The following is a 100930-nucleotide window of genomic DNA, read 5'->3' on the forward strand; positions in this document are numbered from 1 at the left end:
CTCCGACACATTCCTCTCTATCCGGCAAACAGAGTCTGTTTATTTAGAAATTGGCTTGTTCGGAGACTGAAATTTGACATAGCTGATTTTGGTTGTGAGAGTTCACATTTTCCCTGTTTTGGTTTGCTTAACCGTGTGTGTGTGTGTGTGGGGGGGGGGGGGGTTGGGAACCACCGCAAAGTAATAAAAACACAATGAGGCTGCTAAAGTGGTTCAAGTGCAAAGCTTCCAGAAATGCGGCAACGTCAGCTTATATAGATTTATTTTGTAACTCAAGATAGTAGATTAGAAACCCATGAGGTTTACTTCCAGGGATTTACAAACCCCAAATAAATAGACAGCTGGGGTCCGTCTCTTTCCAGGTTGCATCTCCCGGAGGCAGGGCCGAGAGGCTGGGAGAAGCACCCTGCTGGGCAGATTGCCAGAGGCTGTTCCTGTGCTCTTGCCTGAAGGTCGTCAGAGAAGCTGTCTATTGTCAGGACTTCGGGGTGTGTGTGGCAACTGCAGAACGCCCCTCAAAAACCTTTGTAGTTCATCTTGCATAAAACAGGTCTTAAAAGAATGTTGCCTTTTATTATGAACACTTGAGAATCCATGCCGAGAGTTCACGCTAAACACGCGAGCACATGGCATGTAGGAGAGCTAGGGGGCTCTCGATCTCCAGATCCTTCTGATTGTGCTGTAGATTCAGGCAGGTTTTGGTTGGAGGGTGGAGAAGAAGGGAGGATGGACAGAGAGAAAGCGAGAAAGAGATTGACTGTGCGCAGCCCCAGTCAGTGCTCTGTGCATATCTGTTACCTGGTCCAGGACCCAGAGAAGAGCAGGGCGTCTCAGCTCTCTGCTCACAACCAGTGAGTGGTCAGCTCGAGCGGTGGACACTCTGCTTTTCAACGAGTGTGGCTGGCTGGCAGCTTCTGCCTCTACCTTAGTTTAACTAACCAAGCTACAGGCTCAGCACACCACAGGTTCATCCAATGTTTTTAGCCACAAAGTGCACGTGTGTGTATACCTATATATGCCTGAAAACATCTACACACTGGGATACCTTACACAGGGGAGCTTTGGTAAAACACAAACATTTAGAAAGTTGTTTCCCTGGGTCCATCAACCACCTCTAAGAGTGACAAAAGGACATTTCAACGTCAGGCTTCAGGTTGAGACCGGGAGAAGTGGCTTCCAGAGCCAGGGGTCTGCTGGGCTGACTGCGTGATACCTGATTATGGCGGGAGGGAGGCGGGCAGCCGGTGGAACTGCTTGCTGGGGCATTCCTGGGTGCTGAGGCTGATGGCTGAGCTCGTGTGCCCTCTTGTTCTAGAAGCAGAAACCCCTGGGACCTTGCTGGACAGGCCCACAAACCTAAGAGCACTGACTGAAGAACAACAGGGTCGTGGCCACAGCCTCATCCGGGGGCCGTCTCACATTCAGCCTCTTCGTTCCTCTTCCTGCTCCCACGTTCCTGTTGGCTCTCAAGAGCTGTGTGAAACAGAGGCTCCCTGAGTCCTTCCCATTTCTGGGCACCACACAGACAGCTCCTCAGAGCCCTACACCACAGGTGACGTTCCTGTCACGGTGATGAAGTCTCACGGACCCTACCCTCCCACCTCCCGGGGGATCACCGTGAGGGTGCCCAGAGACACCACGGAGTGGAGCAGGTGCCTGCCAGCCGCCTGCTCTCCTTGCAGCCTGTGCACGCCTGTGGGGAGGAGGGGCCTGGAAATCCTCAAGCTCCGGGGCCGCGCATGCGCACTACGTGAAGTGCTACTCTGCCTTCCAGGACCGTCAGCCCAACTCGGAGGGTGGACCACGAGATCCCGATGTCCCTTTCTGGTCACTGTCCACAGCCACTCAGCTAACCTGCTCTAAGCCGTGGAGTAAAGACTCCTGGGTCTAACAAACACTTATCTCCTGAGAAAGGTCCCAAGGCTGGCTGGGACCCAGCCGTAACTGAGTGCCGAGCTCTGTTTCTAGGCGGCCCTGGGCTACCCATTCTGGCTCCAAACACGCAGAGACTCCTCAGGTCCCGAGGCCTTGCTTAAATGGCACATCTTTAGTTCTTTTGGCTGTAAACAAACCAGGCTACCTGCTGCCAGACAGCTCCACTGCCCTGCCCCCCCGCCATCCCAGGGGTGAGCCAGGCTCCTCCGACCCAGCCACCAAGGCACCTGGCACTTTTTCGCCACCTGCAGGCCTCTGCGCAGTACCGCCCCTTTCTCCCGTCTCCTTGCTCTTTCCGTTCGGGAATCCAGAACGGCTGGCGGAGCTCCCACCGGGAAGCGGCGTCCTGGGTTTGGGGGAGGGGCAAATGGTGCTGTGCACTGCATTTGGCCACAATAGAAACCACCCTCCTGGCCAGTAGACACATAAAGCTCACAGACGCTTTGCTGGTCAGGCAAGAGCAAAAGGCCCCCTCCTGCCTGCTGGCTAGGAGTGTGGGGCAGGGCGGCGGGGGGGAGCGTCTTTTCATTGCCTGGCGGCGTTTGGCTCAGGAAGACGGCTCTATCATAGACCTTTCTGTCCCTCAGAAGTTCGAAAAGAACCCTATTTTCTCTGGGGCATTCTCCGTTTTCTTTCCCAAATTCTGACCCTCCCCATTGGTCCCTGGTGTATGAGGTCCAGCATGTTTCCAATCTGATTGTCGTCAGTGTCCTCACCACGGATAAAGCACGGAGCGTGGAGAAGACCGCCATCAAGTGTCTGGCTGTGCCCGGTTACTCGTGCACTCCCAACCTTGCACCCCTCGGGCGGCCGGGCACTTCAACTTCCTCCTTTGTGGCGTCTCCAATGACAGGCAGAAAAGGGGGTGGCCGAGTGGAGACTGTGATTTACCATTTATTTTATTGCTGATATTTTTACTTTGGACGAGGGCGAGCTGTCGATTTTCATTCGAACTGCTCTGCGGAAGCAGCCCTGACTCATCTCTGGGACAGAATTCCAGCCTCAGTGTGGGAGCCTAGCAGCTCTGCCCCCAGAACGTCCAGCACAGCTGGGGAGACGGAAGCCATTTTCCAGGTCAAGATTTTACGCAGAAAGTCCCTCCTTCCCGTGTAAGCGTCCTCTGTCCCGGCTGCTCCAGTGGCTTTGCTTCTCAACACACTCCCACTGAAGTTCTCCGCTGGACATGTCCCCACAAACCACCCTGCTTCTAACAGCAATGGAAATCCAACTTGGAGGAGGCAAAACAGTAATTAGGAAAGTTCTGCCTTGGGTGGTCCTTACTGGCACTGACAGCGGGGCAGGCCAGAGACGATAATGGACACCAAATGTGCCCCTGGAACACAGAGCCCCTGGTGGCTCGTCCGGCCGAGGCTGGGCCACAGCTGGGGTAAACGGGCTGCACCCACATCCGATGCAGAAGTACTGGTTCTCAGCAGAAAGGGCAAGTTGAGAGAGCAAAGCCTAAAGTTGCGATTTCCCCCACAAGTTCTTTCCTCTCCTTTGGTTTGCCTCCCTGTGGTTGCTCCACGAAGGGCATGGAGCAGCCGCACCTGTGTCTAACAGATGGCCTGAACTCCTTCTCCAGACTTCCAGAGTCACAGAAGCAGGGGCCGAGGGCGCCGAATCCATAGCCATGAGGACCAGCTCTTGAGTCTATGGACCCTGGAAGGCAGCGGCCCCAACCAAGAACTCAGTTCTCTTGTCGTGTGCAGGGGCATTGGGTGACCAGGGGCAGGGCGCCTGGTCATCTCCAGGGGGGAGGGGGCCTCTGGGGCAGCTACTGAGTAGACCACTGAGAGCCCCAGAAGGGGAGACCCTTTGCATCAAAAGAAGATGAAATTAGGTGATCGGTCCTTAAAAAACTCAATTTGGTTGCTTTTCTGCCCTTGCTTCAATATTGGAGTGTGACGGCCAAACCGTGGCTCTGGCCCCTCACGCTGCTGCCCCATCTTCTCCGCCAGCGTGTGTTCAGAGGAGGCCAAGAAAAATCACTTCTCCACCTTGTTTTGATTTGTCTCTTCTGGGGTCCCTGGGTCTTCTGTCCTACCCTTCTAAGGGGCGACCTGGCGCTCTCAGAACTGCTCCGCCTCCACAAAGCCCTCCTTCTCGTGGCCCGAGGGTTCGACCTCCGTGTAGGTGGAGTGGTTGGGGTGGTTGCGGAACCTCATGGCCGGCCAGTGGTGAGATCTCCGCTGCAGGGGCACAGACCAGAGTCAACAGGCATGGCCTCACCCACTGGGGACCTTCCCCCAGGGACAGCACTGAGACTCTCTCGACAAGGGCACTGGGGGCCTACGGAGAGCTGGGTGACGTTTAGGGCCCCTTCTCTCAGAGGACTCCCTGCTCTGACCCCTCTGCTGCTGGGGAGCCTGCTGGGATAGGAGGGCTGCAGGACCTGAGGTGGAAGCTTTAGCAACATATGGAGTGGAGCCCTGAGGTGGTGGGAAGTGAGGACGTAGGTGAGAGAAGGAACGGCCTGAGAGGCCCTGGGAATGCCAAAATAACAGGTCCTACATCGCATCAGTGGGGGAAAATGCTTATGAAAATGCAGATTCTCGGGCCTGTCTCAGAACCCCCATCAGCATCCCCATCAGCACACCAGATAGGCCAGGGTTTAACACTGACAGGTGAAGATTCACAAGCAACAGGGGGGCGTCTAGACAAAAAGGAGGAACCACCTGGCCTCTGGGTAATGAGGTCACCGGGGCTCCTATAAAGGAGACTGTGGTCTCAGAGCGCCAGCACTGTGCCACGAGGAGAGCCGGTGAGAAGCCGAGAGTGGGGCTGGGACAGGGGCTGCTGAGCTCGGTGGCTCACAGGGGAGGGGGCTGGGCCTTACTGTCGTGCTGGCTCTTCCCAGTTCTGAGATGTGCGAAACCAGGGCATCCTCAGTGAAAGCTCCCCGGGAAAGCAACTCATTCCTATTATGGTTTGTTGATTCTACTCTAAAATCCCCCCACAGCAGAGAGGCAAAGAGGCCTCTCAGTTCTATGATGGCTTTGAATAAATGCCGGGGCTGGAGTTTGGCCATGAGAGACCAGACCTCCTTAGAGATTGGCTGCACAGCCACTGAACAGGCATGCGTGGCGCTCTTGCCTTCTTCCTGTGCCCTGGGGCCTCGTTTCACAAGTGGGGGTGCAAAAGCAGGCAGGACAGGAGGGCTGGAATAGCTCTGAGGTGCAGCCCCCTGGGGGTTGGGGACTACGAGGACACTAGCCAGCATGAGATTGCCCGGGGGGAGGCAACGACAGTTCCTCGGGTGGGAGCAGGAGCCAGGCATGTGGCTGGGGAGGGATGAGATGGGGAGGAGCAGGTCCTGAGTGGCCAGGGGAACGGTCATGCAGAAGCAGAGGGGGGAGCTGACCTCGATGAAGAAGAGCGCGGCATTGGAAGTGGGGTGGCCGCTGATGTAGACCCCCACCAGGATGATGGCTGCTACGAGGAGGACCGCCAGCACGATGCCCACAATGGTGCCCAGGTGTACTGGGGGGCCCTTTGTCTTGGGGGACAGGTTGTTCTGAAGGCCTGTGGAGAGAGCGAGAGGGCAGGGCAGCTGCAGGGGAGCAGGGAAGGTGGGGCCATGGAGTCCTGGGCTCTGACAAAGTCCCAGAGATGAAAGGTGACAGAACCTTGGGTCTACTTATCAAATACTCGACCAGGGGTGGCGGGGGGCTGCTGGAGTGGGGGGGATCATGAGCACAGCGTAACATTCTCTGCATGGTTCAGGCGGCTTTTCAAAATCACTTCCAGTTGCCCTGGCAGGTGCCTCCGTTGCTCGGAGCATCAGCCCCTACTCCAGGGTTGTGGGCTCATTCCTGGCTGGAGGTGCGCATGCGCCAGTGAATGCGTAGGTGGGTGGAACAGCAAATCGGCGTATCTCTCTCTCAAATCAGTTTTTAAAAAAATCACTTGCAGTTGCCCAAATGTCGGTTGAATAAGGATTATAAAAGTTCTCTCCGACACCTGTGCCACATACGTACTCTTAAGGAATTCGCCAAGGCTGTGTGATGGTGAAGCGCTTGGGAGCTGGAATCTGGCCGCCTGGGTTCAAATCCAGACTCTGCCACTTACGAGTTGTGTGGCCTTGGGCAAATTATTTAACCGCTCTGCGTCTCAGTTATTACTTACGTAGAACACAGATAATAGTAACTGCTTGCTGGGGTTATTGTGAAGGACACAACCAGATAAGTCTCGTCAAGTACTGAGGACCACAGTGGGTATCTTGGACGACCTCAGGAAGTGTCAGGTATGATGACAGCAAAGTGACTGCACTTTTACCTGCCACCGCCCATAACACCAGACTGTGACCTCCTGAAGGGCAGTGTCTAATTCATCTCTACATCCTCAGTGCTTAGAACACAGAACGGCCAGCCCACCGGAGGAGCTCAGTAAAAGAAAGGAGCTCAGCCCTCTGCAGGCGAATGAGCCAGCAGGCGCTCTCTGAGAACACCCCGAGCACTTGAAATGCATCCCAAGGAGAAAACTGAGTATTTCCATAGACTGCTAAGCTGGAAGCTCATGCAGCCCCACCCTTCCTGTGGGGCTGAGGTAATGGAAACCCAGAGGTGAAGTGATTTGCCCAAGGACACGGTCAATGCCAGCCACTTAGAAGCCTAGCTTCCCGCTGCCACCTGGGCTGGCCATGTGCCTCCTCTCCCTACCCTAACGGGGTGTGGAGGTAATCAAATAGAGACAGAGGAGCATGCAAACAACAGGAATGTCTAATCTTATTTACACGGCTAGTGGGTGGGATGGGAGTCAACAGGGGGTGGGGATTTTTAAAAGGGTGTTTGTTGCACGTGCATCCAAAACCATTGCCCTCTCCAGCCCCTCTTCTCTGCAAGCAGAGGAAAACCAGGAGAGAAATGACACGGGCGCCGCTGCAGCATGGAGGGTCTGTGCCTCTATCTGCCAGCAGGTGGGAGAATTGAGGTGACACACCTCCAAGCTGGCCTCCCCTGACCTGGCACTCAGCCAACCAGCAGCGGGCAGTGACCCTGCGGATCTGACGGTCAGGGCTTGGGCTAATGAACGCATGGTACAGAGAGGGGACCATGGCCCAGCTGCACCCTCCCACCTTGCACCCACACTCCCCCACGCACATGCACCATCACACCTGCCGCCCATAGAAGAGTGTTAGCTCCATCTCTGTGCTGCACGCACAGCCTCTTCTCTCCTGCTGGAACCCCGGACCTCCCAGGCCCTGGGGCGGGAAGCACCTCCACCTCCCCTTTGCAGTGTTCGCAGCGAGCACCTGAGCTAGCTCTGGGCGAAAGGCAGGAGAAGTGGAGCCCCCTCACCTCATCAGAGAGATTGGCCTCCCAGCTAACCCCGGGCAGGGGATCCCACTTTCTGGCACCCAAGAAAAACTGGGGCAGACAACTTTTGTGTCAACTCTCTGCCAACCCAGGCAGGGACTCGAAGGAAAGGTGATGTGAGAGAAGCTGCCTGCACCCCTCATTGTGAGGCCTGTGGGGGCAAGAGGCTGACGGCCACAGGCCTGGCCCCAGCAGGCCTGCCGTTGTGCAGCCCTGTCTCCTCCTCCCTCTCCTGGTTTAGGGTGGTGGATATGCACCCCTAAAGGGGAGGTTCCTGACTGAGAAGGAAATGTCTAAATATAGACACAAGTTCTGTCAATCTAGGGGGCCTGTGCCCTGAAGCTCCTGCCTTCCCACCCAGCAGGAGGTCTATCCCACCCAGCAGGAGGTCTAGGAAGCTCAGGCTGCAGTTGCTTCCCCTCCCCCACTCAGAATGAACACAGAGGCCAAGTGGCTGGTGCACCCTGTTCTGGCAACTCTGTACTCACCGTCTCCTCCCGCATAGGGATTCAACTTGGTGTCATCTTGGAAAAGAAAGGAAAGAAGGAGGGAAATTAGTGGAATCCTACGGCCTTTGTCACTTTAGGTCTGGATGAGACCGTAGGGAGGTTCAGTCCACACCTTCATGTCGGAGGCCAGGAAACTGAAGCACAGAGAGGGGAGGGCACTTGCCCACAGGTCACACAGCAGTGTAATGGTCGAAGACCACGAACAAGCCAACTTTTCCTAGTCTCACGTTCACTCGTTCAACAAACGCTTACTGAGTGTCAACCATGAACTGTGCACCAGGAGGGGGCACTGAGGGCAGACGTGGTCTTTGCCATTGGGGAGTTAACAGGTGGCCTGGATGGAGGGACAATTAAAATCCAGACTAATGAAGCTCTGACTGGGGCCTCACCAGACGAAGGGAGACAAGAAGGAGGGCCTGGGCAAAGGGGTCTAGGCCATGGAAAGAGCATGGGCAAGGTCCAGAGCCAGCAAGGACTTGGCCAATTGAGCAAAAGCAGTTCAGTGGAGCTGGAGGTGGAGAGGGTGGGAGCAGGGGGTGTTGAGCGTGAGGCCGGGGGTGGGGACATGGCTGTCAGGAAACCAAGTTGAGGACCATTCACGTTCTCCTGAGGGGCGATAAGAAGCTGAGGAAGGATATGAGGGGGGTGAGCAGGTCACAAGGTCAGGTTTGCCTGGAAACCTCCCCTGGGGTACAATGCGGAGGACAGATTTCCACCTCCAGGTGTGTGTCCTGTGGCTTCCTAAGTAAGTTCCAGTGGTTGGCCCTTCCTGTGGCTCCTCCCTGCTGTCACATGGGGAGAGGAAGGTCAGAAAGAGTCCCATGTGGCCAGAATGCTCTAGAGGACTGCGGGTGATTGCTTCAAACCTCGGAACCCTGAACAAATGGAACGAGTCACAGGGCAAGGCTGCCGACACGCATCCTGTCCCCTTTCCCCTCGAGCACCGCCACCATCCATGTCATTTCAAAGGCTTTGCTGGCTCCCCTCTGTTCACAGGTGTTCAAGGCCCTGGCAATCTGGCCCTAATCTTCTTTCCTTATGTCACTCGCCACAACGCAAGCCTGCTGCGGGGGCTGTAACCGGCTGCCCAAGGCCCTCCGACACCCTCGGCTTGCATGTCTCTGAGCTACTGCACATTCCGTTCCTCCCGCAGGGCATGCCCTTCCTCCCCTTCACGCTCCCTCTCTCTCAAGTCCCAGCCCTGAACTGCCCGTGCATGAGGGGTGAGCGCTGGAATTAGGGTGTGGTAAGTGAAGCAGGGTCTGATCCTGTCTTTACTTACAATTTTGATATTTGGGAATCTTTAGCATCAATTTTGGTTTTTACCAATGTTGCATAAAAGTTATTTATCCGGACTACTGCTTTTGTGTGGGGGGGGGGGGAGGGTTCCTCCTAACTTTTCAAAAAAGATTTTATTGATTTACTTTTAGAAAGAAGGGAAGACAGGGAGAAAGAGAAGGAGAGAAACATCAGTGTGTGAGAGACACATAGATTGGCTGCCTCTCCCACACCCCCAACCGGGGACCCCACCCACAGCAAAGGCATGTGCCCTGACTGGGAATCGAACCAGCGACCTTTCAGTTTGCAGACTGCTCAGTATACTGAGCCACACCAGCCAGGGCTCCTGAAGTTTTTTTTCTACCTGCATTGAGTGCCTCACTTGCTTCACCCTGGTCCTGGCCCTGTCGCTTCCCAGAAGGCACATGGGTGTGTCCTCCTCGGTGTCCCATTGCATCTGGTACCTATTTCTGCTGCATCTCAGGTCCCATAGTTCCCTACACTGTGGGCCCCTCAAGACCCAGCCCGGTCACACCCCAGCTCTGGACACGGCATCCCGCTCTGCTGTGCACGTCCAGTAAGTCTGGAAATATGAAAACCTCACATCAGATAGTGGAAGGATACACCGTGAGAATATTTTTAAATGGTTCCCTATGGGGAAAGAGGAGACAAAACTAAAAACTGAACTTTTTTGAATATACCTGCCTTTGTAGATTTGACTTTGGATCTATGTAAATCATCATTTAACTATTACATAATTATAAAGAAATCAACATTTAACAGCCGTCTTAAAAACTGAAAGTAAAACAAAACAGCAAGCTATAGACATAATAGAAAGCTATGCTTTCTTCGGGAATTTCAATAAACGAGGTATTTAAACACACCTCTGAGTCTATTTTGTTATTGCAAGTTGAAGATAACCAATTGGTTAGTCAGAACTGACCAGAGTAACCCTAAACACCACTGGGAAAATTAACTCAATTTGAATCAACTTGTTTCAAATCTAGAGCATTGAAAATCCACCGCAGCCCAGCGCACGTCTGCCCCTGGCGGACAGAGGGACGCGGTGCCACCTGCAGCCGGTCCCTCTCACGAGGTGACTAAAGGCGACCATGCCGAGCCCACGGCAGCTTTTCTCCCACCCACCCAGGGCTGGTTCCCAGCTCCCATCTCGTCGGGGTCCGTGGGGTACAAATTGGTTCCCTAAGTGATGGATAGAGTCCCACGGAAACTCCTATAGTGAAGACATGCGTGCCATGTTTATCGGACAGGTGATCGTTTTTCTGTAGTTAGTTCTCACCTGTTGCTGCTCTCAGCCTGTTTGCTCACCAGGTGAGCCCTTCCCCTGCAGCTCTTCCAGGTGAGGGGCTGTCTCTCCCTGTAGTAAATCGCATGGGCTTTGTGGCAGCTGGTTGCCACTCAGAGGTCGTGCTGGTTCACTTGAGTGGGTGGCCTTTGCTTGCCAGTGAACAACTCTTAAATCCCAGCCCCACACCCGCCAGCAGCCTGAGCCCGCTCACTTCTGTGCTGCCTGACTCAGGCCCGCACAGGCGGTCCCTCCGGCTGGAGAGCTGTGTCCCCTTCCTTCACAGCACCCTCCTGTCCCCCGAGAGAGGCGGTCCCTCACCCGCCCCCACAAGCCTCCACGTGCGGGTTGTAGTCACACAGGCCGGAGGGCGACTGAAGCCTGTCCTGCCCAGGCGTCCTGAGAACTGGGCGTGCAAAGTCATCCTCGACATGTTTCCTCCTATCGACGCAACTTGGTCACCTCTGTCGCCTCGTCCGGGACTGGGATGACAGAGAGCCACAGCTGCCCTCACTCTCCCGCCTTCCTCTGGGGACGGTCACACAGCACACAGAAGCGAGACGCACTCCTGGCCAGCGGGAGACACACACGCCGTCACGCCGGCCGACAGAGGGCAGTGCCTCTGTGCGGGGGCAGCCCACCCCGGCAGGAGCCGGTCCCCAGACGTCCTGTGCCGGGCTCCCCGCACCCGCCGCAGCCGGCTTATGGCCACTGGTGCTCCACGGCTCACCCGGAGGTCTGGTCAGCCCCTAAGCGCCGAGCTCTGAGGGCGTTCTCAACGAACACGCAGGGTTAACTCACGGGTGAATTTCCTCTAATTAGAAGGTCACCTGGACTTTATTATTAACTCCCTGAGGGCAAGGTCTCCTCCAGCTACTTCTCCATGTAATTTATTTAGCGCCCCACTGCACCACCAGCAGGAGCTCTGCTCTCGCTCCCCGGGGCCTTAGCCCCTCCTCCAGGAGCTTTGGCCCAGTGGGAACCACCTGACTCTGCCTTGCTTGTTCCGCCTTCACAATGCGCCCCGAGTCCACAAAGACCTTCTCCTGCTTCTTTCAGCTCTGAGAAGAGCTGCGGGATCGAGGGGCAGAATGGCTGCGTTTGGAGCCACATGAGACCTGACTCTACCCCTTCCGGGCTGTGTGACCTTGGGCAAGTCATCAACCTCTCTGAACCTTAGCAGCTCCTCTACAGAATGGGGATGAAAGAGTATCACCATACAGGACCGTCAGGAAGACGAAGTGAGCATTAAGGCGGCACGACATTAGCACCCTACCCGGCCCGTGGTCAGGCTCCCCAGGTGTTAGCTCTTCCACTGGTTCGCCTTCCTCTGACGACCCTCTGGGCTGCTGCCCTAGTTCTCCGGGCTCCACCCTTTACCTCCCTCACATGACCCTGAGTAACCTGGGTTGCCCTCTGAGCCCGTTTTTGTATCTACAAAATGGGGCTGTGGCTGAATAGTCTTTTAAAATAGTGACTTCTTTCTCTGCTCCTTTCCTCCTTTCCTCCTTCCCATTTGCCCCTATCAAGCTGGTGTCTGGCTCAGGGGAGGTGGTAAGAGCCCACAGGTCTCTCCGTCTTAGCCTAAAGGCAAGGCGCTGAAACCTAGATTGGACGCACTGAACATGGGTACGAGAGGAATTTCTTACACGCAGCCTGAGTCCCAGAGGGGCCTGCACAGGCTTCTGGGGACACTGCGTGGTGCCTTCAGCTGGACAGACCTCTGGCCGGACCCACCCCTCCACCCGCCCCAGCCTCGGGCTGGCAGAGAAGCCTCTGGGGACAGCCAGGCCTGGAGCGGCAGGGACGGGGCAGCGGCAACCCAGGTGCACACAGCTGCCCTGCTCTGACCCCTGCGCACGAGGTCGCAGGGGCAGGGAGCCCTGCCCCAGAAGTTCTGAGTGAGGGACCTCTCTGCCCTTCAGCTGGATGAAGGTGGAGAGAAGTTATAGAAAAATGAGGCAATCCTTCTGCCACGTCTGAGTGTTGAGACTGAGTCTATTCCTTCTGCAGGGATGATAAGACCTCATTGGTTCTGTGAGGATTGCTGGGAAGGGTAACTGAGATGTTATATGAACTACCTGGCCCTGGGCTGGACATTCATTCCCCCCCTCACCAACAGTGAACTTGACCCCACAGCCCGGACGTGGGCCGGCGTGGCGGTTAGAGCCTGGGCTAGGAGTCCGCTCACTCCAAACCCAGTTCTGCTTCTCACCGGCAGGTGAGCTCCGCTCTCTGAGCCTCCTGTCCCTCCTCCAGGGCAGGACAGGGCAATTCTTATTCCCTGAGGTGACCCCTGTCAGAGGTGGTGACGCTCCAGGGCCACGGCCCTTCCCCATGGCTTCTCTCCCGTCCACCCCGACGGCTACCTTCCGTGGTGAGGCTGTCCAGGAAGAGGGAGGAGGAGGTGGTGCTGAGGTCTCCGCCGGAGGGGCTGAAGGAGCTGTCGGGGGAGGATGCATAGTGGTCCTCGTCCTGGAAGTCCTCACACGTCCTGCCCTCGGCCTGTAAGAGAGACCCAGGCTGCGCTGGACGGAGGCCCCACATCCATCCCTCTGCAGCCAGAAAATTTAAGATTCCGGTGCATGGTCCAGGCAGGGCAAGCTAACCAAAGCTGTGCCTTGAACATCTTTCGACCTTGGACTTTATCCTGGAAGCATCTTACCTTGCAGGGCAATTTATCTGTTTGCTGCTTCATACCCTTCCCAAGGAAGGAGCAGAGACGCCAATTTTAAATAGACAGGGCAAATCTGCACACTCACCAGCGGCCAATGTCAGAAGTGGGCTGCTGGGCAAGATTCTTTTAAGGCCAGAAAAAGACAGCTCACCCAGCCTTACTAATAAAACAGACAGGGAGGGGTGCCCGGGAGCGGGGTCTGGGGGTTTAGGTTTAAATGCTGGCACCCAGCACTTTTGCTTCGCCATCTCACCAGCTGTGAGATGCAGGCCTAGTCCCTAACCCTCTCTGATGGGGTGGGGGTGAGGGGGCACTGGCCCCCAGCTCCTGGGGCCATGTGAGGGTTAAAGCAGAGCAGGTGCAGGGCAGCACGCCCTTAAGTAGCTGGAGCTGCAGGAAGAGATGGAGAGAGGAAGGGAGGGGAAAAGGACACGGCACTTGGGTGACAGGTGTGTTAATATGGGGTGTGACAGTAGGATGCTTCTGCCCAGGATCCAAGTGTGGGACATTCTGGAGCATGTCAGCAGTGAGAAGGAACCTGCGTGGGATTCTAAGTGGGCGGGGCCTGGAGCAGCCCCCTTTACTTCCGGAAGGACTGCCCCCCGCAGAATCTGAAGGCTGGAGTCACAACTGCTTCACAAACGTCACCAGGGACACGGCCTCCCAGGGGATCCCAGCCCCAGGTGGAGGGGACGATTTCACCAAGAGCCAAAGACACCTTGAGGAGAGCTGCCAGCGAAGGGCCTTGCTGCTCCTTCCCCACGAGCTGGCTCGCGAGCCTCTCACCTCCTGGGCGCAGCCGTAGAACAGCCACTCCTGGCGGTGTCGGTCAAAGCCACTGGAGCATCTGCGGGGGGAACCAAGGTCGGAGGTGTTGCGGGAGGGGGGAGTGATGGAGAGGCCCTCCCCTTTACTTCGTCTGTGCAGCAACGGCTCTCCCATGATGGTGAGGAGGGGGCTAGCCTCCCAGGGCTCGGGCGGCCAAGCCCCCCGAGACCACCCACCGGGCAGGTGCCCTCAGCACCAGGAAGCTGTGGAATCGGAGTCATAACCTCCTGCCGCATCTAGTCCTTTTCCGGAAGGAGGGGAAGGTGTCCGTGAAATCCCTACTTGCTTCCGGCCCGGCTCCCGAGGACCAAGGCCTCGGCTGCCCAGATGGTTTGTGGAGGGGGCTAGACAGACTGCGTGACGTCTAAGGACCTTTCAGGCCCCCTGGACTTGGGGCTGCTCTGAAATCGCTAAAAATCCAGGGAATTCACACAGATGTTCTCATCTGGGGAAGACTTGTTCACTCACTGAGACCCCTTTTTTTGGTGGAAGGGCCTGAGCTTGGCGAGGACAGGCTGGGGGAAGGCGGCCATCAGCAGGTTTGGACAGTACCCCTGCACGATCAGCAGGGGGCAGGAGTGAGGGCCCTGCCACAGGCTGGGAGAGATCAACGATGGGCCGACCAGGGCTTCCCGGGCCATGGTACAGCTCAGCTGGGCTGGAAGATGCCAAGCCCTTCCCTAGGGAAGGGGTGGGGGCACGAGGAGGAAGCAGAGGAGGTCCTTCCTCCCTGGCATCATGCTCAAATTTCCAGTCTTCACTCTTCGGTGCCGAAGGCATCCATCAAGCCCTACTCCAGTGCAGGGACATCTGCATGGGAAAAACAGCATCACGCGCCACCAGCACTGAGAGAACTCATGGCTAGTTAACTTCAGGTCACTCTCTGCACCAGCAACCTGCCCATCTGCCCGAGGCCAGCCGTTCCCTCCGGAGATGTCTCCGAGCTGCTCCTCCCGCAGCAGAGCGATGTGCACCCCTCTCTCTGAGGTCCTCTGGGCCCCTTACTGTGGGGGATGGGGGATTAGGGGCCCTATCGGGGGTGGGAATTAACGTTTCTTTTAGACCACAGTGATGCTTGCAAGGACTGCCTGAGGTTTCAGTATAGGTTTAGGAGCATCACAGTCCAAGCACTGAGCCAACAAACCCAGATTCAAAGGAGAAAGACATGAGAAGTGCCATTTGCTGAGTGACCCCCTGGTGCCAGGTGCTGCCCCAGCCACAGGCCAAGGCTGCACCTTCTCACGGGACCCTCCAAATGGCGCAGCAAGGCAAGGGGCCTATATATTAGGCCCCTTATATCCTGAGCGAATCCTGGAGTTAAGGTCAAGTCACCCTTAGACTCCGCACCTGCTGGTGGGCGAGGGTACGGTGGCCGCCCCAGTGCACCAGCCCTGCCCTCTGACATTTTAGAGACCTGGGTCAGCTCTTGGTTGGAGATGAGGCTCCAGAGAGTTGGCGAGGAGGGTCCCACACTGGGGTGAGCCCGGGCCCTTGGGAATCTGAGGACTGGAGGTTTCCAGAACCACGTCAGCCTGGCACACCCTGATGGATCTTCTCTGTGCTATAGCTGACATTGCCACAGCAGAGACAGGGTCCACGTCTGAGGCCCTGGCCCCCCTAGCCTGGCCAGCCCGCAGTGGATGGGCGCGGTCTCTGAGGCTGGGGATACCCATTCAGTGCGAGGGTTTGCTCCCGTCTGACTCACGGTGCAGTGTGCACGGCTCTGGGTGCTGAGTCCTGCCGTGACTGCCAGCCCCAGGGCCCCAGGGCTCATCGGAGGTCGTCTGGATGATCTCCCCAAGCGCCAGAGATGGTGGCTCTCAGACTTCCAAGTGCATACAGGGGACCACGCCGCAGGCCACCACTCCGGAAAGAACCAACCTGGGGGTGGCCCTATGTGTATCCTCTCCGAGGCTCTGTGCCTCTCACGTGAAGGGCTCTGAACCCTCTGCAAAGATGCCATTTGGTATTCGAGGAGTTAAAATAACAGCGTGGTCCTCACCCACCTTTCTCTGCACCACATAACCCCAGCCCGTTTTACCGGGAAAGCAAACTGAGTGAGTAAGAGCTGTGGGAGGAACAGCTGGGAGGCCCGGCGAGGCCCCCCCTCACCTCCCAGCCTGGAGCTGTGTCCTGTGTGCTAGGCGGGCCGCCTATAAAGGCGATGGCTTCCCTTTCAACACTAGGATATTGGAAAGGAGCAAAGGAAACACTGACAGATGCATGACAGCTGCAAGGAACTCAGGGACTCTGTAATTTCCATTTTTTAAGATTTAATGCCTTAAAGGCTCTTGGAGGTCACAGAGCATCCCACTCTCATGAGAGACCTAGTCCCCAAAGAAATCATTATTTTCTTCCTTCTGCCGTTTACTTATCTTGAACAGGAGAACAGGGCTCAACTTCTGAGTCTGATCTGTGAGGACATGATTTCAGGACAAGGAGGGGAAGACGAGCTGGACTTAAGAACTTTATCCCCGAGCCTGTGTCTCATCCAGAATTTTCTCTGCTTCTAAGACCAAGTAAACACGAGCTCTGTTTGCCCCAACTTTCCACAGATGCCTGACATTTCCACGCCCCCGGGTTTCAGGAAACCCTGTTGCAGCCTCAGAAAGAGCTGGAGGTGGTGTTTTCAGGTCACGGGGCTCTTACCCAACAGCAATGGGTCTCTGGGTCATCCCCAGTCTCGGAGCTGGCAGACGTGACGCTCGTGTGCAGATGAGGCACCGTGTTGAAATGCAGGATTCTGGGCTTCTCTCCCAGAGATTCTGATGCAGGGGCCTGGGCACGTCCCAGGAATCTGTGAGCCTTAGCCGATTCTGGAAGGCTTGCAAACTACGGACCTCTCTGACAAGCCCTGCCCTGGGACGAACTAACCCTTTCCAGGTATGAGGAGGGAGCTGCAGTGGCTGGGATCCCCGGGAGCCTAATGTCATAGGGTCCCTGCCATGCCGTCACCTTGATTGGCCACAAACCTCAGGGAGCAGCTCACTTCTGTGACCTTCTCGTCCTAAGGGTCAGAGCAGACCCTTGGCCAGAGATGCCCTCACCTTGGCAATGAGGCCTGAGGCAAGGAGAGGGGCCGTGCTACCCTCTGTTCCTCCCCCGCAGTCTGCCTGCAGGAACCAGAGGGTCAGTCTGGGCACAAACCTCTGGAGGACGTGGCACCAGCTGCAGTTGAAGGTCAGGTCCGAGGACATGCAGGTGTCGCAGCTCCGATGCTGCAGGCAGGCTGCAAGAGAGAAGGCAGTGGCCCCTTAGAACCAGGCTCTCCACAGGCCTCCGAGAGGCGCAGCTTTCCTGAATGCTGAGTCCCTACTGAACCATGCAGTCTCTGACCAGCAGGGACCCTAAAGGTCATGGATCCCACCCTCACTTGAGTCTGGTCCTGATTCTTCCATCTCTCTCTTCCTTTTCCCCTCCCTTCCTTCCTTCTTTCTATCTCCTGGGAGTGCAGACCCTGAGCTGGTGCTGGGGATTGAACAGTAAGGCTCAGTCCCTGCCTTCTTGGGCCTTGCAGTCGTATGGGGAGACTGACACTAAACAGATAATCGAACAAATATAACCACATACATGATCATTATTTTGATGAGGTGTATGAAGGAGAATTACAGGGCACCATAAGCGTGTACAAAGGGATGTCACCTAGTCTGGGAGGTTATACTCCGGGCCATTGCCTACAACTACAGGGTTGAAAGGGAGTTTTTTAAAAATTGAGCCCTGCAGATCAAAGCATTATAGGTTCAATTCCCAGTCAGGGCACATGCCTGGGTTGCAGGCCATGGCCCCCAGCAACCGCACATTGATGTTTCTCTCTCTCTCTCTCTCTTTCACCCTCCCTTCCCTCTCTAAAAATAAATGAATAATTTTTAAAAAAAATTAAAAAAATAAATAAAATAAAAATTGAGCTCTGGTTGATGTGGCTCAGTGGACTGAGTGCCAGCCTGCGAACAAAAGGGTCACTAGTTTGATTCCCAGTCAGGACTCATGCCTGGGTTGTGGGCCAGGTCCCCAGTAGTGGGCATATGAGAAGCAACTGCATACTGATGTTTCTCTCCCTCTCTTCCTCCCTTCCCTTCTCTCAATAAATAAAAGTAAAAAAAAAAACACACAAAAAACTGAGATATATTTAACAGATTTGAGTAAGTTTAAGGTGTCCAATATATTGATTGGATACATTTATATTGTGTATGATTGTGATTGCAGCGAACACCTCTGTTACGTCGCAGAACTATCATTCTTCCATGTGGTGGGAACAATTAAAATCTAGCTCTTAGCCAGTTTAATGTTTATAATACAGTTTGGAGTCTATAACCGCTGAAATGACTTTTTAAGATGTCCCGGTTTGACCCCAGGCAGCAGAGCCGGCCAGGAGCGCTCCGGCCGTGCAAAGGGGCCGTCTCGGGGTCCCGCTCCTGGCCTCCGCGCGCCTCTCACTGGCCTCTGCCCAGGGACGTCTGAGTGTCCCGCTGCGAGGGCAAACCACACACAGACTTCCACTCCTCCTCCATCCTCTCCTCCTGGGCGTGGGCCTCCCCAGGGGCTGTGCGGCATCTCTGTGTTCCCAGGCTTACATCCTACTTGGGAAGTTACTCAACCTCTTGGTGCCTCAGCACCTCGTTTATACACGAGGGGTCACGATGCTAGCTGCCCGGCAGATGTGCTGGGAGGGTGACTGGACGGGAGGTGATACCCGGCGGGGGGGTCTAGCCCAGTGCCGCCACATGGTGAGCCCGGTGAGTGCTCCTTGTTGGTACTGACTGTGGCCTTACTCGCTCCTCTCGACATTCCTGTCGGGTATTCATTCATGCATCCATCCCTCCATTCATTCTTCCCATAAATATTTACTGTCCTCACAGGGCCTGCTGAGTCTCGGAGGAAATGGCTCGTGTACACACGCACGTGCACACACACACACACACCCCGATACTAGGTTCCTGGTGGTGAGGAGGGCTGTGAGAAAACAGAGCAGAACAGGGAGGCTGCATGACCAGGGGGGATGGGTTCTATTCAGGGAGGCTGGGGTGGGCCTCCGAGGAGAGGAGGCTGGGGAGCAGGGAGGAAGCGAGCCAGCAGAACTCCTAGGGGAGAAGTCCAGGCAGCAGGGCACCTGTGCGGAGGCCTGGGAGGAACGTGCCCCAGGTGTGTTCTCAACAGCAGCCAGAACATGAACAGCCTGGGCCACGGAGTGGGGAGGTGGGACCCCCCGGGGCAGGGCAGAGTCGGGGAGCAGGGGAGTTAGTGGCAGCAGGGTGCTAGAGAGAGCGTGGAGCCTCCTGGTACCAGCCAGGCAAGAAGCAGAGAGGGCCAGGGGAGCGGGAGGGGCAGTTGCTGGGATTTAAGAGTTCTTTACTCGCAAGTAAAGGCCACCCACTCAAGTGAACCAGTACGACCTCTGAGTGGCAACCAGCTGCCACAAAGCCCGTGTGTTTTACTACAGGGAGAGACAGCCCCTCACCTGGAAGAGCTGCAGTGGAAGGGCTCACCTGGTGAGCAGGCAGGCTGAGAGCAGCAACAGGTGAGAACTAACTACAGAAAAACAATCAACCGTTTGATAAACATGGCACACATGTCTTCACTATGAGTTTCCGTGGGACTCTACCCATCACTTAGGGAACCAATTTGTACTCCACGGACCCCTATGAGATGGGAGCTGGGAACCAGCCCTAGGTGGGTGGGAGAAAAGCTGTCGTGGGCACAGAGTGGTCGCCTTTAGACGCTTTGTGGGAGGGACTGACTGTAGGTGGCTTTATATCCTTTTGTCTGGCAGGTCTTTGCAGGCCTGAAGTAGGGGATGGAAGGCCTGGGGCTGGAAATGAGCAGAAAGCAGCCTGGCCTGAGGACAGGAGCTGCTTGGTCCCCTGATGTGTCCAGAGGGCCTGGAACGGCACCCAGCACGTGGGAGGCGGTGAATGTGTTTACTGAATTGCTATATAGATGTTTTTGTCATCTTCATCGTACCGAAGAGGAAACAGGTTTGCAGAGAGTCACCGAGTTGGTCTGGGTGTGAACCAAGGTCCGTCTGAGCGGAGGGCCTGAGCTCTTAGCGTTTGTGGGGTCCCTCTGCTCAGCGCCCACTCTCACCCCATACATTACCTTCTTACGAGACTCTCCAGCCATAGAGGGCAATGGCTTGGAGATGGCCCACCCACACCTCTGGAAGAACCTTGGGTAAGACCTCCCTGGCCCCAAGGTAAGGGAGCGAGCCCGGGCTGGGGGGATGCAGAGTTTTCTGAGGACAAAGCTCATTGACCTCCCACAGGCTCCAATCACAGCCTTGGGAGCACGGGCCCCTCCCCCACCAGCTGTACCCACCTGGGAGCCCATGGCCTGGTCATTTCCAGTGATTCTGGAGGCCCCTAAATGGCTCTAGTTAAACTGAAATCAAACCCTGGGAGCCTCCTGGGGTGTTCATAAAGCCCGCTGACCTTTCTCTCTCATCTGCATTTCAGATGTCCTGCATGCCATTAAATGCTCCCGAAATTCACTGGAGGGGTGGGAAGTGGCTCAGATGTATAAACCGTGTCCCAGAATCGCATTCCCAAGACGGTTCGCTCCTTCCGGCCTGGGAAGTTCGCCCTGCCCTTGGATGTCCTTGCTTCTATGTGAAGTTTTATTCAAGTCCTTGGAGCTGAGGTTTGCGCTCACCAGTTCCAGAGAGACCACGGGTTCTCAGGCCCAGGCCTCTCTTGCCTGGAGGGAGGGCGACTGGGCTGGGGGTGGGGCTGAGACCTGCAAGTTGTCTTAACTCTGTGACCCTATGATGTCTGGGGTCTCTCTTCTTTTGAGGGGGTAGGGAGGACACCTGCTGAGAGCCCAGACTGAGACACGTGGCCTAACATTTGAGAAGCCTCTTCCACTTCTTTTCCCAGCCCCTGCTCCCAGAACCTCCAGGGAAGAGGAAAAGGTGGGGGTGGGGGAAGCAGGCAAGGAGTGTCCCAGAGGGCAGGGGAAGGGTTGTGGCTTCGGAAGCTGGGAGCCACTGTGAGACAGAAGATGAAATTAAAACAAAATCCTCTTTAAAAAATACAAGAATTAGCCCTGGCTCGTGTAGCTCAGTGGATTGAGCTTGGGCTGCGAACCAAAGCATCGCAGGTTTGATTCCCAGTCAGGGCACATGCCTGGGTTGCAGGCCACGGTCCCCAGCAACCGCACATTGATGTTTCTCTCTCTCTCTCCCTCCCTTCCCTCTCTAAAAATAAATAAATAAAATCTTTTAAAAAATACAAGAATTGGAGTGCGGTCCCCCTGTCCCTCAGTCTCCCCGGCTGCTCTGACCAGATCCTGAAGAGCGTCCAGCCCTGATCCTGCGGTGTTCACAGCAGCAGCGAGGGCCGTGGCCACGGCGTGCCTTCCACTGCGGGAGAGCAGGATCCAGAGCGGGGAGGGGGCCAGGGCCCCGTGGTTCTCAGAGAGGGGCCGGCTAAACCCTTTTATGGCCTTCTGCATGTGGGCTCCAGCCTCCCCCCACAAAAAAACTAAGGAAAACACAATGATAAACTGTGGATCACTCAGTTCCGTTCCTGGTTATTCTTCCTGGGGCTGAGTCTAAGTTCACAGAGGCACGTGATTCCTGGGCTTCAGTTACGTGTTAGTGACAATAGCTGTCATCTGTCAAACACAAACCACACCCGGGCCTGAGAAGGGCCAGTTAGTGTCAGGGCTGGCATTTATGTCCTCAGTGCTCCGTCCTGAGGTTCTGACCCTGACCAAAGTCCTGGGAGGGAGGTGGTGTTAGGCCCAAGGGCCAAATGGGAAGTGGAGGCCCAGAGGTGTGAGGTGGCCACACCCGCACAGGGGCCAGGGGTGGGCCTGGGAATGGCACTCAGTCTGTTTGACTCCAAAGCTCTTTCTAGGACACTACTGTCCGAGGCCGCCTTCCCCCCGTCAGTGGGGACCACCCCTACTTACTTGGCAAGGGGGTGAACTCCACGGCCGACCTGCTGGTGACCTTGCTGGGGTCCAGCTCCACACGGTGGTATTCAAAGATGGCCCTCCGCCGGGATTCTGAAACAGAGGCAGAGCCGACCTGTCAGCAACGGCTCGAGGGCACGGGGCATCGGGACCTGTACCGGGAGCCCAAGGGTGGGCAAGAGAGTGTAGTGAGTGGAATTGGGGACAAGAAGTGAACCCGTCAGCCTTGGGTGATGACACTGGTGCTGCGGGGAGACGGGAGGGCAGGAGCTGACCTTGGAAGAGCTCTGTGTTGTGAGCAGGTTTAACTACCCAACGCAGAGGCCTGGCTGCTCCTGCGGTCAGGACATGGGCGATCCCACGCTCCTGTGTGGCTCCGTGTCTACACAGCTGCTGCTCCCTTGACCCATAATGCATTTCCATCCCTTCTCTCCCTGTCAAGCTCACCCTACCCCTAATTCAAGGGCCACTTCCTCTGACACCCCCCTGGACCGTGCCCTCCTCTTCCCCACTCAGGCCAGGGGCTCTCTTCCCACCGCATTCCCCACCTGGCCCGGTCATTAGATTTTACTTGGAGGGTGGGTGAGGGGCACTGGGCTGTGAACATCTGGTTCTGAACCTGACCCAGAGTGAGCACTCTGCACATGTCTGTGGATAGACAGGCTGACCTCGGAGAACCTCTTCCCTCCTGGATGGAGGCCAGAGTGAGGCTCAGGGCCTGGAGCCAGGCTCACGTCCTGCCTCGGTCCCCGCAGAAACTTCCTGCAGGGCCTCAGAGTCAGGAAAACCTGGTTCTGATTGGAGTTCTATTCTCGACTCACTGCACAACCTTAGGGCCTCAGTTTCTTCCTTCCCTTCCCTTTCAAAGATTTCATTATTTATTTTTAGAGAGAGAGGGGAAGAGAGGGTGAAAGAGAGAGAGAGAGAAACATTGATGTGAGAAAAATGAATCCATCAGTTGCCTCTTACACACCCACAACTGGAGAATTGGCCTGCAACCCAGGCATGTGCCCTGACTGGGATTCGAACCTGGGACCTTTTGGTTCTCAGGCTGTCACTCAGTCTACTGAGACATACCAGCCAGGTCAGCCTCAGTATCTTGTCTATGAAGTGGAAAGACAAAAACACCTGCTACAATGTGCTTTGCAGGAAAAAAAAAAACTGGAATTGTAGATGAAAAGACTTTTGTTAAAGTGGCAATCCATTTTAGAGCAGGAGACGCTCTTGCTGTTTCCCACCACACCCCCATTCTCACCCAAGAACTACAACTTGGGGTTGGTTTCGTTTGGCTCTGAAAAGCAAGCAGCCAGCCACTGAGCTTTGTGAATGAGTCCCCTATGAGGGGAAAGAGCCACTTAGTGTTTGGTTGGCCTAGCACCCCTTCTTATGGATTGCTCCCTTAAATCCCTTCTGGGGTACTTCCTCCAGCCCCTTCCTACAGGTGGTCTGCAGGAGCTGCCATCTTCCATCTTCCTCCATGACCCTGCCTCCCTGGTCACACAATGATTGGTTCAGGGCTGAGTATCTGATGGAAGCTGGACCAATCACAGACCTTCCCCAGAAATTTTCAACAGTAACCAAGAGGCCCGTCCTTTGCTCTTTAGTAGTAAAGCTAAGATGCAAGCTCGGAATCCGTGAATGGCCACAGTTCCAAGCTCCAAGCTCATGGGGAAGGCCAGAGAATGAAGAAGTGTTGGTGGCATTCCGGGATCTGGAAACCCGGGTCCTGCCCTGGTCCCTGCCCTAGCAGTCATCAGCTCTCCTTTGGCTCTTTTTTCCACATAAGCTAGTGTGAGTTGGTTTCTGTCACTAAAGCCCAGAGTAGGTGAGATACAATTTTCTCCTTCAGCTGAAGGTGGTTTGGAGGAAAGTTTCCCCAGGCTGCAGTAGAACTCAGTGGAGGCGTCCATGAAAGAGGGGGTGTCCTGTGCAACCGCTGGGTGCCCCATCCCCTGCTCCCCCTCCTTTATGAAGAACCTCAGTGGGGGGTATCTGCGGCCTAAAAGAATATCTCATCTACACTTCTTTCATTTATTTTTATTCCCCAGTCTTGGAATTGTTCCCACCTACAGGATTGAACCCCAGGTGGTGGGAGCTCTCTCCCCCCACTACCACCACACTGCCCCGCTCACTGCAGAGTCACGGTGGACACTTCGGGTCCCCAAAACACTCAAGACCACAGAACGTCCTTGAAATACGTGCCATGCAATGAAAAGGAAACTGCTCTGGCCTTGAGGCCAGCAGAGCTGCCTGGGAACTAAACAGGAATCTGGCCTCCCCGCTCACGTGTCACTAGGAGGGTCTACTTGTTATCCATGGGTCGGGCTCTGCTCTGGGCCGAGGGGAAGAAGGTATAGACCTGACAAGAACGTGGAGGGAGAGAAGCCCTGCGGCAGGAGAGAGGCCACACAGGGAGGGGAGGGGAGGGGAGGTTCAGGCTCTGCCCTCACTGTCTGCGGGACCTCGGACGAGGGCCTAAGCTGAATGAACCCCATCCAGAAATGGAACTAGCTACTCTGTACTTGTGGGTCTGGTCTGAGAATTAAAGCAGGCACCTTAGGCAAAGCACCTGGGCCAGAGGAGCCGCTTAAAGTGGGAGAGTTCCTCTTTCTTCTCACCGCCTGCTCCCTTCGGTGTGGGGTTTCCTTGGGACCGAAACTCGGCGGCATTTTCCGTCTCTCCCGACCCCTCAAACTCTGCTCTGGCTGAAGACTGTGAGGAAAGTTCCTTTCCCTCCCTGCCTCCCCCAGCCACCCCATGGCAGATTTTCTTATCGGTGACTCCTGAGTGGGACCCTCAGTTCCTCAGCAACTGCTGAGGACGCTGTGGACAGACTGACACCCTGAGAGGCAGCCTGACCACGGGGCTGTGCCGGCGTCTGGACATCCTGGTCACCCCATCCTTGCCCTCCCTCCCTCAAGGGCCGTCCCTCCACCGCCCACTGTCGGCCTCTCCCTTTCCCCCCTTTGGTTCCCAAGGTCCAGCCAGCTTGTGTTTCCTCCTGGGGGGATGGGCAGCCCTCCACCCTCGTCTTCCTGGTCCAGATTGGCTTTCACACCCCCCCACCAAGAATGAGCTAACAGGAGAAGTGGGGGAGATCAGTGCTCAGGTGGTGAATAGTCCTTGAAAATCTCCCAGGCCACTCCGAGGGCTCCGCAGGGAGGACTGTGGACTTAGCCTTCATTTCCTGTCACGGAGGATGACCACGCCAGCCCATGCACCCACGGCACCCTTCCACCTGGACCCCTGGATTGGAGCTGGACAGTTTATAATGAGATCCAGGCCTCCTGCTTTTTCCTCTCTTCCTTCCATTGCAGGCAGATCAGGGGACTCGCTGCCTCTCTCAGGAGCCTGGCTGGAAAGGGTGGGTGGGGGAGGGGTCCTGGAGGGTGCCCAGAGGGACGCACTGCCCAGTGTACTTGCAAGGGGGCTCGCAGACACAGGGGCTGTGTGAGTGACAAGATAGGCGTATCAGGTTGAGAGCTGCAATGACAAGTTGCCTTGCCATTCATTTCATGAGTGGGGAAACTGAGGCCCAGGGAGATTAGCCCATGGGCTGTAAAAGTTCGTATAACACTTCACAATTTTCCAAGCCTATCCACAGCGTTACATGGAAAAAGGGCTACTTAATGAGAAAACGTACACAGAAGCACAACCCACCGCCCACCACACTCATTCACCAGTTCAACGTTCAGCTCGCAAAGTGACCGGCACGGGCCAGGGGGCGGGGCTGGGGCTAGGGGCGGGGCTAGGGCCAGGGGGCGGGGCTAAGTCCCGAGCTCACAGTGAGGAGCAAGACGGACCTGGCTCTGCCCCCGTGGGGCTCACACTGTTGGGGGGCCCCTGGATCTGACTCCTCTCCCTTCCTCTCACACCTTTGTGGGGTACACGGACAGACAGCGCTGTTCTCCCCTTTTCAAGAAGGAAGGGAGATCCTACAGGGGACTCGTTTGCCCAAAGCCACACCGTTTTTGTTTGTTTTTGCAGAGCCCAGACTTAAAGCTCAAGCCTCAGTGCCAGGGCAGCTCCAGAAAGTCACCGAGGTGTGTGTAGAAAAATATTTATCAACCCCTGGCTCCTGGAAGGGGGCACGGGGAGACGCAGAGGCAGGGCGGGGGCTTCATGCGTAGCATCTGCTGATTTTTGTGGCAAAATGACTGGATTTCAAGCTACCAATCTGGAGTCACTGAGCACAGAACTTCCACAAGCATCTCCAGCACACCACTGTTTACAGCTGCGTTTTAATTTAGGAGTCCAAAGGAAGCGTTTATAAGTTTTTAAAAAATCATTAAGCGGATGCGCAAAGACTTAGTAATCATGTGTGTATTATCTCCTGAACAACCACAAGTCTGAGAAAGAAGAGGCCCCATAGGCAAACCTCATGCCTGCCAGGCAGTAACTGCCCGCTGTTCACAGAGCTACCAGGGCCCTAGGGAGGGCAGGACCACCCCTCATCAAAAGCTGAGTGAGGCTCACAGAGCCCTGTATCATGCATGTGTGCACACACACCAGACTTTTTTCTGATACAAGAAAGGCCCCTTGCCAAGCAGGAATGGGGTCTGAGACTGGGTGGGGAAGGGTGCCTTGCTGTAATTCCTCTGCCCAGAGGAGGCGCCAATGTTCAGTGCTCACGAGGGACCTTCCGGTGTGACACCAACTGCTGTGATGTGAGAAGGTGGCCTGGGCTCTAAGTGACCCTGGGGGATGCAGGACAGATAGGTGGAGGATGAGGAAGCTCCAGCCAGCCTTTCACAGCTCTGTCCCACCCCCTACCGGGGCCATCTCTCCTTCTGAAAAAACACCCCTTTCCGCACCGGAATGTACTAGAAAAAATAAATGTGAAACTTCACGTCTTCCGAGGTGCCCGAGGCCATGGGGTCTAGAGACCATGTAGACTTTCCTTCCTTTACCTGCCCATCCTTCAGGGCTCAGCTCAAAGGACGTGCCCTCCTGGGAGACTTCCTCTGCCCTTGGGAGCAGTTAGGGGCCCCTCCCCTGAGCCCCACTGCTTCCTGTGCAATGTCCAGGGTCACCTGTGACACCAACCCATCAGTATGTACTTTGCGGGCCACCTGCCCCACCAGGCTACAAGTTCCCCAAGGGCAGAGCCGGCAAGTTATTTGTCTCTGTCCCCCACCCTCAAGCACCAGGCCCTGCACATGACAGGGCCTCGGGAAATGACTGGGAATGAATGAGCGGGTTACAAATAGTCATGGAAACCTCAGCAGCAGAGCATAACGTCAGCCTGCAGGCCAAGGGAAGAACGCCCTTCCTCCCCAGCCCAAGATAGATTATGGCCTTTCTCAAAAGGGTCACTCCCCGTGGGCCAGAGACAGCCAGACAAGTTACAGCTCAAAGTAGAAGAATCGGCTTGCAGGATTTCTGCACTTGTGGGGACAGCCACCCTTGGTCAGAAGGAAAGTGAAATGGGAGGGACAAAGGGAGTCAGGGTTGGGGCATGAGGGAGCCAGTTTCAGGGACAGAGACACACAAGCAGCATCCAGGGAAAGGGGGGTCCAAGCAGAATCTGGGGGGGTGTCTCTCCACCAGCTGGGCTCAGAGTGCAGCTGGGGCTGCGCCTGCAGGAGAGGCGGCCAGAAGTGGTCAGATGCCTGCCCAAACCCGCCACGGCCCTCCCCACAGGGTGGAGGACCAGCGCGGTAGGAAGGAGGAGGCGGGTGGGTATGCAGAAACACGTCCCAATTTAAGGTATTTGCTCAGTTCCACTGCTAATTTGTACTTATTTGAGTATGTGGCTTTGGTAATACTGTTATTTCTCTATAAACAGAACCCTTAACATCCCTGCCTGAGTTATATTTGCTTTTGATTATCCTGCCAACATCTGGGGCTTGCCCAAGGACAATGTCTGTCTCATTGACCAGCAGGTCCCTTCCTGAACCGAGACCGGGGCCGCCCCAAAGCCACATATTTGGCCGTTCGAGACGTTCTGTTTTATCTCTGCTTCCACTCATCGAAGATTCAGAAATATGAAGGCCGGGACACGGAAAGCCCTGCCACCCGATTAAGAAACGTTCGTGGTTCCAACAGGAGGTTTACGTGTGCTGTTTTGTTGCAATACGGACGCCAGTGAGAAAGAACTGGATGGCTCAGAAAAATCAGACTGATGGGTCCTGCTACGAGCTTCCCTCCAGAATGGGTGGTTACGGCATAAAAGAAATCAGATGGCAGTTCGGGAAAAAGTGTTCATTCACTCATTCATGCGTTCCTCTGCTCACCTGGTTATTCCTTCAACAACTACGAATCAAGCCCCAGCAAGGGGCCCCAGAGATAAACACAATGGGGTCCTGTACCCGAGGAGGAGTCCTCCTCACACTAAAGCAAAGTAGAGTGGCTCCACGCTCCGAGTAGCTCACTGGTCGGAGCATCGCCCCGTACCCTAAAAGGTGCAGGTTGGATCCCCAGTCAGAGCACATGCCTAGGTTGTGGGTTTGACCCCTCAGTCAGGGTGTGTATGAGAGGCAACCGGTTGATGCTTCCATATATCTATGGGATATGTGTGTGTGCGCCTTCTTCTCTCTCAAAAATCAACAAAAATAAAAGGAAAAAATGGCAAGGCTCAGGGAGCAGAATAGAGAAAAAAACCGGAAAAGTGAAAAGAGGGGAGAAGGAATCCCCAGACAGACAAAAAGCTCCAATGGAGCAACTGTAAAGGACCCTTTGTCCGGAGAGGCCAGAGCAGAACGGGCCAAATCTGGTGGTGACAGGTCCCCACCCTCCACGCCCTCACTTGGCTGGCTCTTCCCTCTCTTCCGCAGCCAGTTCCGGGGCCTCCCACTCAGCAGCCTGGCACAGAGGGACAGCTCAGGCCTCTGACATGTTTCTGGACTCACATCTGGCCTTTGAAAGGAAAGGAAGGTTCTGGTAAAGGAGAAGGCCCAAGCGGCAGGGCCATCAAGGCCCTTGCAGGGCCAGCCAAGGGGCAGTTTATACTTTGGAGCCTTTAATAGTGAAATCTGCATTAATCGATCCCACGGACTCAGAATCTGTCAGTTGTGACGTTGGCTACACTAAGGATGCTTTTCCACTGTCCATGAAAGAAAAGGTTTCTCAAACGAATGAATAGAGGCAATTACATTGACTTCTGCACCCCCCCACCCCCCCGCCAGGCGAGTAAAGAGTGAACCAGCTACTGTGTGTTTTGCGTGCGTCTGCAGAAGGGTGCTGCTAAGTACGCACGGATCTCTGCATCGAAGCATGTTCTGCAGACTCAGCCCCGAAGCCTGGGCAGCAAGCAGTTCCCATAAGGAAGTCATGGTAGGAAAAACTCTCCTTCCCTCCAGCCCAGGAGTGAGGCCGTGAATTCCCTCCGCCCTCAGGCATGGGTGGGAGGATGGTGGAGGCTGGGAAATGAGAAAGTCCCTGGACAGGGTTCAGTCACGGCAGGAGTTTTGAATAGGAGGGAATCTCCAGCTCCACCCCTCCCAGTGCCCCAGGCAGGGAGGAGCCAAGCTTGCGTACAAGGGCAGCGACGCCACCTGTTCTGTAGGGCTGGCTGGGCTTGGACAGTGGGAATGTCCACGGTGATAATAGGGCCTGTGGACCACAGCACTCTCCCCGAACTTCTGTCCTGTTTCGGCCCTGGTTGTTTGGGATTTACTGTTATTTGCGGCTCAACCTAATCCCAGTAAATTCCCTGAGGATCCTGACCACAGGACCACCTAAAAGCCATCCTTCCCCAAAGCAGAGATTACAGCCCATTTAAAAACCCAGCGAAAGCCATTGGAGACTGTCCCAGAAAGATGCACACATGAGAGTATGCTCTGCACACACCTCAGTATTCTTCCTGAGGTCCAGGCCTGGATGACCAAGGTGAAAACCTTGCCAGAAAAGATGCAGTTACCGAAGTACCCACTCCCAGCTCAAGCAGGGACAGGCAGGCCTGCTCTCACCGGGGGTCAGCGGAGGGCAGGGGACAGGGTCTCTGCTCCCCCCACCCCACCTGCTTCGTTGGCACGCCACTCGCTCTTGAGCTGTTACTCACGGTTGGAGCCTGGGCAAAGTGCTGGGGCCGCTGTGAGCCCCTGGGGAGCTCACAGCTAAGCTAACCGGACAGAAGGCAGGTGAGCAGGGCAGCGGGACGGGTTTAGCATTCAAGGTATCAGCAAAGGCCAGAGGAGTGGAAGAGAAAACCCCGAATTCCACTGCATGGAGGAGGCCACATTTGAGTTTTGCTGATTGGTAAAAGGGGGGTTGTTTATACAAGAAACTGTCACAGAAGTCCAGGTTGCCCTTGGCACGTTTGGGGGGCAGAGGGCATACACAGGCCAGAGGGCATACAGAGGACAGAGAACAGGCCAGTGCCCTGGGAAAAGTGGTGGGTGACGGGAGGATTTGGGGAGGGGCCCATGAAGCGGCCGTGTGCAGCTGCACAGGGCCTTGAATGCACGCTGGGGATTCTGACTCGATGTTGCAGGCAACAGAGATCGAGAGCCAGAGAATGATGCGATCTGTCTGACACGATCTGTCTGGCAGTGATGAGAAACGGGGAACAGAGGGGACGGGAGACTGGAGTCTGGGAGCCCTTGGGCAGTGGCTGGGAGTCAGGCGCAGGCTTCGACCTGGTTGGTGGACATGACGCCCCAGCAAACAGCACCTGCAGGCACCGAAGCCTGCAGTTCCCACGGCGGAGCCCTCGCCTCTCCTCCCGGCCTCTCAGAGCAGGCCAAGCTGCCCGCCTGTTTTTTCAGGTGCACCGTGCTTCCTCCCCGCCCCTCTACCCCGCCTCCCTCTATCTCCCGGGCTGGCTCTAAAGCTGCCTTTCATTCCAGAATCACAGAGGAGCCTCAGATGCAGACACTCCCAGGGGACCTGACTTCCTCTAATTCACCCTCGTTCCACAGCTGGATCCTGCAGACGCTTCCTGAGACTCGGCCATGCGCAGTGTGAGGGAGACGCAGATGCAACGGGCCAGACCCTGCCCCGGCGGCGGTTCAGCGATGCACGGGGAGGCGGGAGGCGGATCAGCCCCGGGGTGTGCGCACACGAGGCAGTGGGCGTTTGGGGAACCGAGGAGGAAAGGATTCACCTCTCTGGGTGGAGTGGCAATGGGTCAGACTTAGTCTCGATGGTGGACCCTGAGGTTTAAAGTCCCCCAGAAGATCCGGTTTTCGGTTCTCCCTTTCCTAGCTGCGTGGCCACAGCAAATCACTCCGCATCTCTGAACCTGTGTCCTCATTTAGAGAGGGGCAGCGTAGTCCTCCCTTACCTGCACGGTGTATGTTTCAAGGCCCCCAGGGGGTGCCCGAAACCAAAGATAGTACAAAACCCTGTACATATTGTTTTTTCCTACACATACACGCCTGTGGTGAAGTTTCATTTATAAACCAGGCACAGGATGATATGAACAGCAATAACTAATAATAAAATAGAAGAATTACAACAATATGCTATGATAAAAGGTAAGTGACTGTGCTCTCTCTAAATGTCTTATTGCCCTGCACTCGCCCTTCTTCTTCTTGGGATGGTGGGAGGTGACACAGCGGAATGAGGGGCGGTGAGGACGCAGGCGTCATTGCGGCGTAGCGCCAGGCCGCCGCTCACCTTCCACGGACTGACCGGCAGGGGGTGCGCACAGTGCGGACACGCCGGGCGGAGGGACGCCTCGGGTTCCCAGGCGGAACGGAGCCGGACGGCAAGAGATTTCTTCAAGCTACTCAGAACAGCATGCAATTTAAAACTTACGAGTTGTACATTTCTGGAATTTTCCATTTCATATTTTTGGACCCCAGTGGACTGTGGGTGACTGAAACCATGAAAAGGGAAACCACAGATACAGGGGGACTGCTGTACCCCCACTCGCATCGTTGGGAGGACGATCCAGTGAGATACCCGGAGGCTCAGTGCCTGGGGACGGGAGGCTAAATCACCCTCCCAGGACCCTGCCTCTTGGTGTTCACATCCTGTGCAGCCCTGTCCTGGGAGTGGGCTGGAGTTTGGTGACCTGCTTCCAACCAGTGGGATATGGCAAAGAGTGACAGGATGGCACTTCTAAGATGAGGTGACAAAAAGAGAGACGGGCTTCCATCCTATTCTCCCTCCACGGCTGTCTTCCTTGCCTGCCCAGGGCGGGAGCCAGCTGCCAGGCCGCCCGGCAGCTGTCCTGTGGGGAGGTCCACGGGGCAGGACCTGGAGTGGGGCGCTGCAATCTGCCAACAGCATGGAGAAAGCTCTCCGAAGCGTGTGTCTCCCCCGACAACTGTTGCCTCGACTGCAAGCCCTGCAAACCCCCGGAGAGCAGCATGGGAACCACCCTGACCCAGAGGACCCAGGTGCTTGGCTTCCCGACCTACAGAAACTCTGAAGTGACATGTTTGTCGTTTTTAGCCACCAAGATTCAGGGTGATTTGTTACACAGCAGTAGCTCACTAACACAACCGGGCCAACACTGACACGTCCAGCCAGTACCGGCGTCAGGCAGGTGGAGCGATGCTGAGAGCAGCACAGGGGCGGGTCTGGCGGGTCCTTGCTGAGCCCCCTGCTAGAGCACCGGGAGCTCAGGAAGGGGGCCCGGGGAGGGGCGGGTGAGGTGGTGGGAATTCATCCTATAGAAAGGCTCACACTCGGGGCACGAAAGGACCTGCCCATGAGGACATTCACTGAGACATCATGTGTTGTAGCAAAATCTCGGAAACAGCTGAAAAGCCTACACCCCGGGGACTGGTACGATCAGGGGCGTCCGTGCCATGGGCTGTCACGCGGCCGTGGGAAAGGAGGAGGTACACACCGCTCTGGAGTGGCGGGCGGGACGCACTACGCTTAGGGGAACGGTGGCATCGCAGGCACCGTCATCGGGGTGTGCAGTGCACCATGCTTTGCCATGTATGATGCGTTTTTGGCCCAAACTTTCAGGGAAAAAAATCTTTCATTTTAATTTTTTAATTCAATTATTTATTTACTTGTTTTTAGATACTTGTTTTTTTGTATTGTGAAGGAATTTTAGCACTTATTTTTGGACATACAGGTATCATTACTGCTTTCTAGAGTTACACTTTCAACACACAAGCATAAATAGATTTAAAAAAACACGTAGATATGAAATTAGTACTGCCCATGTATAATGCGCATCCTTATTTTCCCCTCCAAAATCTGGGCAAAAAGTATGCATTATAAGCAGCAAATACGGTATGTACATAAACTTACCTGAAGGCTTATAGCTGTAGAAATAACCTGGTTGCCTCAGAAAGGGGAACCGGGGTGGGGGCGGGGCAGGGACGGGAGAGAAACCCACTTTTTCTGTCTCCTGGGGCCCCCCATGATGCTCTTCTGTCACCTGGCGTGGGCAGGCAGTTATGACTGTGCTCTGCGAGGACTCACAAACCCTCGCGAGGTGTCTGGAGATTTTCTAAGCTGGGGGTGGCTGAGGGGAAGGGCCCCGGCTCGCCTGCCTGTCAACAGCCAGGGCGGTGCCTCCCGCTGGAGATCTCACGGGATAAAACGGTTCCCTGCTTTAAGGAAGAGAAGGCGGACCTCCTTACGCCTCCTTTCTTCCCTCAGTTCCCACTTGACGCTCTATGGTCCATCCACTCCCCATCACCACCGCCCCCCGTGCCCTCGAGCCTGGGTCAGCCTGAGCTGAGTCCAGCCCAGTCCAGGTCTCTGCCCAATTCCTGTGGACTCACCTGGCACGTCCGGGGATGTGTTGACAGTCATGAAGGCATCTGACAGGCCTGTTTTGACGGGGTGCTGGGAGGAGCTGATTTCCAGGACGGACATAGGGATCTGCAGCAGGGAGGAGAGGCTCCGTCTGACCCCCAAGCACTCTGGGGCCAGCCTAGACTCCCCCTCTGCGCTCCGGGCCCATCTGCCTGCTCGGCACCGCCTCTCGAAGGATGTGAAGACATCCCACAGCCAGGGGACCCCATTCACATTTCAAGTCTCGCCCATACCACCTTCAAGCACATTTCCATGTTCTATGCTCCGTCTTTGTGAATGGCACCTCCGTGCACGCCAGAGGCGTGAGAGTCACCCAGTCCCTCCTTTTTCTTCATTTCCGCCTCCTCCATCTACTACATCTCTAAATCCTGTTCATTCACCAGCTAACTGGCTCTCAAATCTGTCCAGTTCTCTCCATCGCCCCCCCACTAGACTCCAGGCCGGCAACACCTCTCTCCTAACTCATCTCCCGGCATTCCCTCTGAGCCACCAACAATCTGTTCTCCACTCTGGAGCCAGAGTGACCTTTGTCAAAAGCAAACCTGGTGCCCCCCAGCCCCATCTTGCCCCTCACTCTCTCCCCTCCAGCCATGCTGCCTTCTTTCCGTGCTTTGTACCAGCCACGGTCTGTCTTGCCACAGGACCTTTGCACATGCTTTTCTCTCTCCTGAAACACACTCCGTTCTCCTCTTTGCTTCCTTAACTCCTATGCCTCCTGCAAACGTTAACTCTTCTCCTTAGGGGAGCCTCTCCTGACCCCCTACTGAGGTAGAGAGCTCCGTGACAGGCTCCGGTGACACAAGGCACCTCTACTTAGGAGCACTTTTTATGGTGGCAATTCTGCACTTGTCTCTGCAATTATTGTCTGTTGTCTCAACAAGACTTCAACTCTGCAAAGGCAGAGCCTACAGCCACCTTAGTAACTAACTGCTGTGTCCCTAGGACCAAGCCCTATGCCAGGCACATTTCAGGTTCTCTGCAAACATGTGCTGAATGGGAAAACAAGGGGCCACAGGCCCCAGCCACCTCTGAAGGTGGGCTCACTCACCTCTTTGTAGCCGAATACGATGCGGCCGTCGCGGTGCAGGGCTGCCTGGAAGGTGAAGCTGCCCCTGTCCTCCCGGCCTTGGAGGTAGACACGGTCCCACTGGACCACAAAGACTGTCCCTGCGGAGAACAGCAGAGACCTGGCTGGATGGGGAGGGAGTTCAGGGAGCAGGGCGTTGCAGAAACAGCAGCCAAAGCTGCCTGGCCCCAGGTGGGGGCCTCTTAGGGACAATGGAGGCAGTTTGCAAATTTGACCGAAGGCAGGAGCTGGGTCAGTCGCAAACCAGCCTGGCCTCCAAGCTGGGGAGGAACCGAAGACCCCACTTCAGCCCCCACACACCGTGCTCAAGCCCCTCTTACGCCAAGCATGCCCCTTCCTTCCTGCCTAACCCGACATGAGATAAAAAGGAGGGGAAACAGGAGAAATGCCTCCTCCCCTGGGATGGGAGGTTGGGTGTTCAGGGACACCCAGTTGGAGTAAGGAACAATCAAGGTCCCTGGTGTTTATTTCACCTCTACTAAGAGCCCAGCCCTTTATTTTGTCATCTTGTCATCCCGCCAGGTAGCAGGTGTCCCGTCACCAGCTTGCCGAGGAGGAAACAATGCTGAAAGGTGGGGCGGCTGCCTCACTGTGTGACTCTGGCAGGTCCCTTGCCCTCTCTGGGCCCTGCCTTCCTCCATGGGGGCTGGGCCGGGGGCGTCCCAGGACTAGGTGACTTAGACTCCGAGATCTGGTCTCACCGTTGTCAAAGTAAGCAACTGTGGAATTCTCGGAGTAGCCGGGGTTGAAGTTGGCCATCAGAGGGGCCACGTACTGAGTCGCTGTGAGCATCCGATGGGTCACGTCACCGGTAAAGATGAAGCCTGGGGTGGGGAGAGGTGCAGAGGAGTCACCAGAGAACCCCCAGAGGGGCTGTTCCCTTACGGTCCCCCCACAAGGACAGGAAGGAGCCGTGCAGACAGAGCTGGAAGCAAGCCTTGAACCTCTGTCCTCTACACCCAACTGGCAGGCTCAGGCGTGTGTGGAGCAAAGGGGTCCCAGACCAGAGACGGTTCTTCCTGCCCCTCCAGGTGGGCACAGACTCCCACCTCTCCCTCTCCCTGGGAGTGTACACAGGGATCAAAGGTGGACCCCTGTGTCAACGGGGAGCCTGGTCCCAAGAACCAAGCTCTCAACTCGGCCTCCCTTTCCCTCTCAGTCACAGACGCAGAAACACGGGGACCACAGGACTGCCCACACTGGCCTGAGCAGGCCCAGAGGGACACACACACACACACACACACACACACACACACACGAGCAGGCCAGCCACGTGAGGGCGGTATTGGACACCATCAGTGGCCTCCCTCCCAAGAGTGGGCTCCCAGAACAGTCTCACATGGATGCCTCCCTGGTCCATCTACCCAACCCTATCTCCGGGGAGCCCGTCCCACCCGGTAGGTCCCCCAAGTCCTGGCTGAGAGCTCCAAATCCTCCCCCATCCCCACAGACTGGGCCTTACCTCCGGTTGCTATGGTGATCTGCCGCAGAGGATGCCCGTAGAAAGGAAAATCAAAGGACAAGACCACTCTCTGCAGGGGATGGGAGAGAGTCAGCACGGGCCAAGCTTCAGGCCAGGGGGCTGGACAGCTACATTGCTCCATGCTTGTGTGGACAGGGTGGGGGCAGGCGTGTGCAGGGCAGACTCACAGGGGGGCACCTCAACTCTGGCCAATCCATCCAGGGTCCACTGGGGGGCACCTCCCAGATCACACACCACAGGCCATCAGCCCTGCCCAGGGACCAGGTTGGGCGGCGGGGGTGGGCTCCCAGCCCCACCAGCCCAGGGCAGCACTGCCGGGACGGGGGCACTCACCGAAGCCTGCCGGTGGGTGTTGGAGAGGATTCTGTGGACCTTCACTTGGCTCCGGTTGGCCTTGGCCACGTCCACCCACAGCTCCCGGCTGCGGGGTTCGCTGGGGCCGTACAGACGGGACACATAGTAACTGTGGTTGTCCTCCTGCCGCCACCCGAGACAAACCCACAGGAGGCGTGAGGTGTCGTCGGGCATGCCAGGAACCACCCCCCGCCCCGCACCTCCCCCTCCCAGACCTCTGGATACAAGAAGTCACGGCCCTCCCGGGTAGCCAGACCTGTGGCCCCAATGGCTGAGTTAGTCCTGGTAGCCCCTGGGCTCCCCTTGGCCCCAAATGGCTCAGCACCCGGACCCTAGCCACACCCATACAGCTCTGGCCCCAGACAAATCCAGACCTGCCGTATCCATGCTCAGCCTGGCCATTCCCGGAGAGGCCAGGAGGCCTTCCTTGCAGCCCTTGGGTCCCCACGAAGCACACCAAGGTGGAGCTTGGCTTGAGGCACAAAGAGAAGTAGACAGGGCGGCCCCAAGCAGAGCCCTTGTCTTCAGGGAGCGCCCACAGCGAGGGGGAGACCCCTGTTCCGGGGAGTGCCCTTTTTAAGGCAGAAGGGGACAACTGGATCTTAGAAGCTTAAAGAGGGAAGCAGACCCCTGACCTTGGGGAGTTGCTAGTCTGATGGAGGCGGTGGGGCTCATGCAAACAGAGAACACAGGCACAGACCCTCAAGCAGGGTGATGGTACAGAGCCCAAACGACAGTCACTAGGGGGTTTAGAAAGGGGAAGGAAGCAGCAAAGGCTTCTTTAAGATGTGTTTCTAACCTCCGCTGTGTGCCCAGTGGGGACAAAATAAAGAACGTGCCAGAACACAGCAGGCGGGCAACGATTCTGTAAAGCCTTTGCTGCACGGGAGCACCTAGCACCGGGGTAGAAGAGAGGCCGGGCAGTGGCTGGCAGAAAGGGTGGAAGAGCCGGGACAGGAAGGGTTGTCTCAGCATGTCAGCCCATGGAGCGGGTGTGGGGAGGGGGGCGGCCACAGGAGAAACAGCGGCCAAGCGGGCAGCTTCCCTTGGCTGCAGCCTCGGAGACGGAGACGGGGCTGCTGACCCGTGAGAAGCCCTGGCTGCCGTGGGCCATCAATCAGGCTGTCCGGAGGCTGTGGCTTCAGACACAGCAGAGCAGACGGAGGTCTCTGTGCCAGCCGCCCCGCCGCCCCGCCAGCCCTGGCCCTGGCTCTGGCCCTGGCCCAGCGCAAGCATGAGCATGAGCAGGGGCAGGACGCCTCCTCTCCCCACCCGCCGCCGGGAGGAAGACTCTGCTCTTCCGGCAAGTGACACGCGCTGGGAGCAGTCTGGGGTCGGGCAGAGCTGGGGGAAGGTGAGCAGAAGAAACACGTGGGTGGGGGGTAGGTGTCAACTGCCGTCCCCTGGTTTTACGTCCATTGACTAAAACTAAAGCACGTCTGAGGCGGCATCGTGCGGCCCACAGGCCATCAGGGGCGCCCGTCGCCCTTGTGACAAAACTCAAACCTCAGCCCGGCACCCACCAGAGTCCCGCCGTGAGCCAGTCCTGCCCTCTCTCCAGCTGCGCTTCTCTCTCCTGCTCCCCTTCCCCTGGGCGTCCTGGAGCCCCCACGCACCAGACCAGACGCCTCTGGTGGTCTTGCTCAGGCCTTTGCATGCGCTCAGCCTCCTGCCCGGAAGGACCTTCCGTGCCTTCTCCCCATGGCTGACACCCACTCCTTCCACGTCCAGCTCAAACCTCGCCTTCTTATTGCCCTTCTCCCTCTACGTGCCCAGTGAGGTCCTCCATCCCTTGACAACAGCCCCCACCTTCCACGGGAGCCCTCGGGAGGTGTGTGCACCCTTTGGGCGAGTCACGCAAGCGCCCCCTTGCTTGAGTTCTGGTTTTGCTCGTGAGATCCCCTGAAGGGGCCAACCGGATGCCACCGCCCCTGGGGTGAGGACAAGTGCCCACGTCAACTGATGTTGCCACAGTCACCCGCCTGCCCAGGGGTCCTGGAAGGTGCCGATGGGAGGAAGCACTGCTCCCCAGCTCTGCCTGCCGGCGCTGAAGCGCCGTGCCAGTGGCCTTCCTCCGGGAAGCAGCACCTTCCATTCCTGCCTCTCCCTCCTCTGACTCCCACGGGGGTCAGATGCCACGTCTTTCCCTCCTGGGTCTCCAGCCCTTCCGCCTCCACCCGTCTCTGCTGGGGATCCTCACCTTGATCAAAAAACGAACAAAAAACCCAAAACATGCCCCCCGCCCTGGAAAAATCACCTACGAAGAAAGAGAGCTCCAGGCGCACCAACTCACGCAAACAGATCTGTAGGATGGTGTCCCCAGCCTGCTTCCTCGGATTCACGTGCTGAGTGGTTTTTATCACACCAGAGGGCAAAAAATGAGGGGTCCCCAAATGACACTGTGTATCTGATGGTCTGCAGGACCCTAACTCTGACCCCAACTCAGTTGGGACCACCTTCCAGAGCTGCTGCTACAGCTCACCTCTTCTTCCCCCGTGGTTCTAATGTAAAAATGGTTTATTGCCCTGGCTGCTGTGGCTCAGTGGATTGAGTGCCGGCCTGCCGACCGAAAGGCTGCCCTTCTGGGTTCCCGGTCACGGGGCACATGCCTGGGTTGCAGGCCAGGTCCCCAGTTGGGGGCGTGAGAGAGGCAACCACACACTGATGATTCTCTTGCACATCAACATGTCTCTGCCTCTTTTTTCCCTTGTTTCCCCTCTCTCTAAAAATAAAAATAAGTAAAATCTGTAAAAGTGGTTTATTAACTTTTGGGCTAGAAAAAAAGGGGTTTATTAAAGGGCATAGGTCAGCCTACAATTTTGCCTGAAGAAAGGAGAACAAGTTAGATGCTATTGAGGCTGTCAGCTGCCCCCCTTCCCCCTCCATCCGCCTGCCCAAACTCTGATCCCCTGACAAATGGGGACAGGCAAGGTCACCTCTGCACCCATGGCTCGAGGTCCTTGCATCCTCAGAGCTGGAGAAGCGTTCGCCGAGGTGAAGGAGGAGGGAACCCAGACCCTTCTTGCCCTTTTACAAGAGAAGAAGGAGAGATTGGTGCCTGGCACTGGGTTGAAACTTTGGAAATAAACCTGGGCAGCCCTGGCTGGTGTAGCTCAGTGGATTGAGTACTGGCCTGTAAACCAAAGGGTCACGGGTTCGATTCCCAGTCAGGGCACGTGCCTGGGTTGCAGGCCAGGTCCTCAGTGTGGGGCATGTAAGAGGTAACCACACACTGATGTTTCTCTCCCTCTCTTTCTCCTTCCCTTCCCCTCTAAAAGTAAATAAATAAAATAAAATAAAATAAACATTAACAAAGCAGGGCAGCAGCTAATGGAAACAGGTGTTGCCGTACTGCAGGAGTCGGCTGAACACAGCTCCCCACTAGGGACCTGCGCAGGCCTGTGTTTACAACAGCTGTCTGTCCGCAGGCTGGGAGACGGGTCCCGTTTCCATCGCCTGCGTCCTGGGACGCACCTGGCGATAGCGTTCACTGAACCTCCACGCGTTGGAAATGAGGGCCCTGGACGGAACCCACGCTCTGCGGTCATGAAGCCCAAACATGCTGACGTGTCTCTTGCCGCCTCACCGAAGAGGCAAAGGCTGGCGTGACTGCGGACGCGTCCCAGCAGCCCAGCACTCGACTCCTCTGTGTCCCGTGAAAGACAGCGATCCGCTGCCCCAGCAGGCGCTGCTCCGCCCAGGAGCCAGGCTGGCTGCTGCTGGGGGACCCTTGGACCAACAGAATCACCTCACTCTTAGAGTTCCCATGGAGCCTCCCAGTGGCACCTCTTCAGTGACTAAAGGTCTTTTCTGTCTGACCCAAGGAGGGTCAGAAACTAAAGGAGCTGCTGCCTCTAGCTCCCAGGCGGAGATTCTCTCCAGTGAGTTAGCAGACCCCTGGGAGAGTGAGAGCCTCAACACACACGGGGCACACCCCAGCCAGGTGGGCGAGGCCGAGGCTCTGCCTCAGGCCTCAGAAGTGCCACGTGCAGCCCCGGATAGCGTGGCTCAGTGGATTGACTGCCAGCCTGTGAACCAAAAGGTCACCGGTTCCATTCCTGGTCAGGGCATATGCCTGGGTTGCACCTCAGGTCCCCGGTGGGGGGCCTGTGAGAGGCAACTGATCGACGTATTTCTCACACATTGCTGTTTCTCTCCCTCTTTCTCCTTCCCTTTCCCTCTCTCTCTAAAAAAAAAGTAAATAAATAAAATGTTAAAAAAAGAAGAGTGCCAAGTGCCTACCAGGGGAAGAACCGCCTCAGGGGGCAGCACCATGCACGGTCTGCTGTAAGTCCCAAGCAGGCCCCGGCAGACCCCTCTCCTGGCACAGGGCGACTGATTATCCGCCGGAAGCTGCATCTGTTTAGAGCCCCGGGCCTGGGGAGGCTCCCTGGTGATGGCTGCAGCCTCGAGAGAAGGGATGCCTTGGAACGGGGGTTATTCCTGGACAGAGCCAAGGAGACCGTGGGGCGGGGAGGGGCTTGGGAGAGCTGGAGGAGAGAGGAGGGCAGCTGGCGTCGGCAGAGCTGTGACGGCTGCGCTGGGCATTCACCTGACAACCCTGGGAGGTGATCACTAAACCCGGTCCCATTTTATAAGGGTGGAAACTGAGGCCTGCTTATCTATCCGCATCCATGTCAGTCTCGCTCCAAGACGATGCCTTCTCCTCTGTCCACTGTTTCTCAGGTCTTCAAGTCACTGCCTCACTGGAAGGCGACCTGGGCCACCTGTCTGTCACTGGTTAAAATCTCTCCTATCAGAAAAACCAGCCCTGGCTGGTGTAGCTCAGTGGATTGAGCTCGGGCCTGCAAACCAAAGGGTTGCTGGTTCAATTCCCAGTCAGGGCACATGCCTGGGTTGTGGGCCAGGTCCCCAGTGGAGCATGTGCAACACACAACCACACATCGATGTTTCTCTCCCTCTCTCCTTTCCTTCCCCTCTCTATAAAACTAAAAATAAATAAAATTTTGAAAAAAAGAAAAAGAAAAACCAGCGAGGTCCTGTAGGGCAGCAGTCCCCAACCTTTTTGGCACCGTGGACTGGAGGCCAGGAGCCAGATGGGGCGGCCCGACACTGCAGAGGGCCCGGGAGCAGGGCACAAGCCACAGCGCTCCAGAAGCCCACCGAAGGCAACCACGTTTCCGAGACATGCATGCAAGAAGTCCCAGTGGATAACCCCACTCGTTTGGAGAGGCACCATAATGTGGACTTCAAACATTTTGGACCATGGAATCCTTTCTTCTAATTAATCGTCCAGGAAACTCGATACATAAATTACATCAAAGCAAGGCCACTCCAGGAGGAGGAAAGAGAAGGGCCCGGAGCCCGGCCGAGCTCCACGTCCGTCCCCACACCCTCCGTGCGTGCGCGGGAGCCCAGCAAGCCGCTGTGGGAACCTCACGTTCTGTGGGGCGCCTTCGGAAAACTGCCGCTCCAGGACCAAGGGCAGGCGCCCAGGCGGCGGACACGCCCACCCCAGACACCGGCCCCACCTGCGAATAGTCGGTGCCCAGCACTGCCCCCCCCCCCACTCTGGGGGTCTGCTCCTTCAGCACCCGCTCTTGCAGAGTCTGCGGAAGGATCCCACAAAACAGATGGACAGGAAGCTCTCGGCCCGGTGCCTGGTCCACAGCGGGTGTTTGGTAAGCGGGAGCTAAGACGCCGACTCTGTCGGGCCTTTCTAGGAAAAGGTTGACGGTGGAGGCTGCCTCCCCAAAGCCGTGCCCGGCTCCGCCCTAAACGTCTGCTGTCACAGTGTCTCTTCTGTCTCGATTGTTCATGCCCAGAACCTGCCAGCACCGCACTTGTGACAGCGGGGCAGCATTTACCTTGGCTGAGCTCACAGTGGATCTGGACAGGAATTCCGGCTGAGCTGTCACCATCGGCCTGTCACCCGCCAGCCAACTGGCAGGTGGAAATGCCAGGGCAGGCAACCAAGGGCACCCCGCGGGGCCTGCTGGAGAGGCCCGGCCAGCCAGGCGTGTCGGGCTGGGGCTCCAGGCAGCTCGGTCCAACCCAGCGGGTACTGGTGGGATGACTGGGGTGGGGCCACCCTGGCCCCTGCCTCCACCAGTCCACCAGGCCTTACACGCCCAACAGGAGTGTGTTCTGGGTCCCTGCTACTCAAAGTATGCCCCAGGCACCAGCAGCTGCTGTGCTACCTGGGAAATGCAGAATCCTGGGCCTACCCTCAAACTTGCTGGATCAAAACTGCATTGGAACTAGTTCCCCAAGAGAATCCTTTGCACAGTAAAGTCGGCAAAGCACTGGTCTCGAAGCACCCTCACTCATCTTTGTCCCAGAAGAGACAGTAGTTAAATGCTCAGACGCGGAAGACAGAAAGACCCAGGTTCTCGTCCTGGCTCTGCCACTCCTTCGCTGTGCAACCTTGGGTAAGCACTTCACCTCTCTGTTCCGGGACAGTATTAGCAAGACCTGCCTCCCGGGGTAGTTGGGTAGACGAAATGCAAGGCCACAGAAAGAGGCCGGCATTCGGGAAGGGTTCCTTTAACATTACCTGTTATTACTTTCCCTTTGCTCACGTATCCACACAACCACCTCCACCTGCCCCCGGAAGTGTTCGAGCATCAGACTGAAACAAACCCGCAAACCCACAGAGAACACTTATTACCACAGAAGCGCAGAAAGGGGGTCTCGCCCAGGAGGGAAAGGGCCCAGGCCAGATGCAGGGGCACTGACATCAGCGCTGAGGGCTGGCCTACGGAGGGGTCCGGGTGGATGGGGCTGACCTCAGGTGGCCCTGGGAGTCGAGGGTCGGACCAGGCGTGGAAGGAGGGTGTGGACTGGCTTTCTAGACAGAGGTGATGGGTACATAACATTGTGAGTGCATGAGATACACTTCACTTTAAAATGGTTCATTTTATGTGACCCACACTTCAGGAAGGAAGGAAGGAAGGAAGGAAGGAAGGAAGGAAGGAAGAGAGAAAGAAGGAAGAAACCGCCCAACCCAAGGGGAAGGGAAGGGCCCACAGAGGGACCTGCGTGGGAGACGCACCTCCTGCGGCTGCACACCCAGCCAAGGCGCTGCCGGGGGAGGGGAGACCACGGGGACTGAGATCCCATCAACCGCCTCCAATTTTGCTCTTAAAAGTCAACCCTGTGAGATCGCCATTTACCACCCCACTTGGGAAATCTGGAGCTAACGGGGGCTTGCCGAAGCTCACCACGTCAGGTGTATTACCTGAGCGGTCAGGCGTCCAGCCCAAGGTCGTGTGGCTGGTAGGTGCCGGGGCCAAGTTCCGGGGCCAGCACGGTCAGACTCCTTCCACCAAGCTGCAGCCTGCACGTCTGGACTCCACCTCGCCGGGTACCCTTGCTTCTCACAAACTCTCTCACCTTCTCTCTCTCCAAAATTCAGCGCACACCTGTCCTGCCCCTCCACCCACCTCACACTCTACTCCCAGACGCCCTCCCGCGCCGGCCTCCTCACCTCTTCGCTGCCCCAGGGCACCGGCCTGGTGGGGTGCTCCAGTGGGCACCCCTTGCTCTTGTGGGTCTGTGCTATGACTCTGTCCCCCTGTCCTGTCGGCCCTCGGCCCTTACGCCTGGAGAGGGGGCCTTCTGGAGGTCTCCTTTCGGGAACTGCCCACTCTGGAACGCTGTAGAGACCAGACAGGACTTGCTCTCTTGTCCCTGTCGCTGGTCAGCCATCTTGGAGGACGCGGTACCTGCCCCGATGCAGGGTCCCCAGCGTTTCTGGGCCTGTCGCGGTGGAGGGTGAGCTGGGAGCTTGTGCTTGGGCCAGAAAGGAGAGCAATGCACGGAGGCTGGGCCCGGGGAAGACTGGGGTGGCAGGAGGGGCTCTTTTATCCTATGGAGAGAACTTATCGTAGCGCAGGGGAACCTCCAAATCCCAATGTCCTTAACCTTGGTTCCTCCCAAACTCTGGCTCCAGACCTAAACCACAGAACCAAGACTGGAAAACCCCCGAGATGGAAGAGAACCTTTGTCCAAGGCCTCCCCCTTCCAGCCTCTAGGAGGAGAAACCATGGCACATCCCAAGGTCTCTGACTTAGCACCACGGCTCCCCCCAGCCCCTCCCCCTCCAAAGAAATCCCAGTGCTCGGGGCCTTAGGGTTGGGCTCAGTGGGAAAATCTCTGGAAAACTGGAGCTCAGAGGAGAGTCCCATTCCCACCAGGATGTGGCTTCAGAGTGGGCGTGAGAATAACATCCAAGGAAATGGCCCTGACCAGGGGCCCTGGAGCCCACGGTTCACCCTGGGACTGCCGGCTGGGTCCCTCAAGGCCGCAAACAGGAAGGTCGGGATTGGAAGAAGCTTTGCGGTGGGTGGCCAGGCAGAGGCACTGGGCAGAGGGGGCTGAGCAGAGGGGATGGAAGAGAGAGGGGGGCGGTGCAGAGAGGTACAGGGAAGAGGGGCTTGAGCCGGAGAGTGGGTGAGAAGGAGAGGTGGTCAGAGGCGGGGTGGGCAGTGGGGCTGACCCGAGAGAGCTGGGCCAGGGGGCCTAGCTGGGAGGGAAGCCGCAGCCAGAGGATGTGCTGAGGAGCGAAGAAGGAAGTTGAGGGACCAAAGGGAAGGGCAGCTCATCCGCCAAGCCCTCGGCTCCTGGATATAGCTCCGGAGCGCCGCCGGCACAGACCGGCCGGGATATGGCTAAACAGTGGAGGTGTTTTCCTGTTGACACCCAAGAAATCTTTCCGAAACAGACCAAATCAGACTCGCCGACATGTCCCCTTCTCGCTGCTCCCCTCTTGCCCAGCCCTTTGCTGCCAAACTGTTGTCTAGGTTGGGTTTCCTTCCGCCAAAGAGACCCCAGCTCTCAGAAACGCTGGCAAGAGACGCGGGAGAAGCAGGTGTGTCTGCGGCCCTTTGCTGGGCTCCTGCAGGGGCGAGGCTGCCCACTGCGCAGGTCAGGGTGGCCACAGAGCCAAGGAGGTGGGATGTTGAGGCCTGGCTATGCGGGTGGGGGTGCTCATCAGCGCCCCCTAGGGACCGCTGCTCAGTGCAAGGCCTCACAGGCTCACTGGAAGGGAGAGCGGGCACGCAGGCAGCTCTGAGGATTCAGGCACCAGCCCAGCCCGGCGCCGATGTGCATGCGTGTGTGCGTGCGTGTGTGTGTGTAAGCACTGACGTTCCCTTCTGTGTGTGGGACCCCAAAAGTCAGTAGGGTCGGGGTCCCTGGAGGTCACTGATTCTGACAACCTGCCCCAAACACAACCGCTTTTCATCAGTAGCCCTCTTTCGAGGTCTCTGGGGATGAACGAACCCTTACTGCTTTTGTTCCTTCAAAGGAGGAGCTCCCCCTACGTGTGGGGCACTGGCGACAGAGTGATAAAACAGTCTCAGGTGTCATGGTGCTTCGGTCCCAGCGGGAGGACAGGCCATATAAGCAAGTAAATAGGGAATTCAGTGCAGGACGGGATACGTGCTGTGGAGAAACATCAGCTGCCTCCTCTGCCCCAGCAGCAGCCCTGCAGCTACCGGAAAACGGCCACCTCTAGAGCCTTATCTATGCTAGGCTAACTACCCCAAATCCCTGCAACCATTCTGCATTACTCTGGTTTCTAGGTAACCATCTAAAAGGAAGGCAGGAGCCCCTCAGCTGTGGTTAGGCTGAGAAATACCCTGCAGGACCCCCAGGGCCCCAGCCGCCCTGGTCCCAGGGTTTCTGCGGGTTTCCATGAACACGGCTGGCTCTGCCACCTCCATCCCTGGTAGCCACTCCTCATTCCTGACTCATCCTCAGCACACAGGCGGTAAGGAGCCTCAGGTTTTCCTCCCAAACTGCAGCGAAGCCACGTCCCTCCCACCTTATTTTAAGTGCAAGTGCCAGGATTTATATTTTCACTCTCGTAGTTTCATCCAGCAGGATTCCGACTATCATTCAGCCCGCTGAGGATGGCTGCCGGTCCCCGCCCCGACATCTGAACTACCTTCCAGCTGAGGTGGAGGCCCGGTCTGGGGAATGCTGGGCACAGGCCCTCCCAGTCAGAGGCACACAGTCAGAGGGACCTCCTGCCAGGGTGCCCTGCTCCTCCACCTGGACTCCCGAGGGAGCCACGAAGCCCAGAGACAATGGAAGTCTTGTGGTCAAGTACAGAGCTACATGGTGCCTGGCAAAGCCTCACATTCTGGTGATCAATCAGGAAACCAGTTCTGAAATTGGTTTGAAGTGTTACCTGTCAGAAATTTCCACTCCCAGGTCTCCATGAGAGTCAATGGCGGGGGGGCGGGGGCAGACTTTTATTTTATTTTTATTTTTTAATTTCTTAGAGAAAGGGGCAGGGAGGGAGAAAGAGAGGGAGAGAAACACCAATGTAAACACCAATGTGTGGTTGCCTCTCAAGCACCCCCTACTGGGGACCTGGCCCACAACTCAGGCATGTGCCCTGACTGGGAATCGAACCAGTAACCCTTTGGTTCGCAGGCCGGAATCCAGCCAGCCAGGGCCACTTAAAGAAACAAGTTCCCAGGCTCCAGCTGTGGAGTTTCTGAACCAGTCAGTCCAGAGCGGAACCCAAGCGCTTGTGTTGTGTTTTCGGCTCTGGGGTTATTGACTCCATGCTGGCCCTTAAAGATCCCGCTGCCCTTTCCAACGCCTACAGACAATTGCTTCCAGAAGTCTGCATCTCTGTCACTCGCTTCCACTTGGTCCTCTCTGCACAAACTAGGACGTGGCCCTCCGGCCCAGAGCAAGTTCAGTTCTGTGACTGATGGCCCAGTGAAGCTGGGCACAGGGACGGGTGAGCCTCCAGGTGCCCCCTTCCCCAGGGGGGCTCTCCTGGAGGGGCATAGCCTTCCACGCCCGCCCCCCCCCCCCCCCACCAGGGCTTCTGGTTCTGAAGGTCGGAGAAGGCCGGAGAAGGCGGGACAGAACGGGAGTGGGCGGGGCTGCATGCTTGGGTGAGTGTGTGGTGGGCTCCTGCCTCAGGGCAGGGATCAGGGTGAGGCGAGTGAGGCGCTCACCTCAGGGGCAACACTGAATGACCAAAACCTCAGTCATCAAGACAGAATATTTTAATGCCGTATTTTTTTTTAAATCAAGAGTAATGCAAACAAACCTGTGATGAACAAAATATCAAAACTTTAAACACGGACAGGATCAGTGGTGCCAAGCCATGTCAGAGCCCGGGAGGAAAGGAGTGAGCAGCCTTAGAAACGACGCAGAGAGGAGGGGAGTTCTGAGCGTTCGTGACCCTGCTCGCTCCCTGCCAGGCTGCTGGCTGACACCATCTCTGTCTCCGTCCCACCCCTGTCGCTGCAGCTCTTGTCCAGCAGCCCCTCCTGCAGAGGAGGTCACAGCTCTGGCCGGTGTGTGGGAGCCTCTCCCCGCCAAGCGCAGCCGGCTCCTCTCCTCCTGCTGCTGCTGCTGTTCCCAAGTGCTCTGCCAGCCCTTGCTGTCTCCCTCCACCCTGCCCGCTGCTGTGTAAACCGCCCTGTGTGTGGACACAAGAAATGATGGGGGGGGGGGGGGGGAGGAAGGCTGCAGAGAGCAGGAAAAACAACCCTTAAACTAATAGTAAGTATCTTTAGAAGAAAAGGTATTACATCTATGATATGAGAGCAGAAGCCTGTTTTTAAAGAAAAGAAAAAATTGCTCTGGCTGGCGTAGCTCAGTGGATTGAGCGTGGGCTGTGAACCAAAGTGTCGCAGGTTCAATTCCCAGTCAGGGTACATGCTTGGGTTGTAGGCCATGGCCCCCAGCAACCGCACATTGATGTTTCTCTCTCTCTCTCTTTCTCCCTCCCTTCCCTCTCTAAAAATAAATATATAAAATCTTTTTAAAAATCAGAAAATAATAAAGAGCTGTTGGAAATTAAAAATGTGATAGCAGGGGAAAAACCAGTAACAAAAAGAAAATAAGGTGGAGGGATCACCACTGAGTGGTCTGAAGCTATTCTTCCACAAACCCTTACACAGGACAGAAGTGAGGCTGACAGCCAACAGGCGGTTTCTAAAAGCCAGGGGGCAGAAAGAAAGAAAACAGACTAAGGAAGTCTCCCAGAAAGGGAACAACGATAACATGCAAACTAACCAATAAACAACCGGCAATGCAAAAGGGACTGGCAGACAACAGAAGGGAGAAGAAAGGTCGAGGATCGCCCCCCAAGAAGGACATCAAGTGAAGGCGGACTGGGGGGGAGGAGAAAGCCTGGCAGGGAGACGATCATCGCATCGATCATCGAGGAAATGAAAGAGGAAGACTTCCCAGAACTGGTGACTATAGGTCTCTAGGCTGAAACAGCCCATCAGACATCCAGCCACGGCAGGGCCCTCCCTCCCGGAGGTTACAGAAGACACCCTGAAAGCTCCCGGGGGGCGGGGGGCGAGGGCACAGGTACATACAAAAATGGGGCATAAGAATGACGTCAAACCTCTCAACGGTGACATCGAGAGGCGGAGGACAATGGGGAGGTGCCTGCAAACTTCGGAAGGAAAATTATTTTTCATCTAGAATTCTATATTCAGCCAGACCATCCATCAAGGATGGGACAGAATAAAGGCATTTTCAGACACGCAAGCTTGCAAAAGAACTTTTTTCTTCCATGTAACCTTTCTCAGGAGGCTAAACATGGGGGAGAAGCAGGGAAGAGAAGACACGGGGTCAGGGAAGAGGACACCTGACATAGGGGAGAGACCAGGGGTCCCACCGATGGAGGGCGCTCCCTGGACGGCCTGGGGCAGGCAGAGGAACAGCCAGCCCGGAACGGAGCGGGACTGCAGGAGAGAGGTTCCGGGGCGGCGGGGAGGCCAGGGGAGAACTGACAAGTTCGTCTACCCCAAAAATTGTATTTGAGGCTGTTAAGCAACAAAATTCGGCTAAGTAAATTTTAAAGAGCTTATTGGCTTCATTGAATGATTCATAAGTCGGGCAGCATCTCATCTAGCAGAGACAAGGAAGTTCCCAGCGAAGAGGAGATGGTGTCAAGGTCGCCCTCTTTCAGGGGTGACAGAGGCCTATCAGGCAGGTGACGTCACTAGAGCTGACCAGTAACCCCAGGCTGACTGGGTTAAGGTTCCACTCCGGGGAGAGGTTGAGACTGCAACAAAGTTAGGTAGTAATTGTTGGTTTTTGTGCTGTGGGTTTAGCACAAGTGACTCCATTTTGGGCCCATGGTCTCTTTTTTAACACGGCCGAAGGATACGTAAGCATATGTAGCTGTGGTAAACACAGAAAACTAGGCAAGTAGAGGCAGCAGGGATCCAGGAAAAATAAAAATATTTGAGAACGTAAACAGTGCTATTGCCCTACTTGGATTGGTGGTGAACGATATTGACGGGATTACAATAGTATAAAGCAGGGCATGTAGATTTAAGGGAAATACGGAGAGTGAAACGATGCTCGGAGAGTATATAAGAGGCAAATCTTCATTTACACAACCGGCCGTCAACGGACGATGTCTAAACGGATGAATCGAGAGGCAGCAGAATAAGCCAATGACTTGGAAATGAGGAGGTGACCATCGGCAGACGTGCCTGCAGCTGCGGGGGTGGGGACAGCTACTGTGTTTTGTTTTCCAATTTTAGCATCATTTGACCTTTCTGACTATCTGTAAAGCATGTCTTTGATTTGAAAAAAAGTTATGAAAACACAAAATAAAGAAAGATGTACTGAGGAGCACATCCTGTCTTTCCTTCTTGTTTCCTGGCTCTTCAGCATCCTGAGAACCCACCCTCTTTACTCTCCGCCATCGGCACACACACTCACACAGGCACACACGCTCACACAGATGCACACTCACACAGGCACACACACTCACACAGATGCACACTCACACAGGTACACACACTCACACAGGCACACACTCAGACACACTCACACAGGCACACACTCACCCAGACACACACTCACACAGGCACACACTCACCCAGACACACACAGGCACACACCCAGACACACACACTCACACAGGCACACACTCACACAGATGCACACTCACACAGACACACAGGCACACTCACACAGGCACACACTCACACAGACACACACAGGCACACACACACAGATGCACACTCACACAGGCACACACACTCGCACAGACGCACACACTCACACAGACACACAGGCATACACTCACACAGACACACACACTCACACAGGCACACACTCACCCAGACACACACATTCACACAGGCATACACACAGGCATACGAACTCACACAGACACACACACTCACACAGGCACACACTCACACAGGCACACACTCACACAGACACACAGGCACACTCACACTCACACAGGCACATACACACTCATAACAGACACTCAGAAACAGCTCATGGGGACAGACACACAGGAAGACATACATAATACTCCAAATCGCTCAGTCTGAAGTGCAAACACTCCTGCTAACACGCACACACGATTGTAGGTTCATCCGCACACACACAGAGGCCCCACCAACAGCGTCCCAGGAGGCCAGCTGGAGAGCAGAGACACCAAGGGGCTGGCCTCGACCCCCCGGCCTCCCTGCACCACCCCAGGCAGAGGAGGGTCTGTCTCCCCTGGGCCTTTGCCCTCGCTGCTCCCCTGGCTCAGAGCCCCTGCCACCAGGCCGAGCGGCCCGAGCCTCTGCAGCCATGGACCCTTGGGAGACACACAGAGACGCAGATGACACAAAAATGAGGTGGCGGGGGGCCAGAGCTGGCAGCTGGGTGTGGCTAAGAATGCTGCCCTCGTTCAGTTTTTAGTGGAGGCCCCCAGCAGTGGGACAGTGCAGTGTTAGGGACCCTGTGGACACACTGTGCGTCCCTGAGCAAATCACTTCCTCTCTCCGTGTCCACAAGGAGAGAGGCAGCCAATAAAACTCCCGAGATGCTGAGATGTCATGATCCCGACTGGGCCCTGCTTCCATGCCCCTCGAGATCCCCACCTTCACATCGACCTCCAGGGCCGACACCAGAGGACATGTGTGCGTGGGGCACCTGGCAGCCCCCCAGCGGCATCCCCCTGCCCCCCAGCGCCATCCCCCTGCCCCCCTCCAGCACTCACCACTACCCTGGTCCTGTTCTCCGGCAGCGTGTCAATGGCCAGGGTGCCCCCACCCAGGTCCTGGCTCAGCTGGGTCCTGTCTGGCTCCGACACTGGCCCGGGGCTCTCTCGGGCTCTCCGATGCCGGCCAGGTCCGCTCCATCCAGAGCCTCGGCCTGCATCCTGACCTGGGACAAGGGGACAGAAAGCTGAGTCCTGGGGTTCCAGAGTGAAGGTCTGAGGGGGGAACCAGCCCTCCCACTCGCAGAGGCCCCGCCCCGTGCCAGCACTGCCTTCCAGGGCAGGAGGCATCCCGCGTGCCCTGAGAGACTGGCACCCGGCTCCACATCATGGGCTTTGCAGACGTGACACGTCCAGCCCTCGCGCCAGCCCTCCGCAGCAGGCAGGACGCTCTGCATTTCCCAGACGGGAGTCCGTGGCCCACAGAGGTTAAAGAGGGTCGCACAGCAGGTTAGGGATGGAGACGAGTTTCAAACCCAGGGAGATCAGCCTCCCAAACAGTGGTTACTCTTAGCCTCCGTCACATACTGGCATCATCCAAGGAGCTTTAAAAGTCCCGGGTGTCTGGGTCCCACCCTGGAGACGCGGACGTAGCGCAGTGCACAGTGGAGCCTGAGCATCGGGGTTCTTACATGATCCCCAGGGGGAGCTACTAAGAAGCCCCAGATCTAACGCTGCACTGCAGATGAGGGTGAGAGGCACCGCTCTGGAACCTTCCAAACCAGTTCCTCATTTCTGTGCCGGAAATGATGCGTCATCTCACCTTCCAGGGGACTTCCAGGGACTAGAAGCCCAAGAGTGGAATTGTTTTAGTTCGGGGCTCCTCCGCCGTGGCACTACGGACATTCTGGACTACACAGTCCCTTGTTGGGGCGGGGCAGGGGCCGTTCCTGGGCGCTGTGACCCGTCCGCCAGCGCCCCTGGCCTCTCGCCCTAGCTGCCGCTGCTTCCCAGGCCGTGACAGCCAAAGGTGTCTCCATAGCGGGGGCCGCTGTTCAATCCTCCTGCTGCCTGCCAGCACCTTGGGCAACTCGTTTTCCCCGTAAAATAAGGAGCATAGACACCGCGGGGGAGGGCAAATAGCTTTCATCTCAAAACGCATCTCTAGGTAGTGACAGCCAGGAGCAGTCTATCCGAAGAATCCTGAGGCTCCACTGGTGTGGAGCAGGAAAGATTATTATGGTTCATTAGCAGTGTCTGCGACGACACAGCGCTGGAAAGTGGCCGGCGGCGCCCAGGCCCCTTAGCAGCTCCTCCCAGACTCTCGTGCTCTCTTGTTCCCACATTAAATTTTTCTCCATGACACAGAAACCGTGCTGGTCCATTTCAGGGAGACGTGTGTCCTCAAAGATGTGTTTTGTATTGTCATTCCCATTGCCACACCTACCAGGGTTGTGCATGTGGGACACAGGCCACCGGACAGGGGGGTCCCATAGTCCCCCAGATCTTTGTCAATTTCAGGTCTGCCCTGGGTCAGAGGCCCCTGCCTGTGCCCACCCTCTCCCCAGAGCTCCCGGATGCAGCCGCCTTTCCTGGAGCACGCACTGGTGTTGTAACCACCTGCTTGTCTCCCCGGCGCCCCCGGGACTCTCCCACCTGCTGCAAATAGGCACCCTCGGTGCCCAGCAAACAGTAGGTGCTCAACCACCGCATAACCGAGCACACGATCCCGGAGGTAACTTGGGAGCCAGCAAGCACAGAGGCTGAGACAAGGCCTGGCCAGGACCAGGCCTGGGGCTGGGGCCAGGCCTCTTTGCTGTGAGGCTCTGGTTTGTCATTAGACATTGTATCCAATTAAGTCATTCTTGGCAGCTGGCACCTGCTGGCCCCTTGCCGGCCCCTTCTCACTTCTCTGCTCCTAATCGCAACCAGATGCTCTGCAGAAGATACGGAGAGGGGTGGTCTCCAGACCCCGTCTCCAATGCCCACTGGCTGAGAGGGACCTGGGCCCGGTCCCGGGAAGACAGCCTGCCCTTGGTCCATACCTCAAGCCAGCGCTGCTCTGCCCTTCTCGGGGGAGGCCCACAGCTGCCTGTAGAAATAGGACTGTGTGTGCTGGGCTGGTCTGCCCTACTCCCCAGGTCCTCCTGCAAGCTGCCCTTGGGCCTGGGCAGGAGCCAGGACAGGAAAGGAGCATATGCAGAGCAAGTGGAGGGGTTCGAGTGGCCGGGACAGGGGCACTGGGGACGTGCAGACATCCCAGTCCTGCAACTGGGACCAGAGGGTCACTGGAGGGTGGGCGCCCCGGGGCCTGGGGAGAGGGCAGGGAGGGGGTGCCCTGCCACAGGTGGGGATGGTGGGGACACCCTTGTACCCACAAGCTATTCGACCTTGGACCCATCGGTTCATTTCTTTAAGCCTCAGCTTCCTCATCCCTAAAATGGAACAACAATCATTCATGCCTATGGCACAGGCTGCTGTCAGCCTCCAATGAGAAACAGACACCAGAAGGCTTTATAAATAGAGGGCTCAGGGCCAGGGCCAGGGCCAGGGCCAGAGGCAGAGTCCTTGGAGAGGGGTAGGGAACGGAGGGTGAGGAGTCTGCCCTTCCCTGGCCTGGTCCCGAATCTTGCCCTCCCAAACCACACCACTCCGTCTCCCCGCCACCCTCCCTCTCCCAGCTGGCCAGGACAGGACCTCACCCCTCCGCCCGCGCAGGGAGCCAACACAGCTGGCTGCTCACGTGTGTGTGTGCAAGGGCCCACGTGCCTGTGCATACTCGCACACGCACACACACACACACACACAGACTTGCCTGAAGTCCCTGGCCTTCTCCCTGCATGCTCACACACATGTTACACACCTATCCAAACCTCGGCTGCTCCCTGCTCTACCTCCCGCCTTGCACTGTAGAGCCCCCGCCTGTGAGTGAAAGCAAGAAGCTTCCAGAACAGACTGTTCATTTATTCATCCACTCATTTGCCCACGGCCCCCATGACGTCACAATAGTAACAGCAGTAACAACGGTGACTAGTGGTGAGCGAGATGCTGACTCCGTGCCGGCTCTACTTCAAGTGCTTTAAACAAATTAACTCACATTTTAATTGCCACAATAACCCCACAAGGCCGGTGCTAGCTTAGTTAGATCTGTTTTACAAATTTGGAAACTGAGGCACAAAGCTGTTAAGGAGTGTCGTGTGGTCACACAACTAGTCTGTGGCAGAGTGTGCACTCAGGCAGGCTGGCTCCAGGGTCTGCTGCAAGATGTGACCAGCGAGCCCGAGGTGCGGGGCAGCCCCAGGGCAGGACTGGCATGTGGGCGGGGCTCCTGGGTGCCCTGCTCTGAGAGCCACTGGACCTGAACCTGGGAGCTGCCCTGGGAGACTGTGTCCCCTATCTTGCAGGGGGCAGTCCAGGGGTAGTGCCCATTAGGGCACACCCCCGTCACATGCCACCACCCTGCTGCAGGGCAAGAAGCAATGGGTTGATTTCTGAGGCCAGGTCATGCCGCCCTAGTGCCTGGTCCGAGCCACCCTCTCCCCACGCATCACCCGAGCTTGCCACTCCAGCCCCACGACCACCACTCGGTCCAGTAGCTACTTCAGCCTCCACCTTGGATGCCCTTCGGCGAGTCTGTCACGTGCCCACCAGAGCATCGAGAGGATAAACTTGACTCCAACTCGCCCCTGTGTCCCACTCGCCACAGCCCTCCAGCTGAAGACCCGGCAGCTCCCCCCAGCACTTGAGGACCCCAGTGACCAAATTCCTGCTCTCCCCTCCAGCTTCCTGCCTCCCCAAAGCCCCTCCAGGACCCTGCCCTGCTCTATCTGGCCACAGGCTTCACACCTGTAGCTTCTCGGCCAGGGTCGCTCCGCTCCGTAAACAAACCCTTCTCCCCACGAGCTCTTGCTCATCCTCCAAGTCTCCCAAGATGTCACTTCTTCCCAGCGCATCCTCTGGCATATCTCCCCTGGTCCCAAATGCTACATGTGCACCCCAGCCCCAATCCCAACACATCGCTGCTGCCTGTGCATCCGTGGGCTCCTGGAACCCGACACGAAGCAAATGCTCAGTAGGCTCACATGGATGACTTAAGGGAAAGAGGGAGGGAGGGAGGAGGGAGGGGAGGGGGGAGGAGGGGGGGAGGAGGGGAGGAAGGACCTTTAAGTGCCCTGAGTACCTGAGATCTCAGGGCTGAGAAGACCTCCCCTGGGGCACAGCCCCACTGGACGCCCTCACTGTAATGTCACAGCAATACAAGAACACAGGAGTGGCATCAGACAAGCTCGAGAATGAAGCCTGAATCTACTACTCACTAACTGCAATGCTGGACAAATTGCAAAATCTCTTTGAGCTTCAGTTTCCTCCTCTGTAAAATGGGCATGATAAAGCCTACACTTGGTAGGTCATTTTGAGTCTTGAACAAAATAATGTGCCCAATGCACCGAGCAGGGCCCAGCCGTCCCTGGGTTTCACGAGAGGACCCAGTTTCCGAGGGGCTTGGGAAAGGCTCCAAACGCTGAGCTGAAATCCTGCCTCCCAGCTACAGAGCCCCCAGTGGCATGCACCCTCTCCCCTCCTGCTGGCGGCAGGTCCCACCGATGACCCCATCTCCGGAGAGGGAAGGAGGCCCAAGGAATTGGCAGGAAGGGCCCACAGAGCAGCTCCAAAGAAAAGAGAAGAGGAGAGAAGAGTTTGGCTCCCTGTGAGCTCCTCTCGATGGAAGAGTCTGGTGTGTGGGACCGCCTCTGATTCACTCGCTCAGTCAATACACATTTACTGAGACTCTGCCGGGTGCTGGGTGCCGTGCTGGGTGCTGGGGTGGCAGCAGAGATCAGGCAGACACAGCCCCTGTGCCTGCGCAGATTCCAGGAGGATGGGACAGATACAAAATCGATAACACGGCAAAGAAGATGATGGGAGATGGTGGCACCTGCTGTGAAGAAAAGCAGACAGGTGGGAGGGTCAGCGGTGGCTGCTGCTCTGCACAGAGCCCTCAAGGAGGGGCTCTCTGCGGAGGGGCCTTGGGCCGACGGAGACCTGGATGAGAGCAGTTACCTGAAGGCCGGAAGGGAGGCGGCCTGAGGTGCTGAGGGACAGAATGGGGACAGAATGGGGACAGTGAGGCGGGTGTGAGGGTGGGGACAGGCTGTCTGACCGCCGCGTTAAGAAGTTCAGATTTCAGCCCTGGTTTGTCTGGAAGCCCCTGGTGGCAAGGAGGAGGCTGGACGCAGAATCGTGGCTGACGGGGCCCTAGACGATCTAGTCCATGTTCCACTCCACGGAAGGGGAACCACGGCTCAGAGAAGGGAGGGAGTCGCTAGGGCCACCGGGGGCTGGTGCTGGGCCCGGCCTCCTGGCTCCCGGGCCGTGCTGCCACTGCCAGCGGCCTCTTCCTCCTTGGTCTGCTTCGGACACCTCTGGTCCTACCTGGACCAGGCCCTCGGCGTCCCCTGCTCCCACCAGGCACCCCGAGGCCATCTTCCTGCCATCCATCTGTCTGTCTGCCGGCCTCTCCTGGCCTCCCCCTCCACAGAACTCTATCTTTCGGCCACTCTTCTTTCTCCTGCCCCCACTCCAGGGCCAAGCCCACCCGTCCATCTGCAGGGAGAGCGGACCAGCAGATGCAGATTCTAGTAGAGCGAAGCCTGGCTCTGTATCCCCGATTCAAGTCTCAGGCTGCAACCTTTGACCAACTTCATCGTCCCCAGCAACCGTTTCCAACTTCCCGGTGCACAACCATCCGTGCTCCCTAACACGCGGCCGTGAACGGTTTGTTCGTGACAGCCAGGTCCCATGACGACGGAGCTAAATATCAAGCCGGTGATAACATTGATTACAAACAGTCGTCTATCACCAGACCACGGGGAGGAATGGTCCCCGGCCCTACTGCGCTCTTTGTCCCTTTGTCCTGTCAGTCATTGATACCCGCGTTACACCACTTAAAAAGCACTACAAGGGGGGTCTGCCAGAGAATAATTTGGGCAAAGCTGCTGGGCCGTTTCCCCCCAGGCCTGATCTTCCCATAAGTAAATCACCATATAATACATTCTCTTATATTCTATGCCGTTGCCGGCTTCATCTTTCAGTCTGAAGACGCCTCCTTGTTAAGATGGCCAGAACACCTTGGACCGGAGATCACAGCCCCCTCCTGAGCCACCCCCACCCGGGCCAGAGGGCTCAGGAGCCTTCGCGCTGACCGGCAGCACCCCTTCCGGCCCGGCTCCCAGCTGCCTGTCGCTGGTCGCTAGTCGCAGGGGCTCCACCCCCCACCAGAGTTAGGCCGTCCCTCCTGAGTGGCCCTCCCACAGACGGTCCCACCCCCACACCTGTCCTACCCCAAAGACGCCCCCTAACTGCCACCCCTCAGTCTTCCTGAAGCTTCCTGAGGTCTAACCGATCCCTCCTGCTGCAGACAAAGTCCATTTCTTCTGGCTGGGTCTCTGTCGAAGCTGAGAAGACATAGCGTCCTCTCCTTAGAGATGTGGTTCATGCCTCTGCCTGCCCTGCTCTTGCTGGCCATGCCAGCTGTCTGCTCCCTCACCCCGGCTCTGAGGAGGTGGCCTCCGGCCGGGCCTGGGTCTGGCCACCCTCCCCCTTGTTGCCTCCCAGGTGCCCTTCCCCAGCCCTCTCCACGGCTCTTCCAGTTCCGCAGAGGTCCTGAGCGCTCCCTCATCAACCCAGTCACACGCATCCTGAGTTCGGAAGGTTCCACCAGGTTCGTCGGGGCTGCAAAGGACCTCAACATTTGACTTGCCCGACCTCTTCTTTCTTAAATTATTTGTTTTTTTAAATGATCACCCATACATCTCATAACAAATCAGAAAAAGAAAGACAATCATTAAAAGAGAGAGAGAGAGAGAGAGATCTCCCATAACTCCACCACCAAGAGCCAAAGGCTTTGCCCACAGTCTCACTGTATAGTGAGGCAGTAGGGCCCAGAGAAGGAAAATCACTTGCTCGGGGTCACACAGCACGTACGATGCTGGGACTGGAAGCTGAGTCTCTGGCCGTTCCCTGTGTGGTCTCCCTGAAAACCGGCGGGGTGGCTCCGCACCGGCAGCCTCTTGCCACATCAGCTTGCATGGCTCCCTGCCCACATCTGCACCACCAGCACCCTTCCCTACCCTCCTCCTCCTCCACAGGGACCCAGGCCCGTGTCAGCTACACGCAGGGACCAGTAAAGCCAAGAATGCTGTCGCTGACACTGCACCTGATGCCAGCATACCCCTGCGAACCAGCAGCCCAACTGCACACACACACACACACACACACTCACACATGCACACATGCACACACCACTCTGTTCCATCCGAGGGACGCTGATGCCCCTGAGGCAGACAGCTCTATCTTCCCAATTCTGTCAAGAGACTTGACTGCAAACCACCCACCTCCCCAACCCTGGAGGAGGACTGGTCACATGAGGATAATGTAAAATGACCGGTTGAAAAAATGTTTCTTTTATAACATGAGAGATTCAAGGTAGATCTCAGAAAGGACTTCCAGGTGGGAGAGATGGTTGTGGAAAACTGGTGTAAGGGGAGGAGGAGTGTGCAGGCAGGTGCCCCACCCCCACCCCCAATCTACAGCCGGAGCAACGCAAGGCGAAAAGGCCACAGGGCAGAGCGGAGCAGGAGTGCGAGGAGGACCCTGGAGGATGCGGGATGGAGGATAGGGAGCAGCAGGTTGCTTCTTCCTGGGCCCAGAGCGGCTCTCCGGGTGCCAGACAGGAAGGGGACGGCTTCGGTCCAGGCCACCAATGCCCTTCCTCTGGGAGGTATGCTGGTCTCCACCATCCCCCTGTCTGCTCCCACCCAGCCCCCAGATCGACTCAGACCCCACCTAGGTCAGCTTGAGGGTGGGGGCAGGGAAGGGAAAGAGGCGGCAAAGCTTGGCGGACTCCCCATCTCGTCAGAATTCAGCCTTGCCCCGTGTGGCCAGGGGTCCCTATAACCCTCCCACTGTTTCCTTTGGGACCGCAGCCCACTGCCTCACGGGGCCCCCTCCACAGGGGTACCTTCAGTGTCCTTCCAGGAGGACAATTTCTGATGCCTGCACCCTCTCTTGCACACCCTATGTTCAGGAAAGTGGGGTCCCCGTCCACCTGCCACAGACAGGGCTCCTGGCCTCCCGCGGACAATACCCCCACCCCACCCCCACCCACCGCGACATCACCAGCCTGTCCGTACTTGCCCCTGCCCACGCCTGCCTACCTGCCCCCTCCCCGCCCCCGGCCCACCCGGCGAACTCCGGCCAGTCCTACCTGCTCCGGGCTGGGGGCTCAGCGCCCGGGCAGCCTCCCAGAGCACCAGCACCAGGAGCCAGAGCTCTCCCCGCATGGTGGGTCCAGGACCCGCCCCCGGCCCGCTGCAGCCGAGGAGGGGGTCCGGGCTCGGCGGCGCGGCCCCCGAGGCCGGCGGGCGCAGGGGTGGGTGGCCAGGCGGCGGCGGAGCGCGGGGCCCGACGAGGCGGCGGGAGCGGCGAGCGCGCGAGCTCGAGGGGAGCGAGCAGAGCGGCGGCCGGGAGCGGGGAGCGGGGACCGGGAGGGGGCGGGGCGGGACGGGGGCGCGGCGCCTCCGAGCTCACCCCAGTCTTCCCCCGGCCCTGCACGCCCTCCCCCGGCGCTCTCCCAGGGCGCCCGCAGCGGCTCCCGCAGCCGCTCCCGCCCCTGGGGGAGGAGGGGTCCGGGGAGGGGCGGGGGAGGCAGACGGACGGACGGGGCGGGAGACTCCGGGCAAAGAGAATCCCCAAGAGCATCAGCGGCCCCCCACCCCCACCCTAACGCCGCACCTTAGTTCCTGCCTCCCTCCCCCTCCTCCCTGCCCCGGGGAAAGCAGCAAAGAGAAGATGCGAGGGACCAAACTGCGGGAAGGGACAGGCGCCCTTTCCTCGGGTCCTGGCTCCTGTCATCCCACCACACCCCCCAGCTCCACCAGGTTTCCCAACTTTCTGGGCTCTTCCTCGGAGTTCTGTGGATGCCCACTCCACCCCGGAATTTCCCCTTGCAGCAAAGACCCCCCCCCCCAAGCTCCTCTCCCCAGCAGATGCCTGAATTCCGCCCCTTCCCGGGGCTGTCTCCACTTTACCACACACCCCCCGCCCCCCGTTTCCAGCACCCTATTGCCCCCTCACCCGGCAAACTTGGCAGTGGACAGGGCCTGGCTCAGCCTGCTTTGAAATAGACTGGACCTCTCCCCACCCCCCGAAGGTAACCCGCCCTTCTCCGGGGACCCCAGGCCTGCTCGTGGCCTGACCCACTCAGTCCTCACGGCCAGCCCCCGAGCAAGGAGATGGTTCACCCCCCCTTCCCCCACCGTACAAGAGGCTCTTGGGGATACATTTTTTTCCCTTTTAGGACAGAATAAAAATACCAGCAATTTAGGAGATTTAATAGACGGCAGGGAATCAGGTCAGGACTCAGAGGTGCCTCTTCCCGCCCCTGACCTACTTCGTGCGATAGCAAAGACCTGGAGCGCCGGAAGGTGGGAGATGAGGCGAGGGGGTTCCGTGGCTTCTGAGGGCCTGGGGCCTAGGAAATGACAATCGCGGAGGGGGGTATGGACGCTGAGCGCCGTGGGGGGAAATGTCCCAGGAGGAGGGGGGACAGGCGTGGAGACGGAAGATGGAACAGGGTGAGCCTGAATGAAAAAAGAACTAAAGACTCTAATTTCTCAGAATCAATCCCAGGTCCCCCCTTCCTCAAGACCCAGGGTCCCAGAAACGAGCTTCTCTCGCTCTAAACCCTCTATTCCTTTACAATGGGACAAGGCAGACGTGTCTGCAAATCCTTTTCTAATTTAAGTCCGGATTCTGCAGACTCAAACAGGTTCAAATGAGTCCGGCAGAAGGCCTACTTGAGTGTGGTTGGTAGGGTAATAATAATATGGGTGTAATAATTTATAGTTTTAATTTGAACATTTCACCTAAAATGGCATATGGTGTGCTTGAATGTGATATTGTTATGTTACAGAATTACATACTTATTACTTTATAATAAAAGATGTTGTAATTAAACGGGGGCGTTGTGTCGGACCCTGTGGACTGCCTCTTCCAGCTGCGGCTTCTTGCTGCCCTCTAATGGCCATGTGGCCACCCTCAACTCGCGTGTTTTACGGTTTCCCTCACTTTCCCGGACCTGCCCAGACGCTGTCCACCTGGCTCTGGCCCTAGCTCAGCAGGTCCGTCTCTCCTCGCCCCTACCTTCTGGGAGGTCAAGGTGAGAGGTCCCACGACGATATTGCAACTCCAGCCCAGGCCTCTTTGTACATTCGCCAGTTCGGGGTGCCTCGAAGCCTATTTTATAAGGCTTTCTACAAGGGCTCAGGTTGAATCAGCAACTTGGAAATAATTAGAAGTCCATGACATTTAAATTTTTTAATGTAAGCCTCTAGAACTTGATCGTCAGTCAGAACCACCTGGAGGGCTTCAGTCAGAACCACCTGGAGGGCTTACTGAAAAACAGATTTCTCGGCACCACTCCCAAGTTTCTAATTCGGTAGTTCTGCGCCGGGGCCGAGAGCCTGCACTACTAACACACCCCCAGGTGGTGGTGCTGGTGTCCCGGACCGTATTTGAAAGCCACCGCTAGAGAATTCTCGGTTTTTGCCTTCTCTCACCGCTTCTCTTCTGCCAAAATAAGAGGTAACAAGGTAGACGTCAATGTAGAATTGTGGGAAAACATGCATTACGGAAAATGGTTGTTTATTCGACAGTGGGTCTTCAAAAGGAAAGCCGAAGGGGGCACCCGGATTTGAACCGGGGACCTCTTGATCTGCAGTCAAATGCTCTACCACTGAGCTATACCCCCGTGCCGAGTGCATCTGCGCCGAAAGCCTCTTAGCATTGATTATGCTCAGGTGCCATGGGGCGCTCAGGAAGAGGCAGAGTCCAAGGTGTAAGAGGGTATCAATTTCGAGTGATTCTATATCTGAATGCAGGGTTTGTTTTGAAACATTGAGCTAAAGGCTCCTACTGACGGTGTAAAAAAAATGCAATTTGGAGGTGTGGGAGGGTAAGTCCCTCGAGATCTTTGAGATCCTCCATTTCCGGGCGTTCCTTTGGGCCGGGGTCCCCTTCTTCTGTCCTGCTACAGCCCTCTCACTGCCGTTCAGCGCCCCTCTCTCCTTCCTACACTGTCATGAGGGCTTCTCCGGCCTTCCTTCCCCAGACGCAGTGTCCTTAGAAACCCAGCCTCCTTCCCTGAGAACTACCATCGGGTCACCGGCCAGGCAGACCCGGAGTGCACCCGCCTCCTCCCTTCCCAGGGTAGCGGGCCCTGTGTACAGTCCACCTGGGTCAACCCGAAAGTCCTCGCCCTCCGTCGCAATGCATTCCACTTTTAGACACACACACAACACATACAAGCACGTGGATTGACAAGACCCGGGGCCTCTGTCTCGAAAAAGGTGCAGCGGGGCACCCGGATTTGAACCGGGGACCTTTTGACGTGCAGTCAAGTGCTCTATCCACTGAGCTATACCTCCGAGGAGTCCAGGGTTTTGCCGGGGAACCTCTTCACGGGCAGTCCAACCCCTTAATGGGGGGTCGATGTGCTCTACTCTTTGAGTATTGAGCTGTGCCCTCGAGGCACCCGGAATCGAACCGGGGACCACTTGATCTGCAGTCAAACGCTCTTCCACTGAGCTATGCCCCCACCGGGGGGTCGTTTGCCCCCGAAACCCCTCTTACGCTGTGGAGAGCTCAAGAAGCGTAGAGCCCAAGGTTTAAAAGGATATCAACTTCTCGAGTGATTCTATATCTGAATGCAGGGTTTGTTTTGAAACATTGAGCTAAAGGCTTCTATTGATGGTGTAAAAAAAATGCGATTTGGAGGTGAGGGAGCGTAAGTCCCTCGAGATCTTTGAGATCCCTCATTTCAAGGTCCCGAGGCCGCATCTCCCGTCACCTGCAAGGAAACCTGAGAAGAGATGGACTGCAGGACCGAAAACGAGCTTAAAAAGCCTGGGTGTGCAGAGGGGGCACCCGGATTTGAACCGGGGACCTCTTGATCTGCAGTCAAATGCTCTACCACTGAGCTATACCCCCACCCTCCTACAGACTCCTCATTTGGATAACTTTCTGTGGAATAAGGAAATGGTATCAATTTATGTTTTAATTTTAGGGTTGTACTAAAATAATCTCATGGGAAAGAAAAACAGAATCTGGGCCCTGGCTGGCGTAGCCCAGTGGATTGAGCGCGGGCTGCGAACCGAAGTGTCGCAGGTTCGATTCCCAGCCAGGGTACATTCCTGGGTTGCAGGCCATAACCCCCAGCACCCACACATTGATGTCTCTCTCTCTCTCTCTCTCTCTCTCTCTCCCTCCCTTCTCTCTCTAAAAATAAATTAAAAAAAAAAAAACCTTAAAAAATAGTTAAAAAAAAAAAAAGAAAGAAAAACAGAATCTGAGTACCGACAGCTAAAACTCCTGAATTCTTCCTTCAGAATCACGCTCCGGGAAAACCATAAGTTAAAGAATTCTGGGCCCTTCTTATCTGTATCTGGACTTTCGCCAAGATATCCACTCCCGAGCTTGGGAAAGAGATAGACCCCCTGGCCCCAAGACTACCCGGGGTCTGCTGGGGTAATGGCACCGCTGCCCGTGTACAGGGCAACCTGGGTTTCCAGCCGGACCTAGACAGGACTCCTGGGCTTTTTCAACCCCTCAGGTCCCCTACTCCAGCAGGCGAAAATAAGAGGCGAGTACCTTTCAATGGCATTTATTGCACATTTATAAAAACCTTAATATCATGTGAAAAAAATATTACGAAAAGACAGACAAGCTGGACGGAGCAGGAGCAGGATTTACATCGGAAGGACCCTGGGAGTGAAAGGCGCGGATGGAGTGGCTTAAAGCTCAAAAGCTGAGGTCAGAGGCGGCATCTCAGGGAATGGGGAGGCCCGGGAGGAGTGGGACTCCCCGCAGCGCCAAGGACTGTTCCTGTCTGGGATGTCCTGTCCCACTCCCTGTCCCCTCCCAGGTTTGGGGTCTGCCCTCCTTCCCCCGAGCCCACCCCTTCACCTTTCTAGAATATCCTTTGCCCAAAGATAGCTGAGGGGCCAGAAAGTTGGGGTGGTGGTCAGGGGGTTGAGGATGGGGTTCTAGGAAACAGAGTCTCTCATTCTGCCCGCCCCATCCCCACCCAGTTTTTCCTAGAGAGAGGCTGAGAACTGAGGGGAGGAGGCTCCAATTCCCAATCCTCCTAACAGCTTCCCTGGTGTCTCCAAGAAGGACGCCACTTCTGTGGAGCCAGGGGCAGCTGTCGCTGCGGTCCCGGCCGCCGCAATCCAGGGTGCACAGTCCACCTCCTCTGTGGGGAGGTGGGTGGGCAGCAGCAATCTCACTGTCCACAGCTGGCCCTGCTCCCACCAGAGCGCTGTAGAAAAGTAGTAAATAGTCACTCGGCTCTTTCACCCATGGAGTCCACGCAAAACCCCAAAGTTTCTGGTTGGCTTCAGGCTAGGACATCAGTTGGCAGTGGCCTGGGACTGTATCCACTGGAGCCCAGCAAGCAGCCTGCAGGAAGGCAAGAACCCGGCAAGGGTTAGCATGTCTCAGGAGGACAGTGACCTTCCAGTCCCCAGCCCCTGCCCAAAGCCAACTGAGGGGGCAACTGAAGTCACAGCCAATCCTTCAGGCAACAAATGCCAACAGATGGAGTACTATGACCGCGCCTAGGCACTGCCCTCTGGGGCTTACGTCCAGCAGAAGAGAGGGGCATTCAACAAATGACTAAGTGAATAATTCCATAACTACATACCTTCATAAAGGGTAGGAAGGAAATTTACAGAGGCCTCTGGTTATCTGGGGGTCAGCGGGCGCTTCTCTAAGGAAGCGGCCTGCAGACCTACCTTAGCAATGTCTCAGGACAAATCTCTAACGCCCCCTTCCCACCCACTGCATGGCAGGAAGCAGTGCCAGGGAGACTTCAAAGGCCTGGGAAGAGGCCTCATAAGCAAGTTTTCCCGTCAGACTGTTAGCAACGCCAGGGCAAGGGGCAGGGGGCAGGGGCACCTTGGTCATGTCTTTATTATCTGGTACAGCGCATGGCACATGGGGGCACTTAGGAAACGCTGCTTGAATTGCACTGACTGTGGGTTGGAGAGAAGGGGGTCCTTTTGACCCCCGGGGGGGGGGGCGGGCAGCAAGACACCAGAAATGTGTGCTTTCTAGGGCTGACCTGCCTAAAGCCTCCCCTTCTTCAACAAGCCTTCTAGGTCCCCAGCCTGCTGCCATTCCCCTTGAGAAGAAAGAAGAAAGGGAATTCTCCAGACTTGATACAAGGCTCTTTCTATATGACCGTGACCCTAGCTCCTTCATACCCTTCAGGAGTTTGCTCCATAGCTACCTTCTCAGCAGGCCCTCCCTGGATGGCTTACCTGCAATTGCAACATTCTGCCTGCACTTCCAGTCTCCTCTCCTACCTGAATCTTCCCCTGAGCACTTAGCACTTTTTAACTTACTACATATGTGTGTGTGTGTGTGTGTGTGTGTGTACATATAGTGTGTATATATATAATAATTGTTTACTGTCCTTCCCCCACACACATACACTGCAAAGTAAGCTCCATGAGGGCAGGTATTTTTGTCTGTTTGGTTCACTGCTGTTCTCCAGTGCCTAGGACAGTGCCCAGCGCAAGTGGGTGCTCGATACAGTTTCCCTGCAGACACGCTAGGAGGTAGTAGGTATGATCGCCTCCTCTTTACAGAGCGGTCAACTCAGGGTCAGAAGGACTCAGTGATTTCTGCCTGGAGGATTTGTCCCTGGTCTTCCCACGGCTGTCTCCTCTTCCTTCAGGTCTCAACTCACAGGGCATCTAGTGGAGGGCGTCCCTGACCCCAGGGCTAACCCAGACTGTTACAGCGATCCAATTTCACTTTCTCTGTAGCACTCGATTGGTGCGTGAAACATTTGTGTTTCGGCGGGTTGTCACCTCTCTCCCCACTAGAACAAGCCCTTGGGAGCAGGGACCCTCCCACTCACTGCACCTCAACCCAGGGAGGTGGTCAGCTGCCTTGCCCAACTGTGAACCGGATTCTGACAGGACAGGCAGGAGAATGTCCTGGCGGTCAGTTGTTCACTGGTTTGGCCAGGCCCTGGAGGTCCAGGCGGGGCAGTCACTAACCCTTCCCCAGTGAGGGCACAGCAGCCCTGTATGTGCCACGGGTGGTCTTTGATGGCACTAAGGGTGAGGAATTGGGAGATCTCCACAGTGGTCATGGACTCCTTCATATCCTGCTTGTTGGCAAAGATCAGGATGGAAGCATCTTGCAGAGCCTGTGGACAGAGGAGCTCAGCTCCAGTCAGTCTGCCAGGGCCCGGCATCTCCTCCCAGCGCCCCGTGAGCATGCCCCGGTGCCCCTGCTATCCCGGCCAAAGAGGCCTGTGCCCAAGTGGGGTGGACATGGAGGCCCGGTCCCAACATAGCAACCCCAGCAAACGACAATGACAGCTCGTAAAATGCGTCCAAACCAGCTAATCCTTACGACAGTCCCCTGACGTAGGAATTTGATGACTCTCCCCAGCTTATATAGGTGGGGAGACTGTAGGATTAGAGAGGCAGGGTGACTTGTCCGGGGCCCCATAGTGAGCGGGAAGTGGTGTTAGGACCCTGAACCAGCCACTTCGGCTTTTGTGGTCCACTATGCTGAGGGCATGATGGTCCTGCATCTGAGATAAACCAGCCCTGCCCAAGCTGCTGAGCTAGAGGCTCTCAGAGACTGCGCCATCCGGAATGAAGCTCAGAGAGGCTAAGTGAGCAAGCTGAGGTCACACAGCTCACACACTGGGCCCTCCCCCAGCTGCAGGGAGCTTACCTCATGGGCCAGCATCTTGTACAGCTCCTCCCGAGTGGTCAGCAGCCGATCGCGGTCTGTGCTGTCAATCACAAGGATGATGAACTGGCCAGCAGAGGGGAACCAGGAGTGGTGAGCATTCTTTTCTCCGAAAGTGCCTCCTCCCACTGGCCTCCTACTGCCATGACCCAAGTCCCACAGGCCACACACTGTCCAGGCTCCAGCTCTCGCTGCCCTAGTCCCACTTTTTGTTGTTTGTTTGTTTCTGTCCTAGTCCCATTGTAACTCCCCTTCCCAGCCAGACACAGGGAGCACACAGCACAACCTCAGTTCATGCTAGAGGCTACACTAAGCCCTGGCCATTCATGACTCTGGTTAGCCCTTTGGAACTGAAACTGCAGTTGACCCCTGGACAACAGGAGGAATGGGGGCGCCATCTCCCACACAGCTGAAAATCCACATATAACTTTCGACTCCCCCAGTATCTGGGGGGTGGGGGGGCTGGTTCCAGGATCCCCATGGACACCCAAATCCTCGGATGCTCAAGCCGCTTGTATAAAATGGCACAGAACAATGCATACAGTTGGCCTTCCACATTTGCAGACTACCAACCACAGATCGAAAAGACTGCTTTTGATCCGTGGTTGGCTGAATCTGCGGGTACGAACCCCAAAAGTCCAGAAGGCTGACTGTACATAGATTGAAAACATCCACATACAAGTGGACCCCAGCAGTGCAAACCCATGTTGCCCAAAGGTCAACCGTATTATTATCCCCACTGACAAATGAGGAGACTGAGGTTCTGCAAGGTGACGTGCCTTGCCCTCAGCCACATGACTGGTGAGTGGCAGTGCCGGAATCTGAACTTGGCTGTCTCATTCCGGGAATGGAACCACTGAATTCTGCTGCTGCCAGAGTGAGCAAGTAGGCGCCCACAGACAAAGGGTCCACCCATCCAGTACCTCAAACAGAAAGCTGCCAGCAAGCAGACAAAGCTGCTAGCAAATATGCAAAAACATTTTAACGGGCACTGTGCTGTATAAGTATTTGACACACACGCACAAACTATTGTTTTACTGTTTAATTTTCACAGCAGCTCAGGGAGGTCGTTATTATGACCACCTCACCAGTGAGGCAACCAAGGCTCAGAGAGGTTAAGTGGCTGGCTGATGTCTCGCAGCCCCGCCAGCCCCAGGGCCCGCCTCACCTCAGTGTTGGAGTAGTAGGTGTTCCAGGTGGAGCGCAGGGCCTCCTGTCCCCCTATGTCCCACATGAGGAAGTGGGTCTTCCGCAGGACAATCTCCTCCACGTTGCTGCCGATGGTGGGACACGTATGGACCACCTCATTCATCAGGCTGCGGAGGTAGGAGGGGGCACCAAGAGCTCAGCCCCGCCCACTCCCAGCTCTGGGCTCCTCCCCCTCTGCTCCCAGGCCAGGCTCACTCTGACTCAGAACACATCAGCCCAGGGGGCAGGGCCCTCTGCCGAGCTGCCGAGCACGGGGGGGATGCAGGCAGGAGTGAGACCAAGCCCTGCCCCGGCTTGGACCCCAGAGAGAGGAGACTTAACAGAGCAGTCTCCCCAAACGTCAGTGTGCAGTTGAATCACCTGGGAGTCTCGTTAGAAACCAAATTCTGATCCAGTGGGACTGGGCTGGCGCCCAGCGTTCTGCGCTTCTAACACAAGCTTCCGGGGGATGCCAACGTTGCTGGCCCGTGGACCACACTTTCAACAGGGAGGGATTGGAAAAATGAGACAGACACAAGTGCAGGCCATCAGAAAGCTGCTCCTTTCATAGCAACGTAGAAAACACACACCCGTTTACATGGAACGGATTCCTCTGGAAGGTTGGGAAGTAAAACTGGGAGTTCGAGGTGAGAGAGAACCTTCCTTTTCACTGTATAGTGTTGTATTGTTCAGATAGGTTTCTTCTAATTTTAAAAAACGATCTTATTTATTTATTTTTAGACAGGGGAAGGGAGGGAGAAAGAGAGGGAGAGAAACATCAGTGTGTGGTTGCCTCTCCTGCACCCCCTGCTGGGGACCTGGCCGGCAACCCAGGCCTGAGGCCTGACTGGGAATCAAACCAGTAACCCTTTGGTTCGCAGGCCGGCACTCAGTCCACTGAGCCACACCAGCCAGGATCTTTTCTTCTAATTAAAAAAAAAAAATTACATATATCACTTTTTCCAGGGAAAATTTGTCCTAAGTAAATCCTCTGGAGGCTCCAGAACGGGAGAGGTGCCATCCAGGGAGTCAATTTAGGAAAACACTCCGATGAGTAATTACTCGGTACATGTGCCGGACTCGGCCAGACCCGAGCTACAGAGCTCGGCGGCCCCAAACCTGGCGGGCCCTCCCCTTTGGGCCTGCAGAGAGAGGAGACAGATGCAAAGGCAGAGGGCAGGGGTTAAAAAGGAGGGACCTGCCGCTAGGGGGCAGTGAAGAGCAGGGAGGCGGCGGGAAGAACCTGCCTGCCCACCCGCGTCAAGCCGGCAGCGGGTTTTGGTGGGGACCAGGAGTAGGTGGCGGGGGGCAGTGGGGTTGCCCCTGCGGATCAGCATTCGAATGCCAGGCCGGCCGAGGGGCCACTGATCGGAGGGCCATACCAGAAAGGTCCCACTAGCATTCCGCACAGCACTCCTGCCGGGAACCCAGGAAAGGGCTCCGGTGATTGGTCCGAATGTTTGTCAGTCTGGTGGGAAAGCGCAACCCCCCTCTCCCCCAGCCCGAGTCACTTACAACTGGTAGAGAATGGTGGACTTTCCTGCATTGTCCAGTCCCACGATGATAACCTTGTGCTCTGGAGGTGTCCGGGGGAAGGGCAAGGTCAGGGCCAAACGCGGTGACCTAGGGGCTGTGTGACCCACTAGGCCTCCCATATTGGAAACCAGTGTTCCCAGCATCCTGGTACCATTTCTTACCATTTCTGCTCCCCCGCCCCCCTCTTCCCACGGGGGGGGGGGGGGCAGAAAGAAGGAAAAGAGAAACAACGGGACAGGTTTCTTTCCCACCGGGTCCCGGACACCCGCGCCACTCCCAGACAGTGGCAACGAGAGCGGGGCCCCGTCTCCCTGGCCCCACGTTTCCAGAGGGGCGATTGTCCGAGCGGTCCGGGGAGCTCTGGGCTTGCCCAGAGGAAGGGGCCGGGGAAAGGGCCGAGAGCGAAGTCACACTCGGAGGAAATCGGCGGCGGCGTCTACCCGGAGGAGGGAGGCTCGCCCGCCCAGCCCTGCGCCCTGGCGGGCGCCGACGCCCGCGACCCGCGAGGAGCGGGCAGGGAAGGGACAAGGGAGACTGGGCAGCAGGCAAAGCGCGCCCACGCGGGACCCTCCTAGTCTCAGGTTCCCCGACGCATCCACCCGACAACTCCATTCCAGGGAGCCTCAGGTTGAAGCCGTATCAAAGCGGGCGCTTGGATGCCCTGTACACCCCTTACCCTGTTTCCCGAAGATGCTCATCATCTTGGTGACCAGTTGTCCCATGGCGCGTCCCGAGCCAGGCAGGAGCAGGACTCGGCGCCCTTGGCGGCCTTGGGGGCCCGGGTCGAGCCCGGGAGCTTGGAGCCCCGCCCCCGCGGGAGGGTCGGGCGGGGTCTGTGAGGTCACGGAAGCCTCACGAGTCTCCCCGGGGCCTGGGAATTCCCTGGGACGCTGGCCCCTCACGCGTGCTGTGGACCTCACGGTGACAACAGATTACGTGTCCAGAGCCAGAGCCCCAGCGGTGCAGGGGAAATGAGGTCCAGATCCCACGTCTTCCCCTCATCCTGAGAAAAGCCCAGAGTCCTCTGGGTAGGCTGCTCCCCACGCTGCAAATCCAGGAGGCTCGGGGCAGTGCCCCACGACTGATCCCAGCTCTCCCCGCTCCTAGTGCTACCTCTAGAGCAGGAGACTAACGCAGAACCCTTGGCCATCCTCCTCTGCACCTACCAGCTGCGTGGGGTAGACAGGGCGCACTGATCCTCTCTCTCTGCACTGGGGGAATATTCTTGATCCTCAACAGATCTCTTGTTGTTCACCTGTGCAGGTTTTGTGGGTCCACTCAAAATGAGTTCCCTTGGGGGAAGGGCAGGGTGTCCCGCCTTTTGCGGGTCCCTTGGTGATAGACAAGGTCTAGGATGACTTCCTGACAAGCCAACTGCTCCGGCACAGCTAGCTCCCTGACCCCAGAGGGCAGGCATCTGAAGACAGTAATGCAGCAAACTAGGGCTCTCTCACCTAGAGACCCTACAGAGGAATCCCAGGTACTAGGACCCAGCAGAGGAGAACTTGGACAAAGAGAGCCAGGCTGGAGCTGCTGGTCGTTTGTGAATTTCCTCCTTTGCTTAAACTGGGAAAAACCAGAAAACAAAAAGAGAAGCGGGGGAGGCAGACCAACCTCAGGCTACAGGGGTGGCTAGGAGACACCAGCCCTCACACGAGAGTTGGCTCTTTCCACCCCACTGCCTCTGCTGGTCTCCCTGCCTCTGTCTCCCCTTCCCAAGACATCTCCCTCGCAGCCCTATTAACCTTTAGAGTCGTGAGTTACTCCACAGCTAGTAAATTCAGTGGCTGCCTGTTGACCACTGGATCCAGATCAGTCTCCTCACCTGAAGCTCAAGAGCCCCCATGAACAGCCCCCATCTGCCTTTGCAGCTTATCTGCTGTTCCCATCCACTGGTCCTTGCTCACACAAGCATGGCTCTTTCCAACTGTGCTTTCGCTTCTGCATTTCCTCCACCCGAGTGCCTTACCCTCAGGACAGAAGATTCCTCAGACCCATTAGCTGCCTGCCATAGGAGCCACCTAGCTCCCAAGCCCTGGCCTGGTTCTCCAGCCAAATGGGGCTTCTCTCCACACTGAGGCTGCAGACTGGCATGCCTATGTCTTCCAATCACCGGTGACTCCTAGAGGGCGAGGACATGTCTTGCCCAGCTCCCCTCCTGGTCCGGTGGCTGGCACACAGTAGGGACGTGTCGCTATTGGACCAAAGTACAGTGAATTAAGCCACAGCCTGAGAAGCGGTGTTTGGAGTCAAGGAGGAGGAGGAGGGGGAGAGTGGATACAAGTTGAAGAGAACCGAGAAAAGCTGGGAAGTTTGTGAAGAGAGAAAACAGTTCTCTAAATAGAGTTTTCGCCCCACCCAGCTTGGCAGCAGTGTTAGAAGGAAGAAGAATTGGCTCGCAGAGTCCGTCTGGCTGAGTCCACTTCAGCCCTAGGAGAGAGGGAGCCGGGCCTTCGACTGGGCGCAGGAGGGGAGAGGCACCGAGGGTGCTGAGCGAAGCGGCAGCGTGTGAAGCGCTTTCGCCATCTGTTTCCTGAGTGGGGAGAAGGAACCTCTTAGTGCATGCACCCTGCCCCCTTCGCCGCCACCACCATCTAATTGCAGAATTGAAAGTGGCATTCTGCTAGCAGGGGCACGTTCGGTAGACACACGAGAGCTGCCCTCGCTGTGAGACCCAGAGCCTGGGTCGCAGGGGCATCTCGTTCAGTTTTCATTCATTGGACAAATATGAGTCAGGGGTTCGGAAACACGCCAAGGCCACGAAACAGACCCGGTCTGGGTGACACACACCGAAAACAAAAACACAAACCAAACAAACGCCCTGAGGGGCAGCAGGTGGGAAGGCCCGATTTAGAAGGCAGCCAAGGCCCTCGTCTCCGAGGCCGTGATCGCTGGAGCTAAAAGGAGATTTTTGTTTTCTAGGGTGCTGGACTGGAACACCCGCTCACTTCTGGACTGTGGTGGTTGCGGCTCAGCTCATTTTGTTTTCGATTGGTGGGGACCTTCAGCCACACCTAGGGCTGAGGCTCACTCTGGGTCACAACCTACTGCAAAGACAGAGGCAGCTGGTCCGGTAGGGGGTCCCCAGCGCCTCAGCTCCTGAGCCCCTGAGGTGGCTGTGGTAGTCGAACTAGCCTCTCTGGGCCTAGTCCCAGGTGACTTCCATGGTTGTTGACATCCTCACATGTGGACAACCACCGAAGTGCTGACTGTGTGACAGTTGAGGGCTTGTGGTTACCGAGAGACAAGAGTCTCTCTCTCCTCTCAATACTTTCAGCCACCTAGAAATACCCCTGCCTGTAAGCCACGGGCAGATGCAATTTCAGGCAGAAGGCACAAGGGGAGGAGGCAGAAACACATTCAAACACCTGCCCCCTCCTCCCCAGCCCCCCTCCTCATAGAAGCCGGGCTGTCTTGGGGCAGGGCAATTAGCCCTAGACTTGGGCATCAGGGACAAACAGAACTTGAAATCCAAAAACCCGAGTCCCAGTTCTTGCTCCATGGCCGTGTAACTGTGCACAAGTTGCTTAATCTCCCTGAGCTTTATCTGTAAACTGGAGTTCATCATCCCTGTCCTCGACTGAAAACCTCAGGTTCCATGCAGGGTGGAGCTCTCTGCCGAGCTCCTGACCGAGCACCCGGCTGCCGTCTGCTCTCCTCCTCGTCGTGGGTGCCCTCCCATGGCACCCTAAACCCTGTCCAAAGCTGGACATCTTTCCTCCTCTAACCTGCTTCCTTTCTGTGACCCACACTCTCCCCTGACAGCCCCCTCTCTCACCGGCCACTTCCAGTCACTCTCTAGGAGCTCACGATTCCAACTGCTAGACGTCTCTGGCAGCCGCAGCCTCACCTCCCATTCCGCCGCTGAGCCTAATGCAGGCCCTCTCATCTCTCACCTGCAGTGTCGCGGGTTCCCAAGCTGGACCCCCTCACCCTCACCTGCAACCCAGGCAATCTTGCCACTGCTGTTTACACCCCTTCAATTTCTGCACACCAGCTTCAGGGCAAAGCCCAAACTCCTTAACGTGACTCAAGGTCCCTGACCTGCTCCTGCCCACCCGCCTCTGACCACCACCTCGGAGTGTGCTTCTCAGGCGAAGCCCAAGAACACGTCACCCGTTTTCTCTGCCTTGAACATTTCCCCCATTTCTCTGCTTCTCATTTCCCCCGAAGCCTTAATTCCTCCAGGAAGCATCTCCTGGTCTGCTCAGGTTCCGGGAGTGACCCTCCTTCTGGGTCCCCCAGGACCCAGTGCTCCCCACATCAGAGCTCACTGTGCTGTCCTGAATTGCCTGTGGCTCCCATTTAGACTTGTGCCTGGTACATAGTAGGTGCTCAGCACATGCTGGTTCGATGAGTGAACCTGGGAATGAAGGATTGCGCTGAAAGGCAAGTGCAGAGAGCACTACCCAGGGAGGTGGAGACTGGGCTCCAGTCCCAGTGGCGCTGGCTTTGCCACCCACTCCCAGAGCCCTGGGGCCAGCCACCGTGCCTGGGGGCCTGCCGAGCTCCTCCTTCCCTGGGTCTGCTAACCCCTCATCTGGGGGGTCTGGATGTCTGTGGCCCTCTACACACACGCAGACACACAGCACATAGAGGGGCACTCAGGGTCAAGACCCAAGAGCTCCAGTTCCTCAGGTCTACCACAGCCCCAGAACCAAGAACCAGCAAAGTGGAGCAACGGTTTGCGGGTGCTATGTGAGACAAGATACAGGTGACAGCAATAACAACCCTCAGAAGTCCACTTCCTGCCAGCTGCAGTGGCAGGAACAGGCAGTCACCTGCTTTCTTGATCTCTCAGCCTGGGACGGGGTAGTCCCCATGCTCTCTGCCCCTCCCCCAACTTGGGGCCGGGAAGGGGGTAGTGAGTGAAGGAAGAAAAGCCAGGAACTCAGTCCCTCTCTCTCCTGAGGTGTGGGGAGCAGCTGACACCACAGGAGCAGAAAAACAAGCACAAACCTATAAGACGTTGTGCCAGTGGGTCTGGATCTCACCTCTCGCACGACACCCATAACACCCCATACCCCTGACTCTACTTGCGGGGAGGTGGGTTAGCTGTGGGGCTTGGGAGCTGAGTGGGGACCGAGACTGGCCACACGGCCCATCAGGCTCAAATGCAATGCACCGGAGCCACCAAAGCCCCATCTGCCCCTTGGAGTGAACAACTCCACAGTTTATTTCTGCACACACCCTTTTCATCCCCCTGAATGTGGGCAGCTCCCACTCGCCTAGACTGGCAACTCTGTGGCGGGAACAAAGCAGGCTTGGGAGGCTGCTGCAAAGGACAGGATGGCGGTTTTATATGTGGCAAAATACTTCTCCTAGGGGAGTACAGAGGACCGGATGGATGGGGGCACAGGGTACCAGACAGGAGTGGTCTCTTCTAACCAGTAAGTGGAAGCTGCACCCCGCCCCCCCAGTGGGGGTGGGGCAACATTGGCACAGGAGGTGGCGAGACAGGCATGAGGTGCCCATCCCTGAGGTGGGCAGCCGGCAGGGCCCAGTCCTCGTTGGCACAATCGGCTCTCTCAGGCCCAGCTGGGATGCTGGGGAGGGGCAGGGCTGCTGGGCCGTGGGGATGCCAGGCAGAGGGACACTCCAGGTCAGAGGGGGTGTGCAAAGGCCTCTCCTGGGGGCAGTGGAGTGGACAGGGGTCAAGGAGAGGATCACGAGAGGCAAACACAGAGCAGCAGCAGCAGCAGCAACAGCAGCCAAGCCCCCCAGGGGAGATCCGTGGTCCCAAGGCAACCCCTGGGGTGGTGATCGTTTCTCGAGCACCAACCCAAAGGGCCTCTCTCCTGGGTGTTCAGGGTGAGAGTGAATGAGCAGTTTTTGGTTTCAAAATGAGGTGGACCAAAGTGTTCCAAGGGCTCCCCACCCGGGGGACAGGGGTGGGAGGCTCGGACACGGAGAGCCCCCCTTTTGACGGCAGCAGACAAGGGATGTGGTGGGCAAAGCTCATTCCTGGGGCAGGTGAAGGCTGAGGCATGGAGGTGGGGGTGGGGGTAGCAGCATCTCGGGCCGCCCACTCCTCAGGGTTAGGGCCTGGAGGGGGCAGATGGCACTGCATCTGATGCCTCCGTTTCCACCCAGGTCCCTTCCGGAACGGGATCCGTCCTGTAGCTTTCTCCTGCCAGAGAATGTTGCCAGAAAGCTGGGGGGGAGGGGGCATGAGGAGGGGCCCTGGATCTGGAATTCGGGAAGGGAAACCTCATGGGAAAGTCTGTGGTCTCCTTCTCCTGGAAAAGCCTCCTACCTTTACCAAATACTCCAGGTTGGAAAAAGAAAGGGCCACCCCATTTAGAGCCCCAGGTAGAAAGAGTTAAGGAAGTGCACCGTTTCTCTGGGAGAGTGAGGGGAGAGAGACCCCTGAGGTGGGGACAAGGGGACACTGCAGACAGGTGGGCATCCCCCCTTCCATTCACCGCAGGTAGATAAAAACCTACAGCTGGGGTTTAAGGGACTCCCAGGAGCTGGGCATCTACCAACGCAGAAACCCCAAACGTTGAGCAAAGGCATCTGAGAGGAGACAGCGCCCCCTGGAGGCCAGATACACCCCCCGGTGGTGAGCCTACTGTCCCTCCCCTCGGCTGGGCTCGGAGCCCTTCCTCCGGCAGGGCGGCCCCTGCCTCTCAGCGGATGTAAACACCCCGCCCCCAGCCCTCCAGCTCGTTCTTGTTGCGTCCCAGCACCGGGCCCCCGCCCTCTGCGCAGTAGCGGGCCTTATTCCGGCCACGGTTCCGGTTGTCAGTCAGCTCCTCTTCATAGTCTTCCTCATCCTCCCAGGATCCCTGACGAGCCGGTGGGGTGCCGCCCCCAGCAGGGTCTCCAAGCCCTGGCCCCTCCGAGGGGTCAGTCTCCATGTCCACGCACGAGTCTCCCAGCTCCGTGTAGGCAGAGTTTCGGTTGCCAGAGGCGTCGGCATCAAACGTGTCTTGGCGGGACAGTGCCCGCACGGTGCCCACTCGGCCTGGCGGGTGGCTGCCGGGGTAAAGGCCTGGGGGCTGGCCCAGCTCCCCGGGGTACTCGTGCACGCTGGCGTGCTCCCCGGTGGCCCGTTCCAGCGACTGGTCCCCGGATGCAAGGTAGGGTCCCTGGTTAGCAGACAGACGGCACAAACCATGCGGATCAGGCAGGGGTGAGAGAAACACAACAAAGCAAGGCAGGTTAGTGACCGCACGAAGGCACCAGCCCGGCTGAGGGAGCAGGGCACTGGCTCTAGGGGCTGGAGCCCGGCAAAGGGCTCCCAGAGCCCAGCCAGAGGGACCTCAGGGCGTTGCTCCCCCATTGGGACACAGGCGCCCAATCTTGCTAAGGCCAAGGAAGCGTGAACTCTCCTGGTAACTGGGGTACAGAGCCCATGAAAAATGAGTCATCGCTTCCTCAACCCACGTCATTACTGCCGTCTTGGGGTAAATCATCATTAACAGCTCATTAGTATTGCCACTTGTTAGTGGTTGATTGGGTTAGTCAGTGCCCCAGTTTTCCAAATATACTAAGGATATTTCAGCCCAAGCTCACTAACCCCAGCTCCTTCAGCCCAAACTAGACCCTATTCAGAGGCTGCTAGAACCCGGACCTCTCCTGCTCCCTGTCAGGTGACAGAATTCCTCCTCTGCCCCAGCAAAAACTCAAAGCAGTGGGACAGGGAGGGCTGATGGGTCTCCATCCCCCACAGGAGACTATGAGGTGACCCAATGTCCTCAGTACCAGATGCCACATGAAGGTGACCTGATGGCCACTTCCACCGCAGAGGCTGCTGGGTAGGTGCAAAGAGGCCTGGGCCTTAGTCCCGCCCCTTCACATTGTGTGACCCTAAGTGGACAGCTCCCCTTGCTACGGCCCAGTTTCTCCATGGTGGTGTGATGGGGCCTGGAGCGGCCGTCTCCAAACTGTTCCCCGGAGACCCGGGGCGGAGTGGGGAGGGCACAGAAGTGCTTCAGGGGTCCCCGTGGAGGTGACGTGGCGGCCCAGCCACGAGCACCCTCCGAGCAGAGCAAGAGCTTCCACGTAGGATTCAGTGAACAAATGGACTCTGCTGCTGAAAGCAAATTTGAAGAGCAATGGTCCAGAATGGCTTCCTTCTGGCTCTAATTGAGAACCAGATACTTAATGATGTGTTCTCAGAGACGGGCCAGGGCTCCCACGGGAGGCGGGAGAGGCGAGGCAGGGCCCCACTGGAGGGTCTTGCCTGGAATCTGTTTAACTGGGAGAAGAATGGAAGGCTGAGCATCGACCACAGAAGGTGCTACATTCTAGGCCCCTTCCGAGGGGCCCCCTGGGGTGAGGGCTATGGGGGACAGGACGGCCTCTCGGGATTTAAAGGCTCCTGCTCTGCAGGATTCCCTCCTCCGCTGGATTTACGGCGCTAGGATCACTATCAGGTCCAGGATGGGGATGGAGTCCCTCGAACGAATCTGTCCGTCTTCCCCACGTTTTCTTTCTTCCTAGTCACTTATCCTATAGGGCCCCCACCAGGCCTCACACCCCAAAATCAGCCCAGGCAGCAGACACAGTCCTATGGGACTAAGTCCAAGGAGCACCACCGGCCGGTCCCAATCCCATCAAAAACCACAGACACCACAAGCTGCTGGTCGCCACATTTTTTTTACAAAATAAAGTTCTTGCCTTCCTTGCCCCTGTTCCCTGCACTCCGGTTCCGGGCCCTGAGCAGGAGGGGAGACAGGCAGTGCGCCTACATGGTGTGCTCCTGCTGCGGGGGCACTGCCCTGGCCTGCTGGGAGGCCTCCAGCCCACCCCAGAAGCTGAGATTTCTCCGGAGCGAGGTGAGCACCTGTACCTGGAGGTTGGAGACCGGGGCAGGACTGGCGGCCAGGGCTGCAGTAGCCATGGTGCGGTTCAGCAGCGGGTTAGGTGGGGTGCTGCTGGGCGGGTGTGTGGCCTTCCAATAGGCTTCCAAGTACTCGGCCAAGTGCTCGCAGGCGTCCTCCAGTTGGTTCTCGTCCAGGATGATGTCAAACATTTCCTGTGGAGGCGGGGTTAGGAGCAGGGCTAGGATGAGCCAAGCAAGACCTAGGGGGTGAGGGTGTGGCCTGGACACAGTGGGTGGAGAGTCAGGGGTTGAAGGACAAAGTGAAAAGAGACTTCTGGGTGTCCAGGAAGAGGAGGAGGGCCCCCAGCTACGTGCATTGGCAGAACTCTAACAGGCCTTGACGCCCACATAGTCCAGCTCCCTCGTTCTAGATTTAAGGCACCCAATGCTTAGTTAGATTCCACAGAGAGGTGGTACTTCTGCGGCTTGAAGCCAGTCTCTGACTGTCTGCCCAACCCTCTTTCCTGGAAAACCAGTCTGCACGCACGGGCCCGGCCCAGGGGCCCTGGTCCCTCTGTCTCCCACGCAGGCCAGAGGAAACCCGTATGCAAACACTCCCCCCCGCCCCTGGGTCTGAGCACTCACAGGGGGACACTGCGCCAGCTTCTCCGAGGCCGCTATTTGCACGTTGAGGTGTTTGGACTGAGACTTCCCTCGAGACTTGATGAGCCTCTGGAGTACCTGGTTTGGGGGGAGAGGAGGAGCTAGAGGGACTGCCGTAACACGGCGATCGGAGAGGCAGGTCCTGGTTGAAGCCAGCGCGGCGAGCCAGTGTCAGGGCTGGGGGTGTCTGATGACTTTCATCCCTGGCCACCTCCTTAGACATCACCGCTCCAGCTCTCTGTCCACCCTGCACAGTGCCCAGGCTCTCTCCCGGGTCTTCCACCAGCCTGCCCTGGCAAGTTCTCCTAGCAGTGGCGGTATGAAGGGCACTCAGCCCATCCCCTCTGACGTCCTTCATAGGCTTCGTGGTCCAGGCCCACTCCCCTCCACACTAACGACCGCCATGCTGTATGGGCACGTACCGGCAGTATCTGGTGCTTTTTTTTTTTTTAACTGAGATTTTTTTTAAGATAAGGAAAGGGAGAGGGGGGAAGAGAGAGAGAGAGAGAGAAAGACATCAATGTGCAGTTGCTGGGGGCTGTGGCCTGCAACCCAGGCATGTGCCTTGACGGGGAATCGAACCTGCGATGCTTTGGTTCGCAACCCAAGCTCAATCCACTGAGCTACGCCAGCCAGGGCTATCTAGTGCTTTTTAAATGATCAGTTTATTTAGTCCCGACAATAATCCCATTAGGAGAACACTGTTATCATCCTCACTCAGTAACGATAACAATGTCTACAGCAGAGCCACGACTGTAACTAAGTGATCGAAGTTCACATCACGGATGACGCCCCAAACCAACATCATCTGCCCCCTGATGCACCGCACTCAGGACGGCACACATTGCGTGGGTGACATTCCAACCGAAATTGCAAAACCTAAATCTAGTCATGAGGAAAACATCAGACAAACCCACACGGAGGAACATTCTACAAAATCAGTGATCTGTACTCTTCAGAAATGTCAGGGTCACGAAAACCCAGGAAAGTCTGAGGACCGAACGGCCAGTTCGGTTCAACCCCTGGTCCAGGCACGTGCCTGGGCCGTAGGCCAGGTCCCTGTGGGAGGGGGGGGAGTTCTCGAGAGGGGCAACCGATCCACGTTTCTCTCCCTCCCTTCCCCTCTGTCTAGAATAAATAAATACATTAGCAATGCCCTGGCTGTCAGTTACAGCATCGTCCTGAAACACCAAGGTTGCCAGTTTGAGCCTTGGATGGGCACACACAAGAATCAGCCAATGAATGCATGAGTAAGTGGAACACCAGTCTCCTCTTCCCTTCTTTCTCTCTCTCCAAAATCGATCAATAATTAAAAAAAAAAAAAATAATGAATCTGCCCTGGCTGGCGTAGCTCAGTGGATTGGACTTGGGCTGCGAACCAAAGCATCGCAGGTTCGATTCCCAGTCAGGGTACATGCCTGGGTTGCGGGCCATGGCCCCCAGCAAACTCGAGTTGATGTTTCTCTCTCTATCTCTTTCTCTCTCCCTTCCCTCTCTAAAAATAAATAAATAAAATCTTAAAAAAAAAACCTTAAAAAAATTAGTGAATCTGAGTAAAGGATATTCAAAGGATGAGAGTTCTTTGAACTATTCTCGTAACTCTTCCAAAATAAAAAATCTTATATATATATATAAAATGCTTAGTAGGTACCAGCCCCTTTATATGGTTAGTCCATTTATTTGACCTTCACAACCCCACCATTCGAGGATCCCTATTTTACAGACGAGGAAACTGAGGCCTAGAGATGTCAGGTGCTTGCCAAAGGAGTGCATCTCTGGGACAGAAACCCGGGTCGTCTAGACTCTCAGAGTCCCCACATTAACCTCACCCAGTGCTCATCCGGGGTAAACAGACGTGCTGTTGCTTTCTAGTTCACCAGCTGTTTCTGCATCCGCTATCATATTTGATCTTCTCAGCCACCCCAGGAAGTACTTAGATCCTAGCATCCCCTTTGTGCTCGTTAGAAACTTAGGACTCAGCAGTTACGGTTAAGTAAGTGGGTGCTCAGCTCGCGGGGTGCTATCCTGAGGTAGTAACAGTCACCACCCCTGGTGGCCACTGTGAACTCTGGGCTCTTTCCCGTCATGACCTCAAACCCTCTCCTCAATAATGCAAGGAAGGATTATAGTCCCCACTCTACAGGGGGAGAAAGTGAGGCTTTAACAACCAAAACGCCAACAAAATCTCACTAATAAGCCCACCAGAGCTAGCAGTGGAACCCCATGCCGTTTCCTCGCTCCACATCCTCATCCCACCCCCGCCCTCCGGGGTTTCCCAAGCCCCCACTTCACCTACACCCGCCCTCTGCGCTCCTCCCCCGCTAACGTCTAGGAGGGAACACTGACGGAGCTGCAACATGACGAAGCCAATCAGCCTTCCTTCCGACTTCATCTCCATCAAGGTCCGCAGAAGGACAGTGCAGCAGAAAGGGCTGAACTCAGGAGACGGGAAGGACCTCCCAACTGCCAGGCAGCTGGGTGGCACCCGGGACTACAAGCACAGAATTCTCTCTGTTTTCTGGAGCAGGAATGGGGGGTCAACCAGGGCGGAGATAGGGGACTGGCGCACATGACCCTAATAACAATACTCATATTAATATTTAGACAATATTAATAGCTCATACACGACGAGGTACGTTATTCCAAACCCTTTGCTAAGTACAAAAGTATTGAAATCAGGTTGACTCTTCCAGACGTCCGTCTGATGGAGTTTTACAGAGAGGAAAGGAAACCCGGGGCGATTAAGGCGCATAGTTGGTGAGCAGCGGCTGGGATTCAAATGCGCAGCCAGACTCCCGTGCGCGCCTGTCCCCTCCAGGGTCAGGCTCCCGCACCCACCTTGGGAGAGGTGATCTTGATGTAAACAACGATGGGGGCCAGTGAGGTCTTAGAGAGCTGGGCCGGATGGTTGATGGTGTCGGCGTCCAGAGCGACCAACTGAAGGGTCCGGGCCAGCTCGAAGATTCGCTCAATCTCGCTCTGCACCTCAGCTGAGGAGACACGGAGTCGCGGAGAGGGGAGAGTGGCGGTGAGCACCGCCCCCGCCGTGTGGAGTCAGTGGGTGGACGGAACATTTCTGGGGATTCCCGCCCCCCGACTCCCCACCCCTCCCGGACCTGGCCCCAGGGAGGGCGATTAGGGGGCGGGCTCACCCAGGCTGGAGCGCGTGTTGGAGCGCTCGATGATGATGTGTTTGCTGGGGTTGTTGAGGACGGAGCGCTTCGCCAGGGAGATGTCCGCTGTCACACGAGTGATGGAGATCCTGGGGGAGGGGCAAAGGGAGTCAGGGGTCAGGTGGGCTGGGATGCCCCGCCCATTCCGCCAGGATCCGGGCCCGCCTTCTATTCCTCTGTCCAGAAGTCCCAAAACTGTCATTCAAGCCACCTGCCCATCACCAGCAGCAGAGGACCGCAACGGGGGTGGGGAGCTAGCGCCCAGGGTCTTACCTGCCATCAAACCGATGCTTCAGGAAGTCAAATAAAGCTTTCTGCATCATGTCTGTAACCTGAGGGTGGGGGGCGGGGTAGGGGGAGAAGTCAGACTTTTAAACCCCCTCAGCAACCGTGGGCTGCTGGGCATCTGCACCCTCACATTCCATTTTCTTCTTCTTCAGCTCCGAGATGACTGGGATCTTGGGGCTGGGGGCTCCTTCTGAATCTGGGGAGCTTCCAGTGAGCTCTGATTCCAAAGGTCCTTCTACGTGGTACCTCCGGGAAGCCTTTCTGGGGATTTTGGGGGGGAGGAATTGGACCCTCTGAGTGGGTCTCCCTGTGGGTTAGGTCCCTCTGGGAAATTTCTCTTAAGGCCTGTGCCCTCTGGAGAGGACGCCCGGGAGCCTGGGCCTTGCGAAGGAACCTCTCTGGTGTCTGAAACTTTGGTGTCTCTCTGGAGGTCTGGGCCCCTCTGGGTCCACTCCCCTCTGCAGGGTCCTACCTCATAGCCCTTGAGCGACGGTCCCACCAGGATGATGGGCCTCATGGAAGGCACCACGTCGTAGGGGGGCACATGCTCTGTCTGGAGGGGAAGCAGGGAGGGGAAACCCCAGAGTGGAGATGGCATTAGCCCCTCTCCCCCAGCCTCCGGGCTTCCCCATGCATCCTCTCCCCCCACCCTGGTCCCAGAGCCCAGATGTGGGGATCAGGGTGAGGGTGGGGAGGGATGGCCAGGGAGAACCAGGAAGGGTGGGGGAAATGGGGCAGGTATGGGAATGGGTGTTAGAAGGTCCCCCTAGCTCATCCCAGGGGGTAGGGAGGGGGACACAGAAAGCTGTGATACTCACCGACTTCTGCTTCTGTTTGGCTGGGTCCAGAGATTGCCAAGAGGGGGAAGGGAGGGAGAGAAGGAAGGGGACCCAGGCAGGGGCAGAGGGCAAGGAAGGAGCCAGGACGAGAGAGGGGGGGAGAGCGGGCAGACGAGGAGAGATAACAGGGCATGCGTGTTAGTGACAGACAGAGCCAGAGAGAGGGGACGGGACCCCATGCCAGGGGAGCCAGAGACGGCCCTGGGTCAGGGCGGGGAGTGGGACTGCTGGTCAGTCCAGTGGTCTGGAGAACAGTCGGACATACCAAGCCCCCCTTTCTGGGTCTTGGGAAAGAGCTGGGACGGGCGACAGCCCCTAATGTGGTCCCTACCTCTTACCCCCAGTGCAGGCTGACCTGCCCATTTTAAGAGTTCCCTTAGCTGTCCTGCTCCGCAGCCAGTAGACCCTCACATGCCCACCCCAGACTCACAAAGTTTGGAAAAGGGCAAAGAAGGAACACTGTTCAGCTCCCCACTTCACGTTTGGGGGTGGGGGGCAAATGTGGACTATCCCACTGCAGCCAGGGGGAAGGTCAGGTTTCATTACCACCAGACCCTACTTCCGGTGGGAGAGGGGGGACGCCTTCCAAGACAAGGGGTGCTTCAATGGCAAGAGCCGCCCCTTCCTGCGGAGCGGCCAGGGCAGAGCCGTGTGGAGACGGAGGTGCCTGTTCCCGGTGTCACCCTGCCCCGCCCACTGCCTTGGCAGATAGATCCCCACAGAGTCAGGCTGTTACCACATCCGAGTCCATTCTGGCCCCCTCCCCTGCCGAAGATCTGGGCCCTGACCCCCTCCCCTCTTATAGAAGAGCCCGGCAAGAATTACCTTCTTAAAGAAGGGGATGCGTTTGCCATGGGGCGGCGGGGTGGTGACACTGCTAACGCTAGTCTTGGCAGAGCCGCCGTGCTCCCCAAGCTCGGCCTCCTCGTCCTCTAACTCTAGGGGGTCTAGTTCAAAGGCTAAGTTAGTCATTTCATTACCTGGACCGCAGAGTCAGGAGAGAGGGAGGAGGGAGGCGAGGTGGGGGGGAGTGAGATGGGCATGGAGACACAGAGACAGAACGCAGGGATGGGATGGGGAAAAAAGAAAGAAGAAGAGGTGAATGGAACAGGGCTGGGAGAAATGAATGGGGGGTGGGGGGGTCAGGCAGAGAGATGGAGCTACCAAAGAGATGGGAGAGGAGAGACATGAGAGGATGGGCGTCGACGGGCCCAGCTCGGGGGGCACCCTACTCTTTGCGGACAGGGGACCCCTGGGTGTGTGTGGGGGACTCGGGACTGGGTGCCCACTACCGCAGGGGAAGGAGGGGAACGGAAGTGGGGAGACCATCCCGCCCAGGAGCTTCCCCCGACTCCCCGGAGAGGTGGTGGCTCTTACCGCTGGCGGGGGGTGTGGGGCGGCGGGTGCCAGTCACCACGTCTCCCAAACTGGAGCTGGAGTTGTCACCTGATTTGCTGTGTGGGCAGAGAGAAAAACGGAGCTGTGAGCCAAGGGGTGGGTGTGAGGGTGGGGGAGTCCTGTTCTCTCACATGCTGCCCTGCCCCCATGACTCTCCGGCCCCCACAGGATGGTGTCGCGGGCAGCTCCGCGCCCTCAGGGCGGTGGTGAACCCTTGAGGCCTCTCCCGGGGCTGGCAGGGCCCCGCCCCCGGCCAGACACCTGGAGCTGAGGCGGTTCTGGCGCAGCTTCTGCTCCTGCAGCAGACGCAGGCTGTCCAGCTTGACGGGGCTGGGGATGAAGCCAACCTCACAGCCCTCCTTCACCAGTCGCCCGATCCACCAGTCATTGTTGTATTTCTGCAGACAAGGGCAGGTGGGGTGGGAGAGACCAAGAGGGAGATCAGAGGTGTCAGCCAGCAGCCGTCCTGCAGGGAAAACCACCCCTGGACTCATCTCCCCTCCCCAGGGGGCAGCACCCTCCAAGAGCCCCATCCCCAGCTCCAGCATCCGAGTATGGCCCGACTTTCAGGACAACTCCAGGACCAGCATCCTCTGGGGCCATGGATCACCCCGTCCCCAGCACACCCCTGTTCTGAGAGTGCTTCCTCCCCACATGTGGGTGCCCTGCCCTGGAAAGGCAGAGAGAGAAGTGACTGCTGACACCTACACGTGTCTGGCAAACTGCCACTCCACTTATACGGGCCTCGTCACAAACCCGCCCAGCAACCCGGTGACATAGGCACCACCACCCCATTTTACCAATGAAAAATGAGAGGCTCAGAGAGGTGGAGAGACTTGTCTAAGGAAGCACAGCAGGCTCAGCCCAGCTCTGCTTGGCTCAGAATTCTTTTCCCACTATAGTTCCCGACGCCCCCTCTCCGGGCGCCCACGGCCCTGCCCTCCCTCCAGAGGCCGCGCGCTCTCTCCACCTCTTTGATGTGCAGGAAATCCTTGGGCTCGAAGGTGATGGCCATTCCCTGCACGGGCACCTCGTCCCCCGGAGACGGGTTGTAGCCGACGTTTGTCCGAACAGCAAATGCCACCGGCTTGGTCTGGAGGAGGCACACGAGGAGAATGACAGCCAGACGGTTAAACCACAGTGCAGTGTACGACTTCTTGACTGTGGTGGTGATTACATACAGGTTTTGTAAACTGCTTATTAAAAGGTATACTGGATGGTGTATGTCCTTTTCTTGTATTTATGTGACATTTACAATGAAAAAGAAAGCAAAAAATAGGACTCGGCCCTCTCAGGGTGGAGGGGCCAGTGGGGGATGATAGGTATAAGGAGTGGGGGAGCCCAGAATGACACCCAGAGGGAATCATCATCATCATCATCATCTACTATTTAGTGTGCCTGGTGCCACGTCACATATTTCCCATGCATTTCTTTATCACAAAAAATCCTATGAAGTATTACTGTCTTCATTTCAATCAATGAGACTGAATTCGGAAAGGTTAAGTGGCCGGCCTGAGATTACACGGCTAGTAAGAGCAGCCCAGAAATTTTGCCTCCAAAAGGAAGTGTTAAGTGTTTTGCCCTTCTCGAGCTCTTGATTATGTGTGGGAAGAGGATTAGACTGCGGTGGACACTCATCGTGCTGCAGAAGGCGGCAGGTGTCACAGTCTACATTTTACGGGTGAAAGGCAAAGGCACGGTCACACTGAGGCCCGGAGGCACACGGGCTAGGAAGTGGCTGGGCCGAGGCCGGGCCTGGGACAGTCCAGGCCACCTCCAAGGCCCGGGGATGGCGGGTGGATGAAGACAGCGCCGTCCCTCCCTCCTTTCTCACCTTGGCTTTCTCAAGCTGGGCTAATGCCTGGCGCTCTGCCTCCTTCCTTAAGGCTTCCCGGTCCTCTTCCAGAGACACATCCGAGTCCGATGGGCGGCTGGTGTAGGACTCCGCCGAGCCCTGAAAACGGACAGGGCCAGCTCAGGGCCGGCGCAGGGCCGGCGCTGCCTCCCCAGTTCCCGGGCCCCGGAAGGCGTGGAGGTGCCACCCATCACGGAGGCCTCAAGTCCCAGGCAGCCCAGCGGGATGCCGCCAGGCGCCAAAGAAGAAGACGGTGTGAGATGGGAGGGCCCCAGGAAGAGTGCGGCCCTGAAAAGGGTGGCAGCCGCGAGCCAGGGGTTAAGGCAGGTCCAAGGACAGCTGCTTGGGGCCCGGGGAGGGGCGGGAATCTGATAGGGGCACGGCGCAGGAGAGGAGTGCCAGGGGACAAGCCTCCCCTCCCTGCTCCTCGTTCTCTCCCCTGCCCCCAGCTCTGGCTGAGACGGACGCAGCAGAAGCCCGGTGGGTCTTTCCAGGGACTGCAGCCACCGGCGCAGGCCTGAGCTTCCCGCACCGTTGGCAGTGGGCAGCCTGCTCGGCATGGCGGGGCCCCCCAAAAGTCTGCTGCCTTGTGCTCAAGGGTAAGGGAAGACAGGGTCCTGCCATCCCCAGCAGCATCAAGGGAGCCCCAACCCTCAGGCCTCGTTAGATACGAGAGAGAGTCCAGTATTCCTGAGGCGGTGCGGGCAGAAGAGCAAGTTAAGAGGAGAACATGGGGCGGGCCTTTCCTTAACGCCAGGGCTGCAGCTGCCAGGGTCAGAAGTCAGAAGTCAGGGTGCGCCAGGAAGCTGGTTGTGACCCCGCTGACCGTCCCAGGGCACAGCTTTTCCAGTGATGTAAGACACACGCAGCCGGCCCAGGCCCGCGGTGCGAACAATCACACTTACTCATGGGTGTGCTTGGGTGTGCGACTTCAGGTCTGCTGAGGGGGGTGTGCTCTGTGCTACGCGCTGGGTGTCGTGACTGGACGCAGACAGGTCCACGTGAGCCCACACAGAGGGGCGCCCTCGGGGGCAGTGCCCCCGAGGGTGTGCATGCAGCACGTGAGGGCGGGAGCCAGGAAGTGTGGATGTGCGTGACTGTGCTGCGGAGCTGTTGCTACAAAGGGTGGGAGGTGACGTGGGAAAGAGCAGGACTGCAGAGATGGGTTTTTTTTTTTTTCCTGAGGGCATAAAAGGGTCACTTGGCCAGAAACACCCACTGGCTTGGTATGGAGGGGACCTGAGAAAAAGAGAAGACAAAGTCCCACCTCCCCCGGAGGGCCCTGGTCATTAGCAGTGCAACTGTCCATCCTTTTCCCAGCCAAATCACGAACGTGGGAGGCTCACAAGGGGAAAGGTTGGCAGTGGGGGTGAAGTCACTAACGGAAACTGGGAAACGGAAGGAAGGAAGGAGAGTGGAAACCAGCCTAACCACCACTCCTAGCCCCTCCTGACGGGAGCAGCGCCCCGAGTCAGGGAGACAGATGCACAGAGAGCTAGAGAAGTAGACCCAGCAACGGACAGAGAGGCACCTACTGACCCAGCACACACATATGCACACGCACACGCACGCATACGCACACACACAGACATATCAGGAATGGCAGGAGACAGGGAAACAGCGAACAGGCAGAGACAGGCCGGAGTGAAGCCCCCTCCCAAGCTTTCTTGAGGGGCTGCTCCCACCCCGCCCGCCATCCCCAGCTCACCACCACGAGGGTCCGGCTGGGCACCTCCATCACAGCGCCCTCAGTGCCTGGCCCTGCTGGCCTAGGAGGTGGCCCAAACTGCCCGTTCCCCCAGGGGGCTCAGGTTACAAGCAGAGTTGCTACATATGCAAACTGGGAGGGTATATTTAGCTCAGAGATGTAGCAAGGACTGCCCCCCCCACTCCCCACCACCTACTGGGGGTCAGAGCTAGGGAGCTGAGAAGAGGAGGGAGTAGAGGCTGGGGTCTGACACCCTGGGTTGCCAAATACCAAGGCCCTTTTCTGTCAAGAGGTGTTGCACTTGAGGCCACAGCATCATTTTTCCCAGGCCCGGCCCTGGCTCAGTCCTGCAACAGGAGGCATGCAGGAGAGACTGAAGAAAGGACTTCCTATTTGTGTACTTAGGAGATGCTGGGATGAAGGGCCCCTTTCCCGGGCTCGTACGTGCCAAGTGCCGTGGAAACAGGAATCAAACAGAAGGGCCTCACTCCAGCCTGCGGTGGGACGTGCCCGACACCGTCCCCTCTGTTCTGGCCCAAGGGGGGCTTGAGCTCTGCAGGAGCCCTCCTCCCTACTACCCTCTGCCCTCGCATGCTTTGCCCGTTTCCTCTCCAGCGTACTCCTTTCCCTTGTCTGATCCCGAGCCCCTCTCATCTTTTTTGGGTACCAGGCTTTATTGAGATGCTCCGTAGTCATAGCAACCACATGCTTCTCCCTGAGCCTGAGATGGCCTGGGGTTGAGAATTAGAACAGAGATGAGAATGGTATCTTCCTGACTGAGCACAGACGACCCCATAAAGCTATTCAATGACCCTGCCTTCAGCGAGGGGTGCCGGGATAAAGTCCTTTCTCAGATCAGTTCCCTCCTGCCAGGCCCCCACCTCCCTCAACACACTTGCTCTCCACTGGCCAGAGAACAGCCATGCGTGGATGTGAGGAGGGTACCTCCCTGTCCCATACCGAACCAGGGCTCCAGGGACTCGAATGTCCTGGCTCCTCATTTCTTAGGACTTGGCTAGACCCCTTGCTGTCACAGATTCTGGGGGAGGACATGGAAGCAGACAGCCGGCAGGGGGAGTGGGTGACAGCCCGAAGCAAGCTAGAAGGAGGCAGGCCAGGCTGTCCCTGAATGAGATGACGCAGGCAGGCAGCAGGGGCTGGTGCCTGGTGCTGGGGGCGGGGCTGGGCGGGGGCTGAGGGAGTGGGTGCAGCTGACAGTCTATGCAGGAGAGGTCATGGGGTGTCAGTGTAATGGGTGGTTCCAGGCAGGTGACAAGTGACACGGGGGAGGGTGTCTGGAGAAAGCCTCAGACCCAGCGCACCAATGCTGGGCTCCACCAACCAGCCGCCACCCTCCTCGCAGCCCAGCCTCCTTATTACCTGGCGGACAAAGCTGTTGGATGTGGTATCCGAGGACGTGCTTCCGTCTGACCTTTTGAACCGCCCTTTCCTCTTGCTGTATTTGCCCTAGAGAAGCCAGGAAGGGACGAGAGTGGCATCAGAAAGGCCCTTTCCCAACCGTTACTCCATCAGGCCCAGAGCTACAACTAAGCCTGGAAACACCATTCCCTGATCTGAACAGCACCCCTATTTTCTTTCTGAGATGGTACAGCCTGAGGGGGAGGGGGGCCCAGACCATAGTCATGGGGTGCAGGATAGTGCAAGAGAGCCCTAGGAAGAGCACACAGAAACCCCCAAACCCAGCCAGAGAGGCTGGGAAGGAGGAGGCGCTAAGTAGCAGGAGGCTCATTAGGCAACAAAGCTAATTAAGATGCTGGGCAGGCTGCAGAGGCCTCAAGGGAAGGGAGAGGCTGCAGGCAGTGCTGGGGGGCTGGTGGGGGCAGGTAGAGATTGGGAGAAAGTCCCCCTTCCTCTCCCCTCCAGCTAGAGCGGAGGGTGGCTGAGTGTGCTTGTGGCCCCCAGAGAGAAGAGGAATTGCCAACTGCCAACTGCCAACGGGGCCCAGCTTGGCTTTTCTCACGCCCGACTCTTGCTTTTCGCAGACTGGGGAGGGGAGTCGCAGCTCTCAGCTCTTGGAGACCCAAAACTACATTTCCTGGGAGGGGGTGAGGGGCGTGAAAAGGTGTCTGGAAAGGGAACGGTCAAACCCAGCCCAGTGCCATGGGGCGGATTGCGCTCAGCACCGGCCACCCCGGCAGGACTTTTTCTCAGGCCTCTCTTCACAATCACGGTGGCCACGCCTCTCCCAAGGGGCCCAGAGGGATCAAGCCTCCACCCACTAACCCCCAGCAGCCACTGCCTACATCCTGTCCCCATGGTACCCACCAGGCTGCATCAATCTAAATGCCCCTTGGCCCGGGGCCAAGATGAGCCTGGGACACAGATGAGCCTACCCCCACAAGTCCCTGGGGTAGGCTGGCTCAGTCTCTCTGGCCAGGATTCCGACTTGGCTGGAGTGGACCACGGCCTGATCACTCCAGCAGCCACACGTTCAGGTATTTCCAGGCCTCCTGTAAGGGGGCTGTTTTCTCTGCCCTCAACTCACACACACACTATCCAGACCAGTCCAGAGTGGAGGGTGATGACTGAGGGTCCAGGCCCTCCAAGCCCCTGCCCCCAGCCTGCACCCTTGAGTTTCTTTACCAAAGAAGGGAGGTAAGCCATGACCAGACTAGGCTCTCTGGTCCCTTGGGGCCTGAATACAAGAAGGGGGATGGACAGATGGGAGATGAAGGCACCTGGGAACCCCAGAATCCTCCCTCCCACCACCCCCTCTTCAAACCAAATATAGACCCAACCTCTAGGATTCAGGATCTCTACAAATTTAAGAGGATACCCCAGTAAACCCCAGCTTCTTTCACACCACCATCACCACCACCACCACCCTAGGCTGGTGGGAAAAGGGAGTGGCACCCAGAGGGACAAGGGACAGCTGAAAGGAAGGCCCCAGCCAGCTGCCTCCCGGGCTCCAAGGGGCCTGGGGTGGAGAAGGGAGGTATTTTTAGGTCTGACCTGACTCTGGCCACACACACACATACCCATCAACCACATTGTCATGGCCATTACAGTTGCTACAGGCTGGCTACAGCAAGAAAAGAGTTAATGCTATCCTCAACTTGGGGTATTACCAGATTAGACAAGGGCATGTTCCAGAGAAATCCCCCGCACCACACGACCATGCCAGACCTTGCTGGTCACTCCAGAGGCAACCAGCACACCCGAGAATGAATGCCCCTTCCTCGGGCACTGGAAAAGTGTGAGTGGGGGTGGGGCAGCGACCTCCACCCCCAGGTAACTCAGCTTCTTCCCCTCCAGGGCAGGGAGTTGGAATCCATCCAACTTTCCAAACTTTGGAGGCATTTTCCCGGGGCGGAGGGTAGTGGGGGAGGATGGGCAGGCAGAGATAACGTGGGTGTTGAGGAGGAGAAGCTGGTCCGATATAGGGGTGTAGTGGATGTGGCTGGAATGGGGGCCTGGCCCCTTCCCCTCCCTCGAGGGCCACTGTCTGCGGCTCCGAAGGCCTGCTGGCGCCGCCCTCTGACTATCGCCTCCACGGTCTCCAAAGCCACCCCCGCCCCACCCACCCCCGCCCAGCGCCCCTGAGCGTGTTCTGCGTCGCCCACATTGCCTGGGTTTGCTCTCTAGCCTCCCTCAACCCCGGGATCCCCCGCCAATACCCCCACTCTCAGCCCTCTGGAGCCGGTACCCGAGTAGCAGGGACCCTGACTGCGGGGGAGACGAGGAGGTGAGGGTGACAGGCGGCCTGACCGCCTCCTCCGGCTCCGCAAAACCGCAGCCCAATTCCGGGCCAAGCGCCCATCAATCATTAACCCGCAGAGACGGGGGGCGCTCAGGCGCCCCTCTCCCCTCCGCGCCGAGCACATAACCCCTTCCTCCCCAGAGCCCTTCGAGCCGACCCCACAAAGTCCGCGGGAGGGGCTCCCTTCCCTCCGCCCGGCCACCACGCCTCACCTGTGGGCTGGGGTCGAAGACCTCCATGGGAATCTCCTGGGACGGTGGGTAAGGGCCCCGGGACATGCTGGTCTTCTGGACCATGGAGAGGAGCCTCCCCTTCGGCCGCCCGCCCGGCCCAGCCGGGCGCCCTCAGCGCATGAGACAGGCCGTCGGAACCGAGAACGGCGCAGCGCAGCCCGCACCCGATTCAGCCCCCTGGCCCGGCCGGCGGTTGCCTTCTTCCTGCCTTCCCTCCCTCCTCCCGCTCTCTCCTCTGCCTTCGCCGCCGCCGCCTCCTACTCCGCCCCTGAAGGCTCAGCATCTCCCCCCGCCCGCTCCGCTTCCCCCCGCCCTCCGCCCTCCCTCTGCCCGCCCCGGCCCCGCCCCTCGCAGCCCCTCCGCGGGCTCCGCACAGACAATGGAGGGGCGGCGGGAGGGGAGCATTCGCTCCCGCCTCGGGAGCTGGGCGAGCGCTGGCCTCCGACTGGCCTGGGGTGAGGGCGGCCCACTCTGCGGCGATGGGGGGTAGAAACTCTGCTGGGGCGGGGGAGGGGGGCGGTTTACCAGGGGATGCCAAGCGCTAATGGAGGTGTAAGACCGAGCAGCACGGCTGGCACCGCGCCCCACTTTCAAACCGCTCTTTCTAGCTGGTCTCTTTAACCTCCACTTTGGGCCACCGGAACTGCCGGATCCATTCATCCCGGGACCTGGCTTTACCTCCTTTTTCACCTGTGTAGGCCCAGGTCGCCTTGAACCAGACCTTCCCCTCTAACATGGTGCCAGCTGCGGCGAGCCTGAGGCTGGCGTGCGCACGGTGTCCAAAGGGAGTCCCAACGTACAGCGACAAGAAATCTCAGGGACCCAGGAGTCCTTGTGTCCTAGTCGCTAGTATCCCCAGACCCTTCCAAAAGGCCGGGATGGGGCTGGGTGAGGTCCATGTACCTTGGAAAGGAGAAGAAAGAGAAGGGAGATGTGGAGCCCAAACGCGAGACTGGCTAGAATCAAATCTAATAAACTTTGACCTAGAATTGATCCCTCTTCATCCTTATTTGGGCACAAGTATCCAAGGCCTGGACCCCACCTACCATGATCCGTGGAGAGAAAGACCTGGGGGATTCTGGCAAGAAACCTTAGTGCCATTTTGGCTCAGACTCTGATTGTGTGGCCCTGGACAAACCAGCTTTTTATAGGAACGGGGTTGCGGGTACCATGGTGTCTTTGTCACCTGGGATTATTGGGAGGATGAGGGAAAATGAAATTAAATGATAGATTACTGGGGCCTTTGGAGATGTTGCAAAGTGCTGTGCGGGAGTCAGTCAGGACAGGTGGGTGTTACCCCTCTAATCTACCCTTTACCTTGTTCCCCAAAGAGAAAAGATACAAAGTAGAACGGAGCTTTGCCCAGGTTCGGTGACCCTAATATAAGGCCGGCCTGCTGTGTTCTTCTACATGGGAGACTGAAGTACACTGCCTCCTCCTCCCCACCCTGGGTTCTGCAACACGTGGATGGCCAGCCTGAATTGTTTCTCTGAAGCCCATTAGCATTGCTCCTGAGCAGATCCAATCCTGAGCAGGGTTCCCATCTGCCCCTTGGGCACAACAGATCTTGGCTTGACAGAGAAGGCAGGGGTTTTGCAGTCAGGAAGACCTGGATTTTCAATTTCTGCTACCTCACTTAGCTGTAAGAATGACATTACTTGTATGTAAGGAAATGGCATAAATTTTACTCCCCTTTCTCTCTTTTTGAGCTGAGCTGTGTTTAGTGTCCAGGAAAAACGAGAAATTCGGTGATAAGCTGGAGCCAGAACTCAGATCTAGGTTTCTTGGGCCCCAGAATATGCTCCCTGGGTTTTCACATTGGGTACTCCAGACCAGGAGGAGAGAACTAGGGGTTGCGAGGTCAAAATTTTTTTTCAGCTTCACAGCTATGCATCCACTTAGCCAATACACTATTTCTCAAGCGGTTCTTACTATGTTCTAAGCCAGCAATTTTCAACTGGTGTGCCCAAGAATGTTTAAGATATGCAATAGCTGACTATTTAGTCAGGGGCACTGACCTCTTCTCTCTTAGATTGTCCAAAAATGACAACAGCCAATGTAACAATAGCCATCTGGTGTGAATTAATCAAAATTATACCTATTTTTTGTCAGATCAGCAAAAAATATATTTTTTGGTGTGCTGTTGAATTTTTGTAATTAGTTTATGTACCATGAGATAAGAAAAGGTTAAGAATTGCTATACTAAACTCTAACCCTGCTGTAGTGAACCCAAGGAAGGCGGTTTCCACCAAGGAGCTTGTTGTCTTAACGCCTTCCTTTGCAAGTCGCAAACATTAACTCATGTGATTTTCACAACTGGATCACGGAAACATTGGGATTAGATACACTTTCCAGAGGAGAACATTGAGGCATTAAGAGATGAAGAACCCTGGGGTGCAAAAACAAGCTAATGTGTCTGGTGACCTATTCTGCACTACAGGGGCTCGCAATCAACGGAGAGAACGAATAAGAGGTGGTTCCTGTTTGACATCAGCCCTATTATTCTTTCGCCTCATTCAGTATTTCTTCCCCCTACTAATAAAACACCCTTCCAAAAAACAGGACGCGCAAAGACTGGGCCACTCTAATAAACCGGCCCTACCCTATCCCGCCGGCGCAATACAGCTGACTTCCGGCTTCCATTGCCCACGTGACCCGGCACCCTTACTGCGCTTGCCTGATAGGAAGTCAGACTGTACCACTTTGCCTTAGCAAAGGGGTATATTTTCTATGTTTTTTAGTTTAAAACGATTCCCGATCTTAGGTTTCTAATATTTCTGTCTCTACACAGGATGGAAGTAAATTTTAGAGTGGCGGAAGATGAAAGGACAAGAGGGGAATATGGATGAAAGCAGAACGGGGCATGGGCTCTCCCCTTTACAGATAATGGGAGGAGCCTGAGCAAAGGGAGTTCTTTCCTTTCGCCGCTGCGGCCGCAGCCATGAGGTGAGCCCTGGGGGAGTCTGCCACTTGGGTTCATCCGGGCTGCGGGTGGATGGCGAGGCTCTGTGCCGTGGCCCCGGGTGGGAGAGATGAGGCGGAGGCAGCCCTGAGGCGGCCGGTCCCAGAACTTGGGGTAGGCCACAGCACACTAGGCCGCGGCCTCCGCCTCGAGAGGACAGAGTTGGGGAACCGTTCCGAAAACTTTAGGCCGCGGAAAATGTGGGCACCGCGCCGCACACGTGTCCCGGGCGACCCACTGGGGCAGAGGAAAGGTAGCGGCGCTGACTAGGCTTAGGCCGCGCACCTGGATCCAAGCCGATCTCTGCCGAGGGTGAGGCGATCCGTAGCACCCTAGTAGATCGCTCGTAAGAAAACTCGTAATGCCAGCCCTGATCGGGTGGCTCACTTGGTGGAGGCATCATCCCCTGCGATTTCGGTCTGCTGTGCCTAGGGAGGCAGCCCATGCCCCGCTCCGCTTTCAGCCGTATTCCCCTCTTGTCCTTAATATTCTGTCACCCTAAAATTTACTTCCATTCTGTGTAGAGACCCGAAATAATAAGGCCAAAGTTTGGCCTTTCACATCGATGTTTCTCTTTCTCTCCTTACTCTCTAAAACCAATAAAAATATCCCCGGATGAGGATTTTAAAAAGAAAACTCTAAGGCTACGTGAAATTACCTTATTACTGTGATAAGACGGGGGGAAAAAAAGCCTAGGAAGCAGAAGACTGAACTAGCGTAAATCGGGTCTACTGGCCTCGGGATTTTGTTAAACACTTGTTTTTAGACTAAATATCAAAACTGGCAGCAGCCGCCACATTTTCCAAAGGAGAAAGACCTCGATATAGGAAAGATTCCTAACCTGGAGGTGTGGTGGTGTGGATGGCAAAAGTCGCCGTGGAGGCGGACATGTTGGCCCTGAACACTAAAGTGCACGCTCGCACCTACCTTCCCATGTGTGATTTTTCACAACATTATCAGACTTTGAGGGGCAGGTCTTGCCGGGGATGCTCATTTTTGCGCTGGTGTGGCTTCTAGGGCCTGATGGTATTTTCTGTTTGTCACAGTATGCTCAGGCTTCAGAAGAGGCTCGCCTCCAGCGTCCTCCGCTGTGGCAAAAAGAAGGTCTGGTTGGACCCCAATGAGACCAATGAAATCGCCAATGCCAACTCCCGTGAGTTCCTGGGTTCTTCAAAAGATGAAAGATGCGAGTTGGCTCTTAACAAAGCTAGGAAAACTCATTGGGCGGTGAGGGGGGGTGGGCTTGTAAAATGGGAATATTACAGAAAGAATGGGGATGCCAGAGGTTTTATTCTTGCCATTTGCCAAGGATAGAAGTTAATGGAACCACCCGGTGTTCTGTTAAGGAGTATTCCTAGAGTAGGTGTTTTGTTTGGTGGCTATGTGAAGGGTTTATGAAGAGATGGTACAGGGACAGGAAGCAGAGGTGGCCAAGGAGATTATGAGGTGGGAAGGCTTGGGGCCTCAGACCTTAGCAGAGCCTGTTGGCATATTCGGGGCAAACAGATGTCAGTCCTACGGAACGCATCGGCATGCTCGCAGTGCTTCCATATGATGTTATGGAGAAAAAAGTATTCAGTGACATTTGTTGAAGATGCTAAGGCAGATTTTACTTGGGATCCTTGCAGTAGGTACAGGGACCACTGAAAATGGGATTTTACTGGGACGTAGAAAGAGCTCAAATCTGGTGGTAGTGTGGGCAAGTAAGAATTTGTAGCTGAGGCATATGGCGCAGGGGGTCAGTAGGTGGAAAGTTAGGAAGAGGAAACGGAGGTAAGCGGGGTTCTGGCTGAATGAACCTAACAGCATTCTTGCTGAAGACAGTCCAGGGTGATTGGGCATCACGTGGGAAATGGTGATGGGTGTGGAACCTGACTGGACGCCAAGGGCAGGGGCTACTGCTTAAACTGGCTGAAGCAGAGTTCTTGCTAAAACTGGAATATGTGAGGAAGTGCACAGATGGGCCTGGGAGAAGGTTCAGGAACCTGGCAGAAGTTTGGTTAAGCGAAGACTCTGTCAATATCAGGGAAGTGCTTGACCAGCTTGGGTTTTGCCATTGTGATATGAACTCAAAAAACCCTAATCTTGTAGACCAGTAGCTACTAGGTAAAACAGGTAGGATCTGAAGGACTAGGCTGTTTCTATACACGAGATTGCTTACACATCCTAAGTGTATATTTTGAGGACTCTATTAAACACCTAAAAGTAGAGGGATTTTTTTTTTCCCCCATGAGAAACAGATTTGTTATTTCCAACCGTTTTTGAGACCACTGGGTGGGGGGTGTGAGCCGAGTCTGTGGCCTCTCCTATTGAAACTCTAGGCTGTGACTGGTGTTCCTGGGGACAGGCCCCACCTGACTGACCAGGTGCGTCACGTTTTTCCAGGTCAGCAGATTCGGAAGCTGATCAAGGATGGGCTGATCATCCGGAAGCCTGTGACAGTCCATTCCCGGGCTCGATGCCGGAAAAACACCTTGGCCCGCAGGAAGGGCAGGCATATGGGAATAGGTAAGTGTATTCTTCCTCTGAGGCTTAAGAGATAATAGATGCTTAAATCTACACTGAAGTATATTCAGGATCTTCTTCCCATTCTGTCTGATCTTGAGCCCTTTTCTTACTCTGATATTTGATGTATTTTCTTTTCTGTGCGCAAGTCAAAAAGTTGGCATTACTGTCAAAATTGGAAGTATTGGTAGACAGAAGTCACACTGAGCACCTACACTATGCCAAGGATTCTACTGGGTACTTTAAAAATGTTGTCTAGCCCTGGCTGGTGTGGCTCAGTGGATTGAGTGCTGGCCTGCAAACCAAAGGGTTGATGGTTCGATTCCCAGTCAGGGCACATGCCTGGGTTGCGTGCCTGATCTCCAGTTGGCGGCATGGGAGAGGCAAGCACACACTGATGGGTTTTTTCCCCCCTCTCATTCTCCCTCCCCCTCTCTCTAAAAATAAATAAAATCTTAAAAGGAATGTTGTCCAGTAAATCCTCAAACTACTTTCTGAGATCAGGATGATTTAGGGAGATGAAGCCCCTTCCAGCTTACCATAGTGCCTTGGTGCCCGCCCTTGTGAACCCACATTCTGGGAGAAGTGAAGGGGAAAGAATGGCCTTGTTTGTGCTTCCTTAAAAATTGACTAAAATGGACATGGTGTTACTTAAAATGAGATAAAGCGCTTGGCACCTGACCCAGGGAATTACAGAGTGTTTCAGAGGCTGGTCTCTATCATGAGCAATCGGCTGGCTTTGATAACTCACTTGAGAACTGAGTGCACTAGAGTGGACCTAACTCGTGCTCCCTATAGGTAAGCGGAAGGGTACTGCCAATGCTCGAATGCCTGAGAAAGTGACCTGGATGAGGAGGATGAGAATCCTTCGCCGGCTACTCAGGAGATACCGTGAATCTAAGAAGATTGACCGCCACATGTAAGCACTCCCCCCCCTCCTGAGCCGCCAGGACCCGTCTGTTGCTTTGATGGTTGCCCTTGGCATAAACACAGTGGTCCCATTGGCCTTGGGGAAGGGGCCATGTGTGTTAAGCAGGCTTAGAAAATTCTTGCATTTTGTCTTGTTTTTGGCGCACCCCCCCCCCCCCGCCCCCATACATCATCAAGGTAGTTGAAGAATTGATTTTACCTGCCAGACAAGCTCTTCTGTTTGGAAACTGCACAGAAAGTCTTGGTTTGGGGAAAAGTAGTTCATCAGCAATAAAAGAGAGGGAAGGACCCCTACATGGTCTAGGGACCTGGTCTGGAGGGGCCAGCCTCTGGTCCCATCCCACCTAGAACCTCTGCTCCATATGCCCTGCAGGTACCACAGCCTGTACCTGAAAGTGAAGGGGAACGTGTTCAAGAACAAGCGGATTCTCATGGAACACATCCACAAGCTGAAGGCAGACAAGGCTCGCAAGAAGCTTCTGGCGTAAGTTTCTTCAGGACTTGGCCCCTGTGTCACGCGGGCAGTTTCTTTGCACTTTTTTACAAGGATTCTCTTGAGACATTTCAAACGTGCTAATGCTGCATCTTGACTGAGAGGCGGTCTGTTAGAGACACGCGTTCCTTGTCCTGTGCACATCCCCACACCACCTACCGTTGTCGGGGTTGGGGCTGTAGGTTAGTTGAACTCGGAGCTCTTGGTAGCTGAGGCAGCTCCTATCTCGGGCTGACTGCACTCAGAGAGAGAGGGCTGGGTGTGCCTGTCCATCTCCCAGCAGCTCATCTGTCCTCCGACTGACCCATCTTTTCCCTTCCATTACCCAGTGACCAGGCTGAGGCCCGCAGGTCTAAGACCAAGGAAGCTCGCAAGCGCCGGGAAGAGCGGCTCCAGGCCAAGAAGGAGGAAATCATCAAAACTCTGTCCAAGGAGGAAGAGACCAAGAAATAGCGCTCCACCTGTCTTACCTGTATATAGTGGCCTTGGCAGTTACATGGATCAGCCATTGAATAAAGTAGCCTCACCTGCCTACTTCTCTGTTTCTTCCACAGTTTCCAGCTGTCGGTGGGCCTTGACTAGTTTGAGGGCCAGAGCTGACTGCACTGGGGTGCAGGCCCTCTCCGGGGTGTCTGTTTCATTTCTTCTTTCCTGGCGTCTGGTCGGGCCCATGACAACTCCATCCGTGAAAGGGAGGGGTTTTTGTTCATTTTTTATCTTGTTTCAGTGGTGTGTGGGATTTATTTGCTCTGTGGGGGGAGAGGGAGTGGCTTGTACCCAAGCCTCCAGAACTGGGCTTTAGAAGGGCTTTTACATGAGTGGCCCCTTGGGGGTGATCTCAGATGTTGGTTGGGAATCATAGTTGTGGTATCAGTTGTCACACTGTATTAAAACAACAGAAAATGGAGTGCTTACACTTACCAACTGGGCACTGGGGTCCAGGGTTGAAATCGACTGCCCTAGAACTTGAGGGCAGTGGGACCTTCCATTACCACTAGTCCAGGAATTACGACACCTGGACTTCAACTGCTGACCACCACCTAAGCTACCTGTGAACAGTGTTAACTGGGGTGTAACTGATGGTGTCATTCTGAGCATCCTAATTTCTAAACTGTTTTCCTTCCTTCCTGTCCTTCAGGTTGGTTTGGTTGGTTTATACCCATTACATACAATATAAAGGAAAAGGCTTATCTCAGAAACTGGAAAAAGGCACATGAGAAAAAAAGCTTACCGGCCATTGTGACTGGCTGAAGCTGTAACCCCCTTTACAAGTAGGAAGTAGTTTTTTATTTTGCAACTATTACTGGTAATAACTACCAGGTTTATAATAAAATACCTCCTGTGAGCCAAGTACTTTGATTCTAGATTTACAACGTTGGTTTTGCAGAAGAGAAAAGTGTGATGTTGGATTCGCATCCAACTTAAACTAATGCAGCCTGGGGGCGGGAAAAGCCCTTTCAAGATATTTAAGAGGTAGAAGAGGATTTTGTAGGTGATGTGGAGCTCGGTCCCCAGGCCTTGACCTGCAGGGGACTGGGCCGGAGATGGCTGCAGTGAG

General features: G+C 56.5%; 4 protein-coding genes and 3 non-coding genes across 13 annotated transcripts; 1 reads left to right on the top strand and 6 right to left on the bottom strand.

Moving 5' to 3' along the window:
- Positions 1-240: 240 nt before the first annotated feature.
- PLXDC1 (plexin domain containing 1) lies at positions 241-59780 on the bottom strand. Of its 2 annotated transcripts, XM_028520842.2 has the most exons (14): positions 59537-59779; positions 51334-51500; positions 36339-36482; positions 35985-36054; positions 35224-35346; positions 34484-34602; positions 33402-33501; positions 21760-21855; positions 16999-17080; positions 13810-13870; positions 12716-12851; positions 7742-7777; positions 5300-5460; positions 241-4127 (listed from the first exon to the last, which is right to left on the bottom strand). In XM_028520842.2, exons 1-14 carry the CDS (start codon positions 59610-59612, stop codon positions 4008-4010), a joined length of 1491 nt encoding a protein of 496 aa, XP_028376643.1. In that variant the 5' UTR covers positions 59613-59779; the 3' UTR covers positions 241-4007. The 2 variants fall into 2 exon arrangements, with proteins under 2 accessions (XP_028376643.1, XP_035889754.1); XM_036033861.1 differs by lacking the exon at positions 7742-7777 and having other exon boundaries at positions 59537-59780.
- A 2228-nt stretch (positions 59781-62008) lies between these two features.
- TRNAC-GCA lies at positions 62009-62080 on the bottom strand. The gene has a single exon. It is a non-coding gene; the product is annotated as a tRNA-Cys (tRNA).
- A 774-nt stretch (positions 62081-62854) lies between these two features.
- Positions 62855-62926, bottom strand: TRNAC-GCA. Its single transcript has one exon. It is a non-coding gene; the product is annotated as a tRNA-Cys (tRNA).
- Positions 62927-63246: 320 nt separating this feature from the next.
- TRNAC-GCA lies at positions 63247-63318 on the bottom strand. The gene has a single exon. It is a non-coding gene; the product is annotated as a tRNA-Cys (tRNA).
- Positions 63319-63975: 657 nt separating this feature from the next.
- On the bottom strand, positions 63976-71282 carry ARL5C (ADP ribosylation factor like GTPase 5C). 3 transcript variants are annotated; one of them, XM_028520829.2, is made up of 6 exons: positions 70508-71282; positions 69811-69871; positions 68276-68423; positions 67090-67173; positions 66399-66550; positions 63976-64788 (listed from the first exon to the last, which is right to left on the bottom strand). In XM_028520829.2, the coding sequence occupies exons 1-6, from the start codon at positions 70551-70553 to the stop codon at positions 64740-64742; spliced, it is 540 nt and encodes a 179-aa protein (XP_028376630.1). In that variant the 5' UTR covers positions 70554-71282; the 3' UTR covers positions 63976-64739. The 3 variants fall into 3 exon arrangements, with proteins under 3 accessions (XP_028376630.1, XP_035889757.1, XP_035889758.1); XM_036033864.1 differs by lacking the exon at positions 70508-71282 and having other exon boundaries at positions 69811-70021; XM_036033865.1 differs by lacking the exons at positions 66399-66550; positions 70508-71282 and having other exon boundaries at positions 69811-70490.
- Positions 71283-75104: 3822 nt separating this feature from the next.
- CACNB1 (calcium voltage-gated channel auxiliary subunit beta 1) lies at positions 75105-92760 on the bottom strand. 4 transcript variants are annotated; one of them, XM_028520776.2, is made up of 14 exons: positions 92462-92760; positions 89909-89995; positions 86800-86919; positions 85936-86058; positions 85227-85363; positions 84945-85021; positions 83547-83566; positions 83201-83281; positions 82714-82772; positions 82420-82529; positions 82106-82257; positions 79250-79345; positions 78632-78817; positions 75105-76925 (listed from the first exon to the last, which is right to left on the bottom strand). In XM_028520776.2, exons 1-14 carry the CDS (start codon positions 92543-92545, stop codon positions 76464-76466), a joined length of 1794 nt encoding a protein of 597 aa, XP_028376577.1. In that variant the 5' UTR covers positions 92546-92760; the 3' UTR covers positions 75105-76463. The 4 variants fall into 4 exon arrangements, with proteins under 4 accessions (XP_028376577.1, XP_035889755.1, XP_035889756.1 ...); XM_036033862.1 differs by lacking the exon at positions 83547-83566 and adding an exon at positions 84393-84547 and having other exon boundaries at positions 92462-92720; XM_036033863.1 differs by lacking the exons at positions 83547-83566; positions 89909-89995; positions 92462-92760 and adding exons at positions 84393-84547; positions 88529-88679.
- Positions 92761-95284: 2524 nt separating this feature from the next.
- Positions 95285-99906, top strand: RPL19 (ribosomal protein L19). Its single transcript, XM_028521231.2, has 6 exons — positions 95285-95428; positions 96491-96597; positions 97830-97952; positions 98748-98868; positions 99253-99363; positions 99702-99906. The coding sequence occupies exons 1-6, from the start codon at positions 95424-95426 to the stop codon at positions 99823-99825; spliced, it is 591 nt and encodes a 196-aa protein (XP_028377032.1). The 5' UTR covers positions 95285-95423; the 3' UTR covers positions 99826-99906.
- Positions 99907-100930: the final 1024 nt, after the last annotated feature.

Source organism: Phyllostomus discolor, chromosome 8 (genome assembly GCF_004126475.2).
Source record: "Phyllostomus discolor isolate MPI-MPIP mPhyDis1 chromosome 8, mPhyDis1.pri.v3, whole genome shotgun sequence".
NCBI classification, from domain to species: Eukaryota; Metazoa; Chordata; class Mammalia; order Chiroptera; family Phyllostomidae; genus Phyllostomus; species Phyllostomus discolor.

What these genes read in the sequence shown, in the direction of transcription:
- PLXDC1 (XM_028520842.2), bottom strand. Translation starts at nt 59,612, where the DNA reads ATGCGGGGAGAGCTCTGGCTCCTGGTGCTGGTGCTCTGGGAGGCTGCC. An exon ending in AGTTGCTTACTTTGACAACG is followed by an intron (nt 34,603 to 35,223) that starts GTGAGACCAGAT and finishes TGTTCTCCGCAG; the next exon opens with GGACAGTCTTTGTGGTCCAG. An exon ending in CACATCCCCGGACGTGCCAG is followed by an intron (nt 21,856 to 33,401) that starts GTGAGTCCACAG and finishes CCTCTGTTTCAG; the next exon opens with AATCCCGGCGGAGGGCCATC.
- ARL5C (XM_036033864.1), bottom strand. Translation starts at nt 69,995, where the DNA reads ATGGTAAGAAATGGTACCAGGATGCTGGGAACACTGGTTTCCAATATG. An exon ending in TCCACCATTCTCTACCAGTT is followed by an intron (nt 68,424 to 69,810) that starts GTAAGTGACTCG and finishes CTACCTCCGCAG; the next exon opens with CCTGATGAATGAGGTGGTCC. An exon ending in ACAAGATGCTGGCCCATGAG is followed by an intron (nt 66,551 to 67,089) that starts GTAAGCTCCCTG and finishes CTCTGTCCACAG; the next exon opens with GCTCTGCAAGATGCTTCCAT.
- CACNB1 (XM_036033862.1), bottom strand. Translation starts at nt 92,545, where the DNA reads ATGGTCCAGAAGACCAGCATGTCCCGGGGCCCTTACCCACCGTCCCAG. An exon ending in GCATCCCCTTCTTTAAGAAG is followed by an intron (nt 83,282 to 84,392) that starts GTAATTCTTGCC and finishes CTTCCCCTCCAG; the next exon opens with ACAGAGCATGTGCCCCCCTA. An exon ending in CGTCGCTCAAGGGCTATGAG is followed by an intron (nt 82,773 to 83,200) that starts GTAGGACCCTGC and finishes CCCCACCCTCAG; the next exon opens with GTTACAGACATGATGCAGAA.
- RPL19 (XM_028521231.2), top strand. An exon ending in AAGAAGATTGACCGCCACAT is followed by an intron (nt 98,869 to 99,252) that starts GTAAGCACTCCC and finishes TATGCCCTGCAG; the next exon opens with GTACCACAGCCTGTACCTGA. An exon ending in GCTCGCAAGAAGCTTCTGGC is followed by an intron (nt 99,364 to 99,701) that starts GTAAGTTTCTTC and finishes TCCATTACCCAG; the next exon opens with TGACCAGGCTGAGGCCCGCA.